Genomic DNA, 144,179 nt, shown 5'->3' on the forward strand with positions numbered 1-144,179 from the left:
TGTAAAATTGTAAAAACTGCAGTTTGACTAACATTGTGATCCAAGTAATCCAGTCAATGTTAGGGGTCAAAAATCTATGGGTTCAACATCTTAGTAAAACCTGTATTATCTGCCATGGTGTGCAACTTAAGTATAGCACGAATGTATTAAGGAACATTTAATTGTAAATCATTAGCATTGAAGAAACATCTTGGCAATTGAGGTGCTGCCATTGTTTGCAGATTTATATCTGAAAAGGTGCTTTTGGTGTATTTTGAAGCCATAGAGAGTGTATATATATATATATATATATATATATATATATATACACACACACAGCTGTGCACCAGATAAATGTGAGTAAAGAGAGCCTTAGTTTTGATTTTTCAAATAATGTGGATTTTTTTCATGAGCTTAATGTTTACTTAAGTTACTAGGTTTTATTCTCAACTATTTCTGTTAATATGTACATCCTCCCTCCCATTATTAGGGAATATATACATACGTCTTTTACATTCATGCAGCCTGTTGGTTTATGCTACAAAATTCATCATCTGAGATTTTTGCAAGCTGATCCTAAAAAATTCTTTATAATGACTTAACAAAGGTATGTTTCTAAAGCAACTGGCTCTCATGATCCTTCAGATTTGGAAAAAATGGCAAAAAAAAAAATGACATTTCTTCTGCATCAGCAGAATGTCACCTTAATTAGATTTTTGTTTGTGGAGGTCATTCACTAGCATACAGTATAAATCACTAATGAGTCATCCAGAAATGTGTATTGTCCTTAAAACTGCCTAGGAGTGTTGACTTCTGTTTTTAGCATTAGTTTTAAGGCCTCAGGGGCTTAATTTTAAAGAGGGACCCTCTCCAATGACATAGATTGGAGTTCGTTTTTACTGAGAACTTGTGTAATGTGCAGCTGCAAACCACTGGCTTTGATCCTTTTAACATCAGATCATTTCCTCCCAAATCGCCTTTTATTTTGGGAATTGTCCATATATTCTTTCCCATTTTTATTTAAAATTTTTTTTGTGACTGGAATGTTCATGCATGGGATCATTGATGTTTGTCAAAACTTAGCTGTCAGAAGTAATTTTTATATGTTCCTTTAATTTTGTTTAAAAGTGATGCTTCCCTTTAAAAAAGATGTAACTTGGAAGATGTATTAAGGTTATGTGATTTTTATTTTCCTAGTTTGTGCATAGGGGTTTCAAATAGTTTTGATGTTGTTTCTTATCTTTGTTAAAATATCATTCAAAATACATAATGGAAATTGATATGGAATATATACTTATTGCAAGGGAGTAGTTAATATTAAAAGGACAACTCACAGGTAAGTTAAAGTGTCCATAAAAATAGAATTTTGTCTTAAAGTTAAAATGGAATCATAAAGATCAAAACATTTTATGAATATTTACATGGAAATTTGTACACATTTTAGTCTTTATTACATATTTGGTGAGAGATATTTGCTAGTGCACTATCAGTTTTCGCCCCCACTTTCTCTTCACGTGGCATTTGTGCTGTGGGCAGAGTGTACCAGATGTTGTTTCAGAATTGCTAATTCATTATCTTAAGTAATTGTTGCTGGAGAGAAGTACAATTTGGTTTACAGTTGAACTGTGTCAGTTGACTCTCACTTACTACCTAGTTTCTCATGAATGTATAGGATGAATGTTCTCTTTAAGGTTCCCTCCATTTTCCTCTCAATTTTATTTATGAGCTAGTCAAATTATTTCATCAACTCTAATGTTACTGAAAACTGTTTTCTTGTTTTTGCATATAAAATGAATCCAAAGAGGTCAGCCCTTTTGTAGACACCAAAAAGAAAAATATTCCAGAGCCTTTCATTGTTTCTTGATTCATAATTGTAAAGAATGTGGTTTCAAGCTTTAGTTTAATTTGAAAATAATAGTGCTTGTTAATCTTAAACAGTCAGAATGCTATTGGCCAGTTTTATCACTGTTGTAGCACCTGGATGGTACCTTATTTGCTATTTGAGCATTATTTGATTGTGTGTGATATGATTTTCAGTTTTGTTTTTTTTTTAAACAATGTCATCAAATTGCAAATGCTTATTGGCTTGTGGAATTTGGTTAGGTAAAATATGTGTCAAAGGGTAAAATTCATTTATACTTGTGTTTCATTCTGTGTCCCTTTACAAAGATGGTTCTTAATTAATTCAAATTCTGAGAACCATTCAAAAAAAGGTATGTGAAATAGCTAAGATTATAATTTTTAATTAGTCTCCTGTGGAGAATATTTCTTTACTTGTCATTAAATAGGTCAGTTATTTCTGAGTAAATGTGGAGGCTTTAATAGAAAGCTGCACAATCTTTTATCATGAAGGGGTGTTCAAAGGGGAAATCTTCTCCCCTCCATTCCCCATATATTTAAATGTGCCAATAACCTAAAAATACACATCATTTTATGAGAAGAGATGCTGCTGATAGGCCTTTCTGTTGAGAGTACTTTCAACATTTTGGCTGTCATACCTGAATGATCATTACATTTTCTGTACTTTGTAATATAAGAAGTCTTTTTTTTGTTCTGTTTAAGCTTCAGCTTAAGTTATTTAAAGAGGACATTTATGTTGTGATTTCTCTTTTGAGAATACCTTGTTGATGTTCTCGCAGTTTTAAGAAGACTGTATTTTAAACATTGGTTATAATGACTAGTTGCATCCCCACATCCTCTGTAAATGTTTTTCCCAGTTGTATGTGGATAACTACAGACATACGTTGTATATATTTGCCATTTATGGTAAGAGTATATGTAGTGACTTTCAGAAAGAATTTCTGATTTCCTATTCTTACAAAAATTAATGTATTTCCTTGTCACATTTTCAAAAATAATGCCTTTAAAATTTTTTTTATACAAATTGACTCTTGGAAGCCTTAGACTAGTTTCTTATACAGTGAACATTATACAAAAGAATCGAGTAAATTGAGATGTGGCCTTAAGTGTAGCATTTTATGTTTCTGATATAAAATATCTGACATAGACCAATTGAGATATTCATTGTTAAAAAGTTCGAAATATCTTAAAGTGCTAGAAGATATGAAGAAAAAACTTTGTCTAGGCTTCTGGGAGGAAATTCTTATACTTGTCTTTCCTAGCGTTGGGAAGAAGCAACGTGGATTTTTATGAATATTCAAAATATTCAGGTAATTGTGTTACACTTATCCTACTTGGATTGATTTAGTGTTTGTCTTAACCATTGTTTCTTATTTAGAACTTTGGGTGGTTGACTTTGCTATTTCAATGTGCAACAATTGAAACTTTTTTTTTCTATGTGGGAAATAAATATATACTTGGTATGTAGATGAGAGATATAAAAGTCTGTTGACCTAATACTACTAGAGGACTTCCTACTCCACTGGGCATTTGTGAATGGAAATCTTTAAAAATCTGACTTCAGGTAGAATCAATTTGAATGGAGTCACAAAAGGTCCAAAAGGCAATTTAATGTATTAAATACTACCAAGTTTTCCACATGGATATATCATATAGCTTCATTTTCAATTAATGTCTTATTGTTAAGTATTTTATAACTAGGTAGATGCCTGCAGTTAGTGTAAAGGATGTCTTTGAGCACTGGTTCTTATTGTCACACTGTTACTGCATAATATGCATAATACTCCTTGACGTTCCATGTTACATGATTTGAAAATATAATGGTTAATTCATTTTGCTTGTTGGTGTGTTTCAAGGAAAAACCTATAGTACTCAGGTGGTAAATAAAGGGAGAGGATCTTTTGCAGTAAATAATCATTTTAAGGGATACATCTAATCGTTGATGTCTAGCCTTAAAAGTTGCCTGTTTATCATTATATTGTCACCTTGGCCCAGGTTGTATAGCCAACTGTTTGTGGTACTGTACAACCGTATCAAATTTTTGTGTGATTTATGTTAGAAAGCCCCTCAACAAAAAAATTGTACCCTGTGAAACCAGTGTCTGTTTAAATTCCTGAATAAGAGTTGTAAATAATAATACCAGCAGGCCAAAGACAGACATACATCTTTAGCTGTTGAATATATGGTGACTTCATAAGATATCTGTGCAAAGGTAAGGTGGTATTTGATCCAATGGACATCATTTTTACGTCGTGTCCAGGTGAACTAGACTTGAAGGTTAGCTTCTTTGAAATCTCATTCCATTTTTTAAAAAGTGTTTGTAGTTGGAATTTTGTGTTAATGTCCACTTTCCATCTTTACTTTTCTTTCTTTTGCATTTAGGTGACTGTTCAGCAGTTTGCTATATGGCCTTTGTTGGCCTTAAACTGCAGTAGTAACAAGCATGGTATTTATCTTGTATTGAAAAAATAAAATACAGTTTTGATAAATACTTTGCAGTCTGTCCTTTTTAGTTTTTCTTGTAACATTATTTTGTAAAGTCATAAGTAATTCATACACTACTGGCATTGCATAGTAAAACTAAGAAGTAAAATTATATGTTGTATCAGAAATAAGATTATTTCATACTAGGAAAGCTAATATTAGAAGTATAGGAAGGCCGTTTGGTGTAGTAGAGAGTTCATTGGACTAGGAATTGGGATACTTAAGTTTTAGTACCATGACCTAATACTAAACCTGTCTGTAGGCACCTCAGTTTACATTGCTGTTTCCTGTAAAATAAGAGGAGTAACAGAATTGACCAGTAAGATTCCTCCTAGCTCTCAAAGACTGTTATCCTACTTTATGTTTCTTTCTCAAGAGATGCCTAAAAAGATAATATGCAGAAAAATGAAGAACCCCCAAAATATGATGTAACATTAATTTGAACAACTTTTAGTAGCTTAAATTTTTGCAGTAATAACATTAGTGAACAGTGCAAAATACTGTGCATTACATTACATGTTCACTATGACTAGCCTAGTTGTGGTTACTGGGTAATAAAATGGGTAGTTAACATTTATGGAAGTTTTAAGCTACTGTTTGTTGGCATTAAAGACACCTTAAATAGCAGTATGGGAGTCCTGATCTTTAAGCACTAGCTGCCTTTCTACATGCCTTGTCTTTTTTTAAGGTAGTGAAAATTATTTTAAATATTAGGTATAATGTAATTAATGCTACTGAATCATCATTTAATTTTTTTGTTTTAAAATAAGTATAATATTGAATTTGAAAACTTTAATATTTTGCACCATCCATGGCACCTAATAACTTTTTGATAGAAGTAATTATTTGGGGAGAATTATAAACTTAGTTTTATTCTGCTTTAAGTAAACACGATGCACTTTTATAGATGATATCTGCAAAAATCTTTAAAGGATTCAAATTATGCAGTCTGTTTTCAGTGAGTTTTTTTTCCTGTGTCACTTTGCAACAAAAACTGGAAATAGGCTCATAAGGCTGAACCCCTTAATTAATAGTCCAGATTTATTTTTAATTAATCCTTTGTATATAAGAATTAAATAATTAATAAATCCAGATAAATTTTTCTAAAGACTCTTGAACCAGAGGATCAAAAATAACCTCTAGAACAAATAGCCACGTGCCAGGTTTATTGGCAAAGTTTCTAGGAGTAGTGTGCTGTTTTGGGGTTCCTCAGCAATTTCTTTACTCTTCCCAATCACTCAGCTTGCTGTTGATGCATCACCTTATTCTTTGTCCAGGTTCAAAGCCAGTTAAGGGTTTTTTTGTTTTTTGTTTTTTTTTTCATTTACCTCATAAATTACTAAAAAATGAAAACTGTCAATCAATCTCAAGCTCCCACTCCAGGAATACTGAGGAAATCTCTTATAAACTATTTGTCCCCCTTAGTCTCACCCAATCTCATAGATGTAGGCAAACACTATTGTTGCTGGCCGTATAACTTTAATACCAACAAATATATTGATTATGAGTAAGAGCGCAGCCAGAGTCACTTCTGTGACCTTCAGAAGTAATGAAAAGGAAGTTGTCTACTCTAGTTCTTTCACCAGTGCAACTTCTGACCTCTCCAGAACACCAGAAGCACAAGTCCAACACTTGTGTTAGGATGTTTACTGAAGTCTTTCAGTTCCTCTCAAAAATTCTCCACAGACTTATGTCCCCATTAGAAGTAAAGACAGGAAGACTTGTTCACAGTTTCTCCCTAGAAGCGCAGTTTAAGCTTGGTTCTCTTGAACTGTTTTTCCAGAGATGACGCTTAACTCTTACTTTCTTGCTTCTTCCCTTGGAGGCAGATAACTTGTCTTTAACAGCCCTTTGATCTATGACAGCTATTTCTTACACTTTCAGTGCAGTTAATTATCACTTCCCAAGATCATTTCCTCTTAAAGAGAGTAACTATTCAGTTATTATAAGAGGACATTTAAAATAGGGTTATATTTATGTGTAGTATATTGCTAACCTTAAAGTATTAGGTTAACATCGACTATTGTTATAATATTTTTATATTGGACTCATCAGTATAACTGGAGTCCAGACAACTGGCTGCATGCCAACATACGTCAACAAGTATAAATTCAGCGGTTATACATTACAGCTGATATTTTACCTAATTAGCTGATGGTCATAAGTTACTGAAAAGAATCAGTAAAATCTCTTGCTACATTGAGTGCATAGTGCATAGATGGAAGAAAATTTGAAGATAAAACCTAAATGTATGCACTTAAATGAATTGCAGAACTGCTTTCCAAGTATTTTTTGAAATACTTAAAAATAGCATCAAGTTGTTAAAATGGCAAAAGCTCTGGATTAGCTAGATAACCTTTAATTTTTCAGTCCTTATTTTGAAAACATTAGATATTTATTATATGGTTCTTTAGTAAGTATAGTTGAATGTTTTCTTTGAAGACAATCATTTTGAAGATGAGTTATCTGTAGGTAGGATGTTGGATTGAATTTGTACAGAAACTCATGTAGAAGTAGTCTTTTTAAAACAGCAGTCTTTAAGTTTGTTTTATTTAAGGTTGTGTATAGGAAAAGGAAATTGGCAATTAAGGATTCTAATTGTCTTCTCATTGAGGTTTTGTTGTGCCATATTTCAAATGATTAAAGTATTCTTTTTAGCTTGTTAGGAGGTAGTGTGAGACAGTGAGGGGAAAACAGTGAATTTCAGAGTATAAGTCCAACTTTGTGTGTTCGTCCTTCGTTGCCAAAGAAGACCATGCCATCAGAGAAATGATGACATGACTTGCACTTGACTTTGTTTTGAGTGAGGGAGGGCTGTGCAGGTCACCAGCCTCACTTCTCCTCCAGAGCCATCTGAATCCAGTGACCAGATATTCATCAGGATGACTGGAGATGACCCAGGATGAGGCAATTGGGGTTAAGTGACTTGCCCAAGGTCACACAGCTACTGAGTGTCAAGTGTCTGAGGTGAGATTTGAACTCATATCCTCCTGATTCCTGCTCTGGTGCTCTATCCATTGCACCACCTAGCTGCCCCTGGGAGTATAAGAAGCCCTAGGTGAAAACACAGCTTTGCCTCTTACTGCTTGTGTAACCTTGGTGAATCAAAAGTTTGGAAAAGGTAATTTAAAGTATTAAAAAGAGGCCTCTCTCTGGGCCTTTCGTTACCTGTAAAATGAGAGGGTTATAGACTCAATGACTTAAAATCCTTTTTACCTCTGTGACTAATTCAATATAATATTTGTTTTTAGGAGCAATCCAACTTTTGTTATTTGAGGAAATTTGGAGTTTTAAAATTTTAACAGAAGAGGGAATGGTGGCAGTATCTTCTTTGTGTTTTCACTCTGATAGTTTCTGTAGTAGGACCAGGGAATTGTTGTTTAAGCTATTTATAATAAAAGCATTTCTTCAAAACCTAAATTCCAAAATAACTTTTAAAAATGAAATTGATTTTAAACATTGTAAATGGTTTTGAAATTATTTTAAAAAATAAACATTTAAATTTTTTGCCATCTACTTTGTACATATGGACATTTAATGCTTATTTTTATATCACAAGGTAGTCTTTTTATATTTAGATTTTCTTTCTCCTACTATGGCTAAGCCTCCTTGAATGAACTTTAAGTCCATTCAGATTTTTGTATTTCACTTTTCAAAAGGGATCTTACTAAACATTAGTAGAATTTTTTTTTTTTTTACAGCATAGAGCCTATAGACCTGCATCTATCTTCAAATTACAAATTATAGTGGTCAGAACTTTATTAATATAAACAAAAATACTTCTGCATCTTGTTGCATTGATTCCTGGTCTTCTGCTCTCTGAGCTGTCAGACTACGGAGGTGCTTCTCAAAAGGAGATTTTATCTACGTTATGGTTAGGGTTGAGAGAAAAGAGTAAATATCTGAAACTTTGATGTTGAGACATTCCATTAAACAACTGTGACCACTTAACATCATGATTCTTTCCTAGCCTCATCACAGTATTATATAGATAACTAATCTATGATCATTTTTAACTGGAATTATTTTTTAAAACATCTTTTCGGTCAAGGGAATGTCTAAGACAAAATCTTTGTTCTCCCCGTAAAAATAAGACCATAAGCTAAGTTCATGGCAAGGAATGGATTTTACATGATGTATTTAGACTTGAATCTCTTCCTGGAGTATCTAAATAGACATCTTTACTTTTGGGCCCATGGACTGCTAAATCATTAACCTTTAAGCCTGACTCTCCCCATCTTAACCCAGGCTAGAAGTACAAGGGATACTCATAGGCCTGATCCTAGTAATGATTTTCTTAGGAGCTTCTGACCAGGGCCAGCTTGCTACTCCGTAGGGGACAGGTAAAGCCTCCCTCCCTAGAACTCCCCACATTGTTGATGAATTACATGTGAATTCCTGATAGGTATATTTTCCTTTAATACCGAACTCCCAAAGGTTTGAGAGATTTGCCTGCCTCAACCTCCCTCAGAGATGGGATCACAAGTTTCAAGGTCCAGTTCGTACATACTGAAGTGCTGAGCAAGACAGATTGGAATTTAGTCTTAGCGAATGGTCAATAACAACAGCAAAATGCTATTATATAATTACAAATAATAAACAGTTGTGAAGACTAAAGTGGGAAGGTCCTACTTTGGGTTTGGGAAAAGTTAGAGATGTAAAAGTGCAGTGGATGGGTAGAGAGAAATATTTAAGGAGTGTAATCCAGGAAAAATGTGAGAATGAGGCTGGTTTCAGATTGTGAAAGGATTTTAAACTTGGGAGGCAACTGAGAGCTTTTTAGTACTCCTGAGTAAAGTTGTGGTATGATGAAATATATTTGGGGTTTTCTGGGAGTGGGTAAAAAGTTGATTTGGAAGAAAGAGAAATGGAGGTAAACTTGTTAGGCTATTGCAGTGATGCATTTAAGGTGGGTTTAGACTGGAAAGGATTTGGGATTTGTTAGAAGGATCAAAGATAAGATTACAAACCATGATGAACGGTGAGTGGTACCACAGACAATTTGAAGTAAGAAAAGAGGATCAGGTTTAGGACAAAGATCTTTAGTTTTTGATATGTCGAGTGAGCAGAATCATTAAACTGTTATCAGATTGGTTTTCTCCAGGAATGTTTTAATGTTAGAGTAATTATAAACATAAGGGAAAAATCAAGATATCAATAGACATGGTAAAAATTTTGAAACAGTGTGAACTCCTGAATAAAAGAAGCTTTTCATAATGTATTATAAACTAAAAGATTAGGGAGATTAAGTTAGCATCTGCAACGAATTCTTTAGCATCTCCTAAACTTGCTAGAGTCCTTCAGTAAGATCATAGGTGATCCAAAAAAAGATAACTATGGTTAATTTAATAGAGTTCTAGAAGTGTTAGAAAGCAGCAAGTCAAAAAGAACTTGAAAGAAGAAGAGCAGGCAAAGAAAAAAAATGTATTTTTGCATTTATTTTTAAGAGAAAGTGAGTCAAAAGGTTATTCAAAAGTTAAATTTGGCAGAGTAGAATATAAAATATCCCCCTCCAATCAGCAGAAAAAGACAGGAAAAAAACCAGTCAAAATATAAAATTCCTAGTTATCCAACTACCCAAACACAGGTATTATAAATAGAATTTTAAAAGTGACAAAAATAAAGGCAAGTGGAGAATTGTTCATGTTGGACTTGTAACATCATAATGAACACTAGTACTACCTAAATGGTTCTAAAGATTTATTGTCATACCAGCTAGACTTCCAAAGGTTAATTTGTAGAACTAGACAAAGTCATAGCAAAGTTCATCATAGTGGAAAGGAAGAACCTACCAGTAGCAGCAATTCATCAAAACCATTTGGTACGGGTTAAAACGGGAAAATATCAATTAAACGTGATTTAGTTAAACAAGATCCAGAAGCAGTTGAATGTAGCATAGTGTTTAATAATCAAATATACATAAGTACTGGGCAAAAACTATTGGGGAAAAATGTGAAGTTGATAAGATTGACCAGCATCTTATACCGTATATCAAAAGAGGTTCCAAATAGATACCTAGGTATAAAAGATGACATGATCAGAATAAGGGAGGGATGAATCTTCATAACTATATTGACTTCTAGGTAGACATGATTACAGAAAAGGATTATAGAAAAATAATCAGCTGGGAATAGAAGGATAGTTAACATGGGGGGAAACATTTGCATCAAGTTCTGGTAGGATCTGATGTCCAAGGCAGAGGGCAATGATTGAAATATCTTAAGAACGAGCCATTTCTTCATGGATTAATTGGCCAAAGGATGTAGAAATAGTTCTTGCCCCTCCCCCCCCAGCAGCATGCTCTCAACCATTCCAAAGAAAAAAGTCCCAAATCACTTAGGACTGCACATTAAAGTAATGCTGAGATTCCATTTCATATCCATCAGGTTGGCAGAGATGACAAAAAAAAGGGAGGTGACAATTATTGGACCTGTGTGAAGAAAAGCACACATTAAATACTTACTGTGTGCCAGGTATTGTGCTAAGCACAGGATATAAAGGTTGAAGACAGTTCCTCTCCTCTGGGAGCTCACAGTCTAAGGAGCAAAGATAACAAATTACATACTGGATTAATTAGAGGTACTCAAGAAAAGCACAAGAATTGAGAAGCTGGGAAAGGATGTTGTTGTAGAAGATGGAGCTTTAGAGAAAAACTTGTAGGATGCTGGTTGACAGATGAAAGAGTTATGGGGAATAACCAGAGAAAATGCCTAATCAGGAGAGTATCTAGAGCAAACAAGAACAGGCTAATATCACTAGATTGCAAAATGTGTGGAGGTGGGTAAGATGAAAGGCTGAAAATGTAGTAGTGAACCCAGTTTAGAAGGGCTTGGGTAGCATATTTAGCTGAAGTGATAGGGAGCCACTGGAGTTGATGGAATGGGGGTCTGGGAGGGAGAGAAAAGAGGGGTACAGTTTTGTGTATGGGTTTGCGTGTGTGTGTGTTTGAGTGTGTGTGATAGACCTGTATGTGTGTTATAGGAAGAGTAGAGGTCAACTAAAGAGAGAAACCAAAATAGTCTAGGTGTGTGATGATCAGGACCTACACCAGGGTGGTGGTAGTGGTGTGAGAGGAGAAAATTTGCTGAATGTAAGATGTTGAAAGGCAAAATCAAGCCTTTGGAATAGATTGGATGTGTGTTGAAGATGGTATGTAGGTTACAAGCCTGGGCTAACTAGGATGTTGGTGCTGTTGAGAGTAATAGGGAGGGTTGAGGTAATGAGTTAAATTTTAGACATGTTCAATTTCTACAGGACATTTAACTTGAGATTTCTAATAGTTGGAGATGCAAAACTGAAGGACATTGGAGAGATTGGGTCTAGATAAGTAGATAGGATCATCAGCATTCAGATAAATCCATGGGACCTGGATGAGAACACCAAGTGGTAGCATACAGGGAGAAGTGAAGAGGGCTCGGGATGGAGCTGTCAGTAGCAGGCATGACCTGGATGGAGGTCTAGTGTGCACATGTACAAAGAATAGAAAGGCAAGAGGAGGGCGAACAGGAGAAAATAGTGTTGAGAAAAGTATCATGGAGAGGAAGGTAGTAGTGTCAGACTACAAAGTGGTCATGCAAGATAAAGATTGAAGAAAGGCCACTGGATTTGGCAGTTAAGTGATTATTACTAATTTGGAGACAACAGTTAAATGGTGAGGCCAGAAGCCACATGGGTGTTAGCATTGCTTGTACACAAACATTGTCAAGGAGCTTAACCATAAAAGAGAACTATAGGACAGTAGTGGGGACGGATGGAATAAATGAGGACTGCGTGATGATGGAGGAGATAAACATGTTTGTAGGTAGTAGGAAATCAGCTAGGAGGGAAGGTTTGAGGATAGGAATAGTGATGAGATAAAAAGGGCCATTTGCTGGAGAAGACAAGATGGAATTGGAATAACGGCACGGAGAGAAGGATCACATGAGATGGGTGAAGGGGAGGGGCAGAAGGTATCTGGGTGATGTGAGATAAGGAGAGGTGAAGATGCTGTGCTCAATGAGTGGAGTGAAATATGAGGCATGGTTGAGAGACTGGGGAAGGAAAAGGCATGGGAGGTTTAAGAAAAAAGATTTGGAAGAGCTCCTGTGGTGAATGTTATAAGGTTTTCTTGGAGCAGTAATGGCCATGTTTTGGTTATGTAACAGATTTGTAGTAGACCTAGTCAGCACACAGGATATTTTCCAGCTTTGTTTGATAGCATGTTGGGTAGGAGTGAAAACAGCCTGGCAGGGCAATATTAGTAATACAGTCTTGGGCAAGGAACTTAAAGGACAATGTAGAATTGAACTCTTTCACCAAGGAGTTAAAGATAAGGTGAGTGTAGTTAGTGTGTAAGTGATAGCCTAGAAGTGAAGAGAGGGTGGGGGGTTGAAGACTTGAAAGTCATAGTTTTGGGGGTTAGAAGGCAGAGGGAGCTGTAGAATGGCAATAGATAATGGCCAGAAAAGGGAATATCAGAGTTCATGAACAAAGAAGTGGTGCGTTTGTGGATGATGGCAAGATCAAGGAATATGCCATTAATGTTTTGTTGGTACCACTATTCTGGAAAGCAGTTTGGAACTCTACCCTAAATTTCACTAGCCTTTGCATACTTTTTGGATCCAGGGATGCTTCTGATATATACACACACCAAAGAGCTCATAAACAGGAAAAGTCTGTCTAGCGACATTTTTTTTTTTAAGCAAGTAGGGCATCCAAGAAGAGATTGACTATAGGCGGTGGGAGCTGTTTCTTGTTCAGTAGATTAGTCAAAATGAGCCGTACACATTTAGGAGTGAAGGTGGCAATCAAGTCCCTGAATTTACGATTTCCAAGGGAGAGAACCAGCCCCAGATTAAAGGATCAAAAAAGAAGATAAGCAGAGGAGCCATTGAAAAGGTAAGAGAATTGAGAAAAATGTGGTATACATGTCTAAAGATAAGGGAGGACAGTACAGTGATACAGTGTCAAATACTACAGAGATTAAGGGAGAATGAGGCCTGAATGTCTTTCTGATTTGGCAGTTTAAAGGTTGTTGGTGATGGAGAGTGATGGGGCAGACACCAGTTTGCAGAATGGGAGCACTGGATGTGGGTAGCTCAATAAAAGAGTAGAATGGTGAGTATGAGAATAAAAAGAGAACTCACTTGGGGATTACAGGAATAGGAGCATTTTCCTAGTCAAATGGGAAAACCTGTGGTTGAGAAATGAAAGATCCATGAAATAGGAACTGCTGGAGGAGGCAGGAAATGAGAACAAGGGTGCAGAATTAGTTTCATGGACACTACTTCCATAGCCAGTGAAGGAAAATGGCTAATTATACTGAGAAGTTTTATTGGAAATTGAGAGGGGTTTTTTTGCTTTTTTTTTAAATGAGATTGATACAATCATTTTCAGTAAGGGTGGGAGGTAGAAGAAAAAAAGTTTAGAACAGAGGCTATGAGTAATGAGAAGAAATTGATCAGCATAGAGGAGAATTCAGAAATATCAGTTAGAGCCTTGTGATCATAGGGACCTCCATACAGCAATTTAGGGCAATGTCTTAGAGACTATTTAGCTCAAACTCCTAATTTAGAGGATGAACCCAAGAGTCAGTGAGGTTGTGACTGATCCAAAGTCCTATAAGCAGAAAGCACTAGAGGCTGGACTTTGGACTCAGGTACTTGGGAGCCAATGTATTTTCTATTGTACCATGCTTCCTTCCTTGATTCTAGGTACTCTGAAATGAGAAATAACTAAGCATCTGCAGTTGAGATAGACAAGGAATTTTAGGTTTGAATGTTGTATACCAATCAAAGATAACGTAAGTGTTACGTCATCTTCATTTTAAAATATCTTTTCCTCCCCCATCCAATAAGCCATTCCTTATAACAAAAGGTAAAAATACCGACGCATATTAAGATAAACTAACAGAAGCTAATCTGACAGTGTAGTATTTAATGCCTGAAAACCCCAAATCTCTCCCCAAATCTCTTAAGAAGGAAGGGAAGTACATTTTTTCAGCTCCAAGATTTCTGTTCATTATAATTAAAATAAGATTTGAGTCTTTAAATGTTGGTGTATCATTAAGTCATAATATTTGCATATGCCTTTCAGGTGACAGTACAGCTCATGTCACTGAAAAATTCTATATGGTCATTGAAGTGGAAGTCCTTTTTTTAGGAATTTCTGCAAAATCAGGATTATAGCTTTGGAAGAGACCTTAAAGGTCGTCTATTCAGACTCCCTTGAATTACAAATTAAGGAACACACTCAGGCAAAGTGACTTCCCAAAAATAACACAAGAAGCAAGTAGAACTAGAATTCAGCAAAACTAACTTTTTAGTCTTGAGAATCCTGACTTAGAATGTCTGAAATTTCTCAGAAGCTTGCTGTAACTTATTTTTTTAAGTGTTTGAGAAGAGAGGTAACTGGAGAGATGATAATAAGTCGCAGGTGATAGGAGGACAAATTGGTAGATCAACATTCTGTAACCTCATTCTCCTATGATGTCCTGATAATAACGTAGTCTGTTTCAGGAATATACAAAGTCATGCTACCATGATGCCCAAAGACTGCCTTCCAAAAGCCTAAGGTACTGATCCTTTCAACTTAACCCATATATAACTAAATTCAGCAAGCATTTATTAAATGCTTTTGGCTCCCCTTAAGGAGCTTATATGTTCTAGTAGGAGACATAACAGGAAGGAACTGGAACATCCATAGGAAAGGACTGAGCAAAATTTGGAGTGATTTGAGGAAGGAAGGGAATAACTTCCAGGTGACGAGTTGAAAAAAATGGAAGGAGCATCATCTGAGTTGGGCCCTAATGAAAAGAAAAGTTTTCAGCAAGTGAAGATGGAAAAGCTGGTGTGATGTCCAGTCAAGGCATGAGGTGCAAGGTGCAGAATGAACAAAGCCACAGGTGTTGGGAGAGGTTAAGACAAAACTGAGGAACTATGGTATGGAAAGACGAATATGAGAAAGCTGGAAGGGCTGGCTTGATTTTGATTATAGAGGACCTTGAGTTTAAAGCAAGCTAAATTTGTATTGAATTAAAAGCAATGAAGACTCAAAAGTTTCTGAACAGGGAGTGATAAGATCAGAATAGTATTTGGGCAGTGGTGTGAAGGATGGTTTGGAGAGAGGAGACATTAGGTAACGTAAGCATATTCAGATGATACTTGAATCCTGGGAGTTGAAAAAAGCAAGCAATATGGTACGCAACCTAAGCAGGGCAAGTTGTACCCTTAATATTAGAGTAGAAGAAGAGGAAGAGAGATAAAAGGGAGAGAAACAAGGAAGTGTACTCTAATTCAAGTCACCTGGCAGAAGTATAAAGGGGAGAGAGAAGAATTAAGAGACAGCTGAAACTTTCAGCCAGGTAGAATGGTAACCAACAAAATCAGGAGGGAATGGTTTTGCAGAAGATGATAAGTACAATTTTAGAGTTTAAAGCACAAGTCTACTAATAAAGAGGCAGATGTTTTCTGGAAAAGGCCATTGAATAAGTCACTGATTGCCTTCAAAGAAATGTTGGGAAATGTGAGGTTAAAAGCCCTATTGTAAGGGATTTAGTGTGATTTGATAATGATGAGGAAAAAAGAGGTCGTTTGAGAAGGTAGCATCATGGAAATGGGAGGGACAGAATTGGAATGGGGGGGAGTAAGGGTGAATTTGAGCATGTTAGTAATGGGCAAATAAGCCGGTTTTGAGGGAGATTAAAGGTGATGGAGGGAGCAAGGTCCCAGAGGTGGGGAAGAAGGCTATCAAGGGCACCTTTGAAAGGGTTAGCTTTGCCAACGAGTAAGAAAACCTTCCTTTGAAGCCAGAGGGAAGGAGGAAGAAAAGATTTCTTGGGGTGGGTTAGGTAGTTTTAGTCTCACAAATGATGAAGTTGCTTGTGTGAAAAAAATGTTTTAAACAGTAAATGTGGTGGTGGTGGTGGAGGGCCCAGTGGGATAGGGATCCAGCAGAAACTTGTAGCAGTGAGACATTTTTGTCTCCTTTCTACCCTCCTCTTCCTCTATACTAATATTGAGGACATCACACTTCACCGTGCTACATGACACCACTACATGCCATTTAGCTTGCTTGCTTTTCTCATCCATTTCTGTGGACTTAATTATCATCTGAATGCTAATGATTCTCAAATCGACTTCCCTAACCCTAACCTCTCTACTACTAGTCTCTTTACTCCAATCCTTCTTTGACACAGCTGCCCCAAAACTATTCATCTGATAGCGTCACTCCCCAGGTGAGGTCTCGTAGCATAGATTTGCTGTGAACTGGGCAATCATTCTTGATGTCTGCAGCAGCACTTAATGACTCAGGAGTAGGATTGGAGGAGAAAAGTGATGAGAGTTACCTAAAATGTTAAAGATTAGCAAAACAATGAAAGTCAAAGAGATTAGAAATTCCAGAGTGCAGAAAATATTCTTGAGATAGCTGATCCACACGGCCTTGATTCTTAAACCTGACTGAACTAAACCATGTTTGCTTCCCAGTTCCCTGACTACTTAAAACCAAGATAAATGATCATTTCAGTCCCTAGGCCTTTCACATCCCTTATTTTCTAAACCACTGATTGCTAACCCCCTCAGGCAAAGGAATTGGCTTGAGTTCCTTTTTCTTCCTCAGTCCCAAAGATCTGTGGTCTTGATCCGTTGTTCTGCCACTCCCATAGTATCGTGGTGCAAGCTTCCATGGCTGCTTTCGTTTCCATTCTATCCTACCTCCAATCATCATAGACCACAAGAATGAATTTACACAGAAAAAGGGATAGGGAATAGGTCTATAATTTCTTTGATACAGGGAACTCCTGGATAAAGAAATTCCTCACATTGCAAGTTGAGTCCCCTTCTCCACAACTTGTCATTTTAAAGAATTTCTTAAGAGCAAAGAGAGATTAAGTATCTTGCCCCGGGTCACACAACTAGTAGTCAGAGAGGGAATTGATGCCTAGGGGGACTCATTATGCCAGGATTACATATATATGTGGGAAAAGAGCATGTATAAATTAATAAGTAATTTAGGCTAAGTAAATAAGTGTGAACAGAAGAAATAATGCTTCTAATGAGTGGGATACATATAGTTTCTTAAGAATTTCTCAAACATTAACAAACACCAACATTGCCATATATAAAGAACATTCCATACAGCTCGGATTCTATTGAAGAATGTATTAAATTTAGTATAATTTCAACACAACCCTATTTGTCTGTGTCTTCTAAACTAATACTGTTTTATCAGACATTTTTTTTCCCTCGAATGCCCTTTTTTGGTCATCACCATCACTACACTGAGTGCTAAGTAACATGGTGAATGGAACACTGGCCTGGAGTCAAGAAGACTTGGGTTCCAATGTGACCTCATACACTTAATAGCTATTTGACTCTGGGCAAGTCACAAAACAGTGTTTGCCTCGGTTTCCTCATCCATAAAATGAACTGGAGAAGGAAATGGTAAACTACTTCAGTGTCTTCACCAAGGAAACCTCAAATGGGGAAACAAAAAGTCAGACTGAAAGCAACTAAAGAACAAGAAAAATCACTCCACCTCTTCTCCAGCATGCACATAGAACTCTCCTACCCAAAACATTTAAGCAAAATTGACTGATGTACCAGCCATGTTTTACTCATAGACAGTATTCCTTACTTGTTTGTTTGTCCTCTGTTCTTGGAAGAGGGAAATAGGTCTCATCAACTAATCTCTGGTACCAAGATCAATCATATTTAGTATCAGATTAGCTACCTTTTAGTAGTATTTTCATTTCCATAATTTTCATGGTGCATCTCCTGGTTTTACTTCCCTTACTATGTCAGTTCCCACAAGGTTTTTCATATTTCTCTGAATTCCTTATTTGTAATTTCTTATGTTTTGCTGATACTCCATTATAGTTGCATATGTCACAATATTTTCAGCCTTTACCAATAAATGGACACCTGTTTTTAGTTTTTTCTTGCTATAGAAAATGTGCTACAGCTATTTTGGAAATGACAACATGTATAATATGTTTGAGAGAGCCTGCCTTTAAGATATGTTCAGGACTTGCATAAATACAGCTACAAACATCTTTACAGAAATAAAGGAACAACTAGATGATTTGGAGAGACTTTCGTTTGTCATGATGGGCCACGCTGATACAAATGATGATACAAATGATACAAAATGATGTGAACTGAGTTAATTTCATTGATAGTTAATTTTGCCTTCACTAGAAGGTAATAATTAAAACATGGTGGAACTTGTTAGATAAGCAAGGCCCCAAAGCAAACAAAAAGCAAAAACAATAACAAAAGAGAACTCAGTGTATGATGAACTCCAAGAACAGAAACTATATGGGGAAAGAACTCTTTCCTTGACAAGTTCAGGTGGGAAATCTGCAAAGCAATTTAGCAAGAGGTGAAATTTTAGAATTTTTAGAAAATGTTAGAAATTTTAGAAATTAGATTAGGGAAAGGGGTGGTGGTCAAATCTGTGTTTTGAAAGAAAAGTTTATGAATAACGGGTGCAGGAGATCACAAATATATGTGGAACCTAATTTTTATTATATAAAATCAATTGACTTGGCATGAAGAAATTCAGTGCAACTAAAATAAGAACAATTTTATGGAGCTGAGGTAGGGGTGATCTTACAAGGTAATTTCTCTGGTAAATGCATCATTTCCAAGATAGCCGTTGTCCAATAAATAGCCAAAGAATGTAAACAATTTTGTAGTAAAGTGAAAATTATGCTCCAGTCAGTGCCTTTATATAAGAAAGGAAGACAGTCTTGCTATACTAGGAGAACAGGGAAAGGTTGAACGACTGCAGGTCATAATGAAAGCCAACAGAAAAGGAGAGGGATGGAAGATTGTGAACATTGAAAAGAACTTGGGAGGACAAAATATTGGAGGAGAGGCATTTTCAAGTGAGAACTATTGCCCGTGCCTGCTGATTGCCATGAAGACAACGGATAGAATTAGAAGAAAACTTAGGACACGTTGCTGAAGATTATGAGGAAGTTTGCAAAGCATTGCTAAGGATTCCTTAGCAAGAAACTGAAAACTTTTAAAATGATAACTTCTGTCCTAATCTACAGATGACTGCTGGTAATTGTAGGTAAAGGGTATCAGAAGACCAAAGGAGACAAACTTCATAAGTAAATAGCTGCTTTAAAGGATGGTATCTGATAGTGGGTTTTGGTTTTCTGGATCATGACTTAAAATGTAGGAGTGATGAACTGTTGACCTGGGATGGAGTATACCTAGTAAAGACTGATGGTAGACCCTAGTTGGAGGTTGTCCTCCCTTGTTCTAGACCAGGGAAATCTGTGACTTTGAAGTGCTCAAGGGTGGCCCTTTCAATCTAAACTTGACAGAACAAATCTCTTTAACAAAAGTATTTGTTCTATAAAACTTGGGCTTAGTCAAAAGGCTGCACCATGTGGTCTCAAGATCGCAGGTTCCCCATCTCTGGTCTAGACACTATATTTCTCTTTATATACTCTAAGATCCTATTTTCCCCCCTCACAGATGTGATAGATCCTATTAAACTCTGATTTGATAACCATGCCCTCTACTGCCTTTGTCCTTGACATTAATAAAAATGAAATGATGCGGAGCCTAGGGCACCCTACTAGATAAGAGCATTTACATAATGCTTTAAGGTTTGCAAAAACACCATCCCTGTTAAAGTCCTCACAATGATCCTGTGAGTACACTCTTTTTATTTCTATTTTGTAGATGAGGAAACTTAGGCTGCCCAGAGTCACACAACAGCTAGTAAGTATCTCAGGTGGGATTTGAATTGAGGTCTTTCTGACTCCCAAGTCCAGTTTTCTAAGCACCACCTGGCTGCCTCAGGGAGAAGACATCCCTCTAACTGATAGCAGGGATTTCTGTTAAGTTGTAGATTAGATAGGCTGGCCTCTGAGATAACCTTCTGATTCTGTGACTTCTGTGTTGGTGACTAAAGATGTTAGGATGGTAAGCCTGATGATGGAAATTCTCACGCAGATGTGATGAGTGATAAGCCAGGTGCCAAAGCCAGTTTATTCATAGATAAGGATTGTCTGGGCAGCCTTGTCTGCATTAATTTGCAACAAGAAGGTTGTGGTAGTTGAGCAAGGTGCTATATGATCTCAAGGAGTCTGCAGATGCTATGAGTTATGGAAGAGACTTGGAAAGCTAAGTTTCAGGAAGACAGCAATAAGAAGCTGGGGATGGTAGTTGAGTTTGTTTAGAAAAGGAAGGTGTTTCCAAAGTTCTAGGGAGAAGTCTAGTAGGGTTAAATGAGCAGGGGGAGGGGGAGGAAATAAGCATTCACATAGCACCTACTGTGGGCCAGGCACTGGGCTAAGCCCTTTTTACAAAGATTATCTCCATATTCTTTACAACAACCCTCTAAGATAGTTGCTATTTTTACCCCCATTTTATAGATGAAGGAATGGCTGACAGAGGTTAAGTGATTAGCACAGGGCCACACAGCCATTAAGTGCCTGTGGCAGGTCTTGACTTCCTGCTGGGTGCTCTATCTCAACTGCCTGAAATGAGAGCCTGATGGAGGGGGAGGTAGCATAGGGAGGTGATCCTGGTTGTCCTTTGTTTTCAGAGGACCAAATTGACATCTCAGTGTCGAGCTCAGGGTACATTGTGCCCGACTGTGGCTGATAAAATCAATATGAGCCTGGAAGGCTCCACCACATATTAATCCATATGAATATTTGGAGTAAATTTGTGCATCACATGTTTCTTTTGAGCTGCTGCAATTCTTTTTTGATGCAGGCACACCATATTAGAGTAGTTAAGGCATGTAGGAATTAGGAAGTTGGATGGTAAGCTGGAGAACCATGTTAGCCTTAAGAAAGGGGTTCTGCTGGGAAACCAGTTAAGTTCAGTTAAGTAGAATTAACCAACTCCAAAGTTCCAATTAATTATAATAATAGCTAATATCTACATAGGGCTTCCTGTATGCTAAGGAGTTGTGCTAAGGTTTTTAGCTGGGGAATCTGTGAATTTTTGTTAATATTTTGATAACTTTCAGTATAATTGGTTTCCTTTGTATTCATATGAGTTTTATGTATTTGAAAGCATTGTTTTTTTAGAGGAGTCCATAGGATTCGCCAAACTACTGAAGAGATGCATGACACAAGGTTAAGAATCACTTGTGTACCAGCGGCTACAAGTCTGGCTTTGGAGTTAGGAAGTCTTGACTTCAGTTGAATCTCTGACACATACCAACTGTGTGGACAGAGATAAGTTACTTAACTTCTTCCTAGACAACTCTGTGGCTCTTAAGTTACAAATGAGGTGCCAATCTACATTGGTAGAGGGAATTTCCCAGTTGGAATGTGGTATTATGGGGGCAGTTAGGTGGTACAGTGGGTAGAGTACCAGCTTTGGAGTCAGGAAGATTCACCTTCCTGAGTTCAAATCCAGCCTCAGATACTTCCTAGCTATGTGACCCTGGGTAAGTCACTTAACCTGGTTTGCCTTAGTTTCCTCATCTGTAAAATAAACTGAAGAAGGAAATGGTAAACCATTCTAGGGTCTTTGCCAAGAAAATGAGGTCACGAAGAATCTGACATGGCTGAAATGACTGAGCAACAGAAATAACCTGTTTTCAGTGTTTTCATGGGCTGAAATTTCTCTGCCTTGTGATGTGGATCCACTTAATACATCTTGAGCAAACTGATATTGATTCAGTCAATTTTTAAGACCCTGAAAAGATCATATAAACAAATGGTTGTTTCTGCTGCCTGTTTAGGCAAAGCTGTTTTGGACTAACATAGGATTGGTGGGGAGAAAGAATGTCTATGTAATATTGATAATGCAAAACTATCACTATATGTGGACTCTCATTTCCTTTCTAAGTTCCAGATCAAGTAACTTGCAAGTCTGAGCCCCATATTTTTACAATTTTCTATTCCATTTCAGTCAGTTATAAATAAAACTAATGGTCAGGGGAAGTCAGTCAATAAACAATTATGTGTCTACCTTATGCCAGGCACTGTGCTGAGCACTGGGGGTACAAAGAGAGGCAAAAGACAGTCCTTGCTTTCAAGAACTCAGTCTCATGGGGAAGACAACATGTAAACAACCATACAGAAAATCCATATAGGAGATTAGATTGGAAAAAGTCAATAGAGGGAAGGCACTGAATTAAGAGGGCAGACTTTCTGTAGAAGGTAGGATTTTAGCTGGGACTTGAAGGAAGCCAGGGAAGACAGGAAACACATCTGAAGAGGGAGAGCATTCCTGGTACAGAGGACAACCAGTTAAAATATTTGTAGTTAGGAGATAGTTTCTTTTGTGTTCCTTAAACAAGACATTCTATGTCACTAGATCATAGACTACATGGAGAAGTACAAGGTATAAGAAAACTGGAAAGGTGAAGAGAAGGTATCAGGTTGTGAAGGGCTTTGAATACCAAATAGAAGACTCTATATTTGATTCTCCCCATGATAGGGAGACACTGGAGTTTACTGAGTAAAGGGTAGTGGCATGATCACTTTGACAGCTGAGGGAGTGGTCGATGGATTGGGCTGGGGACAAACTTGAAGCAGCCCCAACAGCCATCAGGCTACTTCAGTAGTCTCAACGTGTAATGATGAACCCTGCCAGGGTTGGTAGCATTGTCAGAGGAGAGAAGGGAGAGAGCATCGACATGATAGGTAGAATTAGCATTAGCAGCAGTTTTGACATGGGAGGGCAAGATAGAATGGGTTAAGGGTGGCACCTCAGTTGAGCACCTGAGAAAATGCTGATGTCCTCCACAGTAACAGGAAAGAATTGGTAGTTGATCTAACAGGATAATTGATTTTGATTTTTGAACCAAAATAGATTTTTCTAAAAAAAAGTACTTCTATTAATGTCTTTGTTTTTATATTAGTCATTCCCAGACATATGCCCTTTCCCCCTTTACCCAGCGAGCTTTCCTTTGTAAATAAAGAAAAATTAATAAGTAAGACAAACTGATAGCACCTGGGTCTGGAAATATATGCAGCATTCTGCACCAATAGTCCTTGACATCTCCAAGGAAAGGAGGGATGTTCATTTCCTTATCTTTGTTTTGGGGCCAATATTTAACTTTGTTTTAATGTTCTTTTCACATGTATTATTGCATTCATTTTGCATATTATTTTCATGATTCTACTTACTTTACTCTGTCGATTTATTCAAGTCTTCCCATTTCTTGGGAATTTCAAATTTCTTGTATTAGACATTTCTCACACCACATTAATCTTGCATTGGATTCATATGCCACTACCACCCCCCCCGCACCCGCCCCAGCTATTCTGTAATCACTGGACATCCATTTTATTTCTAGTCTTTTTTTCTTACCACGAAAAGTGCTTCTATGAATATTTTATGACATATATGTACATGTGTGTATGTATACATACACGTACTTGTATACACACATGTACACATACATGCATACATGCACACATCTATCTGCATGTATGTATGTATGTATTTATGTATACAGAGAGAGACCGCTTTCTTTCTGTCTTTGCCTTCCTTGGGATATATGACCAGAAGTGGGATTGCTGGGTCAAAGAGCAGGGAAAGTTTCATGACTTTTCTCCCATGTTTCAAATTATTTCCCAGAATGGTTGGACAGATTCATCGTGCAAACAATGTATATTAGCATACTTGCATTTTTGTAGCCCTTCAAACATAGACTACTCAAGTCTTTTGTCATTTTGACCAATTTACAGTGTGTGAGGTAAAATTTTAAAGTTGTTTTAATCTGAATTTTTATTAGTAACTTGGAGCAATATTTTATGTGATTGTTGATAGTTGTCAATTCTTTTTTGAAAAATTGTTTACATACTTTGAACACTTATCCATTGGGGAATGGTTCATGGTCTGTTGTATATTAATGTCCTCTGTATTAACCTTGGATGTCAGAGTTTTATCAGAGATATTTTACGCAAAGGCTTCCCCGTGCCCTTTTGACAGTTTTCCTTCTTATCTTAGTTTTATTAATTTTATTTCTATAAAAGTTTTTTGTTTTTGTTTTTTAACTTTTGGAGATGGGAACAGTGATTTTATTAGTGTAGACTAGGGAACTCCCTCTTTGGTTCATAGTTTTAGACAGTTTCCTGGGGGACTTTCCCAAAGTCACATAGCCAGGATATAATAAAAGTAGAATATGAACTTAGGTCTTCCTGTTTTTGAGGCCAGTTCTCTATCCATTACCTAGACTGCCTTTTAAAAAAATTTTATGTACTTGAAATAAGAGCAGCTAGATGGTGCCATAATGGATAGAACACTGAGTCTGGAATCAGGAAGAGTCATCTTCCTGAGTTCAAATATGGCCTTAGACACTTCCTAACTGTGTGACACTGGACAAGTCACTTAACTTTGTTTGTCTCATGTTCCTCATCTGTAAAGTGAGCTGGACTAAAATGACCAAACTGTTGACAAAGTTGACATAGACTAGAGTAATTTTTATTTAAAGAAATATTTGGAAAGTGGATGCTTATATCCATTTGAATATATTGAGTGAATTGAAAACATTGATTGAAAAATTGGTTTGAAAACTTTCAATCATTAGCACTTTGAATGAAATGAAATCTTTTTTTCTAGAATAAACTGACACAGATATGTCTCAAACTTTCATTAATGCCTCATTACCCACCAAATAAAATACAACTCTCCCTCATGGCATCCAAATCCCTTAAAGTGTTTCTTCCCAAGTTACTGTGATAGCCTTATTTCTTCCTGCTAATACTTATTCAACCTGTGCTCCAGTCAGTTCTTTTTCTCATTTTGTTCTTTCCCACCTCACGGGTTCTCCATATCTAGAACAGATTCCACAAAGGTTTTATTTTCTCTAAACAAGAAAAAATCATTTGGTCACAAGTCAAGCTGAATAATGTAATTTGGCGTCCCACATGAGGTGCAACTCAAATCATAGGGTGCTAATGATAGAAGGAACGTTAGAAGATATCTAGGCCAGCTCTTTTATTTTTAAGACAATTTCCTTACCTGTCAAAAAAAGAGATACAGTAGAAAATAGTAGAAAGAGCACTGAATTTGGAGTAAGAGAATCTCACCTTTGTAAAAAGTACTCCTGTGATCTTGGGTAAGTCACTTCTCTGGGCCTTAATTTTCTCTTTTACAAAATGAAATGGCTAGAATGAGATGATCTCTTAATTCTCTTCTATCTCTGCATGGTATCTTTTGGGTCTCAGATTGAGTCTAAATGTAATTCCTCCAAAATGGCAACTCATCCATAAAAAAACTTTCTAAAACTTTGAGAATAAATGATTAACTATCCTTGGTGAACTACCTTCAGGGACAACCCTTCAGGGACAATCCTGTATGGATTTCAAGCTGGACGGAAGGGACCTTAGAAGTCATCTGGTCCAATTTTACAGATGAGGAAATTGAGATCCAGTAGGTGCTTCATAAATGCTTATTGAATGATTAATCATGACTCACCAAAGGTCATACAGGTGGTGAATGGCAGCGGCAGAGTTTTTAACCTAGTTCCTCACACTCCAAAACTAGTACTCTTTCTTACTGGTCTACACTGATTAATGCTTCATCTGTTTCCTAAAGTTCTTTTATTTTAAATATTTCTTACTCCTTAGTAGTCAGCTCATACATATATGAAGCTCCCATCCCACAATACAAACTACACTAGATGTTGTGGGAATTGCAAAGATAACATAGTCCACCTGCCTTCAAGGAGTTTACTGTTTAGTAGGGATAATTAGTACACCAGTAGCTATTTTTAAAAACTATATTAGATGCCATAAGAAAGGCATAACATTTTATTGTGTTCAGTAATGGAAGAGATCACATTTGCTTAAGAGAATTGGGGTTGGCAGCATTTGAGCTGGGCCTGAAAGAATGAGTAAGATTTTGATAGGAAGAGATGGATAAACCAGGGTGTTCCAAGAGGAGGAAGCAGCATAAACAAAGGCTTAAAGATAGAGGAAGTAGAAAGTAAGGTCAGGAGCCTTCCTGCCAAGATGCTGCCTAAGTGGGAGGCAGATCATCCAGCTTCCACTTAGCTGCTCCAGCAAAACTCTGAAGTTTGCACAAGGCTCCATCATGAGGAAGAAAATCAGTGAGAAGCTACAATGACTTCTCCAGAATTGTACAAAAAGTCAGCCAGACATCTATGCGCAATAAAAGAACAAGACCCCCCAGCAAAGCAAGCACCACTGGAACTAGAGATGGGATATGTGTAACTTGCAAGGCTCTATATCTAGAGGAAGCATTAGTAGAAACCCTTAATGAGGCTTTCTCCACAATGTAGAGACTGTAGAAGGCTGGGAGTTAGCAGGAGGTTGCTCCAGTACAGCACAAAGTAGAAGAGTACCACGGTGCTCAGACCACTTAGACTTGGACAGCTCAGGTCCAGAGACTCTGAGGCCCCTAATACTGAGACATAAGAGAAGACCCTGAAGATCTAATGCTTTGAACCTCAAAGATCAAGGAGGTAGAGGTCACTACAAGGACCCCAAGAAAAAAGCAAGTCAGACCATCCCATCCAAAATTGCAGCAGGTAGCAGAGTCTGGCCATGCCACAAAACCTCAATTCAGGAACTAAAGCTGGATGTATGTTTGAATCAAAGAAAACATTATCATCAGTTTTTTTCCTCCAAATCTAAAGATCCCTCCCAAAGAAGAAAGTGTGATGGCAAGTAGAGATTCAAAGAAAAAAATGTATTTTCCACAAAGACTACATAATACCTAGAAGAAATAAAACAAGGGATTTTTAAAAACAAAAGAAAAGCCCTGGAGGTTTTTAGGAGAGTAAATACTTAGAAGAGGAAGTAGCAAATATTAACCAAGAAATAGATTGCCTTAACACCATAGTAGATCAAAGAGAAAGCAGTGACTCCACCAAGTAGCAAGAAATATGTAAATAAAACTGAAAGAAAAAATTGATCTGGAAAATAGGTTGTGAGGTAATTTCAGATTTACTGGAAGATCATGATTATGAAAAGGACAAAAAGACCCCAGGTTATTATATTTCAAGAAATAATAAAATTGCTCAGGCCAGAGGGAAGGGGGAGAGGAAATCCACCAATCACTTCCTGAAAGAAAACCAAGAGGAAAAGCATTGGATACCAAGAACCTAGAGTCAGAATCACGAAAAACCAGTGGCTTCTACCAGATAGGAGGAGATCTTGGAAAATAATAATCCAAAAGGCAAAAGAAAGAACCAAGTATAACTTACCCTGCAAAGGGAAGTAAAAGTACTACAGGGGAGAAAATCAATCATTAATAGAACAGAGAGCTTTTAAGCATTCTTGATGAAAAGACCAGAGTTGATTAGGAATGCTGAAATACAAACACAGGACTTCAGAGAGACATCCAAAGGTAATTTTATTTTAGCTCTTGGTAGGAGCTGTAAGATGATATAATGCTAATATTCTAATAAGGAGAGAAGAAATATGTCCCTTTAGAACCTTAATGTCCGCAAAGTTAATTAGGAAATACAGAGATTAGTTGTGTTAAAAGAGAAGAGGAAAAAAGAAAGAATACACTAGTATGGAATGGAGTTAGAAGGGATAGGCTTTGATATTTCTCATAATTGGTATGTGTAAGAAGAATATGGAGGAAGGTGTAGGGAACATGAACATCAAATAATCCTCATTCTTGCCTGAAATGGACAAAGTCTGAACAAGTGGACACAAGCCACAAGCATGTATACACGCATGTACATATACACAGAGTTTGTTGCAGAAGTACATAACACTGGGGAGGGAATTGCTGTAAGTAAAACTTGGTGATCCTGAAATGGGGAATAAAAAGGGAGAGGAAAGCAACGAGAATATTTTAAAAAGAGTATAATAGATTTCATCTTAGTTGGAGAACAGCTAAACCAGTTGTGACAAATTAATGTAAAGTAATATTATTGTACTATAAGAAATTATGAGATTATTCAGAGAATATAGGGTTGCATAAATTAATAGAGAATGAAGTGAGAACAAGAAAAACAATTATAAAGGACAGCAACATTGTAAAGAAAAATAACTTTGAAAGACATAAGAACTCTGATAATACAGTGACTGTTCTCATCTCCAGAGGTCCTGTGATGAAGTGTGTTAGCCACCTCCTGATAAAGAGGTGATGAATTCAAGGTGCAGAAGAGACATATATTTCTGGACATGCCTACTATGTGGATTTCATTTGCTTAACTATGCTTATTTGTTAGGAGGACTTGTTATTGGTTTGGTTTTCCTCTGTGTTTTTAATGGCAGGAGAGGGAGAGGAGAGATAAGGTAAGCAGTTAAGATAAAAACAAAAAGAGGGCTATGGTTAAAAATGCACACAAGAGAAGAGGACATGGAAGAAAGCAGAGACAAGTAAGGTGGTTTTGAAAATAGAAATTATTGCATTTTTTTTTAAAAACAAATGATATGAAATAGAATTTTCATCAATGAATGTGAGCCTCCCCTGTGTTACAAGGCATTGATGTGTGCTAAAAAAAATTATGGTTATTTCCGCAATTGTTTAAGTGTCTACTGCATAAAGAGAACTTTATTAGTGTCTTGTTTGTCCTTTGTTTTCAAAGAGAAGCAATGACATCACAATGTGTAGAGGTCAGGGTACAGTGTGATCAGCTGTGACTGATCAGTCCAATACTAGCTTGGAAGGCTTTAACACAGGCTAGGCACAAGTAGTCCATCAGAACATTTGGGATGGAGGTATCTCTAGATTTGCTGCAGCTCATATTTCCTCTGTGTTACTGCCAATACTGCTTTGCTCATGGAGTATGGCACCTTCTTTGATGCGGGCATGCCATAATAGCTGCTAGGAGAAATGAAAACATAAAATACGACAAGATTCTTCTCATCATAGGCTGTTGCCTAGCATATGGTAGAAACAGTGCTCAAATAAAATTTTAAAAATATCACAAAATATCACAAAGACAGGTTCAAAGTGCTATATGAGGTCAGATGGGGGAAAGACTTGCAATTAAAAGGTCTTGTGGAAATCTTCATTGAGGAATTGGCATTTGAGTTTGACTTTAAAAAATGGCTGGAATTTCAGGGATTGGACGTGTGTGGGTAATTAACCAAGAGATTTGAGTGTTTTATTGTATATAGATTTGTCAGCCAGACTGTCACTTTCTGCTTTTAATGTAAAAGTTATTTATTTTTTACATAATTTTTTATTGTTTCTCAATTACATGTAAAAACAATTTGTTAACATTTTTAAAAAAATACTTTTTGAGTTCCAAACTCCCTCCCTTCCCCTCTCTCCTCCTTGAGAAGCCAAGCACTTTGATATAGATTATACATGTGCACTCAGGCAAAACAATTCTATATTGGTCATGTAAAAAAAAACCGCTTAAAAAATATGCTTTAATTTGCATTCAGACTCCATCAGTTCTTTCTCCAGAGATAAACAGCATTTTTTAAAATCGTGAGTCCTTTGGAATTGTCTTGGATCATTGTATCACTGAAAACAGCTAAGTCATTCATAGTTGATAATCATATAATAATTCTATTACTGTGTACAATGTTCTCTTGGTTCTGCTCATTTCACTGTATATCAGTTCATCCAAGTCCACATTTTTCTGAAAGCATCCTGCTCATCATTTTTTATAGCACAATAATATTCCATTACATTCATGTACCACAACTTGTTCAGCCATTCCCCACTTGATGGGCATCTCTTCAATTTCCAGTTCTTTGCCACCACACAAAAAAAACTCCCGTAAATATTTTTGTACATATAAGATCTTGTCCTTTTCCTGACACTTTTGAACTACAGACTTAGTACTAGTGGCATTGCTGGGTCAAAGAGGTGTACACAGTTTAAAATTTATTTATAAACTTCAGAAAAATTTGTAAATGAACATACATACAAGTACTGAGATGCTGAATGTTTTAAGTTATTAGGACTGCTGTGGATATATTAAGCAAAATTTCCAAAACATAATTTAGTAGGAGTGAGTGGCACTGTGGTGTAGTAGATAGACCATCACCCAGTAAGACTTGGTTTCAAGAACTGCCTCTGATCCATACTTGCAGTGTGGCCATAAGTCAGTTACTTAGACTCTCAACAACTGCAGGCAACCCTCTAAAACTCAATCCTTGCCAAACCCCAACCCTGGATTATTCCCACCCTTCCTCTCCTCTTCTGCTACTTAAATATTGCTGAAAAGAGCTGGAAGAAGTAAAATAAATATGTTGACTGGGTGCATTACAAATTCATGTTATCCAACTCCAACAGGGCCCTTATTACAGCAAAAATAATTTTATTCCTCTCTAATTAGTTTCCTATCTCATATGCAGTAGAATATACTTTATTTTCTCTCCTCTATCTTCCCACCCCACCCTTTTCTTCTAAGGCATTTTTCCTGATAAAATTGAGACCATTTGCCAAGAAGCAAGAGCTTCTCTTAATCTCATCTTTGATATTATTCCCTATCTTCTCCTTTCCCTTGGTCTCTGATAATGAAGTAGATCTTCTTCACAAAACCATGTTCCTGATCACATCCCTTTCTGTCTTCTTCAGCAGATTATGCCCTTAATCATTTCCTTCTCCAGTCTTCCATCTGTCTCTGTCTGCTGATTCCTTTTGTAGTTTTTTCAAACATGGCCAATCTGCCTCCATCCTTTATAAAACACTAACACTAGATCCTGATGTCCATTCATGCTATTGTCCTATATTTCTCCTCCCTTTCTCAGCCAAACTCCAAAGGGGAAAAACTGTATACACTTGGTGCCTCTACTTTTGCAGTCCTTTACAATTTGACTTCTGATGTCATTATTTGACTGAAATTGCTCTGTCCAAAGTGTGATTTCTTAAATTGCCAAATCTGATCATCTTTTTTGAATCCTTATCTTTCTTGACCTTTGCAGCTTTTGTCCGTGTTGACCACCCTCTCTTCCTAGATCGCTTTTTCTCTTTGCATTTTCAACACAATATTATCTCCTAGTTCTCATACCTGTCTGACCACACCTTCTCAATTTCCTTTGCTGGCTCATCGTGCATATTATGTCTTTCAATTTGGGGGTCTCTCCCAAGGTTCTGATCTTGGCTTCTCTTCTTTATACTATCAGTGATCTCAAACTCTTTTAGTTTAATAATTATCCCTTTGCAGGTGATTCACTGATCTATATCTTTAATCCCAGAACTTTCCCTTCACTGTCATAGAACCATAGATCATAGCACTATAGATTTAGACCTGAATGAAACCTTAAGAGCCATATAGTCTGACTCCTTTAATTTACAGATGAAGAAACAGGTTATACAGATAGTAAGCATCAGAGCCAGCATTTGAACCCAGATTCTCTGAGTCTAGGGACAACTCTCTTTCCATTGTCTCATGCTGGCTCCCCATTCCCGTATCGCCAACTACCACTGGACATTTCAAATTGGTTGTCCTGCAAATCCTCTTTTCGTTTTCTGTTTCCCTTTTCCTTTTTCTGTTGAAGGCACTTCCATTCTAGGATCATAATTTTGGCATTATCCTCGACTTTTTACTCCACCTTACCCCGTACATCTTAGTTGCCAGTTGTTAGTAAGATTACTTAGTAAGATTAGTAAGATACTATACCACCTCTAGTATCTTACTCAAATCAAATCTTACAGTATCACTCCAATCAGAGTCTATTGCAGGTCTTGTCATTAACTCCTTGATGTCATGGTCCTCTTCAAGGATGAAGGACAAACCTATGTTGTGCCCTTATCCACCTCTTATCTAGACTATTCCAACAGCCTCCTAACTGGTCTCCTTGCCACAAGTCTCTTCCTGCTTTGGTCCATCCTCCTTACACCTGCCTAAGTAATTTTCCTTAAATGCAAACCTGACCGTGTCACTCTCCTATTTACTAACTCCCAGTGGTTCTGTATTACCTTCAGGATCAAATATAAACTTGATTTGTTTTTTGAGAGTCCACGATCTGACCCTAGCTGCCTCATATATTAACCTTCCTTTGCTCTCTATTCCAGTTAAATTGGCCTTCTCTCTTTCTTACCCAGAACATCTCATCTCCCATTTCCTTGTCTTTATACTGGTCACTTCCTTTGTCTGAAGTGCATTCCCTTGTCCCCTGTACCTCATAGATTCTCTCTTTTCTTCAAGGTACAACTTAAGCACTTTCTTGCACGTGAAGCCTTTTCTGGTAGTCCCTGTTGTTAGGCTCCTCTTTCTTTTAACTTTCTTGTATTTATTCATATTTATTTTCTTTATAATCTTTTTGTGTATACTTATACATGTACTTGTTGCTTCTCCCATTAGAATGTAAGCTCCTTCAGAGTTGGGATTGTTTCATTCTCAGTATTTGTAGCCTCAATGCTACAAATGCTAACGGCATCTGGCATGTAGTACTTGCTTAACAAATGCTTGTTAACTGATTAACTGATGATTACTATTCTGCATCGGAAGATTTCACTTTACCATTTCCCAACAATGATGATATCACAGTTCTACATTAAAAACAACAACCACCACCCTAAATTTGGAAAGTACTGCATTCTCTCTAAATTCAAAAATGTCTATTCTGGGTGAAACTTCCCCAAAAGAAGTACAAGTCTGGTGCTATAGAGTTATTCAGGTGTCAAAATGGAGTCTTCCTAATTAAATATACAAAAGATTCAACATAGTCTGTAAATCCTTACATAACCATGTAAGAGGTTATTTGTGTGAAGTAGAAAGTTTCTGCTGGGCTTCTCCAAGAGAGCAAGAATTAGGTTTCTTACTATGCTTTTTGGTACTCACCTTTGGAATGTGGATATCACCAGCTTTTTCTAGATACTTCCCTTCTCCCATCAGGCATTTATTTCTAATCATGTAGTCACTATCCTTAGCTCTTTGTCTTTGCCCCCTCTCCCCCCCAAAGTCTCCTTGAACAGTGTCAGCAATTGAGCTCTGGGAATGGTCAAATGACCCAAGACAATGGTTTGTCCAACCTTTGCGTTCCATCAGACAGACTACTGCTGAGTTCATCCTTAACCTATTAGATTCATGCTTTTATCCTTGAAAAGTTATAAAAGATGGATAGACAGGCAGGCAGGCAGATGAATAGGCAGACAGACAGGAGAGAGAAATTCATTAAGTACTTACTATTTGCTGGGAATGGTGTTAAGTGATAGGGAAGCAGATATGATCAAGCATGACAGTCCCTGTCCTTGAGGTACCAATGCATTTACGTTATGATGAGGGAAGACTACATATATGGAGAGCAGGAAGGGAATAAATTATACAGGTGACTGGTTGATCTTGTGAATGAAATAATATTTGCAAAATGCTTAGCACGGTTCCTGGCACAAAGAAGGTGCTATGATATCTATTACTATTGTTATTGGAGACCTGGTTCTGGTTAAGACAAGCCATCTGTCAGTGCCTGGCATTCCAGGGACAAAATACAAAGTTCTGGTAGAAAGGGGAAAAAGAGATGATGGCTAGAGTGTGGGGAGCATGATGTGGAGATGACCAGGAAATGCTGAAATCTTGAATTGGGAAGATGCCAGCAATTTCCAACAGAGTCTACTTTCTCCATCTCATTCCCTCTATTTAACACATTTATGTTCTCCCTCCATTTCCTCCCCCTGGGCTCTCACAATATGTTCTAACTAGTGCAAATCAGAAATTACAATGGTTGACCACACTTTTACTTTTCAATACTAATTAAACAGAAATATAAACTCTGAGATGGTCTCCAGTTTATCATGTAGATATCTTATTTGTACATAGTGGGTTTGCATGTTGTCTCCCCTATTAGACTGTGAACTCTTTTAGAGTAAGGGCTGGCTTTTGCCTCCTTTTTTTGGTAGTCCCTATCAAATAGCATGATGTCATATTTGAGGAGAGGGGCAGTCCAAAAATGACCAACTGATATCAGTTCTCCTGAATGGAATTTTAGCAATGACTGATCTACAAAGAAATGCCCATCTTGGCCGCCTTCTGTTCTTCTAGTGTTGGTGAGCATAGGAAGCAGGGGCAGTGGCCAAGCTCTTGTGACTGCTCTAACATCAGCAGTCATGCCCATGTTTGGTTCTGCTCCAGCGTTTTTTATCAAAACTCCCATTCAGGGTATACAAGTTTACCCTTGGGACCACACATCTCTTGTCTGTGATGAGACTTCTTCAGGGCAGATGGAAAGAAAAGGGAACTGTCTTTCCAATGGGTCAAAAATCAAACCAAAAACCAAAACCACAACTGTACCTTTCAATTTCACAGATTTCATCCTGGTTACACTAAATCCTTTGGTAGATGGAGTATGACATTCCTCCCTGGAATCAAGAATTGTTCATTCTTCTACAAAAATCAGCTGTGGTATATTTGACATCTGTAATCATGCACCATAAAATCAAAATGTCAGAACTTAAGTAAATGAGGACAAGTGCGGCATCACTTGGCATACTACAGGGGTGGGGAACCTGCAACCTTGAGGCCACAGGTTCCTCACCCATGGATAAAACATGACTTGACAAGCTACTTCAGTCACAGCCAGCCTAAATTACATGTAGAGTGTTTTACATGCACATGTCACATCAGTACATGAGTGTCCATCAAACACAAGCAAAATATTCATATGTGCTAGCCACTTTGATAAGTGTTAGAGATACAAAGGGAGGCAAAAACATGGTCCTTGCTCTCAAAAAGCTCAGTAGTCTTTCAGAATAACAAATCATATCAACATCTGTGTAAACAAACAGCAAAACTGTATAGCTATCAAAAATATCTCTAATACCTACATGATAATGCAAGCAAATAAACATGAACAGCAAAATAATAAAAATAGGCATATTGGAACATGTACTAATTAATACATTCACCAAGGAAAATGTGCTTACATTCAAGGCACGCAATCCGTGCATAAACTTTAGCCCTGTCACATGGCTACAAGGAGCCAGTAATGTCACAGGTTTCTCTGGTCAAATAAGCTTAGCTCTCTTGTGACCTGCTGACCCCTCTGCCCCTCTGCCTGAGGTAGTCGATGGTATGGGCTGACCATCTTCCTCATCAGAACTATAGAATTTGTGTTCTTAAGCCTGACGTTATGGAGGACTCAGACAATCTGGCAGTGTTATTAACCTTGTTGGGAATATGTTTAAATCCTTGAAGTCTGTAGTTGAAGTGCAAGGCAGTAAAGGTCTCGCTTCTGGATTTAATACTCTACTATTTATTTGAATTGGTTTTTGGGGTTATAGTACACAGAGCCTTCTTCATTTGAATATCTGTTTCTCATCCATTGTTTGATTCAGGTTATCTTTGTACTACTAGTACGTGGTCTTTTTTGCTTACAGTGGCCGTTAGTCTGAACACCTATTAAGTGGTTGCAGTAAATTATCATTACCGAGCCCTCATCTGTCTCCAGGTTTATTCTGCAAATAGACAAGTTGCCCAGTCTCTTCACAACTCATAGAATAGCTTTGCATAAATCTGATAATTTGTGTGTCTCATGAGCACCAGGGTTTCTCAGCAGAAACTGATTCCTTGTTGAAGGTGTTAACCATGAACTTGGGCATCATACTATTGTTTCTGTCATTGATCTTTTGACCAAAGTTGTATCTAAATTGTAAGCTTTTCAGCTTCCTAGTTGAGAGCTGTATTTGTTGCCACTGTCTACAATTTCTCCAGCTTTAAATTTTCCAAAGTACAAGTCAGTAGGTAGGTATGACTCACCCAAATATCAAGAGGTAAGTTGTAAAGCCTGTGGTTTTGTTACTAGTGGAGTTGGACACGAGGAAACTGCTGAAATTTTTGTTCTAGTCTCAGTGTTCTTGAAACATTTGTACAGTGTCTCCCCTTAAGGGTTGTATAGTGCTGAACTTCTTAATGCAAGCCAAAGATGACATCTCCTGGAACAGTATGCTTACCAAGTTTGTAACTTGGTCCAAAGGATTTCTAGCAAGAAGCTCATATACTGAAAAATACTTCTCCCACATAACTTGAGCAGCTGTGGAACCTTTCTCATTCCTGGTTGGGCATGTCTGTGCACATCCTGTGAAGTTGTCCATCAACACCAAAAGATAGTTTATGAACACAAATTGCTACTATTTACCTTCCTACACAATGAGCCTGTGTGTCACTGCTTGAGCCAGGAAAATTGATCTTTGATCCAAATGTCCAAAGTCATCATGTGAAGCTCTTGTGACCATAGAGTGAAATACTTTAGGAAATGTCAGTTGTATCCCAGTACCATATTTGGAATTTTTGACAGCTCAGAACAGTGCTGTCTTGCACAGTTCTAACTTATACCATTACTTCAAGAGTAAAGTTCCTGCAAGAGACTGGCACTTGAGACCTTTGCCATCATTTCCTCACTTCCTGGCTTGGCTCATTTCAAATAGTCTTTCATCAGTCATTCCTCTCTTTATCAATTGTCCACAGATAGCTGGATTGTAAAAGACTGGTTCAGTGGAGCAAGGTTCATGTACACTACTGGCATGCTATCAGGCACAAGTCCTAAACTTTGAGCTATACCACCATTTGCTTATAATTCAGCTCCTTATGTGTTACAGATAGCTTTCACTCTTTCTTTAAATGATACTGTAGCTTAACTGTCATGTGACATTTCAGACAAGTCATCTATAACAGTCCCATGTTAGTCTTCCCACGCTGGTAATGTAGGCTGGATTCATGATTGGTTGTGATGCGGTTCAGCTCTGGGGAACATCAATTATCTTGGTTCTGGTCAAAAAATAAGTCAACAGAACATCATTCCATGTTCACACTTGTCAGAACATAAGTCAATGAAACTCCACATTTATATCATTCTATATTTGCAGTAGTTGGAGTATAAGTCAGTGGAAGTTCACACTTGTATCATCATTCCATACTCACACCTGCCAGAATATAGGTAAGTGGAAGTCCATATTTACATCATTCCATGCCTGCAGTGGTCAGAATATGTCAATAGAAGTCCACACTTGCGACATCATTCCATACCCATTATCTTTGAATTTCTCAGTGACTACTTCAAAACTAGAAGACTAAGAACTTCAGAACAGACTTTACATTCAAGCCATTGTTGGCCAATACAACTGGTTATTATATTTCCCGTCACAGGACTATTCCTAACCCCACCAAACTGGCATTTGTGTGCACAACGAAAAGCCTTCTTGTGTCCATGTGCATCAGTCAACAGTGGCACATGTAGTGAAGCAATTGACAAGGTCTTGGCAAGCTTGTTCACAAGTCTTTACCTGCTGGTGTCTGAAGAGATTTGTAGGTATTAATGGCAATTTCTCACTTTGTGTCCTCCTGGGTCCCTTCAATTCCCTATGCATGAGTAAAGTCATTCAGTGGTTTAGCAGTAGCTGTATAATTCTTAACAATTTCCTGATAATCACCACCAAATTTTTGAAAGGTCCTCACAGACTTACATGAACTGTTACAAAGTGAAGTGAACAGAGCCAGCAGAACGTTGTACTCAGTAACAGCAATATCGTATGATGAACAACTGTGAATGATTCTTAGCAAGACAATGATCCAAGAAAATTCCAAATGACTCAAGATGAAAAATGCTATTCACCCAGACAAAGAACTGGTGGAATGAATGCAGATTAAAGAATACTGTTTTTTACTTTTTTTGTCTCTGTTTTCTTTCAACATGTGACTAATGGAAATATATTTTGCATGAGTGCATATGTATATCACCTATATAAAACTGCCTGCCTTCTCAATGAGGGGGGAGGGAGGAAAAGAATTTGGAACTCAAAATTTTAAAATATGGTGTTAAAATTATCTTTACATGTAATTGGGAAAAATAAGATAATTAAAAAAGTAAAAGTCCTTACATCTTGAAGTTTTGCAGGGATGTGTCCCACTGAGGGACACATTTTTCTTCTCTGGCTTGGAGTTCAAAACTTGTCTTGATACTATGTGGCCCACTTATTTGATTAAAACTTTGAAAAGCTGGCACTTGTTAATTGAAAGGTTCACTTCATTTTCTTCTAACTGATCCAACACTTTCATCAGTCTCTCATCTTGTTCTAGGTTCTTCCTAAAGACAATAATGTCACCAGGATATATCATCACTTGAAGGTAGTTCACATCTTTGCTTTTTCCATCAGTTATTGAAAATTGGCAGGCGTCCTCAACATGTATGGTGGCATGTGCTTACACTGGTAAAATCTAACTGGGAAGATGAAAGCATTCTGCTTGTCTTCCTCTACTGTAGGAATCATTTTTTTTAATTAAAAAAATTTTCTTTTGGTTTTACAGGAATCTATTTCTTCTCCCTCCTACCCCTCTACTACCTCACTGGAAAAAGAAAAACAAAATCCTTGTAACAAGTATGCATGGTCAAGCAAACAAATTTCCATATTAGCTGTGTCCAAAAAACATGCTTTATTTTGTACTGAGTCCATTGTCAGGAGATGGACACCATGATTCATCATCGGTCCTTTGAAGTCATGGATGGTTGTTGTAGTGATCAGAGTTCTTATAGTTTTCCAAGGTTGTCATATAAATTGTTCTGTTTCTGCTTGCATCATCCTGCTTCAGTTCATACAAATCTTTCCATGTCCTTTTGGAATCTTTTTCATAATTTCTTACAACAAAATTATATTTCATTAAATTTATATCCTGCAATTTGTTCAGCTATTCCCCAATTGATGAACATCCCTTTGGTTTCTACTTTCTTTGCCACCACAAAAAGATATAAATGTTTTTATGTATATAGAACCCTTTCCTCATTTATCTTTATGGGGTATAAACCTAGCATTGGCATAACTGAGTCAATGGGGAAGCACTGTTTAATAACTTTTGTGTATAATTCCAAATTGCTTTCCAGAATGATTAGACCTATTCAACTGCCCCACCATCAATGCGTCACTGTGCCTGTTTTCTCATAGCATATCCAACATTTGTCATTTTTTTCTTTTCTTTTGTTAGTCATTTTTATAGTTATGTGGTGAAGCAGATAAAGAGTTAGAGCTGAAGTCACAAAGACCTTAGTTCAGATATGTCCTCAGACACTTACTAGCTGTATGTCCCTGAGCAAGTCACTTAACCACTGTTTGCCTCAGTTTCCTCGTCTATTATTTGAAGGGAGTAATAGCACCTGCTTCTGAGAGTTGTTGTGAAGATAAATGTTAATATTTATAAAGCACTTTGCAAACCCTACAGTAATATGTAAATAAATACTAGCTACTATGAGATATTACTACCTTTGCCAATCTGATAGTTATATGGTGGAATCTCAGAATTGCTTTACTTTGCATTTGTCTAATAATTTGTGATTTTTACAATATGGCTACAGATAGTTTGGGTTTCTCCCTTTGAGAATAACCTGTTCATGTTTATAGACCATTTTATCAGTTATGGAATGGCTCATATTCTTACAGATCAATAGTGATTTAGGGCATTTTTTCATATGACTATAGATAGCTTTGATTTCTTCTTCTGAAAACTGACTATTCATATCCTTCGACTATCAATTGGGGAATGGCTTATATTTTTATAAATTTGACTCAGTTCCCTATATATTTAAGAAATGAGGCTTTTATCAGAGAAACTTGATATAATTTTCCTCCCACTTCATACTTTTCTTCTAATGTTGGCTGCATCAGTTTTGTTTGTGCAAAAGCCATTAAATGTAATCAAAACTATCCATTTTACTTTTTATGATCCCTCTATTTCATTAGGTCACAAATTCTTCCCTTAACTATAGATCTGACATAAAATTTTCCATGTTCTTTTTTGCTTATGATATTATTTGCTAATAATTTGCTTATGATATCACCCTTTATGTGTAACTCATGTACCCATTTTGACTTTATCTTGGTATACAATGTAAAATGTTGGTCTGTAGTTAGTGTCTGCCAAACTGTTATCTAGTTTTCTCAGCAACTTTTGTCAAATAGTGAGTTCTTGCCTCAAAAGCTTGAATCTTTGTGTTTATCAAACACTGAATTGTGATAATTTACCCGCAATGTATTGTACAAGTACCCAATCTGTTCCAGTGATCCACCACTCTGTTTCTTAGCCATTACCATATTGTTTTTGCTGCTTTGTAATGCATTTTGAGATCTCTACTGCTACACTGCCTTCCTTCACAGGTTTTCCCCATTGAATCCCTTGATATTCTTGACCTTTTGTTCTTTCAGATGATTTTTATTATTTTTTTCTAGCTCTGTACTAAATTTTTGATGGTTTGATTGGTATAGCTCTTTATGCAGTTTTATGCATGAGTAGCTGCTAAAGTAATATGGTACTAAAGCTTAAAACTGCCCTAGGATTCTGCTACATATCTTGGAAAGAAAACCTTTATCAGAGAAACTTGCTACAAACATCCTCCTCTCCCAGTTAATTGTTTCTCTTTTAGTTATAACTTCATTGTTTTTGTGTAAAACCTTTTTAATTTTATGTAATCAAAGTTAACCATTTTAACTTCTGTGATCCTTTCTATCTCTCGTTTGGTTAGGAAACTTTCTTCTATGTATAGATTTAATAGGTAGGTTTTTTTCTTGTTTCTCTAAATTGTTTTTTATGGGACATTATATATCTATGTTGCATATCCATTTGGAGCTGATCTTGGTATAAGCTGTGACATACAAGAAATCTAATTTCTTCCATACTGTGGTTTACTTTTCCCTGCAGTTTTAATCAAAGAGTGAGCTGTTGCCCAAGTAACTGAGATCTTCTATTTGTCGAATTACCAAGCTGTTGTTAGCTTTGATGCTTCTGTATTTTGTGTAGCTAATTTGTGCTGTTCATCAATTTTTTTTTTTAACCAGAAACATATTGTCTTGAGAATTATTGCTTTATGGTATGGGTTGGGGCAGCTAGGTGGTACAGTGGATAGAGTACCAAGCCTCAAGATAGAAAGACATCTTCCTCAGTTCAATCTGGCCTCAGACACTTCCTAGTTTTGTGACCCTGTGCAAGTTACTTAATCCTGTTTGCCTCAGTTTCCTCATTTGTAAAGTGAGCTGGGATAAGGAAATGTATAAGGATGATGAAAATTGCCAAGAACACCCAAAATGGCATCAAAAAGGAAATGACTAAAAAAACAACTGAACAGCACTGAAGTATAGTTTAAGATCCACTATTGCTAGGCCTCCTTTTGTTTCAACCCTTTTTCCCCATTATTTTCCTTTAAGATTCTTGGCTTTTTTTTAACCACCATATGAACTTTATTATTTTTTTCTAGTTCTTTAAAGTATTCCATTGGTAATTTGATTGTTCTGAACTTCTGGGTCATGTATCATCAAGATGGAGGACTAAACATTTTCTCTACCCCATGACCTCTCAAACTTTTCCAAAACAGAAATGATTCACCAAAGATAAAGTGATTTTAGCTGTCTCCATGGTCTAAGACATCTAGAATTCAAAAGAAGATTTAAAAACCCCACAATTCAATGAACTGATGCCTAACCCATTTTTCACTCAGCAACAGATTTGCCAGAAAATATCTTACCTCCCTGTCTCTTTCCTGTGCCTAGAGACCCAAGCTCCAAATCATTGAGGCTGCTATAGTCAGGGTCACTACTGTGCTTCAACAAAACTCTGGAGGAGGGTAGAACAGAGGGAACAGGGCAGGACATGGGTCTGGGCCTGTAATAGAGATCAAATCTACAGCCTCATCCATACCTCCTCCCTTTTCCCCAGAGATCCAAACTCCAAATGGCAGAAATTTGTTCAGACTGTAATAGCAGCAGTGTGGTGATATTTTGTATTGGTAGACCATCTACTAAGGAACAGAGAGAAGGGGGCAGGACGCCATGTGTGAGGAGACAGTGGATTGAGGATAAGAGCCCAACACCCAGCTGGGGTCACTGCTGTCCCCTTAAAAGTAACTTGGGGTAGAGACTTAGGCTGATGCACTGTGAAGAGTTGCCCATATGGGAGGAAGCTGAAATTCTTTGAAATCCAGCCGCCAGGGAAAAACCACCACCAGGAGGAGGAGAGCCACAAAGTGATCAATAGGAGGAAAAAAAAGACTAAATTTACCAAAGATCTCAGGAGGAAGAAAAATCAGAGACTAGGAGCATAAGCAGGTAAATCATCAAGGAAAACATTAAGAATAGAAGGAAATGTGCCCTGCATGTCTAGTAAGTGAGTTCAGGCGTCTATGAATAAATAATGCATAAGTAAAGGAAAACAAGTCAATACTTGCAGATACAGAGCTCTGGACTGTTGGTTTTGAGGAGAACATGGAACCATGACAGATTGAGTGGCTTTAAAAAAAACCCACAACAACTAGAATTGTGAGAGTGAAATTTATGTCTCATGCAGCAGAAATAATTGGTAGAATAGAAAACTTTTATCTTTGATGGTGTTACATCCAAAGAAACAAGATAATTCAATCTCAAACACTGATGGGAAATGGAAATACAGGAAAGTAAAGGACAATCTGTAAGAAGAAATGCAAAAAAGAATAATATTAAAAGAAAACATGTACTCTATTTAAAAATAACGTATAGGTCTTGAAGACAAGATGTGTAGAGACAACCTAAAGATTACAGGTCTCCCAGAAGAAGATGAATCAAAAAACTTGAACACCATAATGCAAGAGATAATAAAAGAAAACTTCTTGGAACTTCTTGATACAGAAAACAAAGTGCCAGTTAAAGGAATCCATAGGTCACCTCCAGAAAAAAATCCATAAGGTTCCAAATTTCAGTATATCATGGTAAGTTTAACAATCCCATTGAGAAACAACAGATCCACAAGGGAGACTTCTGCAAGGTAGTTTGATTCCTGAGGCTTTGAATTAATAAATTAATTTGGGTAGTATTCTTACTTTTATTTGATATCTTCATGAACAATTGATATTTCTCCCATTATTTGGGTCTATTTCTATACGTAGTTGTTGTAGTTGTATTAAGATAGTTGGTGTGTATACCTAGGTAGATTAAACTCCCATGTATTGTATTCCTTCTGTAGTAATTTTAAATGAAATTTCTCTTTCTATTTATTTCCTTTGGGTTTTATTGGTATTATACAGAAAAGGTAATGATTTGTGTGAATTTATTTTATATACTACAACTTTGTTGAAGTTACCATTTTAATTAATTTTTAGTTGACATTGGGAAATCTATCGTATCATATCATCTGGAAAAAATGATAATTTTCTTTCTTTACCTATGCTTATTCCCTCAATTTTTTCTTTTTTAAAAAGTCAAATAGAAGTGGTGATGATGGATGTATTTGTTTCACCTCTGATTTTATTGGAAAGTGTTCTGGTTTATTCCTGTTGTATATAAGGTTTACTCATGATTTTAAATATATTACATTTATCGTTTTCATGAAACATTTTCATTCATTATTATATTTTCTAGTGTTTTTAATTTTGGCAAAAGCCTTTTCTACATCTATTGGTATAATATGATTTTTATTGTTTTTGTTATTAACATAGTTAAGCCAATCTTTTTTCTTATATTAAACCAATTCTGTATTTCTGATATAAATCCGTTATGGTGTACAGTCTTTGTGATATGTCATTTCAGCCTCTTTGCTAATATTTTATTTAAAAGTTTTGTATTATTGTTCTTAGGGATATTGGTATATAGCTTTGTTTTTGTGTTTTGACTCAGTTATAGAAGAAATTTGATAGAATCATTGTGTTTACTATTTCTAAAAAACAATTAATGGAATATTGAAATTCATTTTTTGTCTCTTGTTAGAATTCACTTATGAATCCATGTGATCTTGAGATTTTTTCTTTGGGAGTTCTTTCATAATTTATTCAATTTTCTTCCTCTGAAATTGGGTTTTTAAAAAAATCACTTTCTTGTTCTTGTAATGTGAATATTTTACATTTGTGTAGTTAATCATTTATTTCACTTGCTTTATTGATGTGTAGTTGGACAAAATAATTTGTAATAATATTTTTTATCCTTTTGTTGTGAATTCTAAATATGACTTCCTATTTTCCTCTTTCTTCTCTTTAATGAAATTCACTAATACTTTATCTTTTTAAAAAGACAGTTCCTAGTATTATTTAATTCAGTCAAAAAATTTTAACACATTTTGTTATTGTCTTGATTTTCAGGATTGCTACTTTGGAATTTGATTAGAATTTTTCAGTTCATTGAATTTCTAATTTATTTTAGTTGCATGACCAATTTACTGATCTGGTCTTTTTTGTCTTTATTAATGAAAGTATTTAGAGGTATCCATTTTCTTTTAAGAACTGTTTTGGCACACATAAAAAATTTTGATATGTTGCCTCATTGTTGTAATTATCATCAATGAAATTTTCTGTTGTTTCTGTCATTTATTATTTGACCCACCAATGCTGTGGAATTGTTAGTCTTCAGTTTATCTTTAATGTTTTTTTTCCAAAGGCTCATTATTTAATATATTTCTGTTCTGTTGTGGTCTATGAAGAACATATTTAATATTTCTGCTTTTGTTTGTAAGGTTTTTATGACATAATACATGGTTGATTTTTGTAAAGATTCCATGCATAACTGAGTAATATGTTTATTCCTTTCTTCTATTCAATAATTCTCAAAGGCCTATCATAACTAACTTTTAAAAAGTTCTGTTTAAGTCCTTAACTTTTTAAATTAGTTTTATGAAAAGGGGGGACATTAAAATCCCCTATAATTTTTTTTTCTCTTTCCTTGTAATTAATTTAGTTTTTACTCTAAATATTTAGATTCTATGCCACTACTTCCTTATATGTTAAACATTGAAATTAAGGGTCATGTGACCAAGATGTAGGACTAGATGCCTTCTCTGATCCTCACAATCTGTCAAACTTCTCTCCAAAATAGAAATTATGTGTCAGAAATAAAGCACTTTTAGCTGTCTCCATGGTCTAGGACACCAAGAACCTAAATAAAGTAAAAACCCCAAACTAATAGCAAAAGCCAGCAGTAGTTCCTAACCCTTAATGAGGGGCTATACTCAACACTTCATTCCTCACCACCACCCACACTCCTGGCAGCAAGGCAAACCCATAGGTTTGCAAGAGAACTCAGCCCCACACTCTGACCTTTCCTTCCTCCCAATACCACAGAAATCCCAACTCCAGATAGCAGAAACTTGTTCAGAATCCTGCAGGAGAGCAGAGGAGCAGAGGCAGTGGGGCAGAACACACATCTGGACTTTTAATAAAGCTCACCTCTATAAACTGGTGCTCTTCAGTGCCCCTGAAACCCAAACCTCAAAGAGCTCTACTCCAAAGGTCACAAATTAACTCAGACAGCTGTAGCTCCATGGCAGCATTCTGTGCCACAAACAGAGCTCAGCAAAAGAGTGGAGAAACAGAAAGAGTGGAGTAGAACCTGTATCTGGGCTTGTAACAGAGCTAAGCTCTACATCTTCTCCTCCCCCAGTGCCTTGGAAATTTGCTCAGGCTGAGATAGCAGCATGACTCTGCTCTGTACTGCTACACCAGAAAACTGAAGTACAAACAAAATGGAGTGGGATATGTATCGGGGCAGAGGGGAGATGTATGAGGAAAAGAGCCCAGCATCTAGGTAGGGCCAGTTCTGTCCCCCACCAATAGTCACTTGGGGCAGAGACCTAGGCTGATGAATTACCCAGTACGGAGGAGACCAAGACATTCTGAAATCCAATACTCAGGGAAACCATCATCAGAGGGAGAGGAAGTCATAAAGTGAACAATAAATGACCTAGGTGGTGAAGTAGAGGAAGCACCAGGCCTGGAATCAGGAAGACTCACCTACTTTTGTTCAAATCCTGTTCCTGAGTTCAAATCTGGTCTCAGACTTACTAGCTGTGTGATACTGGGCAAGTCACTTAACCCTATTTGCCTCAGGTTTCTCATCTATAAAATGAGCTGAAGAAGGAAATAGCAAGTGATGGGTGAATTCTATTTCACATTGACTTCTTGTTCCAATGTGGCAGGGTAATTATTTTTAATGCCTTAAATAAATAAATATGTGCGTGTGTATGTGTGTGTATTTCTTTTCCTTCAAAACGTCATACCTTTTCCTTCACCATGGGACACCGAGGTTCTTCCTTTTGGCCTCAGTTGAAGCCCTTTCCTCTAGAACAAGAGAAAGAAGTCTTTCTTTAATCTTCAATTAAATCTAAGGTTGCTCCTTCTCTGTTGAAACAGATCTAATTGAGGCCATTTCCTTGGAGGACAAGGGTAGGGAGAAGTAAGACTCTATTTTTTAATTTTTTTCACTATCTTGAAATCCTGTTATTCTGCAACCATCTAATGTCCCCACCCTGCCCCTTTATTTTTTCAGTAAAAGTAATGGACATCCAGATTTTTCCTTAGCACTAAGGCTTTTTATAAAATCTTTCCCAGTGAAGTTCTTTTTCCTTAGCCCTGGAAGTTTTTTACCTTCACTTCTGTTCCTCAAGGAATTTCTTTGCCTACTGAGGTTTTTCTCATCTCTTCCCCTTCCTCCATCAAAGGTTTCTTTTTTTTACAGCTTTTATGTTTTTATTTTCCCTTTAATTTATAACTTATAAAATTTGGTTATCTACTTTGTTATAATGGACAAACACACTTCCTTCTTACTTGGCAAATCATGGCCCTAGAGTTTTTTCTCAATAGAATGTGCTAAGTGAGTAAGTTAGAGAGTAAAGTTTATTACATTGCAAATAAACTAGTTATGTGGATTACAACAGCACTCAGAATGACCTCTATTTCCTTAAAGAATGATGGAACAGGCTAAGATATCGGACCACAAAATGATATGAAGCATGGGTGGTTTTGGTGATTGTTAGAGTGGTTATCCTGATTAACCTGCAGAACACATTCACTCTGCAACTATATTTCATTCCAGTCATTGAGGGTTGAAAGAATAATCCTATTATTCCCAAAATACAGACCAAAATGGAAAAGGAAAATATGATCAATGACTATGGAAGCATTTTTTCCAGGTGTCTTGAATCTCATTTTTTTTAAAGCAACGCACTTGACTCTCTTAATTGCATCCTTCATTTTTGGTGGCAGAACCAAGAAGGGAAGACCACAGATTTGGAGCTGGAGCTCCTTAGAAGGTTGGTGCTAAAGTTGGAGAGCTTGACCCTCTAGTGCAGATGCTGAATATCCTATCTTGGTAAGTTAGACCTCTTTGCTGCATTTTGCCTCTTGAGTCCCTGAAGTGATTGAAGTTGGAGAGCTTGGCATTGGACAGTCACCTGGACTTTTGAGAGCCTTCCTCGATGGTTGAAGGCCTGGCTATGAACATGGTCCTGGGAAACCATCTCAGGAGTATGGTCTTCACCCAATGGGACACTCTCTGGGTCCTAGGCCTTCACTGGTGCAAGAGGACAAAGATTGTGAGGACGGTGGACAGGGTAACAAAAATCCTAGTGAACAGGAGGTACATGTTTATCAGAGGAATTACTGGAGGTATGGAAAGGATGGTTTCAGCATTGACCAAGAAGAGCACAGTTGAGGACAAGAGATGAAGAGGCTTGCTATCTCCCTAGGGTTAGAGGGCAAATAAAGTATCAACATCATCAAAACAGAAATTAGGAGGCAGGGAATGATCATGTTGATAGTGTAGAAAAAAGACAGGAGCAACATGTAGAAGGAGTGATGCCGGGGTAAGTCTTCTCACAGCAGTTGTACTAGATACCATGTTTGTTTTCAGGGGTACTGATAAACAGCCCATTCACTACTCTACCAGTAGTCATACTGGGACATACCTCCCTAGAGGAGCCAATCAGAACCAAATCAATTTTGGCTTTAAGGGACCAATAACTGAAACTTCATCATGCAGTTTCAGTAACCAAATGGAAATAGAATTATGTTTGTTTTGTATGAACTCATAAAGATGGAAGGAGAGATCCTCATGTCTTCTGTGTATCTAAGCAGAGCTTTGGTCTTGTGAACCTGGAAATCCCCAACTGTATTCTTGTATAACATTATGGTAGGGGCTTCCATATGTTTTCAGAAGGTACAGGCATGAATTCAACTCATCACAGCCAGCAAGATTCCACTTTAGCTTGTTGTCATTCCATACATGTTTCAGTCAGAAGTTGATCTTCATAATCCAGTTGACTTCATCCACTTCTACTAGCTGAGACATGGTCACCTCCAACTGGATGCTGACTAGGTCAGACACATTGGCCGTGGGCCAGAGGAGCTCATCATAGCCCTCAAATAGATGCTTGAACAGGCAATGCTATGCCTCAGTGGCCTGTCAGCAGGAAGACTAGGACTGCCATGAAGCAGCTATGTCTATGGCTCCATCAACTTTGCATTGCGTGGCCCCACAGTCAGCACAGAGAGAACATCAAGGGCTAAAGATGGTGGAGAAAAGAGGTGAAGGCAGCAAGAAGTGGACCTGGAAGAGGAAAAGGAAGAGAAAAATCAAGGGGGAGCAAGGGAGAGAGGAGAGATGAGGAAGGGGAGGGAGAGAGAAACCAAGCCTATCATTTTAACTTCTGTTCCTCTGGGAATCTGGATCAAATCTACCAATTGCCAAAAAAAGGTAAGTTGTGTAGTATGTAGGTTGTCATGTTGTACCATGTCCTTCTAGTTCATCATCTTCGTCCAGCTTCTCAATGTCAGTTTTTAAAAACAGAGGAATTTGTTAGTGTAAGTCTGCATGAATCCAATACTGAAAACTTCCTAACAAATACTCCAGGACACCTTGATTTTCTTGTAGTCTACCTAGCTACATATCTTTCCATCCTTCCATATCACCAACATAGGTGATATGAATGGGTGATATTGAACCCTATGATAATGCCATTAGCCAGCAGATCGTTGACATAATCTTTGAATTCATCATAAAGGACTTTTTCTAGGTAATTCTTTAATTACTTAGGGGTCAGACAACTGGCTTCTGTGTGCCATTTCTCAAACACATCCTACAACTCACGTAGTAAGAATATATCTATGTTCTTGGTGAGCTTCTCCCTATTTTTCTATTACTGAGGAATCAGCAAAGTCAAATTTTTTAGGATCCGCATTGGAAGTTGAAGTGCCAGTGCCATCTTGGGATGTTCCCCATCATTGCCTGACTTTATCCTCCTGAGCATGCCTCTACAGAAGCTACATGAATGGTCAAAATATGGAGGTATTGGGTCCCCACATGTTTGCAATGTTCTATATCCTGAACAGAATGGAATTGGTTCCAGTTACAACTGATACTCCATTGAAGAATGGTGGGTTTGATCACAGAAGATCCAGGATGTCGATTGCCCTGTTGACCCAGCAATTTACTTCTGAAATTTCAAGGTCATCTTGATGTATCCCCTATAGTAATAGTTTAAGTCCTCCAAGGTCAAATCCTTCTAGCATCTTTAAAGGTATTTTTCTGAATGGATGGGCTGCTACTTTCTGAAAGTGGGTTTAGCCTTGGTCCTTCCCCTTTCCACTACAAATATTCCTTTCAAGTTTCTATGAGGTCTGCTTTGCACAGTAAGCAACATTTTCTTGACTAACTCCTCCTTAATATAATGTGTATAGATCAATTGCCATGTGCTGTCTCCATCTGTCATATCCAATAGTATTTCATAGAATGCTGGTGGAATGGTTTCCCTAGCCCTAATCTTGCTATGAATTACCTTGCAATCTTTGATCTAACTTTTTCTTGTTATGATTTTATATTTATTTTACAAATTCTGAACCTAACAAATACCAGATAAGATGAAAATTTCCACATACTCCCTCTCTGAGTTGAAAGAAAAACGTAATCTTTGTATCAGATATGCATCATCAAGAATAACAAATGTCCACATTGTCCATGTCCAGAAATATGTCTCATTCTGTACTCTGAGTTAATCATCACTTTTTCAGAAGGCAGGTAGCACGTTTCACTCCTAGTCTTTTGAAATTGTAGTTGGTCATTGCATTGATCAGAGTTTTAAATCTTTCACAGTTTATTTTCTACCCGATATTATTTTTATTGTGTAAATTGTTCTCCTGGTTCTACTTGTTTCTCTCTGTATCAGTGCATACAACCTTCCAAGGTATGTCTCAGACCATCCCTTTTGTCATTTTTCATGGTGCAATGATATTTCATTAGATCTATATAGAGTGCATGTGGTGTTCAGGGAGGACTAGCACCTCTGGTGACTTGCCCAGGGTCACACACCTAGTAAATGTCTGAGGTTGGATTTGAACTCAAAAAGATGAGTTTCCTGATTTCAGGTTTGGCACTCTGTCCGCTGTGTTACCTAGCTGCCTCAAACATAGTTTCTACAAAGGAATATTTGCCTCAAAGTTATAGCAAGAATAAATATAAGTATTTACCACAATACCTTTGAAGCATACTCTTTCTATATATTACCTTGAGCTCTGGGGCAGTAGGTTCAAAACATTATTCACTTCCTACCTAACATGGGTTCAGAAGATTGTTTCTGAAGATCTCTCCTTGCTCCTTGGGTCACTGATGCAGGGCTGACTGCAACATCTAACCCTGGATTTTGACTCCCTTGTTCCTTTGGCTTACTCTCCTGACCAAGACTGGAAACAACTTCCTATACCCAGAAGACAGAGGAAAAAAATGAACCAACAGGCAAAGGACTATATAGCATCAGAGGCTAGATGGCATTGCAGGGGAAGAATATCCCATTTCCCCTAACAGCAGACTCTCTCACTGGATGCCATATGAGTTTCCCCCGATGGGAAAGAAACAAAGAGATGGTGAGAACTAACTCAGGCCTTTTTGAAGATGCTGTTATATTGGTAGGTAGGTAGCACAATGAACCTGAGCATTGAACCTGGAATCAGGAAGATCTAAGTTCATTTCTGGCTTCAGACATTTACTAGCTGTGTAACCCTAGGTAAGTCACTCTCTATTTGCCTCACTTTCCTCAACTGTAAGATGGAGATAATGGCACCTACCTCACAGGGTTGTTGTGAGGATTACACATAAATGCTTATTCTCTCCTCTCCTGCCCCCCAAAGTTCCAGCTATGCAGTCAATCAAAAAAGACTCCTCTCATTCACTTGGTTAACCAACTGGAATCAGTCAAAGAATGTCCATCCATGCTCCACAGTCTCTAAGATACTTCTCTTACATGCTACCATGCTTCTTCCAGGTTCCAGCTCCCTAGTATCCTCCATGTGGAGAGGGTGCAGTAATGGAGCAAGTTGATTGTTCCATGCATGCACCAGACCCTCATTCCATAACAAAACATAAAAATGAAAATTAAATTGAAAAAGCCTCCCCCCCAAATAAAATTAATTTGTAGAATTGACATCTTCAATATTTATAGGAATGATAAAGGACAGTTCTTAAAAAGAGGCATGGAAAATTAATTAAAACATTATTCAAATTCCCAAAGGAGGGAGTTAGAGGGGGGGAAAGTGTCCTAGGATGAGATCCTCTATGTAGTGCTATCTCTGGGTGGGATTGTTTGTATGATGTGAAAAAATTCCACTAGGCTACTTCAAGAGAGTAAGAATTAAGATTCTCATACCCTTTCCCCCTAGCTCCTACCTAATCTTCACCCTTAACTCATTCCATAGAGGAGTCTCTTCGAAAAAGTTTAGAATAGAACAATTGAAATGACCAAGAGGTCCACTGTAGCAACTTGCTCAGTTTTCCACCAGGCATAAACAATTGCTAAATTCCCCCTCTGCATAGGGAAAAATCAGATTCAAGTTTTTGCCCTGCTTTGGGGAATCATGAATTATAAATAAATAAATTCTCTCTCATTTTCGTCTGGGGCCCTCATCCAGAAAGATCATGGCAATTTCTTTTTAGAGTCTATTTTATACTCTGCCTCATTTTGTCTATGTAACATGCTAGTCATTGCCCTCCACTGTCTCACACATCTCATTCTCACTAATGAAATACATACAAATTAGATATGTGATGGTTGGCCACACTTTTTTTTTTTCAGGCTTTTAATACTAATTTATCAGAAAAGTAAAACTTTAATGAACAGGGAAGCATTGGATTTGACTGAGCAAGAAAAAGGGAGAAAAGGGACATACAAAAATTGCCATCTGATACTAGTTGTCTTGAATGGAAAGTTCAGCAGTGAGGAGTCTGCCAAGACACCTTTTGTCTTTGTCTCAGGTTGCTTTCCCAGTCTCACTGGGTGGAGGTTACGGCAGTATCTGAGTTTCTGTGATTACTCAAGTTCCAGTAGTCATATCTCCATTGCCACTCCAGTTTCTAGAAAAGGGTTCTTAATTTTGGATCCATAGATAGATCTCAGGGGATCTCTGGACTTGGAAGAGAAAAAATACTTGCATCTTTATTTTCCCTAACCTAGAGTGAAAATTTAGCACTTCCTTCCATTATAAATTTAAACACGCACACATGCACACATGCACATGCACTATTCTAACCTTAATTTCCATAGATCTCATGCCACAGAGGACCATGACACATACAAAGGTTAAGAATCTTTGCTCCAGAAACTTGCCCACAAGAACTTTGACCTCACCCCAGCTCCTATGAACATCTTTCACATAAGATTTCTCCAGGGTAAGAGGAAAGTGACACTGCCTTTAAGACATAATCTCTTTTTAGTCAGTGAATCAAAAAACAAAGAGAAGATTTCTGTCCCATCCAATAAGCTTCATTCCAACTGCTCTAAAATCCTATATCAGAGTATGTATGTATATATTACCTACCCCCAACAGATTGTAATCTCCTTCAGGACAGAGATTGTTTCATTTTTGTTTATCCTTGCACCCCCAGCACCTATCACAATGCCTGGCACATTGTAAGGATTTAATAGATAATTGTAAGGACATTGCAAATAAAATGGGTTTTCTGTACTATTAAACTAAGGATAACTGAGTTTAAAACCATTGCATCTAACAGCAAACTTAGTGTGGTCAAAACACAAGTAATATTTGTCTGTGTTAACTTTCATTTCAATAGGGGTGAAGTGTCATGTCTCTGGAATAGAAATCACTAAGTGGCAAATAATGAGAAGAACACTGGGTGAGGGTATCCAACTCTATCACCGGTTAACTCTGTGCTATCCTTCAGTTTCCCCATCTGTACAACAGAAAGAGTTGCACAAATCAGGAACCCATGTCTCTAGAAGCCCTATTTGGTTCATGTCCCAGCTAACTGTTATTGCTGTAAGATCTTTCCTACAGCTAAAAGGAATTTCCATTTGGTAATGCTATGTCAGTACTCTTCACTACAGCTGGCAAATGCCACCAGTAGGTCCTCCCCCTCATCATGTGTAAATCCTCTCCTACAGAACTCTACTCATTTATTTGCTCTGTCCACATATCTGTGCATATCCCACATGATTAATATGATGGCAAATTTGTGAAATCACAAAAAACATGGGGATCCCTTGTTAGAAACCCTTGATATCTAAGGTGACTTTCCAGCTTTGATGTTCTAGGAAAACTTAATTCACTGATTGAATCTGTTTTATTGAATCTTTGGTATACCAGATGTAGCATGCATAGTGGAAAGAGAAGCCAGGAAGATCTGGGTTCATATTCTATCACTGACATATATTGGTGCTATAACCTCAGGGTAGAATAAAACTTATCAATGATTCCAAGCAATTCTGACTCTAAGTTTCAGAGAAGATAGCTAATGACATTGGTTAGAGGAAGTTTTATCATCATGGGGAGTTCTCTATACCTATGAAATCATAGATCCTGTCTCTATCTTCATGTATCATAAGAAAGGGAAATGGAGATAATCTGACAACCCTCTAATCAGATTGTGGAAAGATTTCAGACGTTGGGAGAAGATAACGGTCTGTCCAGTTGTTCACTCTTTCCTATTCATCCTATTAAACTTCATGTATGAGAGTTTCAATGTTTGAGGACTGCCTTTAATGATTTATAGTTTATTACATAGAATTGCAGGGTTGGAATAGACTTTAGATATCAATTAGTCTACCTCAAAGCTGGAAACACAAATCTACCCTCTACAACATCAGCAATAACCATGGTCCTGTAACCTCTCTAAGTGGAAGTAGTTTTGATTGGCCCCGATGGAAAAGTAGTAGTGAAAGCTTAGGTCCAGCAAACAGGGAGAACCCCAAACTTCAAGCCATGTAACAGGTGTGAGGCCAGGCTACCTGTAAGTTGCTGAAAGAAACCAGTATAAACCAAAAGCAAGACACAAAAAATAGCATTGGCAGCTCAGTTATCTCTCCACCTTTTGGCAAGATCTCCTCACCCCGCCCCTTTTTTTAGGGGAAAGTTTTTGAGTTTTTTGATGTCGGACAGTATCAGAGCTCAGGACATTTGTGGAATAGACTTCTATGCTCAACTTACCCATTTCCATCTCATTCCTCAAATGAGTCGCATGGATGCCATAAATTGCCAATGTCTGTTAGAGATTTGCAGTAGACTCTTCCTTTTAACAAAAAAATCCTTAACTTGGAGAAAGGGAATTCAGATGCTGTGTTGGCAACCACCAACTTTAGAATTATAGTGTTTAGAGCTGAAAGAGACCTTTGAGGTCATCTAGTACAACACCTTCATTTTACAGATAAAGAAACTGAGGCCCAGAAAGATTGTGACTTGTCCAAGGTCATTCAGGTAGTAAATAGCAGAACCAGAACTGAAGCCCAAGTACTGTGATTCCCAGTCCATTTGCATCAGGGGTAAGTTGAGTGCTTTTTATCATACATTATCTTCCACCAAGTTTTGGAGTAAAGATGAATACAGTTCCATTTTTGATCTTCTTTATTCTTTTCTCTTTTGTTTTATTTAGATGGTTTCCTGCAGTTGAATTTAGTTTTAAATTTCTTTTGAGTTTCTTTTAAACAATGGCACTTGGGCAGTAGACTTCCATTTTAATTGTGTTGACTAAGGTAAACATCTCTTGTAATTATAATAACTTTATGTCTTCATCATGATTCTGAGTGAAATAAATAAAAATAAAGTTATCTGATTTAAAGAATTGAGGAAGAGAGAGGAGAAAGCTATTTGTAGTGACCATTGTTCATGATTAGAACAGTGTTTCCTAAACTTTGAAACTTTTCAGCATATTTGTAAAGCAATGAGTTTGCCATTGGCAGATGTAGAAAGGAATATCTCCATATCTAGTGATGTGCATGGGAACTGTGGGAAAGAGCCTAGAATAATGAATGGAGCCAACCTCAGTCAGGAAGACCTAGGTTCAGGTCCCATGTCTGATTCATACTAGTTGTGTGACCCAGGGTAAGTATTGTAACTTCTCTTTCCCACATGGTTCTCTGAGGCTAGAAATTGCTCGTGTGCATTAGTAGAAGTTTCCTCCTTGGGAATTCCCTATATCAATGAAATCACAGGGGGAAGGTGGGGAAGATTGGTGCTTTTAAAAGAATATGAAAATGAAGAAAGAAGATACACTTCAATTGAACCCAGAATCAGGCAGCTCACTTGCCACAGGAAATTCAGATGTAATTCTTGCTAGATTGTTATAGAAGAAATAAAATAGAGGTACAAGACAATGAGACTCCCTTCCCCTGCAGATCCAATGTTTGAGGGAGAGCTCTACTCACTGTGACACACCAGTTATGTATTTATAAAACAACTATATTCTTACTACACTTAGCTGGGGAATACCATCCTGCAATAGATGATTAAGGAGGGCATCAGCCAGGAGAATAATCTGGACACAAAGGTCAATATTTTTAAAACATGAAAGTCATGATAATTAAAGAAAATGAGCAGTGACCTGGGTATCATGTTATAAATAATAGGTACAGCAAACTCCTTTTAACTTGGGGGAGCAGAAAAATTGGGGGACTTAAGAACCAAGAACTGAATGGAAGGAGCTATTCTAATGATTATGAAGGAATTGTGCTGTTTATCTTATCAGAGGCAATCTCCTAATGTTTATGCATGTGTGTCTGCTCTTGGGGGAAGAGAAAGGGGAGGGAGGGGGGGGGAGGGAGGAGAGGAGAAAGTGTATGTTACCAAGACAGAGAAAGAGACAAAAGGAAAGGACGGAGGAGGAGGAGAGAGAGAGAGAGAGGAAGAGGGAGAGGGACAGAGGGAGAGAGAGAGATGAGAGAGTGAGAACCTGAATTTTTTATACTTGAGGAGGTGAGAGGCCTCTATACACTTATTAGAGATGACAAAGAATTCTTAGACAGAATGAAGGAAATATTTCAAGAATGAAGACACACAGCAAAACAATCTTAGGTAGCAGAGGGAAGGCAAAACCTGGGCATAAGGTTGGTGAATAAGGTGCAGAAGAGGGAGGAATTTGTGTAGCACTTTACTTTCAACAGCTCTGTAACATGAGCAGTGCTAGTATTATTATAGTTATTTTACATAATAGGAAACTGAGTTTTGATAATGTTAAGAAATTGCAATCATATAGTCATATATAAGGGCAGACCTAAATCTTGGTCCCAAATCCCTTACTCTGTCCATTACACCATACTACTTCCTTAAGTAAGAAATTCTGAACTACTAGGGTTATATAGCAAATAGAAATAAAGCTCTTTCCAAAATAAGTGAACTGGAAATTGCTAGGGATGAGCTCTCCAGAATGATATAGAGGAACCATAAACACTAGTAGATGAAAGAAAACTTTCCATGCATTGTGGTAAGATTGATTCCAGTTAAAAAGATGTGTCCAGTCAGGAGACAGCCTGTTTTCCTAGAGCACAAATCCAGTTTATGAAAACTGCTGCTGAAAATTCATAAAATCTGACCACTGCTACCATCTTATGGAGAAAACATGTTGTTGGAGGAAAAGAACTAGAAACTATTAAATCCTGGATTAGGAAACTAATGGGCTTGAATTCCAGGCATTATTTTTATAGTATTTTCCTCCTATTAAAGGCTAGAATTTTGGAGGAAAAAATATCTACCAAGTCAATATTTTCCTGTAGAATTGATTTTGAAAAAAAACCAAAAGATTAGGTATTTTGGACCATGTCTTGGTTAGTGACAGAGTGCTTAGATCTAAAGAGGACTGGAGAAACTCATTTGACTGAAGACTTACAAGCATGATTGAGGGATTTGTGAATTGAAACTAGAGGAGAGTGAGGGAAAGGAGCCCTGCCAAAACTATAAATTTAGTTATTAAGTTGTACAGTAAGTATGAAAGAAAGTATACTAGCAGAGAGAGGTGCCCAGGATTTCAGAGAAAATAATTGGAAAGAGAATTGAAAATCATGCTTATGGCCCTCATATAATGATAAACCAATGTTTGGGTATGGACAATTTAAAAACTGAGAACTTAATAGTAGAAGGTAGATATGATACCATAGTTACCAGTGAAATTTGGTAAGATGGGATTCATGATTGGACTACAGCAATATTAGCTATATTTGCTGTTTTTAGTGATTTTTTCTTATTTAATCTTTTGTTTTTCCCAACTACATGTAAAAACAATTTTACCATTTTTTTTTTCAAATTTTGAGTTTCAAATTCTCTCCCTCCCTACTCCCTCCCATTGAGAAGGCAAGCGTGGGTTATAATGTGTAGTAATGCAAAGCACATTTTCATGTAAGTCATTCTGTGAAAGAAAAAACAGACCAAAAAAATAAGCCCAAGAAAAATGAAGAAGATAAAGAAAAATTATCTTTGAGCTACATTCAGGCTCTTCCACTTCTTTCTCTGGAGATGAACAGTACCTTTTATCATAAGCCCTACAGAATAGTCTTAAATCATTGTATTGCTGAGAATAGCTGGTATTCATAGCAGATCATCATACAGTATTGCTGTCACTGTGTACAATGTTTTCCTCATTTCACTTTGTGTCAGTTCATGTAAGTCTTTCCATATTTTTCTGAGAGCTTCTGATCATCATTTCTTACAGCACAGTAGTATTCTATCAAAATTATATGCAATAGCTTTGTTCAGTGATTCCACAATCGATGGACATTCCCTCAATTTCCAATTCTTAACCATCATAAAAAAGCTGCTATAAACATTTTTGTACGCATAGGTCCTTTTCCTTTTTGTTTGTTTTTTTATATCTGGGATATAGACCTAGTAGTGGCATTGCTTGGTCAAAGGATATGCATGGTTTTATAGCCTTTGGGCATAGTTCCAAATTGCTCTCCAGAACGGTTGAATCAGTATATAACTTTGCCAATAGTACATTAGTGTTTTAGTTTTCCCACATTCCCTCCAATGTTTGTTATTTTCCCTTTTTGTCATATTAGCCAATCTGACAAGTGTGAGGTAGTGCTCAGAGTTGTTTTAATTTACATTTCTCTCATCAGTAGTGATTTTATAGCATTTGTTTGTATGACTATAAGTAGCTTTGATTCTTGGTCTGAAAACTGCCTGTTTATATCCTTTGATCATTTATCAATTGAGGAATGGCTCTTATTTATGTAAATTAGACTCAGTTTTCTATATATTTGAGAAATGAATTCTTTATCAGAGAAACTCATTGTAAGTTTTTTTTCCACAGCAATGGCTCCCAACTACATTTTTGCCTCCACCCTATTTCCCCCATTTATCCTACTCTCTCCTGTTTTCCTGTCCATTCTCAAAAGTGTTTTGCTTCTGACTTTTACATCCCCCAAACTGCCCTCCTTTCTATTAGTTCTACCCCCTTCTATCATCCCATTTTCTTCCTATTTTCCTGTATGATGATAAATTTTTATACCCAGCTGAGTGTGTATATTATTCCCTCTTTGAGCCAATTCCAATGAGAGTAAAGTTCGTGTGCTTCCTTCCTCCCTCATTTTCCTCTCCACTGTAAAATCTCTTTCAGATATCTTTTATGTCAGACAGTTTATTCCATTCTACCTCTCCCTTTCCCCTTCTCTCAGGTCATGCTTTTTTTTCTCATCCCTTAGTTTGTTTTTTAGATAATCATTGCATCACAATCCACTCACACTTCTGCTTTCTATGTATATTCATTCTAACTGCTCTAATAATGAGAAAGTATTTAGGAATTATAAATATAATTTTCCCATGTAGGAAGGCAAACAGTTCAATTTTAGTAAGTCTCTTATGATTTCTCTTTCTTGTTTACCTTTTCATGCTTCTCTTGATTCTTGTGTTTGAAAGTCAAATTTTCTATTCAGCTCTGGTCTTTTCATCAAGAATATTTGGAAGTCCTCTATTTCATTGAATGATCATTTTTTCCCCTGAAGTATTATATTCAGTTTTTCTGGGTAGGTGATTCTTGGTTTTAATCCTAGTTCCTTTGACTTCTGGAATATCCTATTCCAAGCCCTTCAATCCATTAATGTAGAAGCTGCTAGATCTTGTGTGATCCTGATTGTATTTCCACAATACTCCCTGGCTAGCAATCCTCGTCCAACACTACAGAAAACAATCAAATGAGATCTTCCTTTCAGGAAGTGGCACTACCCATAAAACCAATCCATTCCATTTGTGGTGAATATACCAATCCAATCTAATTTTGGGCCAGATTGAACATTAAAGAATCAACAGATAAAGTAATCTGGCCTAGAGGCTCAGCCCAATTCTTTACTTTAAAATGTGAAAGACAGTTGTGGGCTTGTTTTTACATATATTCTAAGGTTAACAGTGGAGCAAAAATAATTATGTTCTTTGAAGGCTTGTTCCTTTTCCCTCAAAGAAAGATATTTCATACTTTTATGAACAGAAAGTATATGTAACTTTTGTTGATTTAAGGTAATTTTCACTTAACTTTGTTTTGGAAGTGAGGTAAAAACATTCCAAAGATTTTAAACTCAAATCAGAAAATGATTTTAAAATGCTAGTGAAGGATTTTATGGAGAGAAAAAAACTGCTATTTTTTCCTATGTACAAATAAGTTAGGACTATAGAGAAGGAAGGAACCCTGGCAAAAATATAGATTAATGGAGTCCCTCTTGTAGAGAAAAAACAAAACTAAATAAGAGCATTTTGGACCCCTTGACTACTTATTCCTAGGCCAAAATAAAGGGGGGGAATTAACAAACACAAAGGGATGTACAAAAAATACTGATGAAGCCAACAATCTGTAGCTTCATGGGAAGTGGGTCAGTTCTACGAAACAAACTTAAATAAAATATAGGTAATTTAGAGTCTAAACTCTGACCAGAAAAATCTCAAAATACTTCCCTCCCCATGTTCTAAGATTAGTAGTAATAAATATTTACATTTAAAAAAATTTTTTTGTTTTGTTTTCTCATTTTTTTTTGAAAAACAAACAAAACTCTAACATTTTCAAGGATACTTGGAGTATAAGAACCATTGCCCTTAAGAGATCAAAATCCAATGTAAAAACAGTGCTCTTATGTATTAATCAGATTCAGTAGTGATGGTGTCAGGTGGTCTAAAGGGTATATATATACTTCGTAGAGATGTTCAAATCTGTTATTTAAAATACTATGCCTAAAAGTACCAAACACATCCTTCTACTAGAAAACAGGCATCATCTAATTGATCTATAATGAAATCTCTAGTATCTCTGATATCCATCACCTCCCCCTCTCCTCCATATGGATATTCATAACCCCCTCTCCCACCATAACCCTCTCTTCCACCATAACCACCTCACCCACCATAATCTCCTCTCCCACCATAATGTCTCCTCCCTTGAAAACCCACACCTCTAACCCTCCAAACCCCACCTTCCCTCCACCACCACCCCCACTGGCTCCCCAGACCTTTCACCCCCACCTCCACCTCCTCCCTAACCACCTTGGCCACACCACCACCACCTCCTCTTCCACCTCCACCTCCACCCTAGCCACCCCAGCCACCCCTCTCTCTGCCTTCTTGTCTCTTCTGCTAAGGAGGCATTTCAGGAGGTGGTGGTTCAATTTCAGTTGGCCTTCCTCCTCTGTCTGGAACCCTTCCCATCAGCACCTTATTGATAGTGCATGTAGTCTTCTCCCAGGCAGAACCACTGATTGTTCTAATAATCTTAGACAGATCTTCACAAGCAGCAAGAAGATGGGCCAGTGTAATTATTGTTTTTGGTGATAATGCGTAAGACTTAGACTGCTATAACCTTGGTATATCATCTGTTTTTACCTTGGCTCTATTAGACCATCAAAAGGATTGAACTGTAACATCTAATTGCTTCCTTAACATCCGCCGCCAGCATTCATATTCACAGCAGAGAACATCATTGATCCTTCCCAATCATTCTGCTTGTTCTGGACTTAAATCCATTTTCAGCAATGGTTTTCCTATGTGGTTATTTTGAACTTTTGAGAGAATATCCTTCAACTTTGATTCTACATGACTTGGCACAACAGGAATGTCAGAAGTGGTTGATTTTCATAAGTACAGGGTGTCACAGATAACTTGAAATTCCTCATAAATTTCATTGTTTTTGTCCAACTGTGAACCTTTGAGCTTCTTCTTCTGCAAAATCCATAAAGCTTGAAGTTCTGTACTCAAAAATAATAAAGAATTTCAAAGTCATTTTTCTTTTTTCAATGATCTTTAATGTCTCCTGAGAAGAGTGTTGAATAGCGACAGGCCAATTCTTTCAGAAAGCTACTTATCTCAAGGTGAAAGGTCTCTATATCTTTGCTTCCAGCTGTTGAAGAGATACTTTCTTCTAAGCTACATAATGGATTTATCTGAGATCCCAATCAAATGTAGAGCTCTGAAAATTCAGGTGAGGACATGCCACTTTCTACTGCTTTGATAAGTGCTTGTTCTTCTAAGAGAGGACCATCATACCACAGAGCCTCAAGAGTGTCCAGCACATCCACCTCCATGCTCAGTTCTGGGCCTGGCTCTGGCCTTCTCATGGTTCACCGGTCTTGGTTGGTGCACTGTTCTAAAAAAACTAGTCTGTTTTTTAAAGTGTTATTTTCTCCAGTATTTTTTTGGTTCTCCTTCAGCAAACAGTTGACTCATTTTTCATAATTTTCTTGCATCACTCTCATTTCTCTTCTCAGTTTTTGCTGTACTCTTACTTGATTTTCAAAATCCTTTCTGAGCTCTTCCATGGCTTGAGACCAATTATTATTTTTCTTGGTGACTTTGGATGTCGGAGCTTTGATTTTGTTGTCTTCTGTTTGTATACTTTGGTCTTCCTTGTCACCAAAGTAAGATTCTACAGTCTGATTCTTTTTCTGGTTTTTGCTCATTTTCCCAACTATTTACTTGTCTTCTGAGCTCTTTGTTAAAGCAGTTCTCTGCTTCCAGTGGGGGTGGGAGGTGTATAGTCAGCCACTCCATCCCCCCACAATCTGTGGGCCTGGAGGTCCAGAAACAGTCACTGATGCTTACCCTGCTCCTGCTGCTGCTGCTGCTGCAGACTCCTTCTGCTGCCCTGGGGCTGGGGCTAGAACACTCTACTCTCTCACAAAGGTCCCACATGTTTTTTCCACTGACCTTCCAATTTGCCCTCAGCATTTTGGGATCATGAATTCTGGAAACCACCATAGGTGCCTGAGATTCAGTCCCCTAGACCTGCTCAGGTTCCATCTATGCCAGCAAGGCCCATGCTGGACTGTGCTCTGCTTCCAGCATGGTGGGATAGACACTTCCCAGTGACCTTTCAGGCTGACTGGGGCTGGAGATTTGCTTTACTCTGTCATTCTGTGTGTTTTGCAGCTCCAGAATTTGTTTATAGTAATTTTTTACAGGTATTTGGCTGGGTTTGAGGGGAGAGCACTAGCAAGTCTCTGCTGTTACTCTGCTGTCTTGACTCTGTCCCTCAGAACTCTCCTTTTTTGAAAAAAATTTATTTATTTTTAGTTTTCAACATTCATTTCCACAACATTTTGAGTTCCAAATTTTCTCCCCATCTCTCCCCTGCCCCCACCCCAAAACACTGTGCATTCTGATTACCCCTTCCCCTTGTCTGCCCTCCCTTCTATCATACCCATCCCTTCCCTTATCCCCATCTTCTCTCTTTTCTTGTAGGGCAAGATAGATTTCTATACCCCATTACCTGTATTTCTCATTTCCCAGTTGCATGTAAAAACAATTCTGAACATTTGTTCCTAAAACTTTGAGTTCCAACTTCTTTCCCTTCCTCCCTCCCCACCCATTCCCACTGAGAAGGCAAATAATTCAATATAGACTATATATGTGTAGTTTTGCAAAAAAGACTTCCATAGTAGTCTTGTTGTGAAAGACTAACTATATTTCCCTCCATTCTTTCCTGCCCCCCATTTACTCTATTCTCTCTTTTGACCTTGTCCCTTCCCAAAAGTGTTTGCTTTTCATTCCTCCCTCCTCCCAGTTGCCCCCCTTCTATCATCCCTCCACTCCACTTATCCCCTTCTCTACTTTCCTGTAGTGTAAGATAGATATTCATATCAAATTGAATGTGCTTGTTGTTCCCTGCTTAAGTGAAATGTGATGAGAATATGCTTCACTCTTTGCCTCTCATCACCCTCCTTTACCCCTCCATTGAAAAAGCTTTTTCTTGCCTTTTTTATGAGAGATAATTTACCCTATTGCATTTCTCCCTTTCTCCACCTAATATATTCCTCTCTCATCCCTTAATTTTACTTTTTTAAATATCATCCCTTCCTATTCAACTCACCCTATGCCCTCTGTTTATATATATGTATATAATCCCTCTAACTACCCAAATACTGAGAAAATTCTCAAGAGCTGCAAATACCTTTCCATGTAGGAATGTAAATAGTTCAACTTGTGCTATTCATACATTAAGAAATCTCTTTTTCTTTTTCTCTTTTTGTTGACTTGATATTGAGGCTTCCAGAAAAGGAAGGAAACAGGAAGAAAGAACAAGGTGGGGGGGGGAGGGGGCGGGGACAGCCACATGGACAGTAAAGAAATTAGAAACTGCTCTTGAAAATAGTTGGGGCTCCATAAGACTATTTGAATGTGGGATACATAGCAGAACAAGTGGAGGCCAGCACAGTCAGGAGAGGTCTCCATCACAGAGATCCTAAACAATCAAGAGAAATGGGATCTGTGTTAATGAGACTCCCACCTATAATAAATCCTGTTGTACTAGTGAGGGAGAAAGTAGACTTCTCTTTTGATCATGATTCTCAAATAGAGAGGAAATACCCCTAGCATTATTCCTTTCCCATGAGGGTAATTGGAATTCTCCCCAGATACACTCGAATAAGTGACAGGTCAACCAATAGAAAATGATTACAGATGAATAAATTGGGCTACACCTTTTCCACTTTGTTCAACACAAAATAAACTCCATAATAATATAATTCTAAGTTTCTGAATTAAAGAATGCAGTGGACAGGGACCTGAGAGGGAAAAAAAAAACCCAAAAGATTTAGGGGCTCATGAAGTAGTATAGACCACAGACCACAAATTTTAATATTTCGAGCAATATTTCATTCCAGATGCTGTTTTGAACCCTGCCAGCATGAGCTTAATACTGACTGCTTTGTGCAGAGAACAGAACCACACCATAGCTGGAGGATGGGCAGAGTAGCTTCAACATCTTGTGGCTGAGCACCCTCTGGTGACCAGAATGCCTATTGCAGTCTCTTAGGAAAGGATTATCTCCAGGACAGCCCAGAAATAGTACTTACATGATCCCTTGATTGGTGGTTCAAGTAGAGAGCCTCCTAGTGGGCACCTCCAACATTGTGATTCCTTATTAGATCACTATTACACAGATCTATTGTCTTTCTGCAGAATTGGAGAAGCAGCACCATACAACCCTAGTATTGTTAAAAAAAAAAAAATGATTGTTAGTATGGATATACCTTACCAGTCTAAATGCTGCTGTACAATCAATAAAAAAAAGATTTGATTTTGTCTTCGAACCCCCCTTCAACTGAACATGCCCATCACTGAAAGAAGTGAATTATTCTTTATAGTGAATGCAAACATATCATGCCTGAAAGCCTTGTTGGACCCACAATCTTCTTTGCACAGTTTGCTCCTTCAATGAGGTTATCTTTCAGAAGCTCTGAAGGAGAAATGAAAGAAGACATAGGCAAGTTTCAGGTTTATTTTATCTAAAATAACCAATCCTACTTGTTAAGGTGATAGAAACCATATTGAGAGATTATTTTCCTACATTTCAGATAAATGGGGCTGTAGTAGAGAAAGACAGTTTCTCTTATTCATCTCCTTCCAGAGCTAAGTGAAACACAGCACACTAATCAAACTGACTTGAGTCACTCTAAGTCTTACCATGTGTTTTTCTCTCCATAACCCTGTGAAGCAGACAGTTATTCCCATTTTTTTAAATGAGAAAATTGAGACTCAGAGAGGAGATGTGAATTGTCCAAGGTCAAACACATAGTCAGTGTTAATGTCAGAACTTAAAATCAGGCCCAGGGTGAAGGGTGCATGATAAAAGGTTGAGGGTCATCCATTAAAAAAATTAGGAACAAAATCAAGCATGAGGGGAGAATCCTTTTTCATTATTTTCTTTTCAAATTGAAAAGGGCAGTGAAGTATAATTATGATTATTATTAGTTAACTTATCCTTAAGACAAGCTAAGAGGAGATGAAGACTAGGGAGTTGTCAGAATGAATTAACTTTTTCATGATCACTCAGCTGTCGGCTAGTGACAGATGAAGGATTTAAACTTAGGTCTTCCTGCCACAAATTCCAGCCCTCTAGCCACTGGACCAAGTTGACTGACCACAGAGAACAACAATATAGAAAAAAACAGCTTTGTTCACTGGTCACAGAAAGGAGTCATGGCTAGAAGTTGTATAGTCACACTCTGTAAATACAGATTCTGGAGCTGAAAGACCCAGTTTCAAATCTCACCTTGGTCACTTCCTCCTCCCTGTAGGACCTTGGACAGATCACTTTATTTCCCCCGATCTCACTTAAACCCTCTGTAAAATGAGGGTGATGGACTAGATGACTTCTGAGATCTCTTTTATATCTGTGATCCTTTAATATGGACTAATGGGATCAGTCTGAACTGATGAAAATTTCCATTACAGGCATTCCCTAGCATAAAGGCATTTACTGGGGAAGCTCTTTTAGGGAGCCACTAAAAATGAAGAGAGAGTTTGAAGGATTGTGTCCATTCCTTCTGATTGATTGGTTTTTGTCCTTCATTCTAGAAGAGGACCAAAATGGCATCACCATGATAAAGTGAAGTTTCAATGTGTGTGACTGTGGTTGATCAGACCAATAGGAGCTTGGATTGCTCTATCACAGATTGGGCACAGATAGTCCATGTGAACATTTGGGGTGGTTACTCCAGATTTGTGCATCCCACCTTTCCTTTGTGCTGTTTCAATTCTGCTTTGCTAATAGAGCACAGCACCTTTTCTGATGTTGGGCATGCCATGCTGAGCGATCCTGTGCCAGTGTCTCACATGTCATGCAATCAAATCCAAAGTTCTTGAGACAGACCTTGAGATTGTCTTTGTATTACTTCTTCTGACCACCATGTGATCGCCTGCCCCATGCAAGTTCTCCATAAAGTAGTCTTTTTGGCAAGCATATGTTTGTATTTGAACAACATGACCAACTCATTGGACTTGAGCTCTTTGAAACAGAATGTAAATGCTTGGCAGTTTAGTTCAAGTCAGGACCTCAGTGTCCAGTACCTTATCCTGCCAGGTGATCTTCAGAATCTTCCTAAGACAATTCAAATGGAATCAGTTCAGAGTCCTGGCATGGTGCTGGTATATTGTCCAGGTTTCAGGCATACCACAATGAGATCAGCACAATGTCTCTGTAGACCTTCAGTTTGATAGCCTAATACCTCTTCTCTCTTATACTTTTCTTTGGAGCCTCCCAAACACTGAGTTAGCTTTGGCAATGCTTGCATTAACCTCACTGTCAATGTACACATCCCTGGAAAGTACACTATCAAGGTAATTGAACTTATCCACAGAATTCAAAACTTTTCCGTTTGTTGTAACTGATGTTTCCACATATGGATGGTGTGGTGGTGACTGATGGAGCACCTTTGTTTTTTTTGGTGTTAATTGTTAAACCAAAATTAGCACAAACAGCAGAGAATTGGTCCATACTTTGTTGCATCTCAGCTTCAGAGGCTGCATTGAGTGCACAATCATCTGTAAACAAAAAATCATGCACCAATAATCCCTCTACTTTGGTCTTGGCTTGTAGCCTTTCCCACAGTCTTTTGTATGAAACGTGTCTTCCCTCCATGAAAATGCTCAGATTCCTTCAGAGTCTGGCCAAAGCTCAGATTCTTTAAGAGTGTAGTCAAAGCTCAGATTCTTTAAGAGTCTGGCCAATGCTCACATTCTTTAAGAGTCTGGTCAATATGGTGGATTTTTAGAATCATGCCCACCCTGACGAATGTTCTAATAAATCTTGTCTTTGACTGAAAGAAAGCTTGGGTCGGATTCATTCAAGGCAGGACTTGCATCATTATTTCAGGGTCCTGGCACCCTTAAGCCTCAACAGCTCAATATTAGGAAAACTATCAGCATAATTCTGGAGAACAATTTGAACCTTAACCCAATAGTAATTAGATGGATACAGGAACCATTTACCTCTAACTTCTGTCCCTCAACACTGGAGTGCAGGAGCACTTCTGTTGGCCTAACACTGAGGCAGAAGGGGCATTTTGGCCAGAATTTCTGACTCTTCCCCATAAACCTTGAAATCTCTTTTAAGAAATACCACCTTCTCTAATTGACTACACTATGACAAGCAATGGCTTTATATTCTTCCATCCTGTAAGGCTTCAGTGTGCTGAAGTGGAGGCAGTTGGTATGGGGTGGGTCATGGGGGCATGGCTAAGGATCTAATCTAAAATTTGGACTCAGATTATGCAATCCCATAGAAAATAAACTTGCTGATTTAGTACAATGGGTTTGGAAGGAGAGAACTGGTCAAGTTTTAAGTTAAATAAGACTTGAATTCCCTATCCCCATTCTCACATTTTACTCATGAAAATTTGGTTCCTGAGTGATCCAGGTGATATTTTTAAACTGAGAACTTTAGTTTCAAATTATATTAACACCCCAAAAAATTGAAAAAATAAGAAAAACAAATCATACATTTCTTTGAAACTGTTCTCCCCATTCTTAGCCCTCTTCTCCTAGTGTCTGTGGAGATCCACAGAAGATCAGACTTACAGTTAGCCAGGATGACATCACAGTAGACATAATATGCTTAGGTTAAAGGGTATGAATGGATTTATAGCCCTTTGGGCATAGTTTCAAACTGCTTTACAGAATGGCTGAATCAATTCACAATCAATTCACAACTCTGTACATTAATGTCTCATTTTTCCCAAATTCCCTCCAACATTTGTCATTTACCTTTTCTGTCCTATTAGTCAATATAATAGGTAGGAGATAATACCTCAGAGTTGTTTTAATTTGCATTTCTCCAATCAATAGCGAGTTAGAATATATTTTCATATGGCTATAGATAGTTTTGATTACTTCATCTGAAAACTAATTATATCTTTTAATTATTTGTCAATTGGGGAATGGTTCTTATTTTTATAAATTTGACTTAGTTCTCCATTTGTTTGAGAAATGAGGTCTTTATCAGAGAAATTTGCTTCAAAATCTTTTTTCACAGTTATTATTGCTAACTGTATTTCCCTCCATTATATTCCTCATACCCCCTTTTATTCTATTCTCTCCTTTTCACCCTGTTCTTCCTCAAAAGTGTTTTGCTTCTGACTACTCCCTTCTTCAATCTGCCCTCCCTTCTATCAACTCCCCTTTTCTTATACCCTTCCAATCCTGCTTTTCTGTAGGGTTATATAGATTTCTATACACATTTGTATGTGTATGTTATTCCCTCTTTGAGCCAGTTCTGATGAGAGAAAGGTTAACTTACTCCACCTCACCTTCCCCTTTTCCTCTCCACTGTAAAAGCTTTTTCTTGCCTTTTTTATGTGAGATAATTTATCCCATTCTACCTCTCCTTTTTTCTTTCTCCCAGTACATTCCTCTCAACACTTAATTTTATTTAACTTCATATTCAACTCATCCCTGTGCCCTCCCCCATCTCTCTCCATATCCACACACACACACACACACACACACATTTGTGTGTGTGTGTGTGTGTGTATATATATATAAATATACTCTTGTAACTACCTGCTTAATGACAAAGGTCTTATGAGTTATAAATATCATCTTCACACGTAGGAATGTAAACATTTAAAAATGATTCAGTCCCTTATGATTTCCCTCTCCTGTTTATCTTTTTATGCTTTTCTTGAGTTTTGTATTTAGAAGTTACATTTTCTATTCGGCTCTGGTCCTTTCATCAAGAATAATTGAAAATCCTCTATTTCATTGAATATCCATTTATTCTCTTGAAGGATTATACTCAGTTTTGTTGGGTAGGTGATTCCAGAATTGTTTCACACCATCCCAAGGCAGTTCTTGAGCTCAGACAGGCACCTTCAGGACCCACATTCTGGTCATGAAGCCCAGCTATGATAAAACATCTCATTTTTGCTGTTACCCTTCACTGTCAGGGCTACGGCTCACTGCACAGCCACTGTTATATGTATAAAGATTTGGCCTGTTTAAAGCAGATCTCCTTGAGGAATCCCAAACACATGTGTCTGGTTTCCCTCCTCCAACAGAATAAAGATAGCATTTTCCTATAACCACAGTTGGCTACATTTAAAAATTTTTGTTTTTATTTGATTTGATTTCTTAGAGTTAACTGTAGTTGTGATGATTTGAGACCTTGGGTATTTTTCAAGTTAACAATAGTTGCATAACCTCTGTGACTTTTTGGACATTTGGTTTCAGACATGACATGACTGAGCAAACTTTCTTTAGTTCACTGTTCAGTGTCTTTTCATTGCCATTTTGAACTTGATCCACTAGGGGAGACCAAAATCAAATCTTGCCTACAGTATTTGGCCTGGTAGCAGCTAATTGGAAACAACCAAGTGGAGGAGGGGAAATTCAGAGAAAGAGAACCCTGGAAGGCCTTCCTGCTTCTGTTGGTGCTGTCTGCATTCCAGGAGAAAGCTCCTATTGCCCCAAGAGGGGTTGATTGGACAGTAAACTGTCAGCACTGAGATATTAGGAACAGGTGCAAATACACTCTGTATCTTGAACACTCAGGACCTCAAGACTATAACTTATATAAATTACAGTTTGTTAAATTCTCATATTTTTTGTATTAGGGACCAGTCAGTCAGTAAACATTTCTAAAGCCCTTTCTATGTCAGGTACTATCCTAAATGCTGAGAATGAAATGAAGGAAAATTAAAGAGCAATAAAGCTCTATGTACAGGATAAATAGGAAATAATTAATAGGGAAGGCACAAGAATTCAGGGAGATAGGTGAAGGCTTCCCGATTTTTGGCTGGAACTTGAAAGTAGTCAGGGAATCTTGGCGAAGTTGAGGAGGGAGAGGATTCCACACCCAGAGGACAGTTATAGAAAAAGTCCAGAGCCAAGAGATAGAGTGTTTATGTCTTGGAATAGCTATGAGTCTTTTATCACAGGGCGGGAGAGTAACTGGGGGATGTAAGGTCTAAGAAGATTGGGAAGGTGACTGTGGGGCTATGTTATTTATATTATATTTTATTTTTAATTTATGGAATAAAACAAGCATTTTTATAACATGGCATAATAAAAAAGATGATTGCACATAAAACTGCAAATCTATTATATACCATTTGCTATTCTTTTTAAGTATATAATAAAGTTATGTAAATTTCCTTTTCCCCACACTCACCCTAAAGATGATTAGACACAAATAGACATATATATGTACATTTATACATATATATAGATATATACACACACATATATATACATATATATGTGAAATCATTCTATACATCTATTTATCAGCTTTTTCTCTGGATTCAGGCAGTGTCTTTCCTCACATATTCTTTGTAGTTGACTCTGGTGTTTATAATAGTCAAAACTACTTTTTTGCTCAATGTTGCCCTTAAGACGGTATTTCTATCACTGTACACAATGTTCTCTTGGCCCTGCTAGGTTTTGAATGCCAAAATGAGGCATGTAATCCTGGAGCTGATAAAGAATATTTCAGTTTATTGAGTTGGGGGTGGAAGGGGAATGTGGTTGAACCTATGCTTTCAGAAAATCATGTTGTTGGCTGAATGGAGGATGGATTAGTGTGAGAAGAGACTTGAGGCAGGCAGTCCCACCAACAGGCTCTTATGATAGTCCAAGTGTGAGGTAATGAGGGTCTGTATCAGGATGATGGTAGCATCAGAGGAGAGAATGTGATGTCTTTGAGATATGTTGCAAATGTGAGACCAACAGGTCTTGGCAACAGATTGGAGATGGAAGGTGAGACATAGTGATCAAAGAGAGATGATACCTAATTCAGGAGCCTATGAGACTGGAAGGATATTGGTGCCCTCAAAAGCAATAAGGACATTTGGAAGGGGGATAATGAGTTCGGTTTTGAACACATTGGGTTTGAGATGTTTATGGGACATCCAGTTTGAGATGTCTGAAAAAATCAGGGATGTGAGACTGGAGATCAACAGAGAGATTAGGTCTTGGGTAAATCTGAGAATCATCTGCAAAAGAGATCCTTGAATTTATGAGAGCTGATGAGATCACCAAGTGAAATAGTATTGAGGAAGGAAGGATGAAAAGAAAGAATAAAGGAATTAAAAATAAAGAAAAAAAGGAGGAATGAAGAAACCAAGGAAGGAAATGTGGACAGATATAAGGAAGGAAGGAAGGAAAAATGGAGGAATTAAGGAGATCAACTAGTGAAGTAGAATAGAGGGGGAAGAGATGAATGTTCTGGACAGAGTCCTAGGGGATAAGATGCCCCTTAGTTAATGGGGATGACCAGGATGAAGATCCAACAAAGGAGACTGAAGAGTGGTCAGATATGAACATAACTCAAAAATGGTGCCCTGAAAACATAGAGAGAAGAGCGTATCAAGGAGAAGAGGATGATAGTGTCAGTCTGCAGAGACATCAAAGGGAATGAGGATTGAGAGAGGCCATTGAATTTGGCAATTAGGGGAAGGGGCAGTGCAGAGAAAGGTAGACCTGGATGGTTTCCCTGCTTCTCTTGGTTCCATAAGAAAGCTCATATTGCCAAAGATGGATTGGATGGCAAACATTCTTTGGGCTCTTAGCAGGAATGGCCGCAGATAGAAACAGATATAAATGTACTCTGTGACCTTAAAAACCATCCCCTGAAGATGAAAAATTGTATCAGTTATGGTTTGTTGAATATGTGTAATTTTTACATCAAAAGATGATAGTGTTTTATAGGCCTGGTAACTGTATGAGACCTGGGTCCTTTCTAAAAGGTGAACTTGGGGACTTGTCCAAAAACTGTGCTGAAGGAACTGATTGGGACTTTTCAAATAGAGTTCAGGAGTTTATAGGGAGATCTGTGTATGAACTTTGCAGGACTCTCCAGAGTAAGGCATTGGGTTGAGCTCCTGAAAGGAAAATCCTTCAGCCTTCCTGGAATCCCAAAGATCTTTTTGGAATTGGGGTATGGAGAAACATGTCAAAGGCTTCCTAGGTGATTTGCTAAAAAAAAAAAAAAAAAAAAAAAGTGGACACTCCTATGATGATTTAAAAGAGATGTTTCTACCCTTGTTCCTGTGTACTGACCCTCTTTCTCTCTGGAATTTCTAGTGAGGCCTTGTGGGATGGTCCCCAGAGTAGTTCTTAGAACAAAGGGACAGCAACAGTTCCTACATTAATGCTCATGCTGGCAGAGCAGGGCAGAGCTCAGAATGCAAGAAAGGCAGTACATATGGCAACAGCCTGGTCCTGGCAGAGAGGTAGTGGCAGCTCTCAGAACCATCATAAGGAGGTAATACTCAGACACCAGCATTGGACAGGCTCTGGAACAAGAGTAGCTGGTGAGGCACCAGCAGCCCCTGAAGTTTTCAACCCAAATCTGGGTGGCAAATACTGTGGGCAGTGCTCAAGGCCTGGAATGGGGGGGAAGTGGCATGCCCCAATATTACAGTGCCCAGAGAAGTGTTTGGCCAGGCCCAGGTAGAGGGGCATGATTATATCCCAGCAGTGAGAGTCTATACTTGCTCTACTGACACATAAATGAAAGTCTCAGGTCAAGGAAAGAAAAAAAATAAGAAAGGAAGGAAGGAATGAAGAGAAGGAATAAATAAATAAGGAAATAAGTGAAGACAAGAAGGGATGAAGGAAATAAAAAAAGGAAAGATGGAGAGAAGGAAAGAAAAAAGGATGAAAAGAAAGAAGATAAAAAGTATTTATGTAATATGTGTTTAATATGTACTGGCATTGTGCTAAATGGTTTAAAATATTATCTGATTTGATCCCCACCAAAACCTAGAAGGTATGTCCTATTGATATCTCCATTTTATATTTGAGGAAACTGATCAGACAAAGGTTAAGTGTTACTTAAGTGCAGTCTTTAGTTGGACCTAGCACAATGGATAGTGAAGACCACCAGTGGCTAATGGAAGTGGTGGGGGCTCCAATGGCCCAAGCCCCAGTGGAATGGACTGTGCAAGAAACCTTGGCAAAGTAAGATCTAGTGTAGACTTTTGCTTACTATAATGTGCAACTGATGGAATCCCTCCACATTGCTGCCATTATGGTAAATATTGTACAACTCTTCAATAGGAAGGGCTCATAAGACCAGAGGATGACTGCTAAGAGATGACTTGCTTTCTGATGTGAGCAAGGAAGTGAAACTCAGCCCACGCTGAGCAATGGAGGCTGTCCCTCAGCTGAGATGTCTAAAGGGGCAAAGATATGGTATTTCACCCTCCGTCTACCTATGTGGTTCCTACAGAAGGGGAAGTCCCAACTGCTGGGTTAGGGCGCGACCACTGAGTGAGTAGTAGTACTTGTAGATCCTTGACAGGGAGTTTACTCCTTGGATAGGCTTCCCGCACAGGGGAATGACCTCTTAGTTTCCTTCCTCCAGAAGACTGTTCTCTGGGATGAATCAATACAAGAACATGTAGGATGGGCTGCCAAGGAGGTTTTAATTATGTTAAACAGAAGTATGGAATGTGTGATGTATTCTCTCCTATAAGAGTAATTTTTAAAAAGAATTTGGGTATAGACTGTTTTAGTCCTTGGGATTGGCAACATTTACATTTATTTCCCCTCCTGCCCCAGAGGAAAGTTTTACTGGTGCTATGTATGTATATGTATATATATATATATATATGTGTGTGTGTGTGTGTGTGTGTGTGTGTGTGTGCGCGTGTGTGTATGTGTATGCATGTATATATACATATACACACATACATATGTGTAAGGTTTTATATTTTACATATATAATATATAATGTGATTATATATTTATACATTTAATTAGATTCAATAAACATTTACTAAGTACCCTACAATGTGCCAGGTACCGTAATAAGCACTGGGAACCCCAAAAGAGGGAAAAGACAGTCAAGGAGCTTACAATATAACAAGGGAAACAACATGCAAACAAATGTATACACAGTAAACTATATACAGGATAAACTGGAAATAAATAAAAAGGGAAATCATTTCTGAATGTTCTATCCCTTTCTCACCCTGGAATTGGACTCTGTCATATACAAAAGAGAAACATGATTCTACATGACAAGGTATGCCGCTCTCAGCTGTGAAGAAGGTGTTATGTTTCATTAGCTAATTTCTATAATTATTATTGACTTTCCAGTTACTTAGAGCATTTCTTTCTTTTAGAAATTGTTCTATTTACTCCATTTAGCCCTTGTGTAATGGTCTACTTGTTTTATTCCTCATCAGTCCATACAAATCTTGTTTCTTCAAGTTCCTTGTATTTGTCTTTTCTCACTACACAATGACGTTTTATTATATTCATCTACAAGTTTCTATCTGTTCTTTGTTTTGTAGAATTTTCCTGTTTAAAATTTAAGTTCACAATAAAAAATGAATTAAAAAAATTGTATGTGTGCCTATCTTCCTCAGGCTCCTCCAACCTGACTTGTCCATTTGTTTGTAATTTTCACTAGTTCACAGCATAGACATTCAGCTCTGTGCTGCTTTAATGACCATTTGTTTTGTAACATTCTTGTTTTGACAGATTTGAATGAAATAGAGGCAGCAGAATGTAAACTTGAGCACAGGGACAATCTCACTTTCGTATTGCTGCATTTCGTGGCTAACACAGTGGTTGACATATAGTTGGCATTTAATAAATACTTATTGATTCATTTATTTAGTCTAGGGTTCTTGCCATTGGTTTCCCACTCAGTGAGAAGTCTCAAGTTCTTTTTTCTTTTCTTATACTTTATAGGTTGGCAAAACTTTATTTACATCTAAAGAAAGTGTTCCTTGTAATATGTGTCTTCCGACAACAGGTATTACTGGTTTCCGGGTGAAGAAACTATTTAATGATTTCCTCATTGACACTTACCCAGTTTGTATTGACAGGAAGGGACTTGTTGACTTGTCATGCTATTTTGTTTTGCCTATGGGCATTTGTTCTGTACAGAAACTTCACAACTATTCTGGACTGTGTGTGTCCTTGATGCCATAGTCTAGAAACCACTACTATCAGTCAAGAGAAACTATGGAGAAGTCAGAAGTCATATGGAAAGGAGAAAGTCAGCCATCAGTACCAGAAACCCATTTTCTTATCAATTGACAAAGGAGAAAAAGTTTATAAGATATTTTGAAAGACTTTGCATCTGTTCTTCAAGCCAATTGATCTAGAGACAAAGTGACATTTCAACCCTAGTTCTTATGTTATTTCCAGAACCATCCCCAGTCTCTTGTCTTTATTTTTGTTTGTACTTTATTTTTGAAATTAGTTTCATTTCTCATTAATTTTTGTATACATCAATCTTACAATAAAATTACTTAACTGTGCTTAAATGTGTAGGCATTAATGGCAAGCCATTAAAGCCCACTCTGAAATCTGTCATCTTGCATTTACATGAATACAAATATTTTTCATTCTGATATTTTACCTTTGGTTTACATTATGCTGCATTTTATTTCTGCAGAATCTTCATATTTGTCATTCTTCATGGCAATACACTGGAGGTACTTTGATGTAGCACAATGGTCATCAGCAAATGGGAGGATGGAAAAGGAGAATTCTATCCTTTCAGAGATAGCAAATTGTCACGCTTGTCTCCAATACAACCACACATACCCTTATCCTCCAATACCCCACACCATTCTACTTCATCGGCTGTGGAACATCCCAACCTCCCTCCTTTCTAAAATGTATGACAGTCCCTCAGGGCTCCCAGGTACCTACAACAGCCCTTGGGCAGATATCATGAAACAGGGCATTGTACAAAGTGCTGGACTACAGAGAGTCTCTGTTCTCAAGGAACTCAGAGTCCAATGGGAGAGACCCTGAAAACACCTATGTATAAACAAGATATATACAGAATAAATTGGAGATGATTAAGAGATTAAAGGCAATAGCTTCTGGAGGGGTCAAGAAAAGCACTGTGTAGAAGGTGGAATTTTATCTGCAGTTTGAAGGAAGCCAGGAGGTGGAGATGAGCATGGAGAGCATTCTGGAGGTGGGAAACAGGCAGTGAAAATGCCTAGAGTTATAAGACAGTGTCTTATTTAAGGAAGAGCAGAGGAAAATGTAAATGGACCACAGATGTGGGGGTAAGGTTCTAAGAAAATGGAAAATTAGGAAGGATCCAGGTTGTGAATGGCCTAGAATTTCAAACACAGGATTTTATATCTGATTCTAGAAGTAAAAGGGAGATATTGGGTTTATTGATAGGAGTTGGATTGAGGTGACATGGTCAGACTTATGCTTTAGGAGGAGTAATTTGAAATATGACTTGAGGATAGAATGTAGTGTGTTCAGTGTGTGTAGAATGTTCAGGTGTGAGATACTGAGGGGCTATAATAACGAGGTGATAGTATCAGAAGAGAGGAGGAGTTATATTGACTTGGGGACCCATTGTTCCCAGTCCAACTTGTCAGTCAGGGTTGGTGGAGGTTCTGTTGGCAAAGGCAAGGGGAAGCCAAGTTCACAGCTTTGTAATTACCTGAGACGTAAGGGCTCCACCTCTTTTGCTGACATTGACCTACCTGAATTGTGTTTCCTCATTATAAAAGTTCCCAATAAGAGCCAGCCCCCTCTCCTCACCCTAATTAGACTATGAAATAGAGGGAGAGGTACCATGCCATGTCATGTGCCAGATTTTCTGCCTACAGAGGAAGTGGGGGAAATATAGCCATAAATCAGCCTTGTTTTCCACATAGCTAGGGTGAGATGTCAAACAATAAAGTAGAGGAATTTAAGAGAGAAGTTAAATGCTGAGGCATATCTTGGCCTTAGCACTTTGAATAGTTTGACTATTTGGTGAATATGAAGGTACTCCTTCTTCTGAGGTTCATCTTCCTCACCATGGCAGTCCATCATAGGAAGATGGAAAGATGTGAATTTGCCAAAAGACTAAATCAGCTACACCTGGATGCCTACGGTGATTTAGTCCTGGTTATCTGTAAGTCTGATCTCCTGTGGATCTCCAAAGAATCTAAGAGAGAAGGGCTAAAAATGGTGTGTGTGTGTGACACTTTCAAAAGAATGCATGATTTCTTGTTTTTATTTTTCAATCGCTTTGAGGATAAATACAATTTGAAACAAAAGTTCTCAGTTTAGAAACATCACTTGGGTCATCCTGATGCCAGATTTTCATGAGTAAGATGTGGGGATAGGTGATTCAAACCTTATTTAACTTAAAACGTGACCAGTTCTCTCCTTCCAAATCCATGTTCTAAATCAGCAAGTTTATTTCCTATGGGTTTGCATAACAGCTCAAGTTTTTTATTAGATCCTTAGCCATGCTTCCATGACCCTGCCCCCCCTCCCCCCATTCCAAATTCCTCCACTTCTACACTCACTGAAGCCTTACAGGACTGCAGAATGTAAAAGCATTCCCTGTCATAGTGTAGTCACTTAGAAAATCTCTTAGAAGGGTGTTCAAGGTTTCTGGAGAAAAGCCAGAAATTCTGACCAAAAAGTGCCTTCTGACTTTGTACAGTTTATCAGATGTACTCTTGCACTCTCTTGTTGAGGGACCCAAGTTGGAGATAATGGATCCTGTCTCCATCTAATAAATTTGGTGGTAAAGTTCCAGATTGTTCTCCAGAATTAGACTGATAATTTTCCTAATATTTAACCGGCCCTGGATTCTTGGAACAAATCCCACCTGGTCATAGTGCATGATCATTGTGTTATATTGCTATAATGTCCTTGCTGGTATGGGTGACAGCCAGTGAAAATGGTCAGTCAGGAGATAAAATGTCTTGTTCAAGGAAGAACAAATACATCAGTGTCAATGAAAGAAAGAATATGGGGAGCTGGGAGGAGTGGTGAAGAAGGTAGAGGAAAACTGGAAAGGCAGAAGGGGAGCCAGGTTATTAAGGGCTTTGAAAGTAAACTGATGATCTACATGTAAGAACTATCATTTAAATAATGCTTAAATTGACATAGGATATACTTTTAAGTTAAATTTGCAGCATTAACATTTCTCCATCCATTTCTGAAGTCTTGACAATAAACAAAACAGTAGACTAGCCCCTGATTTGTTCTGCTTGCCAATTTCCAGTGTCAAAGCTCACACTGAAAACTTTACCATCATCTCACTCCAACAAAAGTAATGCTTTCTTGTTGTTGAGTCATTTCCATCCTTTCTGACTCTCAGTTACACTATTTGGGGATTTCTTGGGAAAGACACTGAATGGTCTGCCATTTCTTTCTACAGCTTAAAGATCCTTTTTTTTTTTTTAACATAATAGAGGCAGAGTTAAGTGACTTGCCTAGGGTCACAAAGCTATCAAGTGTCTAAGGACAGATTTGACCTCAGGTCTTCCTAATTTCAACACCACTAAACCACCTATAAACTATTTCAGTGATGGAGGAGTATATCAATTCAGGTATATTGAATTTCCTGGATAAATATGATTGGATATGAAGTAATTACTATTGAAATAAATTTTTCACAGGGTATGCTTGGCAGAGACAGAGAGCAATTTGAACACCACAGCTACCCACTACAACCCTGGAGATGAAAGCACTGGTTATGGGATATTTCAGATCAACAGTCACTACTGGTGTGATGATGGCAAGACCCCAAATGCATTGAATTGGTGTCAAGTGCTCAGGAAAGAGCAACCTCATGGATTTAGGGAACAATGACCATGCTCAACAAGGTAGATAGTCATGCAGATTAAAAACATACAGAAGGTATGAAGTTTAAGAAGGCCAATAAGAAACTCATTCCTTCTAATTCACTTTCCAGTCCCTGTCTCATCATTCCCAATCTGTCCTTAGGAGAGTATCATTTCTTAATCCTTCTGACTGGGACTTAATCAGAAGGAGTCAACATAGTCCTAAAAGTTCTCTTTTCATTTTAGCTACCTAAACTAGCTTGTACCAATTAATGCCCTTCAGCTAGGGTTATGGAGAGAAAAGCACTTTTGTGAACCTTAAAATGATATAGAAATTCAAGTCGGTTTGGTTAAAGTGCTCTGGTCCACTTGGGTCTGCAAGGAGAAGAATGAGAGAACAAACCTTTCTCTACTGTAGTCCCATTTAGCTGAAACTTAGGGGTATAATCTTGCAATATTATTTCTACTCCCTTAACAAGTATAATTTGATCTTTTAGACAAAATGAACTCAAAACTTGCTTATATCTACTTTCATTTCTCTTTCAGAACTTCTGGAAGATAACCTCATTGAAGCAGTAAATTGTGTGAAGAAGACTGTAGATCGACAAGGCTTTCAGGCATGGTATGTTTACAATCACTATAAATAATTCATTTCTTTCAGTGATAGACCTGATCAGTGACAGAGGATGTTTAAATGTAAAAATGAAGTCCATTCTTTTGTGTATTGTATAGTCATATTACCAATCTTTTTAAAAAAACAATACTTCATAGTAAAACCTTGCCTAAAAAGAATACTAGGGTTGTATGGTGTTCCTTTCTCATTTCAATGCAAAGATGACGTATCACTGTAATAATTATCCAGGAAGGAAGTACAATGTTGGAATTGCCCACCAGGAGGCTCTCTTCTTGAACCACTAGATCAAGTGGTTTTTGAAGTCCTTTTTCTGGACTCTACCTGAGAGACCCCTTTCTTAAGAGCTGCAATATCCATTATGGTAACTAGAGGGCGTTCATCCAGAATATATTGAGGCTAGTCTGCTCTCCTCCAAACATGCCGGCTGTGTTTTCAGCACAAAGCAGTTAACACTAAACTCCTGCTAGTAGGGTTCAAAAAATGGTTTGAAATGAAATATTGTTCAAAATATTAAAATGTGTGTTCTGTGCCATATACTGCTTCATGAACCCCCTAAAGCTTTTGTATTTTGTTTTCACTGTCCACTGTCAACTCCATTTGTTAATTCAGAGACTTAGAATCAAATGATTATGCAATTTATTTTGTATAGAATAAAGCAAGACATACCTAGCCCAATTTATTCATCTCAAATTGTTGCAGTTTAGTTGTACTAAGAACCCCAAATTAGCAGGGCAAAGGACATGGGTCTGCCTTGAAAAAATTCAATCACTCAAACCTTCTTTCAGTCAGTGACAAGACTTATCATGTCTCCAACAGAACCAGGAAGGATTTTAAGAATCTGTGCTACTTCTGATGCCAATAACAAGTGACCATATTTTAAGAATCTGAGCAATTTTATAGGGGAAATATGGACACTTTCATATAGAAAGACCGTGGGAAGACCTGGTTGTGATCTTGGAGTGGCCTGGGGTGACCACGAGGTAACAGAAAAGGGGTCTAGATGGGATTAAAGGTGGGAAGTAGACTGGGGTGGTCCAGTGGGCCAAGTGCAGACAATGAGGGCCACAATGAAAAGGCAGTAAAAAGGATTATACTGGGAGGGGCCAGGTACCTCAGGCAAAAGCCTGGGTTCTGGGGGTTGGGGTCCAGGTCCCAAACATGGTATTTTCCTTTTAGGGGTCCAGTGTGAATCCCATCCCCAAACATAATTATTTCCACTTATTATCCCCACCACCTATTTGAGTTCAGATGGGGAGAATCCCAATCATACTCATGGGAAAGGAACAATGCTAAGGTCATTCCCTCTGCATCTGAGAATCATGATCAAGAGACATCTACTTTCTCCCTCCCTACACAACAGAATTTAGGATAGTTGGAAGTCTTATTAACATAGGATCATTTCTCTTGATTGCTTCAGATCTCTTTCTCTGCCCTGTAATGGAGACTTCTAGATGGGATGACCTCCACTTGTTTTGCTATATGCCCCATGCTCAGAAAGTCTCCTCATGGATCCCCAACTGTTTTGTTTCAGTTATAGTTCCTAATTTCTCTACCTATCCATGTGACCACTCCCTTGCTCTCCCTCCCTGTTTCCCTCCTTTTTGTGAAGTTCAAATATCAAATCAACAGAAGGAAGAAAGAAGATGAAAATTAGAGTTCTTAGTGTGTGAATAGCGCACTGACTGGCCGACAAGAGGTCCCTAGTCAAGCATCACATAATGGTTGTTGTTTGGGCCTTGGTGGCTCAGAGTGAATGTAAGTAGCAATTGTTCCTCTTTTGGCCAGAAACTCTGAGGGGCTTACCCACCTCCTCCAGTTGGATTTCTTTTTCCTTTGGATTAAAGTGACCATCTCTTGGCTCAGTTCTTAAACAGCCCTAATGACTGAAATGGGCATTGGCTCAGCCAAAGTGAGAACTTGGAAATACCTTAACTTAAAAAGACCTTGGTCTCCCACTGCATCCTGCTCCACCTCAAGGTTTCCTGATCTATATCTGACCACTGAATCCAGATGACTCCCAAGGAAAAAGTGAGGCTGATGACTTTGGACTCCCCTCTCTCACCCAAATCCAATTCACTTGCAAGTCATGGCATCATCTTGGTGTCATGGTCCTCTTCAAGAATGAAGGATAAGCTACAACACATATATGTCCCATGCTCAGAAAGTCTCTTCATGAAGCACCAACATCTTTCTAGTACAATTCCTAATTTTTCTGCCTATCCATGTGACTACTTCTTTGCTCTTCCTGTTTCTTACCTTTTTAGGAAGCCCAAATATGTCAACAATAGGAAGAAAGAAAATGAAAAACAGATATCTTGGTATGTGACTAGCAATCATTATACTGTATTATGATTTCTGTGACCACCCACCTACACCATAATAAGGGAGGGGGAATGAATTTGCTCTGTGAGAGTACAGCCAGGTACAAGGTATAAGAAGAATGGCAAGATGGGTTTGGTCCAGGTTGTCAAAGACTTTGAAAACCCTACAGAGGAATCTGGATTTGATCCTGGAGGTAATCTGGAACCACTGGAGTTGTTGACTGGATGGGGTGACATGGTGAGATCTGTGTTTTAGGAAGGTATTTTTTGACACCTGAGTGGAGGATGGAATGGAATAGGGAGAAAATTATGGGAGGGAAACCAACCAAAAGGCTGTTGCTGTAATCCAGGTGTGAAGTGATAAGTGCCTCCACTAGGAACTGTCAGAAAAGAATAGGGGACATATACAAGAGATATTACAAGAATGTGTAAGGGACGTACTTTTGTTGCCACAGAAAACCAGTAATATATGTAATACCAGATTTGCTGAGGAATGCAGGAAGACAAATATATTAGAGGGAAAGTCTTGGGAATGTTGATTAATACTTCACTCAACTGAACATGGGCACCTGCTTATCAGCATATCTAAAGGTAAATATCTCCTTCCTCGTACTTTAGATAAAATCTACAACCCCAAAGGTAGGAGGAGAACTTCATTCCACAATATTATCTTGCTTCAACAACCTGGATTACTAAAGTATAAAAATGAGGATGAAAAGGGCGTTCGGTGTAGGTGTCTGGGTGTTTAGGTTGTGGACCCTGATCTGGCTATGGAGATGGGGCTATAAGGAATTAGCAGGGTGAATTCTGTTTACATATTATAAGGTGGGGCCATAAAAGGAAAGTATTTCATGGGGAGATGAAAAAAGATAAAGGAGGGGAAAGTCTTTTTCTGTCAGATAGAGGAGGGGCAGGCCAACCACATATTTGGCCATTTCCTGCCTTACCTAAAGGAGAGGTTTCTCTGAGTTGGGATAAAACCAGGAAAATTTAAAAAAAACAAACTGATTTCATTCTGGTTGTTTTGATAAATGTTAAAATTGCAATAACAATGATAACATTAATAATAATAATGGTTTTTCTATCATAGTCTTCCCCCTTTCCTTTCAAAGTCCAGTCATTATTACCGAAAGAACTTCTTAAGGCTGCCCAGACCAGTCTGGGAAGATGTTGATTCCTTCCTATTGTGGAGGGATATGGAAATTGAGGTCTCTTTGAAGAGGATCAAGTGACCTAGGTCACTGCTGGAGACCTCATTTTAATAAAGCCCACCTCCTATGTAGATGGCTAACTAGGTTATTTGGGGTTCTGTTTTGATACTAAAACCTAAAATTGTTAGTTGAAAACTGTGTATGGAAAGGAGGTGTGCCAGCCCCATCCTGCGTCCCCAAGACTGGAAAAGCCTGAAAGCATCACCCAAGTGACAAAAGGCTAGAAAGCAACCCCTCAGACTTGGGTAAACTTGCTTTGTTAAAGTTGTACTCTCTATGTAAAGTGTATCCAACAAAATTAAACTTGTATATGGAGTTCCCAAACAAGGAATTGATTATTTGCAAATGATCTCTAGAGATTAGCTTTTAGGACAAATTTAAGATTTAAGATGCAAATCCTGGTAAAATTTTTGATTAGTGAAACTTGCCATCTGATATAAAAGCCTCTGGGATCATAACAAATTATGTTCTTCTACTCAGAGAAGAATGTGACTGTTACAGATAGAGTTTGCCTCAGGGGACAATCCTGGCCTCGGCCTGGCATCCTCCTGACTCAGTTTCCTCATTGTGTTTTTCTGAAAAGGAATGTTTTTCCACCTGACTGTTCCTGAGTCTGGCTATCAGGTGGAGATGATATCTAATTAGGTCCTTACTTTTCATATTTATGGCATGTTTCTATAATCAAAGCAGGTAGTTTAAGATGTGAACACAATGCAAGTAGTGTAATCTTGCTGTTTTCAATTAAATAATTGGGTAAATTGGTACTCTGGTATAGTCTTGTGAAAGATAAAATTCCTGGAATAGGGCACTCTTTGTCCTGTTATGGGAATAATTAGATAAAGGAAAGGAAATAAAAGTATAAATGTGATGTTGAATCATTGTTTCATAGAACAAGATTTAAAGTTAACTATAATAAAGGTGTATCAGTATGGAATCATTGAGGTTAGGAGTGTTTGGGACCCCAAAATAGTGACATGCTCGGTCCTGCTTAAATGAATTCAACCCAACCCTTCTTTCAGTCAAAGAAAATTAAAGTTTATTAAAGTTTCTCAATTGGTTAGACTCTTAAGGAATCTAAGTATTTGTATCTCCAATGTCAATGGTCAGATTGAAGCTTGAGCTTTTATAATGCTATTGTAAGCAGGCTGGATAGAGTCTGAGTACTTTCATGGAAACAAGATGGATCTTATTTACAGAGGGGCTGAGGGAGGAGTTCAGGGGTGGACAGGTGGTCTGTGGGTTCCTGGAATGATCTTGGTGAGAGTGGCCAGTAGCCTGAAGAATTGGATTGCTAGGATTAAGGGTGGCAAGTAGAACAGAGATTTGGGCATAGCAGTAAGGAAACTTATGGGCCTCAAGAGAACCAGATCAAGTGGGCAAATCCAAGGAGTTTTCAAGGTAAGACTTTCCAGGGCCCTTTAGACAAATGGGACTAAAACTCTTTTGAGGTAAGAGACAAAGGTCCCAATTTGGGCACATACCCCATTGGAATAAGGTCCTTGCAGGTCTCAAAATGATGTAAGACTGATTGGGTATTAATATAATTGACTGAATTAATTGCTGAGAGTAAATCAGAGGCATCTTCAGTTAGGAGAAAAGAATTACAGTATAAGGTTTTTAGAAGCAGGTAACCTTTGATAATATTTTGCATAGATGGAAAAGTTAAATGTTTCTGTTTTTATCTGAATTCATTTCATGAATGTAAGTTGAAGTTAGTGTTCAAATTTATATGTGTAATTCATTCTTTTAGGCTAAGCATGGTTTTAAAGGGATAGAGAAGCTTGGGACACAGATATAAATCTGTTAGAGCAATAACATGATTTTAATGGTAAATTTGGTTTTATGATTGTTATCTAATCAGGAACTAGAACAAGTATAGAAAGGCATGCAAGTTACTTAAGATTTGCTTGAAAGATGTTCCTTAGCCAATGTGAAATTATAGTGATATCTGAAACTGATTATTGGAGCTTGCTATTTTAAGATTTTATGGGATTATTAACCGACTGTTCTTCTGAGTCTAACTCCAGATGTGAATATTAAGAAAGACTGTCTGAGCCACTGATCCATGATACCAGCAAACCTGTGCAGATATGAAGTTCAGAAAGATGATATCTCATGAGGAGATATGGGAGAACGGCTTTTCCACCTGAGCTGAGGTAGGATTCTCCTGACTCAATTTCCCCACTGACATTTAGCAGACTTTAAGCCTGGCTAAAATACCAGTTGACAATCCACTCCTGCCTGGAATTGACATGAAGTTAGGAAGTTGTTGTTTCCCTACTCTTAATGGCAAATTCCTATAATCAAAAGTTTTGCAAGCAAATACCAGATCTGTTAAATAATAGGTTGGTAGGGGAACATCTGAGGTTAAGATGTATGTCTAATATCAAGCTATTAAGCTTAGGATTTTAGACAAACAACAAAAAGTTAGGGTCCTTTAATTCTTAGTAATAGTATGGAGAAAATCAGGTCGAGAGCTTGTGAAGTTAGCATACTTAGTTAATATCATTCTTGTCTCAGTTGGTTAATGTTAAAAGAAGAAAGGTTTGTGGTCTATCTAGTAAATGCTTTTAAAAAAAAGCATCACATGACCAGAAGTTGGAATTGTTTTATGACTTGATATATAATGTGTTTAAAAAAATTAATTACTTATTTTATTTGTGTATGTAGTGGAGCCTGTTATTAATTCCTTAGTGAAATCTGATCCTCCTGATGGGGCAATCAATAGTGAATTAATGTAAAATGTAAAAACTGGGTTCTAATGTGAATTTCTTAATCGTGACATTTGGCAAAAGTTCCAATTTTGGTTTTGTAAGAATGATAAGGGTATAAGGCTTAAGAATGGTAATCTAAAATTGTATCAAGGTCTGTTTTGTAGGGGAATGGACATCTGGATTTCTACAGGAAGATAAAAGGAAGAAGATGCTGTGTTGAAAATGACTTTGAATGAGCATCCCCACCAGAAAAATGCATCAGATGATGTTCTTCCCCAGATTCCTGTATGAGATGAAACTTTCAAATGGACAATTCATTGATTTACCTTTCTCTTTTGAATCTGTATCTATGCTTAAGAAAGGGGACTGCCCCCTTGTAATTTGTCTATGTGTCAATAAGCTTTGCTCCCTTCTCATATTGACTTAATGGGGAGATAGATGAGGGAAGAAGTCATATGGGAAAGTGAGGTGATATTGATTGGATTTAAATGTGGAAAAAAAATTGATTAAAAAAAGGGAGGAGGAATTTGTGGGAAAAAGAAAGAAAGAATTCTGTTTCCATAGGGTTAAAACTCCTCTCAGCTTTAAGTGATAGCAGTTAATCAGAGTTGTGACCTAGCATGGTCAGGTAAAAGGTCAGAAACTTGTGCACAGGCTTGATGAGCTATTTGAGGGAAAGTCTATCAGAGAGAACATGAAATCACATGGTCAGAAGGTCTCACCTGGATAATAGAGGGTGTGGTGAGAAGTTCAAACTTGGAACAGTATAAAGGGCTTACATTGGTCTGGACAAATTGCAGTCTTCCTGTAGGCTTACTTTGGAGTTACCCATTCATTCAGGGGAATGAACATCAAAATTAATAAAAGCATTCCTGATTTCACAACAAGTATTGTTCTTTGTTTAAGGTGAGCATATTTCTCACACAATCGTTAGTCAAATTATGTAATATGAGAAAATTTAGAAATATAACTATACCACAAGCAATTATCATGTATTTAAAACCTGAAATAGAGCCAATTAATTATCAATCAGGTACTGTAACTTAGTTGAACGAGCAAATCAAATCTGGATTCTAACTAGTCATAGCATTTTTATTTCTAAGGCCTATTACTCTTAGCACTTTAAAAGAACAGATTATTATACATAAAATCATGAGGTATTTTTTGCTAACCTAGGGGCAACTCTCAGGGAAGTCCTGCTGAGTCCATCTGCAAGGATCTAGTGGCCAGCAGGCCAGGAGAGAAGAGTGATCCTGTAGGCATGGGGTTAGGCAGTGTTGGGGTGCATGGGGAAGAGAGAACTCACAGTTTCCCAATTCCCTAGTGAGGAGAGAATTGAGAGAATTAGATTTGCCCTTCCAGATAGGACTTTGGAAGATGTGCCCAGGTCCATGGCCTCCAACAGCTGGACCCAGAGCCTGGGAATGTCAGGACAAGTGTAAGCTTTGTAATTGTTTGCTGTAATGGGATGTGAGAAGTTAAGCCCAAAAGGCACCTCCAAGCCTTCCCAAGTGCTTGGAGAGCAACACCAACTGCAGGTAGAGAAAGAATTAGGGAGAGAGGGGAGGCTTACATACCTTCCATTCTTGGCTGGAGAGGAGCTGTAGTTCCTTGCGTCTTTTACCTTTGAGACCTATCAGACTAGAAAATACAATTCTTCCCTCAAGTTCCATATTTGGTAACAAAAACCCTCTTTGGTGAGCAATGATCCTTTCTGTGTTCTTTGTCTCTGGGATAGATTCCCGCACTTAGACTGTACACCTGGATTCCCAGTCAATGGGAAGAGACGCTAGTGGGCTTCCACATTAGGGACTATATAATGTTGTACTCTGCTCCTCTGAGGGGCACTCCCTTGCTGACACCACCCATGGTCTCTTGGGAAGTGCCCCTTCTCATGAGATTGTAATAAATTCCTTTTTGCCTTCCACCTTGAGAAGCCTCTGAGTTTAATTTGAGTAAGGGTTGCTGTATCCCACATAGTTTGGGGGTTCTTTTCGGGATTATTCCCCTTAGTGAGGGGTCTCCCAGACCATTAACAGGGACCAGGCACCAACCAAGGTTTTGTTGGAGGTCCTTGAAACTGGTTTGTAAGATCCGACTCTGATTGAGTAACCAGCCTGAAGACAAGAACTCAGAAAATAAAGAGACTCTGAAGCGAAGACAGGGCTAATTAATTCATCCAGAAAGACTAGCCAGAATATTGGTCATGTGAGTTGTATGTGCACAACCCAGGCAAGTGAGATCTTGTGAACTTGAGTGCACCAGGCAAGATCAAGTGAGCACCCCTGGGTGACTGGCAGAGAAGGGGCTGGTTGTAAATTCCACTACCCACTCCGGACTTCTCATAGCAAGATTGAGTGAGATTTCTTGGAGGCAAGATCTCGTGAGCCATGGGAAGGGGACAATAAACAATTAAAGGTGGCTGGTCCCAAAAATTAATTTCTGGACTTCCCCCTTGGGAAATAGACTTAACAATTGTGATGAAACACCAAAATATAAAGGGAAAGATAAGAATAAAATGATTAAGTATTGTTGCTTTGTTTGGGCAGGGATCCTGCTGGGAGGAAATGTAAATTATTGGCCAAGGTAAGGGTCCTCTGAGGACTGGGTGTGCTGGCAGTTAAATCTGATGGTGAATGCCAAAAAGCTTCTTAACAAGGAAGAAAGCTCTTATGCAGCCTTATGGCTGCCAGAGGCAGGTCAGTTTGTGGTAACTGTTTGTCTTGATCTGTTACATGAGTGGTGTTAATAGAGAGTTTGAAAACTTTTTGAAAGTTGTTAAAAAAAAAAAAAACTTTCTTTCTGCATTCTTCACACCTGGCCACATTTTTGAATGTGAAAAATTTTGTTATGATTTGAAAGTTATGATTTAAAAAAAGAATCTGGTTACAATATTTCAAGAAATAATTAAGGAAAATTGTCCCAAATTTCTAGATCAAAAGGGCAAGGTAGAAATAGACAAACTCTACCTTTTACCACCTGGAAGAGATACTAGCAGGAAAACTAACAGGAATGTCATAGCCAAGTTTCAAAACTCCCAGTTAAGGAGGCAATGGTGCCAAAAGAAAAAGAAATAAATACAATGGAAATACATTCAGGATTTTACAAGATCTAGTAGTTTCTACACTAAGACCATAGGTCTTAGAACATTATATTTTGAAAATCAAAAGAGCTGGGTTTGTATCCAAGAATAACTGCCTCAGCAAAATTGAAGAAAATTCTGAATTTTAAAAATGGACATTTAACAAACTGAAAAACTTTCAGGTATTTATAACAAAAAGACCAGAGCGCAGTTGAAAATTCAAAAGTCAGAATTATAAGAAAAACATTAAAAACTAATTGTAGGGGATTCATTAAAGTGAAACTGTTTACTTATCATATGTGTGTGTATGAAAACACTGTCAGTGCTCTTAATGCTGTCATCATTATTAAGGTAGTCTGAACAAAAGGTTGGGGATGAGTTGTGTATGATGGAGGTGATTCTACATTCAAAATTGGGTAGTAAAATCTAAGAGGGAGCAACTGCAATATAAAAATGGGGCTTGAAAGGAAGAACTAATACAGAGGAAGCAGGTGAGGTGGAAGGTTTGTAATATTGGAAACTTACACTGATCTGAATTGGAGAGGAAACATCTACATCTGGAAGGGTGTAGAAGACTTCTGAATGTATAGAGAGCTGAGAGAGCTGGGGGCCAGTGTGGGGGAGGAACTTTCAAAGGAGTCTATAGATGGTGATTTGGGAGGGTGGGGAAGAGAAGTTGGGGGACAGACTTTTGGAGGGTTATGTAGATAGGATTGGAAGGCTGGGAGAAGAGTGTATGGGGCATTTTTGGAGGCCTGGGTGGCATAGAGTGGGAGGGTGAGAGGAAAAGATGAAGTAACAGGGAGAGGGTAAAAAGAGAGACCAAGAAAGAAAACTGCGAGTAAAAATAAGATGAAAGAAAATTCACAAATAGTTATTATAATTTTGAATGTGAATGGGATTTTTATAGTAGTTTTCTTTCCGCTGGCAAAAAACTGGAAATTTGCAAGGATTTCCATCAATTGAGAAATGGCTGAACAAGTTGTGGCATATGGTTGTGTAGAATATTACTGTGCTATAAGAAATGATGAGCTCAGTGATCTTAAAAAGCTTGGAAGGACTTGAATGAAATGGTAGAGAGCAAAAGGAACGGAACCAAGAGAACACTGTATACAGTAATAGCACTATTGTATTAAGAACGATGTTGAGGGAAGGAAAAAAGAAATATGTATAACTTTATTACAGATTTAAAAGAAATAGCAAGTTGTTCATACTAGATTGGCAGTTTCATCTGTATTTTTATTATAAAAATAATAGCTTCTGACTGATACAAGGATGGCCCAGTTTAAATCTGTTTTAGAACAATCCAAGGATATCTATGTCCCTCAGATTTATGGTCTCTATACGTGTTTAACTATACCATGAGAAAGGAATTTTATTTAATTGAATAAGTTGTAAATACAATAAGAGAATTGAAAAAGTATCAATTGAAATTATGACCCAGGATATCTTTTTCTTTGCCATTAACATGCCATAACACCGTATATTTCCATAAAATATTAAGATAAGAAAAAGTCCCATAATTCAAGATAGTGTCTTTGGTTAAGGGTCTCATAAGTCAGTATCCTCTGGCCTCATTAACATAGGAAGAGATATTCTCTGAGTTTACTTCAGAGAACAAAGCTAGGTCCAGGCTCTTGTTCTGATTGATTAATTCAGGTTCTGGCCTTTATTAAGTTCAAAAATGACATTAAATGATTATCATTTCCTCCTTTTGGTAAAAGGCAAGTCCAAGGCTTCTCCTTTTGACCAAGGATGTTATGGAAAATCCTCCCTCTTCCTCAGGGGGGACATTCCAAAAATTCTTATGTAGGTAGATTTGGTATTTTTTCCAACTGCTTCCTGAAATAGGGGGCTCCAAATATAAGGTCAAGTTCTTTGCAAAAGTAAGCTAAAGCTGTCAGAGATATAACCAGCCACTCCTGGGTATGCATGGTACTCAGGAAGGCAGTTGTTCTTTATGCAGATCTGGTCCAGTTTCTTGGGAAAGCTGTCTACATCTGATGTTGTCTTTTTCAGACCCCTTGGAAACCAGAAGGCAAGGTCTCCTATGGGCTCAGATGTCCACTCAGGAGCAGGACAAATGGATCGAAGAGTCCATGTAGTCAGACAGACCTGATAGAAGCTCCCAGAAAACATATGATTTGATAGTTGAGAGGAAACAACACAACATAGCTAACAGGGCTAAAGATATGTAGATATAGTTCAGTTTCCCAGTCACACAGAGTTAGGTTCAAACAGGACAATAAAGCTTTTCTCACAGTTCATAAAATTGCATAATTACATTTAGTCAGGCACAGATCAAACCATCCAGATGGCTCACAAGAGACTGGTCCCAAGAAGGGAGATTTACATGCCACCAAGATAAACAAGAAAACTTAAACATGAGCCATGCAAATCAATGCAATCATTATTACCAAGGTTAAGTAACATTAAGTTCCTTGTATCCCAGCAATCCATTCTTAATGTCCATTTAAACATCACTTTTTGTAACCTAGATATCCTTTCCTTGACAATAGGCTTTATTTTCAATACAGTTCACAAAGAGAGTTCTGCTTCTCTGGTTCAAATCTGGAAGTATCTAGATACTTCTGACAGTATAAACTAGTTTAATCACTTAAATTTAGTACCCCATTTTTGAAACTCAGAGAATTTCAGTTTATATATCATCTGCTGTTTTATCTTTACCTAAATCTTTCACCTGATATAAAATCTTTTAAAATGTGAGGGTTAAGCCATAAAATGAGCTCATCTGCCTTTAAAATTATTGCACAGATACTTTAATAAAGAAGAAAGAATTTCCCTTTTACTACTATCTTATAGAATTTTTGTGAAAAATACATATTTGAGATCTTATTATCAAAATACAATAAATTTGAGAAGTCAAATATATACACCTGTATATAATTCTTAGATGAATTAACCGGATCCTTTGGCTTTTCTTGAAATGGGCTATCCTATTTAATTAGACATCTATCATCTTACATCTTTGTCTGATTACTTTGTCTAATCATTTTCTCCTTTGGAGGATGTTATCTCTATATTATATTTATTTGGCCATGAATATAGGTTAAAATTGTAAGCTATCCATTCTTGTATCCCATTATAGTAACTCAGGCATGTTCCAATATCCATCTGTTACCCAATAGATTTAGCATTGTAACTTCTTGATTATAGAAATTTGCTGTAAAAGACAAAGAGGGACAATGTCATATATCTTAACAGAAGGAAAGAATTCCTTAACTCTCTTTGATTCTGGGAATGAGTCATATCTGATAAGCAATCATGTAGCCACTAAGTGCTGAAAGCAGGGTTTAGGAATAATCAGGTGGGGAATTTTCCTTTTTCAGAAAGAAAATAGCACAATTGAGAAATAGAGTTAGGAAGATCCTACCTAGACATGTCCAAGGTCATCTTCAAAATCTTCTCAGACATCCACCTTTAGCAGTTCTCATCAGCCTGCAATCCATGCCATTCTACTATTGACTTCATGACAACTGTCCTTGTAAATCAGAGATTAAAACAATAGTAAACTGCAGTGTCATAAAATCTTAAATAGCAAATAAATATGAGCTAGTATCCTTCAGATAAGGCCACCTCAAATTTGATTGCGTTATTAATTATCAAATCAAGTTACATAGTTTTTCTGTGTTCTTAAGATACTTTCTCACATTCCCTCAACATACTTAAACCATCTGAAACTGGCACAAAAATATCCTGAACAACTATCTAGGGACAGGAGGTTTGAATAACCCCCATTTGTTGACAAACCTTCTTATCTCCCTTCCACATTTTCATTCAGGTCTTTATTTATCTTTCCAAATCTCTCAATCCCATTATTCAGATTATTCAGCTTTCCTTTACATTTTAACCATAAAACAAGATAACTCATAAATTGTTACTTTTTACTAACATAACTGTCTATAGTGAAATGCAATTCCATCTTTAACAAAGCAAAGAAGTTAATGGTTAACCTCACAGATTGATGGATATATGTCCTTATTTCACAAGCTTATTTATTCTTCTCTAGTTATACTCACTCTGGATGAATGAGATACTTCAGGAATTTTATCTTTTATATATGATGAGTCCAAATATCAATTTTAATTCTTGCATAGGTCATGGAATTACTACAAATTCATATCAAAACAGGAAGATATCTTCTGATTTACAGTTCATTACATTAATTTAGCAAAAAATTTTCTTGAATATTTAGTAGACCTTCTAAAAATCACACAAGAGATTATTTTTTTTATATCTAAAAGTATCTCCCTTTCTTTAAAAACAGTTTAAAATTTATCCTGATGTTCACTAAACTTTTATGAAGAAAATTACTTGGAAACATTTAAAATGATAGGTATCTCTTTCTTCCTCCTTAAAGCAAAAATAAACCTTTAAAATTGGAATTCATTAAAACTAAGTTAGCATAAAGTGACACAAATTCATAAAGTATTATAACAAAACTAAATTCTTAGTTATTACAGAATTCCTAGATATAACGAAGTTCCTTAGTCAAAATGCTTGTAATGGAGAGGAGATTTAGTTTCTACAAGTCAAGAAGAATGTATTCAATTAAATTAGCTTTATCACAATAACAATTTTTCCTTAAATATATTCCTAGAAATTAAGTACATTCTGGCATTCCTATATACTATATAGGTAGTCCATAAATCTTCAAATTAACATACATAAATACATCCTTAGATGAAACAGGATTGAAAATCACACATAGAAAGGAAGAAAGAAAGAAGGAAGGAAGAAGGAAAAAGAGATAGATAGCTAGATAGATTTTTATTTTTAGGTATTCTCATTTGCTCAATGGGAATTCTATAACACAGAAACTTTTGCAGAGCTTCTAAGAACTTTAGTGGAGTTTCTAAATCACTTGGCACAGAGAATCATTCATCTCATCATTAATATGTGGAAATTATAACTTTAAACCACTATACATATTTTCAAAAAAGCCAAGATTTCAGATGAAAAATCTATCATAGTAAATATTAAATTATCTAATTTTATCTCATTCTTTTAAAAATCCAGTGCATATGCAACAAGATCCAAATTAAAATTGCTTTAACAACATTCCTACCTCACAATGGTCTCTCAAATTTCACAATCTAAGAGAAATTTAGAAATGCAATACAATTTGAGAAAAAATACAAACAGCAACTTCAGATGTCATCAATGTCATTTCTAGATTATCACATATAGAAATTATAGATCTTATTACCCTTGGTAATCAAAAAAACCACTTCAAAGTTAACAATTACATTAAATTAGAGAGAGATAACAATAATGTTGCATCTAACATATGCCAGTCATTATGTTAAGCATTTTACAATCATTATATCATTTTGACCTGATAACAACACCATAATGAATTTTCCCTTTATAAATCAGGAAATGGGTCAAACAGAGATAAAATAAGTTTTTGCAACTGGAATAGAGAAATGTGAAGTTTACCAAAAGCAGAGAGACTGGTGATAATTCTTGGGGGCAGGGCTTAAGGAATGCTTTCCACAGGCCTAGCACTCCCTTCCCCCACAGCAGCAGAATTTACAGAGCCTGGGGCAGTTGGCAGATGCTAGGACAGGGTGGGCAGAATGTATGGGACCTAGGTGACATTTCCAAGCTTTGCCTAGAAGGGTGGTCTACAAGGTGCCCAGGGACATAAGACTGTTAGGATCATTGCCAGTCTGCGAATATTACTGTCTCTACAATTCTCCTGCATTCTCTTCTTTTAATCTGATCTGGGATGAAAGGGGTTAACATGAATCCCTGAGGCTGTTAAAAATCCCCATATTGAAATGTCATCTTAACTTTTGAGGAGGGCGTGGGAAATGCTAAGTGATCAGGATTGGGAGGAGGTATTTTAGCAAGGTGAGCTTCTAGAGCTACCCACAGAATCAGGAGTTTTCTCCAGCATTCCCAAGTGATCAGTTTCCAAATGTTTAAATGAATAATCACAGAATCTCCTAAGATGTTTCAGCTATATTTAATTTTCATTGTAATTCTAAGTTGGCCAGACCAGAACAACTAACAAAAGGGTCTTAAGGTTTTGTTTGTTTGTTTCCCTATCTGCAGCCCTTAGAAGTCTTTGGCTGCCAGCACTTTAAATCTTACAAGCACACATTCACAGCACACATGATACACACAGACAAAATTTGACAGGACAGATACAAACAGAGTTCACAATTAATGACAGTGAGAGGGGAATTAGAAGCCTATTAGAAACCTCCATCATGAATTGACTATTATTCCAAGGAAAAGGGGCTGCAGGATTTCAAGACTTCACAGAATAAGGGTGGATCCTGCAACCTAGGCTCAGAGCATATCTGTGGTCACTGGAGCTGGAGAGCCTTGATGCCCTCAAAATTTCTGACTTTGTATAACCTTGAGAAGGGTCTTACACGAAGATTTCCAATGCCCTGGTCTCTTACAATAGTGACAAATACCAGGTTTGCAATCCCTCACCACGTTAGAGGTAGGGTGTCGTTTGGGATGGGAGCTGTTAGAAGCTCCCTTTTTCTTTGGCTTAAAGGTCCTCCTCAATCAGTGTTCCTTGTATTTTGGCAAGGTGAGAAGCCAATAGAAAATCTTGAAGGGAAAGGAGGGAAAGAAAAAGAAAGGAATAGCATAGAAAAGAGCAAAGGTTGGAGGAGAAAAATGAGAAGGGGTTGTAGGGAAAGAGGGGAGAGTGGGGTGGAGGGAATTAGTTAGTATTGGGAACGGTGCTGAGGCAGTTTAGGGAGCCTTAAGGGAAGAGACTCCTGCCTTTTGTTCTCCCTCAGCCATTTCTGCAAGCCCAAGATGAAACATTCCCACACAAGGCTAGATGTTTTGTTGACCTTTAAACTTAATTTGGTTTTAAGATAAAGTAACTTTGACCTGTCCAAAAAAGCCTTATCATGACCAACATAATTTAGGGTGATCTTTAGTTAACTGATGCTAGCACTGGCAATATCTGTGATCATCAGGTTGGTAAAGGCCTTGGTAAAAGATGGGATGTGGGGAGTGAAAGACAGTGAGGAAAGAAAGTTGACATCTAGCTCAGTTACAAAACTGGAAGGATATTGGTGCCCTCAAAGGGAATAGGAAAGGTTGGAAGGGGGATGGTTTTAGGGAGAAAAGCAATGAGTTCAGTTTTGGACATATTGATTTTTGAGATGTTTGAAAAATATGAAATATGAGACTGGAGATGAGCAGAAATTATGGCTTGGATAAATAGATATGAGAATCACCTGCAAAAGAGATAATTGACTTTATGAGAGCTGATGAGATTACCAAGTGAAATAGTATAGAGAAAGGATGGAAGGAAGGGAGGAAGGAAGAGAGGAAGGGAAGAAGGAAGGAAGGAAGGAAGTAACAAAGAAAGAAAAAAGGATGAATGAAGTGAGCAAGGAAAGAAATTTAGATGGATATAAAGAAAGAAAGAAAAAAGGGTGGAAGGAAATAATGAGGTCACCAAGTAAACTAGAATAGAGGGAGAAGACAATAATGTCTAGGACAGTCTTAAGGGACAGGATGGCCCTTAGTGGGGATGATCATTATGAAGATCCAGCAAAGGAGACTGAGAAGGAGTGGTCAGATGTGGATGGGAGAACCCAAAAATGGTGCTCTGAAAACCTAGAGAGAAGAGAGTATCAAATAGAAGATGTTATAGTGTCAGAGTCTGTGGAAAGATCAAAGGGAGTGAGGATTGAGAAAGGCAATTAGATTTGGCAATTAGGGGAGGGGGCAATGCAGAGAAAGGGAGCCCTCGATGGCCTCCCTGCTTCTCTTGGTCCCATAAAAAAGTTCTTATTGCCAAATTGGGTGGCAAACTGTCTTTGGTCTTTCATCAGATATGCCCACAAACAGAAACAGATGTAAATACACTCTGTGACTTTAAAAACTCTTCACTGAAGGTGCTAAAAGGTATAATATGTGGGGTGTTGAATTTGTATAATTTTTGCACCAAATGGTGATAGTGCTTTATAGACCCAGTAGCCTGGGTCCTCTCTAAATGTTGAACTTGGGGGCTTGTATTAAAACTCTACTGAAGGAACTGGTTGAAACTTTTTATATGGAATTTGGGAGTTTATTGAGAGCTCTGTCCATTGACTTTGCAGGATTTTCTAAGCAGAGCTTCTTAAACTGTAGGTCATGACCCCATATAAAATCATGTAAATGAATGTGGGGGTCTCAAAAAATTTGGTGACTATGAAAGGTTTCTGAATGTGCAATGACCAAAATGTAATTCAAAATCAAATGCCTAATGAATCTGAGGTGTTTCTGGAAGTGCTTGCATCTAGCAACTTCACTGCATCCTTGGTTCTGAAGAACACTTAACATGCACACTTTGCACTGCACATGTCATCACACCAAGTACCACCAACAAATACTGCCAGAAACACCTCAGCTCAGATTTGAGACAATGGTGTTATGAATTTCAGTGTGTTTACTGTACCTACAATGTTTTCTCCTCTTTTAGAAACATAATAGTTTAATTACAGAAAATAAAGACTTTTAATATTTTCCTACCTTCATTCCTCAGCATGTAAGTATCCAATTAATATATCTTTAAATTGTATTGGGTTAGATTGTTTGGTTTTTAAAATTGCTCTCTTTTCCTTTTACAGAAAGTGTTTAATTGCAGCAGGATAAAAGTCCTTTATCAATATTTCTCTACCCTCACTGCAGCACACATATGTAAAAATAGTTTTTTTTAATTAAGCACAAATGTAATTTCATAAGCTGAAACTAGTATTCATTTGAGTTATTAATAATGTTTATTTGTATTTTAGGACAAAAATGTTTTTTGGTTATGGATAAGTGGCTAAATTTAGACAGGGAAAAATACTGATGACAATGTGGCAGAGTTTTCACTACTAGGTTAAAGCACACATAAATTGACAAGAAAAAGAAAATACGTTGAATCATTTTTGCAATATGGATTTCCTTCTAACAACAATGATACTGTGAGAAAACCTCTTGATTAATTTATAATGAAGTTTTGGCTGCACAGATCATGAAATCAGGCAAAATAAAATGATATCTTAATACTAAGCATGCAGCATACTTCAGTGAACCAAAGGAATATTTTGAGCAACTTTTATAATCTTCAAATAAAGAAAAACAATATCTTTGAGAAAATTGTTACTATCAATGAAAAGTATTTACTTAAATTTCACAAAACTTTTTCTTTAATTTCAAAAACTAAAAAATCCTACATGATAGAAGAAAATCTCATGTTATCTGCTGCTATTAAAATGTCAGAAATAGTTCATGGGGAAAAGTATGGGGATGAAATTTGTAAAATTTCTTTATCGAATGATATTGTTTCCAAAAGAATTTCTAAAATTAATGATGACCAATTCCAGCAGCTCATTATCAAGCTGAAGTGTAGCCAAAGTTTGAAATTCAGTTAGATGAAACAAAGGATATTTTTAATGTGGCACAGTTATTACTTTATGTAAGATATGTTTATGAAGGAAGTATATGTGAGGAATTTTTATTTTTCACTCTTTGGAAGGGCACAGAAGAGAGCAAGCTATCTTAAAGTCAATGAATTTTTCACAAATGAAGGTTTGGGTAGAAAAATTCCATTGGAATCTGTACAAACAGTTGTGGAGAAATGATGGGCTAGAATGTTGGATCTGTAGCAAAAGTCAAAGCTGGTGGCAATGAACACATCACTTTGTTTTCTTTGCATGATACATCCGGAGACACTTGTAGCCAAAAATCCACCACAGTTAGATGTTGTATTTAGCAATACTATCAAAATCATTAACTTCATTAAAAGTTAGCCCCTTTACTGTGGTTTGTTTTCAATCCTTTGCAAAGATATGGATACCAATTATAAAAGCTTATTACTACAGACAGAGATAAAGGTGGCTCTCAAGAAGGTGAAGTTTAAACAGATTATTGAAAGTAAAATATGAAGTAGCTATATTTTTGACTGAGCTGAAATCTGATTGTGTTCATTTTTCACGACTTTTAACTTTCATAACTATAATTTGTCAGATTTTTAAAAAACTCAATGATTTAAATGTAAATTCAAGGGGAAAATGTAACATATTTACATTAAAGAAAATGGAAAGCTTTACTTAAAAAGTTAACATGAAAAAATGGAATGGAAAATCATTCTTTTATTTTTTTTCTTTTTTTTAAAATTTATTTATTTAACTTTTAACATTCATTTTCACAAAATTTTGGGTTCCAAATTTTCTCCCCATTTGTCCCCTCCCCCATCCCAAACCACTGAGCATTCTGATTGCCTCTATCACCAATCTGCCCTCTCTTCTATCATCCCTCACTTCCCTTGTCCCCATCTTCTCTTTTGTACTGTAGGGCCAGATAACTTTCTGTACCCCATTACCTGTATTTCTCATTTCCTAGTGGCAGGAACAGAACTCGAGAGTTGTTCCTAAAACTTTGAGTTCCAACTTCTCTTCATCCCTCCCTCCCCACCCCTTCCCTTTAGAAAGCAAGAAATTCAATATAGGCCATATCTGTGTGGAAAATCATTCTTTAGAAATGTTTTACAGCTGCAGATTACTTTATAATTGAAAATAACCTTTCCAAAGATTTAATTGTAAGAGTTATAACTGATCACCTGAAGTGCCTAGAGACACAGTTTCATAAATACTTCCCTTCAAATTTTGATTCTAAAAAACAAGGTTGGGTTCATAAATCATACTCAGCTAAAAAACAAAGCATCCATCAACTGCCATTTAAAAAAGGGTTGAAACTAGAGTTTCCTAAAAACATCATTAAATAAATTATTGTGGAAGCAGGAGCCAAGATGGCACAGTGAGAGCAACTACTCACCTACGCTCTTAGACAACTCTTTCAGATACCTCTGAAAAGAGAATTTGGAGGTGCAGAATCCAATAGGAGACAGATTGTGGCAGATTCACAGACCAGGACAGACTGAAAGATCAACAGGAAGGATCTGTTCTTAGGGGCTGAGCCCACAGCACACAGCACAGCCCAGCAGGAAATTTCCAGGGTGGCCTCAGGCAGCAGCAGCATGGTGGAAAAGCAGAGTGGCAGCCCAGGGTAGGAGACCAGTGGAGCTGAGTGAGTGACAGCTACTGAGTCCCACATATCAGCTGCAGCTGCTCCTGAGACTGTCAGCCCACAGATTAGATATCTGTAAGTCATCTACTTGATCTTCCGGGAGCCAAAATGGCAGGGTGATCAGTAAAAGCTCTCTCTCCCCCTCCCCTTATTGACCTCGAAAGAACCATGAAATATTTCCCCAGAAAAATCCTGGATCAGTGGGAAGAACTGAAAGGCAAACAGTTTTGTAGCACCTGAGGTTAGGAAAATAGCTAAGGGGGATTCCTCTTACTGTGGCAGAGGCTAACTAGAAGGAGAGGAGCCCCAGAGGAGGTGAAAACTCGTACTAGGACCAAGGTGTAGCTGAGTTTGCCTCTGCTCTACCTCAGCTGAGGAGATTTCCCATGACCAGACCACCCTTCACCCACACTTAATAAGCTAACCCAGGGCTAAGTCAGAAAACACAAAACAAAAGGAAAAATAAAGGCACCTGCCCTTAGCTTTCTTACACTAGCAGCTCAACAACAAGTTCTCCAGCTTCTAACTGAAAGAACCAAAGGCCACAACACACAAAACCTCACCATCATGAGCAAGAAGCAAAGGAGGAGGAAAAAGACCACACAATCTTTCTTTGTTTTTTTCCTTTGGCTATTTTTTTTATTTAACTTTTAACATTCATTTTCACAAAATTTTGGGTTCCAAATATTCTCCCTTTTTGTCCCCCCCCAAAACACCAAGCATTCCAATTGTCCCTATCACCAATATGCTCTCTCTTCTATCATCCCTCTCTGCCCTTGTCTCCATCCTCTCCTCTGTCCTGTAGGGCCAAATAACTTTCTATACCCCTTTACCTGTATTTCTTATTTCCTAGTGGCAAGAACAGTACTCGACAGTTGTTCCTAAAACTTTGAGTTCCAACTTCTCTTCCTCCCTCCCTCCCCACCCCTTCCCTTTGGAAGGCAAGCAATTCAATATAGGCCAAATCTGTGTAGTTTTGCAAATGACTTCCATAATAGTCGTGTTGTATAAGACTAACTATATTTCCCTCCATCTTATCCTGCCCCCAATTACTTCTATTCTCTCTTTTGATCCTGCCCCTCCCCATAAGTGTTGACCTCGAATTGCTCCCTCCTCCCCATGCCCTCCCTTCCATCATCCCCCCCACCCTGTTTATCCCCTTATCCCCCACTTTCCTGTATTGTAAGATAGGTTTTCATACCAAAATGAGTGTGCATTTTATTCTTTCCTTTAGTGGAATGTGATGAGAGTAAACTTCATGTTTTTCTCTCACCTCCCCTCTTTTTCCCTCCACTAATAAGTCTTTTGCTTGCCTCTTTTGTGAGAGATAATTTGCCGCATTCCATTTCTCCCTTTCTCCTCCCATATATTTCTCTCTCACTGCTTGATTTAATTTTTTTAAGATATGATCCCATCCTCTTCAATTCACTCTGTGCACTGTCTCTATGTGTGTGTGTGCGTGTGCATGTGTGTGTGTATAATCTCACCCAGTACCCAGATACTGAATAGTTTCAAGAGTTACAAATATTGTCTTTCCATGTAGGAATGTGAACAGTTCAACTTTAGTAAGTCCCTTATGACTTCTCTTTGCTGTTTACCTTTTCATGCTTCTCTTCATTCTTGTGTTTGAAAGTCAAATTTTCTTTTCAGCTCTGGTCTTTTCATCAAGAATGCTTGAAAGTCCTCTATTTCATTGAAAGACCAATTTTTCCCCTGAAGTATTATACTCAGTTTTGCTGGGTAGGTGATTCTTGGTTTTAGTCCTAGTTCCTTTGACTTCTGGAATATCCTATTCCATGCCCTTCGATCCCTTGATGTAGAAGCTGCTAGATCTTGTGTTATCCTGATTGTATTTCCACAATACTTGAATTGTTTCTTTCTAGCTGCTTGTAATATTTTCTCCTTGACCAGGGAACTCTGGAATTTGGCCACAATGTTCCTAGGAGTTTCTCTTTTTGGATCTTTTTCAGGCGGTGATCTGTGGATTCCTTGAATATTTATTTTGCTCTCTGGTTCTAGAATCTCAGGGCAGTTTCCCTTGATAATTTCATGAAAGAGGATGTCTAGGCTCTTTTTATGATCATGGCTTTCAGGTAGTCCCATAATTTTTAAATTGTCTCTCCTGGATCTATTTTCCAGGTCAGTTGTTTTTCCAATGATATATTTCACATTATGTTCCATTTTGTCATTCTTTTGGTTTTGTTTTGTGATTTCTTGGTTTCTCATAAAGTCATTAGCCTCCATCTGTTCCATTCTAATTTTTAAAGAACTATTTTCTTCAGTGAGCTTTTGAATCTCCTTTTCCATTTGGCTAATTCTGTTTTTGAAAGCATTCTTCTCCTCATTGGCTTTTTGAACCTCTTTTGCCAATTGAGTTAGCCCCAAAGGTTGGTGAGAGGGTTTTCTCAGCTTGCTGAGAGGGGAGCGGGGGGGGGGGCATAACTCAGGCCCCCTCGGGAGGCAGCAGGGGAGGTGGGAGCAGACAGGGGCTGCCCAAGCAGGCAGGAGCCCGGATCCATTGTTGAAGGTTTCTGCATAAACCCCCTGAGGGAACTGAGCCTGGGAGGTGGCCCTGCCCCCACCTGAGCACCTGAACTTGATCTCACACTGACTAGCAGCCTTGCCCCCTCCAAAGCCCTGAGGCTGGGAAGCAGCATTTGAATCTCAGACCCCAAGCCTGGCTGGGTGGATCTGGAGGCGAAGTGGGTGTGAAGAGGATATTCAGAAGTCAAGTCACTGGCTGGGAAAATGCCCAGAAAAGGGAAAAAACCAAGACTATAGAAGGTTACTTTCTTGGTAAACAGGTATCTCCTCCCTTCCTTTCTGATGAGGAAGAACAATGCTCACCATCAGGGAAAGACACGGAAGTCAAGGCTTCTGTATCCCAGACCACTCAATGGGCTCAGACAATGGAAGAGCTCAAAAAGAGCTCAAAAAGGATTTTGAAAATCAAGTTAGAGAGGTGGAGGAAAAACTGGGAAGAGCAATGAGAGACATGCAAGTAAAGCATGAACAGAGTCAGCACCCTGCTAAAGGAGACCCAAAAAAATGCTGAAGAAAATAACACCCTGAAAAATAGGCTAACTCAATTGGCAAAAGAGGTTCAAAAAGCCAATGAGGAGAAGAATGCTTTCAAAAACAGAATTAGCCAAATGGAAAAGGAGATTCAAAAGCTCACTGAAGAAAATAGTTCTTTAAAAATTAGAATGGAACAGATGGAGGCTAATGACTTTATGAGAAACCAAGAAATCACAAAACAAAACCAAAAGAATGACAAAATGGAACATAATGTGAAATATATCATTGGAAAAACAACTGACCTGGAAAATAGATCCAGGAGAGACAATTTAAAAATTATGGGACTACCTGAAAGCCATGATCATAAAAAGAGCCTAGACATCCTCTTTCATGAAATTATCAAGGGAAACTGCCCTGAGATTCTAGAACCAGAGAGCAAAATAAATATTCAAGGAATCCACAGATCACCGCCTGAAAAAGATTCAAAAAGAGAAACTCCTAGGAACATTGTGGCCAAATTCCAGAGTTCCCTGGTCAAGGAGAAAATATTACAAGCAGCTAGAAAGAAACAATTCAAGTATTGTGGAAATACAATCAGGATAACACAAGATCTAGCAGCTTCTACATCAAGGGATCGAAGGGCATGGAATAGGATATTCCAGAAGTCAAAGGAACTAGGACTAAAACCAAGAATCACCTACCCAGCAAAACTGAGTATAATACTTCAGGGGAAAAATTGGTCTTTCAATGAAATAGAGGACTTTCAAGCATTCTTGATGAAAAGACCAGAGCTGAAAAGAAAATTTGACTTTCAAACACAAGAATGAAGAGAAGCATGAAAAGGTAAACAGCAAAGAGAAGTCATAAGGGACTTACTAAAGTTGAACTGTTCACATTCCTACATGGAAAGACAATATTTGTAACTCTTGAAACTATTCAGTATCTGGGTACTGGGTGAGATTATACACACACACATGCACACGCACACACACACATAGAGACAGTGCACAGAGTGAATTGAAGAGGATGGGATCATATCTTAAAAATTAAATCAAGCAGTGAGAGAGAAATATATGGGAGGAGAAAGGGAGAAATGGAATGCGGCAAATTATCTCTCACAAAAGAGGCAAGCAAAAGACTTATTAGTGGAGGGAAAAAGAGGGGAGGTGAGAGAAAAACATGAAGTTTACTCTCATCACATTCCACTAAAGGAAAGAATAAAATGCACACTCATTTTGGTATGAAAACCTATCTTACAATACAGGAAAGTGGGGGATAAGGGGATAAACAGGGTGGGGGGGATGATGGAAGGGAGGGCATGGGGAGGAGGGAGCAATTCGAGGTCAACACTTATGGGGAGGGGCAGGATCAAAAGAGAGAATAGAAGTAATTGGGGGCAGGATAAGATGGAGGGAAATATAGTTAGTCTTATACAACACGACTATTATGGAAGTCATTTGCAAAACTACACAGATTTGGCCTATATTGAATTGCTTGCCTTCCAAAGGGAAGGGGTGGGGAGGGAGGGAGGAAGAGAAGTTGGAACTCAAAGTTTTAGGAACAACTGTCGAGTACTGTTCTTGCCACTAGGAAATAAGAAATACAGGTAAAGGGGTATAGAAAGTTATTTGGCCCTACAGGACAAAAGAGAAGATGGAGACAAGGGCAGAGAGGGATGATAGAAGAGAGGGCATATTGGTGATAGGGGCAATCAGAATGCTCGGTGTTTTGGGGTGGGGGAGGGGACAAATGGGGAGAAAATTTGGAACCCAAAATTTTATGAAAATGAATGTTAAAAGTTAAATAAATTTAAAAAAAAAGAAAATTTGACTTTCAAACACAAGAATCAAGACAAGCATGAAAATGCAAACAGGAAAGAGAAATCATGAAAGATTTACTAAAATTGAACTGTTTACATTACTACATGGAAAGACAGTATTTGTAACCCTTGAGTATTTCTCAGAATTAGGGTAGTTGAAAGGATTACATATATATGGAGAGAGAGAGAGAGAGAGAGAGAGAGAGAGAGAGAGAGAGAGAGAGAGAGAGAGAGAGAGAGAGAGAGAGAGAGAGAGAGGACACAGGGTGAGTTGAATATGAAGGGTTGATATCTAAAACAATAAATTAAGGAGTGAGAGAGGAATATATTGGGAGAAGGGAAAGTGGAGAAATAGAATGCGGTAAATTATCTCATAGAAAAGAGGCAAGAAAAATCTTTTACAATGGAGGGGAAAATGGGGGAGGTGAAAGGGAAAAGGGAAACCAATTGATTATGAAAATCTATCTTACTCTACAGGAAAGTGAGGGGAAGGGGATAAGGGGGGAGTAAGATAGATGGAAGGGAAAATGTGAGGAGGGGGTAATTAGAAATAAACACTTTTGAGGAGGAATAGGGTCAAAAGAGAGAATGGAATAAATGGGAGGACAGGATAGGATGGAGGGAAATATAATTAGTCTTTCACAATGTGACTGTTATGAAAGTATTTTGCATGACTCCACATGTATAACCTATATCAAATTGCTTACCTTCTCAATGGGGGTCGTAGAGAAGGGAGAAAGGTGAGAAGTTTGAACTCAAAGTTTTAAAAATGAATGCTAAAAATTGTTTTTACATGAACTGGGAAATAAGACATACAGGCAACAGGGTAGAGAAATCTATCTTGCCCTACCAGAAAATAGAGGGGACAGGGATAACTGGGTGGGAGTGATAGAAAGAAGGGTAGATTGGGGGAAGGAATAAGAATGCATGCTTTCTTGGGGTGGGGTGGGGAGGGGAGAGATGAGAAAAAAATTTGGAACTCAGAATCTCGTGGAAGTGAATGTTGGAAATTGAAAATTAATTAATTAGAAAAATAAGAAAAAAGGAATATAAAGGAATTGTTTTTGTATCTAATTTCTTCCAGTTACTCCAAAACTGACTTCTCCATTTGTTGCTATCTTTGCTAGCATATTCAACACTCTTTTGCTTTGATGACACTTTTTTTTGTAACTTTCTTGTTTTAATATATTTGAAATGTAGTAGAGCCAGTGGAATTCTTGAACATAGGGACAGTTTCACTTTTGTATTTCTACATTTTGTGGCTAACACAATGAACGACATGAAGTTGGCATTTTGTAAATGCTTGTTGATTCATTTAAAATAGGATAGGATTTTTGGCATTGGTTTCCCATCCAGTGAGATTTCTCAAGTTCTGGCTTCTTTTATTATAGTTTATAGGTATGCAAAACTTAAATGATGTGTATAGAAAGAGTTCCCTGAAATATAACTCTTCAGACAACAGGTTTTGCTGATTTCTGGTGAAGAAACTGTCTAATGATTTCCTCATTGATATTTACCTAGTTTGCATTACCAGGGAGCAATTTATTACACATCACAAATTTTTTTCCTGTGGGCATCTTTTTTTCTGTACAAGAAATTCACAACTGTTCTGTAATATGTGTCCTTGATGCCACTGACTAGAAACCACTGCTGTCAAATTAGAGATACCATGGAGAAGATAGAAGTCACATGGAAAGGAGAAAGTCAAACATAAGAAACAAAAGCCATTACCTTGTCTATTGACAAAGGAGAAAAATTTTATAATTTATTTTGAAAGACTTTGCATCTATTATTCAAGCCACTTGATCTAGAAGCAATGTGAACTTTACATTTTAACATTAGTTCCCATGTTGTTGTTGTTTTTACGCAGTCATCCCTAGTCTCTTATGTTTAGCAAATTTTCTTCTTGAAATTACTTCCATTTCTCATTAATTGTTCATGTATCAATTTAATAATAAAATTGTTTAAATATCCTTAAATATGTAGTCATTAATGACAAGTCATTTAAAATCCATTCTGAAATTTGTGATCTTGCATTTACACACAGATATAAATACTTTTCATTCTGATTTTTACCCCTGGTTTATATTATGTGGCACAGATCTTTCTGTATTTCTGCAGATTCTTCATATTTGTCATTCCTCATGACTATATAGTGAAGGTAATATGGTGCAGCATGGTGGGCAGCAACAAATGGGAAGGTGGGAAGAGAGAATTCTATCCTTGCAGAGATAGCCAGATGTCAGACTTGTCTCCAATACAATCACACTTGTCCTTATGCTCCAACACCCCACATCATTCTGGTCCATCTGCTGTGGAAGCTCATCACTTTCTCCCAGGAACCTACAAGAGTATTTATGCAGATGTTGTGAAAATTCCAGATTTGAAACAGAGAGAAAAACACAGGGGCTAGATCAGAATCTATTGTGTTTAACTTAAGTAAAAATAAAGCAGGGTTACCGATTCTTATCACAGACTAAGTAAAATCCAAAATATACCTAATGAAAAGAGATAAGGAAGGAAACTGCATCTTGCAAAAGGTATCATAAACAACAAAGCAATATCAGTGCTAAATATATGTGCACCAAGTGGTCAAGCAACCAGATTCTTAAAGGAAAAGTTAAATGAGTTACAAGAAGAAATAGAAAGAAAAACTATACTAGTGGGGGACCTCAATTGTCTCCTCTCAGAACTCAATGAATCCAACCAAAAAATAAACAAGAACAAAATTAAGGATTGGTTGGTCTCCCTCCCATAGCTTTCTCCCTATTCTGGTCCATCCTCCATTCAACTGTTAAAAAGATCTTCCTAAAACACAAATCTCATCATCTCACCCTCTGTCCAAGCAACAACTACAATGGTTTCAAAATACCTCCAGGATCAAATCCAAAATCTCATTCAAAGCTTTTTATAAACTGGACAAAAAAACAAATTTCCAGTTTTCTTTTTTTTTTTTTTTGCTTTTCCTATAAAGTTTCTTTTTTAAAAATATTTTTAATTTATGGAATAAAACAAGCATTTCCATAACAGTACAATAAAAAATGATTACATGTGAAACTGCAAGTCTGCTATTCGTAAATTTCTATTCCTTTGAAATATACAACAAAATCATCATGTAAACGTCTGTTTTTCCTGATTTTTTTCTCCCCCCCTTAAGATTTTGGGGTAAGAATTCATTATTTGGTAAAAATTGTTGGGAAAAATCAATAAAATTTCAAATTCCTTTAAAAATGACCTGAACGCAAAGTAAATCTTTTCAACACTACTTTTTAAAATATACTTTCTTAAGTCAGTAACTATCTCCTTTACTTTCTTTTTTTTTTTTAATTTTTTTTATTTAACTTTTAACATTTATTTTCACACAATTTTGGGTTACAAATTTTCTCCCCTTTTATCCCCTCCCCCCCCAGACCCAAGCTTTCTAATTGCCCCTGTGACCTATCTGCTCTCTCCTCTATCCTCCCTCCCTGCCCTTGTCTCCGTCTTCTCTTTTGTCCTGTAGGGCTGGATAGCTTTCCTGACCCCTTAACCTGTATTTCTTGTTACCCAGTGGTAAAAACATTACATTTGGTCCTAACACTTTGAGTTCCAACTTCTTTAGCTCCCTCCCTCTCCATCCCTTCCCCTTGGAAGACAGGCAGTTCAATATAGGCCATATCTGTTTAGTTTTGCAAATGATTTCCATACTAGATGTGTTGTATAGGCCTAACTATATTTCCCTCCATCCTGTCCTGTCCCCCATTACTTCTATTTTCTTATGGTTCTTTCCCTCCCCATGAGTGTCGACCTCGTATTGCATTCTCCTCCCCATGCCCTCCCCTCTATCCTCCCCCCCACCCTGCTTGTGCCCCTGTCCCCACTCTCCTGTATTATGAGATAAGTTTTCCTATCAAAATGAGTGTGCATTATATTCTTTCCTTTAATGGAATGTGATGAGAGTAGACCTCATGTTTTTCTCTTGCCTCCCCTCTTTATCCCACCACTAATAAGTCTTTTGCTTGCCTCTTTTATGAGAGATATTTTGCCCCATATAACTTCTCCCTTTCTCCTCCCAATATTTCTCTCTCACTGCTTGATTTCATTTGTTTTTTTTTTTAAGATATGATCCCATCCTCTTCAATTCACTCTGTGCACTCTGTCTCTATGTATGTGTGCGTGTGTGCATGTGTGTGTGTGTGTACTCCCACCCAGTACCCAGATACTGAAATGTTTCAAGAGTTACAAATATTGTCTTTCCATGTAGGAATGTAAACAGTTCAACTTTAGTAAGTCCCTTATGACTTCTCTTTGCTGTTCACCTTTTCATGGTTCTCTTCATTCTTGTGTTAGAAAGTCAAATTTTCTTTCCAGCTCTGGTCTTTTCATCAGGAAAATTTGAAAGTCCTCTATTTCATTGAAAGACCATTTTTTCTCCTGAAGTATTATACTCAGTTTTGCTGGGTAGGTGATTCTTGGCTTCAGTCCTAGTTCCTTTGACTTCTGGAATATCCTATTCCATTCCCTTCTATCCCTCAATGTAGAGGGTGCCAGATCTTGTGCTATCCTGATTGTATTTCCACAATACTTGAATTGTTTCTTTCTAGCTGCTTGCAATATTTTCTCTTTCACCTGGGAATTCTGGAATTTGGCCACAATGCTCCTAGGAGTTTCTCTTTTTGGATCTCTTTCATGCGGTGTTCTGCAGATTCCTTGAATATTTATTTTGCCTTCTGGTTCTAGAATCTCAGGGCAGTTTTCCTTGATAATTTCATGGAAGATGATGTCTAGGCTCTTCTTTTGATCATGGTTTTCAGGTAGTCCCAGAATTTTTACATTGTCTCTCCTGATTCTATTTTCCAGGTCAGTTGTTTTTCCAATAAGATATTTCACATTATCTTCCATTTTTCGAATCTGCGCGGTATGTTCTGAGATATCTGTCTTTCTCATAAAGTCCTTAGCGTCCATCCGTACCATTCCAGTTTTGAAAGATCTATTTTCTTCAGTGAGCTTTTGAATCTCCTTTTCCATTTGGTTGATTCTGCTTTTGAAAGCATTCTTCTCCTCATTGGCCCCTTGCACCTCCCTTGCCAACTGAGTTAGGCTAGTTCTCAAGGTGCCAATTTCTTCAAGATTTTTTTGGTTCTCCTTTAGCAGGGAGCTGATCTGCTTTTCATGCTTCTCCCTCATCCTTCTCATTTCCCTTCCCAGTCTTTCCTCCACCTCTCTAACTTGATTTTCAAAATTTCTCTTGAGCTCTTCCATGACCCGAGCCCATTGGGTGGGCTGGGACACAGAATCCTCGATTTCTGTGTCTTTGCCTGATGGCAAGCATTGTTCCTCCCCATCAGAAAGGAAGGGAGGAAGTGTTTTTTCTCCAAGAAAATACCCTTCAATAGTTTTACTTCTTTTCCCTTTTCTTGGCATTCTCGCCAACCAGTAACCTGACCTCTGAATGTTCTCCTCACACCCACCTCACCTCCTCGTCCTCCCAGCCAGCGTTTGGGGACTGAGATTCAAATGCTGCTTCCCACCTTAGGGTTTTTGGCGGGGGCAGGGCTGCTATTCAGTGTGAGAATTAAGATCAGGTGGTCAGGGGCAGGGCTGCCTCTCTGGCTCAGTTCCCTCCAGGGGTTTATGCATAAACCTTCCACAATAGATCCAGGCTCCCGCCCGTTTGGGGAGCCCCTGTCTGTAGCCGCCTCTCAGCTTCTATCTCCTGGGGGGGCCTGAGCCACGGGGGCACCCTACTCCCCTCTCAACCCACCAAAGGGACTCTCTCACCTACCCCTGTCAGTCCCCTGTCGGTGGGGGGGCTTGTAACATCGCTGGAGATCCCGTCTCTGGAGCCTTCTCGGATCTGTACCTCTCCACGCTGCCGCCGCTGCCGCAGGTCCGGGCTGGGCACCGCATCTGCAGCGCGACGGACCTTTTGTGAGAGGTTTGCAGGTCCCTCTGTGGGTGGGGGGACCCGCGTGGCCGCTGGAGATCCCGTCCCCGTAGCCCTCTCGGATCTTTTTCTCACGGTGTAGCTGCCACGGTAGGGCTGCTCTCTGCTCCCTGCCCCGGCGCCCAGTCCGGGGCGCGAAGGACCCTCCGCGAGAGGTTTGCAGGTCTCTCTGGAACAGAAATCTCCCTCGCTCCAATATTCCGTGGTCTCTGGGTGCAGAATTCGCCCTGGGTTAGTCCCCTCTGCCGTTCTGTGGTTTGTGGGTTCGGAGCTATGTGTATGTGCGTCTTTCTACTTCGCCATCTTGGCTCCGCCCCCAGTTTTCTTACACCTTATACTTCATGCTGTCCTCTACCATCCTGAGACACTGGCCTCCTAACTGTGCCTTGAACAAAACATTCCATACCTCAGTTGTGCAACATTTTCTCTGCCTCTCCCTCCATGCCAGGAACTCTGTTCCTCATCATTTCTGCCTCCTGGTTTCTCTGACTTTCTTCAGTTTTCAGCTAAAGTCCTACCTTCTGGATACAGTGAAAGAAATTACAACTGAACTCTAGGTTGGATGGATTTAAGTAGCTCTGGTTGTTTGTGACTCGACACCAGTCTCACAATGACTACTTATTGCCTACCAAATAGTAGTCAAACAACCTGGCTTTCTAATCCCTCTCAACTGCTACCTCTTTCAGCTTTATCACAACATAAACAACTTACCTCAAGTGCTACCCTTCCATTCCTTCCTCTCTCCTGTACAAATCTAATTGCTGCCCTACTCCTGATCCACTCAGAGTATTCCTGATACACAGAATGATTCATTTCTAACCATTTGATGCTATCCATCCTTTCCTTAAGGTCCATTTCAACCACCATTTCTTTCTTTCAGTGAACTCCAGAATCAACAATGATTTTTCCCTTTTCTTCTTGTTTTACATCGCACTTGAGGACTTGGGGATCATTATGAATTATAGCTATCTGGGTTTATGGCAAATCCACCTACTAAGCTCCATGAGGTTAGGCACCATGTCTTATTGAATCTTCTTTTCTTTCTCAATACCTAGCACAGTACTCTATACACCGTAGGTATATAATATGTGCTCTTTTTGAAAGTTTGAAGAATCAAAGATTCAGATCACAAACTGTTTTGATTAAATATTTATGTAGCCTGTGTTTCTTTCTGCTGTTCCATCTCTAAATTATTGTTTCCTGAGAAACCACAAGGGAACTGCAGAGATGGACAAACTTCTGCTCTGGGGAACCTATCCACCAACCTCATTGCCAATGGGTTTGCCACTGCTCTGCAGAGCCTGCGCCACTCTGAGCATCAGATGGTAACCCTGGCTTCCAGAGACCTGGATCAGGAATAGGACTGCTCCAAAAGGCATGACATTCCCAAATCCTACTGCTCTAATGAGGAACTGATGCAGGACCCTGACATGGACACCACTGTTCAACTCCACAGCACACAGGTGCAGTCCTGAAGAGACTAGCAGTGGGGAAGCCCATCCTGTGTGAGATCTGGGAGATGGTGGAGGTTATTTTTATCTTTCTTCTGTTGACTTGATATTTGGACTTCCAGGAAGGGAGGGAAGTAGGAAGACAGAGCAAGGGAGCAGTGACATAGACAGGAAGAGAAATTAGGAGCTGACCTGGAAAAAAAGTTGGGGTTCCATGAGCATGGGTCATATTGAAGAATGAATGGAGGCCAGCACAGCCATGAGAGGTCTCCGTCTGAGAGAAGATGTAGAGATCCTGAGTAATCAGGAGCAATGATCCTATGTTAATGAAAGTTCCATCTATCATAAATTCTGTTGTGCTAGTCAGAGAGAAAGTAGATTTCTATTTTGATCAGGATTCTCAGATGGAGAGGGAAGATCCCTATCATTGTTCCTCTCCCATGACAGTGATTGGCATTCTCCCCAACTACACCCAAATAGCTGGGAGGAACATCAATTGGAAATAATTAGAGATGAATAAATTGGGCTAGGTATTTTTTTGTTTTATTCTATATGAATATAGAATTCTATATTCTATATGAAATAAACTCCATAATCAGTTGATTCTAAGTCTCTGAGTGGGCAGTGACCTGGGAGAACAAGCGCCAAAATGTTTAGGGACTCATGAAGTAGGACAGGCCTATAGCTCATATTTGAATATTTTGAGCAATATTTCATTTCAGACCCTGTTTTGAACTGCACCAGCAGGAATTTAATGCTAATTACTTGATGCTGAGAACAGGACCAGAGTTTGACTAGAGAGTGGGCAGTGTTGCCTCAACATCTTGTGACTGAGCACCTTCTGGTTACCATAATGCATATTGCAGCCTCTTAGGAAAGGGATATCTCCAGGAGAACCCAGAGATAGAACTTACATGATCACTTGAGTGGTGGTTCAAGTAGAGAGCCTCCTAGTGGCCAATTCCAACATTGTACTTCCTTCCTGCATGACTAAAATGACTGAACAACAAAAATGATTTCTCAATAACTGATGGCATTTCCAGGAGAGCCTGAATGACTCAGGAATATGGTTGAAGGAAAGGGAATGTGTTCACATACAAGCTCTTCACAATGGATCTCTTTGGAGGTCCTTTCCAATTCTGAGGTTCCCAATAGCTTTATCATCTAGTTCATATCTCTTCATTGTATTCACAAGGATACCATGAAGCACTTTGTCAAATGCATGGCCTAAAAGCCTAAATTCTATGAAGGTGGTGTTTCCTTGCGCAAAAAACAAACCAACCGAGAACTGAGGTTATTTGCGTGAATTGTTCTTAATGAACCTATGATGACTCCTAGCCATTACCAGCTCCTTTTCTTATTGCTCATAAAGCATCATTTCAATGATCTCTTCCAGAATTTGAGGTCAAAAACATAAGGGATAAGAAGGTTAGAAGGGGAGGAAGAGAAGACCATAAAGAGATTTGAACACCAGACAGAACAATTATAATTTTTAAAAGAGATGTGTATATATTCAAAGAAAGTTCACCAATTGGGAAAAGAGACACAAAAACTTAAGGAAGAAAATGATGAATTGAAAACTTGAATTTGACAAGAGGAATCAAAGGATGCTACAAGACACCAAGAACTAATAAAACTAGAAAAAATAGGAGAGAATCTTAAACATCTCATTTTAAAAAAACTGATCTGGAGAACACATCAGGAAGAGACAATATAGAATTGTCAGACTCCCTGAAACTTATGATTTAAAAATCTGGATTATTAAGAAGCCCTGCCCAGTGTATTTGCTACTCAGTTTGGGGCTGCATTGGTGTGAATTGGTCTTAATGAACTCATGATGAGACCTAGTCATTAGCATCCCCTTTTCTGAGTGCTCACAAATCATCATTTCAGTGATCTGTTCTAGAATTTGGGCATGAGGGTATAACATATAAGAAGATTGGAAAGGGAGGGAGAGGAAACCATAAAGGGATTTGAACAGCAAATAGAGGACAATTAAAATTTTGAAAATATCAATGTATAAGTAAAAAGAAAGTTCATCAATTGGAAAAAGAGATATAAAATCTTAATGATGAAAATAGCTTCTTGAATGCTAGAATTTGGCAAGAGAAATTGATGTTTGAAGACACCAAGAACTAATAAAACTCAAAAAAATAGAAGAAAATCTGAATCATCTCATTAAAAATAAAAACAAGTGATCTAGAGAATAGATCACAGAGAGAAAATATAGAATTTTCAGACTACTAGATTGTGATCCAAAAAAGAATCTGTATACAATATCACAAGAAATTACTATGGAAAATTTCCCTGAAATTCTAGAACAAGAAGGCAAAGTAGAAATATACAAGATTTAACTTTCCCCATCTGAAAGAGATCCAGGGAGGAAAACTAACAGGCATGTCATTGCCAAGTTTCAAAACTTCCAGGATAAGGAGAAATTATTGCAAGCAACAAGAAAAAAATAAGTACTGTGAAAATATATTCAGGATTTCACAAGACCCAGCAGTTCCTATACTAAAAGACCATATGTCTTGGAACATTCTGTTTCACAAAGCAAAAGAAGTGGATTACATCCAAGAATAGCTTACTCAGAAAAGTTGAATATAATTCTGAATGGGGAAAAAATGGACATTTGCCAAATTGAAAGGCTTTAAAATGTTTGTAACAAAAAGATCAGAACTAAATGGAAAATTCTATATAAAACATCCAGAAGAAATATAAGGAAAACATTAAAGACTAATTATTGACTATTCATTGAGGTCAACCAGTTTACTTATTTTCTGCATGAAAATGTTATCAGTATTCTTTTTGATTTTTAAAATTTTATTTTATTTTTATTTTCAACATTCACTTTCACAATATTTTGAGTTCCAAATTTTCTCCCCCTCTCTCCCCTCTGTCCACCCCAAGGTCTAGCGCATTTTGATTATCACTTCCCCCAATCTGCCCTCCCTTCTATCATATCCCTCCCTTATCTTATCCCCATCCTCTCTATTTTCTTGTAGGGCAAGATAGATTCTTATACCCCATTGCCTGTATATCTTATTTCCCGGTTATATGTAAAAACAATTTTTTAACGTCCGTTTTTGAAATTTTGAGTTCCAACTTCTCTCCCTTACTCCCTCCCCACCCATCCCCACTGAAAAGGTAAGCAATTCAATATAGGTTATACATGTGTAGTTATGCAAAACACTTCCATATCAGTCATATTGTGAAAGACTATATTTCCCTCCATCCTATCCTACCTCCCATTTATTATATTCTCTCTTTTGACCCTATCCCTCCTCAAAAGTGTTTAGTTCTAATTACCTCCTACTTGTCCTCCCTTCTACCATCCCTTTCCCCACCCCCCACTTATCCCTTCCTTCCTACTTTTCTATAGTATAAGAGATTTTCATACCAAATTGTGTACATGTTATTCCCTCCTTAAGCCAAATGCAATGAGAGTAGGGTTCACTCTTTCCCTTTCTCCTCCCCCCATTCCCCTCCACTAGAAAAGGTTTTTCTTGCCTCTTTTATGTGAGAAAGAATTTGCCTCATTCTATTTCTCCTTTTCTCCTTCCAATATATTCCTCTCACACTCTAATTTTATTTTTTTAGATATCATCCCTTCCTATTCAATTCACCCTGTGCCCTCTGTTTATATGCCTCCAAATACCCTCATACTAAGAAAAGCCTCAGGAGTTACAAATATTATCTTTCCATGTAGGAATGCAAACAGTTCAAGTCCCTTATGATTTTTCTTTCCTGTTTACCTTTTCATGCTTCTCTTGATTTTTGTATTTGAAAGTCAAATTTTCTGCTCACCTCTGGTCTTTTCGTCAAGAATGTTTGAAAGTCCTCTGTTTCACTGAAAGACCATTTTTACCCCGAAGTATTATACTCAGTTTTGCTGAGTGATTTTTGGTTTTAATCCTAGCTCCTTTGACCTCTGGAATATCATATTCCAAGCCCTGCAATCCCTTAATTTAATCCCTTAAATCTTCTGATGGTATTTCCACAATATTTGAATTGTTTCTAGCTAGTTGCAATATTTTCTCCTTGATCTGAGAGCTCTGGAATTTAGTTACAACATTCCTAAGAGCTTTCTTTGGAGACCTCTTTCAGGAAGTGATCAATGGATTTTTTCAATTTTTATTTTACCCTCCAGTTCTAGAATATCAGGGCAGTTTTCCTTGATAATTTCTTAAAAGCTGATGTCTAGGCTCTTTTTTTGATCATGGCTTTCAGGTAGTTCCAGTTTTTAAACTGTCTCTCCTAAATGTATTTTCCAGGTCAGTTGTTTATCCAATTAGATATTTCACATTGTCTGCTTGTTTTTAATTCTTTTGGTTTTGTTTTATAATTTCTTGATTTTTCATGAAATCATTAGCTTCTATCTGTTTCATCCTAATCTTTAAGGAATCATTTTTTCAGTGAGCTTTTGGACCTCCCTTTCCAACTGGCCAATTCTGTTTTTTAAGACATTGCCTTTTTGGGTCTCTTTTGCCATTTGGATTAGTCTGTTTTTGAAAGTGTTGTTTTCTTCAGCATTTTTGGGGTCTCCTTTAGCAAGCAGTTGACTTGTTTTTCTTAATTTTCTTACATGACTCTCATTTCTCTTCCCAATTTTTCCTCTGCTTCTCTTACTTGATTTTCAAAATCCTTTCTGAGCTCTTCCATGGCCTCAGATCAATTCATATTTTTTTGGAGGCTTTGGATGCAGGAACTTTGACTTTGTTGTCTTCCAGCTGTATGTCTTGGTCTTCCTTGTCACCAAAGTAAGATTCTATAGTTTGATTTTTTGGGTGGTTTTTGTTCATTTTCCCAGCTATTTACTTGACTTTTGAGCTTTTTGTCAGGGTAGTTCTATGCTTCCATTGGGGGGTGGGGAGGGTGTATTGTCAACTGCTTGGATTTCCCCACAATCTGTGGGCCTAGATCTCCAGAAATAGTCACTGAAGCTGCCCCTGCTGCTGCTATGGATACTGCAGGTTCCTCTGTCCCCTCCCCCCTCTACTGTCCTGGTACTGAGGCCCAACCACTCTACTCTCTAACACAGGTCTCACAGGTTTTTACCACTGACCTTCCAATTTGTCCTTGGCATTTGGGGGTCATGAAATCTGGAAACCTCCACAGGGTATAGAGATTCTTTTCCCCCAAGGCCTGCTCAGATTCTATCTGTGCCAGTAAGGCTGACACTGGACTGTGCTCTGCACCCAGAGTGGGGTGACAGAAGCTTCCAGTAGACCTTTCAGGCTGTCTTAGGCTGGAGATTTGCTTCACTTCATCATTCTGTGCATTCTGCAACTTCAGAATTTGTTTAGAGTCATTTTTACAGGTATTTGGCTGGGCTTGGAGGAAGAACTCTAGCAAGTCCATGCTGTTACTCCACCATCTTGGTTCCATCCCCCTGTTATCATATTCTTAAAACTGTCATTATTACTGAGATAGTTTGAATAAAAAGGTTGAGGATGAGTTGTGTATGATGGGGTGGTTCTGAAACACAAAATTGAGTAAGAAAAAACAAAACAGAGGAATTGTATTATGAAAATGGGGTGTGAAATCAAGAACTAATACAGAAGAAGCAGGTGGGGGTGGATGGCAAGTGGTATTGGAATCTTACTCTCATCTAGGCTGAAGAGGAAAAAACATGTATGTATGGAAGGTTTTAGAAGTCTTCTGAACACATCAGAGAGGTGAAAAAGCTTGTGGACAGGGTTGGGGAGGGGCTTTTAGAGGGGGTCTATGGATTAGGATTTGGGAGACTCTGGGAAGAATATGGCAGAGAGACTTTTGGAGAGGTGTATGGATTGGGATTGGAGGGTTGGAGGGAATGGGTAGGGGGCACTCTTGAATGGGTGGGTGGGATGGAGAGTGGGAGAGTGAGAGAAGATAAAGTAACAGAGATAGGATAAAAAGAAAGACTGAGAAAGAAAAGAGTGAATAAAAATAAGATGGAGAGAAATTCACAAATGGTAATTATAACTTTGAATGTGAATGGGATGTTTATAGCAGCTCTCTTTCCAATGGTAAAGAATTGAAAATTGCAGGGATCCCTATCAAATGGGAAATGGTTGAACAAGTTGTTATGTATGATTATGATGGAATACTATTGTGCTATAAGAAATGATGAGCTCAATGATCTTAGTGAGCATTGAAGGACTTGCATGAAAGGGTAAACAGTAAAGTGAGAAGAACCAAGAGAACACTGTACATAGTAACGGCAATATTGTTTTAAGAATGACTTTGAGAGACTAAGTCATTTTGACTATTATAATACACAGTTTTTTAAAAGAAGAAAGATGCTATCTGCATCCAGAGAAAGAACTAATAGAAGTATAGGACTAAATAGTAAAGTGCTAAAGTACTTTACTTTACAGTAAAGAACTAAATAGAAGTATAGGAAAAACATATGTATATACCTATTTTTTTTCTAATGGTAGCCATCTCCAGGAAGCAAGGTAGGGAGAAGGAAGAACAGGGAGAGAAGAGAAAAAAGAAAAAGAAGAAATTTACATGATAACTATTATATTTTAAAGGAATAGCAAGTTGAACATAATATATTTACAATTTCATGCAAAATTATCTTTTTATTGTATTGCATTATGGAAATTCCTGTTTCATTCCAAAAATTAATTTTTAAAAGATAAATATAAAGTCTAGAAGCAGGAATAGGAGTTGGAGAATGAAGATGATGTCATGGAATGCATTTATAAGAGTGCTGTCAAGAGTACTCATCAGCGAAGTCTTGATTTGTTGTTGTTATTTAGTTGATTAACCAAGACCCAGCTGGGGGATTATCTTGGCAGAGATACTGGAGATATTTCCCATTTCCTTCTCCAGATCATTTTATGTATGAGAAAATGGAGACAAATGGGGTTAAATGACTTGCAGCTAGTAGATGAACTCAGGCCTTCCTGACCCTAGGCCTAGCATTCCATCCATTGCACCACCTCCCAGCCCAACACTGATTGCCAACTCACTATCAGTTTAACCAATTGATATTCCCTCATAACCAGTTAACATCAATAAACCTTTATAAAGGTATAGTTACTTTAAAAGATAGTAGCAAAAAAATTGAGTGCAATTTACTAAGAGAAAAAAAAGTAAAACCCAGGGTATAAAGGAGAAAGGATGATGAGGTCCTTGAAAAGGATTATCATTTGCTTAATTTTGTATACTCAAGGCTTAGCACAGTACCTGGCCAGTAGTTAGTACTTAATAAATGTTTATTGATTGAATGGATGATTGGGTGGCCTCCCTCTTTCTGTTGGTGCTGGCTGCATAGTATGAGGAAATAACAATTGCCTCAAGAGGATTGGATTGGATGGTAAACTCTGGGTACTCAGTAGCTAGGAACAGATTTGCATATACTCCAAGTCCTTAAGAATTATGCCTAAAGTGATAAATAATGTAAATTCTTCTTGGCTGAATTTTCATAAATTTTGTCTTGGCAGTAATAATGATTGACATGCCCATTCCCTATGATAGTCATGGGCACTCCTTAAACCAAGGTTTGGGAGCTGGTCTAAGAATTGTGCCATAAGAACTGCTTAGGACATTTTTATATGGAGTTTGGGAGTCCATGGGATTTTGTGGGATTTCTTGGGGTGAGACAACCAGGGAAAGTATCTGATGGGAAAATACCTAATCACTCCCAGAATCCTAGAGATCTTTCTGACAGTCCAGCTGATTTGCTGAGAAAAGAAGAAGCTACATCAGTGTTCAAATTTTAAAAGGGAATTTCTCATTCTTATAAACTACAATTCCCTTTCTCTGGAATTTCTGTTGAGGGATGAGTGAGGAGACTCAATGGAATGGTTCCCAACATAGGTCTTGGAATACAGGGACAGCAGCAGCTCTCATAATGGGGCTTAGCCTGGCGGGAGGGGGGCAGGGCAGTGCTCAGAATGCAGGAATGGCAAAATCTGGCAAGATCCTGGAACTGGGAGAAGGGGATGTCAGCAGCACTCAGGCTCCATCATTGGGGTAGTTCTCAGGTCCCAGCAGTGGCAGACCCTAATGTTGGTCAAGTCCTAGAACGGGGGTCATGGTTCAGACCTTCAGTTCCTGTAGCACCACTCAAATGAAAGCAGGCAGTGGTGGCAAATACAGTGGGGTGGTAGGTAGTTAAACCCTGGCAAAGGGAGAAGGTGCCAGGTCCCAATTGTATCAGAGCTCATACAAGTGCTTTGCCAAGCACAGTGTGGGGGGAGCATGCTCATATCCTGGCAATGGGAGACTTCATCATTGCTCTACTGACACAGAGGTAAAACTCTCAGACCAAGGAAAGAAGGAAGAAAGGGGAGAAAAGAAGCACTTATTATACACTTAATACTCTCCAGGAAGTGTGCTAAGTGATATATAAATATTATATCATTTTATTCCCCCCCCCACAACCCTCAGTTAGGTGCCATTATTATCCCCATTTTCTAGCTGAATAAACTGAGGCAGAGAGAGACTAAGTGACTTGTCCAGGGTTAAACAGTTAGTAAGTGTCTGAGAGGGAATTTGATCTCATTTCTTTCAGACTCCAAGCCCTGAACTCTATCGACCTCACCATGTAATGCCCCTGTGATTAGGAGACTTTGGTGAGATAGGCACAATGCAGGGAGTAGGGACATTACTTGGACTCAATAAAATGGACAGTGAGGAAACTAGTGTCAATTGAAAGTGGGGGAGGGGCTCCAAGGGCAGCAGACTGAGATGGCCCATGGCCAAGGCCCCTGAGGCAACAGAGTGAGCAGTCATGCAGGGCTCAGGGAAATGGACATTGCCATAGATAGTGGAAAAGGCAAGCCTAATGTAGCCCTTTGCTTATTGTTATCTGCAAATGATGAACCCCCTCCACCTTGCAGCTATTACAGTGCCCATTGAACAACTCTTTCCTGGGAAGGGCATAGAGGATCATGGGGTGGCTGTTGGTAGGTAGCTGGCTTTCTGATGTTGTCAGGGAATTAAGACTATTGATTCAACCTGCCCTGAATAGTGGAGTCAGTCCCTCCTCAGTTGAGGCCTCTAAAAGGGCAAAGATTTGATTGTTCACCCTCCTCCCCCATTGGGATGCTAAGGAAAGAGAGGTCCTGTCCAGTGCGCTAGGAACCACTGTAGGAGAAGTATTTATGGGTCCTTGGGAGGAAGTTTGCCCCTTGAACAAACAAGGCTTCTTAACTGCCTTACATCTACCTTCCTGGAAGCCTAAAACAAAAATCACCCCCAAAGCAAGGAAGCCAATAGATGGCTCTCTCTCAAGTTTGCCCAACATACCAGCATGACCAACACAGTGGCATAGAAACTGTGGTCAGTAGAATCAATGTGATGTTCCTACTGAGGACACTTTCTTTAATGTGACTGTCAGGATTCCCATGCCAAGACAATCCCTCTCTTTTTTTATTAGGAGACACCCACTTTTCAGAGTTAAGGCCCAGCAAGCAAGCTGTGTCCTGAGCTTGGTGCAACAACAATCCTTTGTGCTCAACCTCTGGGTGAATTCTGCTGCAGAAAAACCCCAGAATTGTTTCATGCCAGCCCCAGGTGGTTTCTTCAGAGGCTTAGACAGGCACCTGCAGGATACATGTGATCATGAAGACCACTATGAATCAAACTTCTATCATTGTTGTGGTTAACCCTTATGATCAGGGCTATAGCTCAACACATAGCCTTTGCTGTGTATGTCAAGGTTTGGCCCAGTTCAATGTGTTCAGTTTCCCTCCTCCAATGGAATAAAGTTTTTTACTTATGATAACTGCTGGCTCTACTTATTTATTTATTATATTTCTTAGAGTTGCCTGTAGTTGTGATGACTTGTATGAGCTCTTGGGTATTTTTAGAATTAATAGCAGTTTCATAACCCTTGTGACTTTTTGGTCATTTGGTTTCAGACTTGCCATGACAAAGGAAATTTCCTTTAGTTCATTGTTGAGTGGAATACAAGCCCCCCATTTCATTGCCAGGAGAGGTGAAAATCAGGCCTGGCCTAGTATATGTGTCATGGCAACAGCTAAATGGAAAAAGCAGAGTGGAGAAGGGGAAATTGAGAGAACAGGAACCCTGGGAGACCTTCCTACTTCTACTGGCTGTATCTCATGAGGAAGCTCCTATTGCCCCAAGGGGAACTGATTGGACGGTAAACTGTCTGCGGGTATTGAGCAATGAGGAAAAGGTGCAAATGTATATTGTGTCTTTAACAGTCATGATCTGAAGACTATCATTTATGTAAATTGTTGTCTGTTGAATTTTGATTGTTTTTTATTTAGAGCCAATCAGTCAACAAACTTTTCTTTCTTTCTTTTTTGGCATTGTGTTCAGAGCTAACCAGCTTTTCTTTGCTTCCTTGTAAAGTTTTCTTTTCCTCTCTGCTTTGTTCTTTGTTCTTATCCAGCAGTTCCTCTTCCCCTCCCCCAAGAAAGCTACAATTAATTGTGGAGATACACCCACCCACACATGCATATACATGTATGTTTCTGTGTGTGTATATGCACATACACATACATATGTATATACACACTTACATATATATATGCACATGCATATACATATACATACATACAAAAACATATATACCTTATATTTCTCTTGCATGTTATGTGTTAAATCTTCTATTAAGTTCAGGTTGCTTTGTTTTTTAAATAAACTCCAGAAAGTCTGACAATTCATTAAATATCCATTATTTTTTTATTCAGGATTATGCTTAACTTGGTTTGGTCTGACAGTTTTGGTTACAACCCCAGTTCTTTTACTCTTCAATAGGTAGTATTCCACAACCTGCCATCTTAAAGTTGCCACTCCTCTGTCTTATGTGATTCTAGTTGTGGCACTGTCATATTTAAATTGTTTTTTTCTTATTACTCATAATAACTTAGTCTTGAGCTGGCAGTTTTGGAATTTGTCTTGACCTTCTTTTAAGTTTTTCTCACGGAATCTTTCAGATGGTGATCAGCAGATTTTTTAAATTTCTAGTTTTCTCTCTTGTTATAATGTGTCAGGACAATTTTCTTTCATTATTTCTTGTATTATTGTAGCAAGATTCTTTTTTGATCATGGTTTTCAGGTAGTCTGATTATTCTTATGTTTTCCTGATCTGTTCTCTAGGTCAGTTATTTTTCTTATGAGATGTTTCATGTTCTCTTCTATTTTTTTTCATTCCTTATATATTGTTTTATTATTTCCTGGTCTCATAGCTTTTTTGGCTTTCCCTAGCCTAAATCTCATTTTCAAGCAGTAGTTTGTTTTTTTTTCTGAATCTCCCTGTCTACTGCTCTCATTGTCTCTGTAGCTGCCATTATAGCACAAGAGCAGAAGAATCCACAAAGAGCCAGAGTAAGGCAGATTTCCAAGTCAAGACAACCTGGAAGGTTGACAGGTGGGATCTGTTGCAGTGGACTGGAAGAGGAGTGCAGTCCAGTAGGCAGGCTGCGCTAGCACAGACCCAACCCCAGCAAAAATGGAGTAGACCTTGGTGGACTGAATCATTGGCAGCAGTGGCAGTTTTCAGACTTCTCAGCCCTCAGATTCCAGAGACAACTTAGAAGATCAGCAGGAAGAATCTGTTGGAACTGGATGAGGGGAGAAGTATAGTCCTGTGCAGAGCATGTGGCAGTGGCAGCAGCTGTGGTTGCTCCTGGAGCTGTCACCTATTTAAAGTTCTGGGAGGCAAAATGGTGGAGTAAGCAGTAAGTTACTCTCAGCCTCCCTTATAGACCATGAAAAACCCAGAGAATATTGCACCAGGAAAAATCTTGGAACAGTGGAGTCAGCAGAAAGAAGGGGTATAGCACTCTTTTAACTTGGGAGGCTAGGGGGATTAATGGGAAAGGTCCCCCTTTCTGTAGCTGAAGATGAACAGTACAGAATGGGAGGCATCCCAGCAAGTCAGCACCAAGCCCACTTCAGCAGAGAAGTGGGAAATTCTGATCCCGAGGGTGCTGGAACACACAAGTGTCAGCACCAGACACACACCAGCCACCACCACCAGCTCCAACTCAGCACCAGGTAAATTACCAAGCCACTAAAACTTCTAGCTCCCAGTACATGAGACCCCAGCACATAAAACCAGGAACCTAGACCCCAGCACAAGAAAACTTTGGGACAGTGCCCCCTGGGCCCCAAAAGCAGAGATCAACTTTAAAAGTCAGAAGAAAGGCAAACATCATGAGCAAAAGGCAAGAAATAAACACAATGACCATAGAGAATTATCTTGGTGACAAGGATAATCAAAACACAAATTCAGGAGAGAACAACATTGTTAATATACCCACATCTAAAATCTCAAAGGAGAATATGAATTGGTCTCAAACACAAAAAAGTCTTCTTGGGAGAGCTCAAGAAGGATTTTAAAAGTGAAATAAGAGAGGTAGAAAAAAATTAACAATTCCTTTAAAATACAATTGACAAAATGGAGGTAGGGGGAAGTACACTGAAGAAAACAACTCATTTTAAAATTATTTTGTTTCTTTACAGTGTCCTAGAAGTGATATTGCTGAGTCAAAGATTATGCACATTTTTGTAGCCCTTTAGGCATAGTTTCAATTGCTCTCCAGAATAGTTAGATCAGCTCACAGCTCCACCAACAATGAATTAGTGTTCCAACTCTCCCACATCTTCTCCAACATTTATCATCTTCTTGTTTTGTCATGTTAGCCAATCTGATAGGTATGATGTGGTACCACAGAGTTATTTTGATTTGCATCTCTCTAATCAATAGTGACTTAGAGCATTTTTTCATATGACTATAGATAGTTTTGAAGAGAACAACTTTTTAAAAAAATAGAATTGGTCAAACGGAAAAGGAGGCCCAACAGCTAAATGAAGAAAACAATTCATTAAAAATTAGAAATGGGGAAATGGAAGCTAATGACTATGAGACATCAAGAATCAGTCAAACAAAATCAAAAAAATGAAAAAAATAGAGGAAAACATAACATTCTTCATTGGAAGAACAACTGATCTGGAAACTAGATCTAGGAGAAATAATTGAAGAATTATTGATCTATCTGAAAGCTATGATCAAGAAAAGACACTAGGCAGCATCTTTCATGAAATCATCAAGGTAAACTGCCCCAACATAATCCACTGATCACTTCCTGAAAGATATCCCAAATTGAAAATGCCAAGCCATATTGTAGCCAAATGCCAGAATTATCAGGTTAAAGGGAAAATACTATAAGAAGCCCAGAAAGAAACAATTTAAATATTGTGGAAGCACAGTCAAGGTTATTCAGGACCTTGCAACTTTTAAATTAAAAGAACAGAGGGCATAGAATATTATATTCTGTAAAGCAAAGGAGCTTAGATTACAACTAAGGATCAACTAATGAGCAAAATTGAGTAAAATCTTTTGGCAGAAGGGGTAGGAGGGGATGGACATTCAATGAAATAGGGGACTTCCAGACTTTCCTGATTAAAGACCAGAACTCAACAGAAAATTTGATCTTCAAATGCAAGACTCAAGGGGGTCATAAAAAGGTAAACAGGAAAGGGAAAAAAATACGTTGTTTAATAAGGACAAACTGTTTACATCCCTACATTGGAAGATGACACTTAAAACGCTTGAGAACTGTATCTTTATTATGTCATCTAGAAGGGAAATATATAGACATATATATGGGTTTAAGTTGATTTTGGTGTGATGACAAAAAACCTAATTAAGTGGTGAAAAAGAATAGTAATGGGATAAGATGAAAGGAGGAGGTAGAAAAGGGTAAAATACATCACTTGAAGTGGTACAAAGATATATTAAAGTAGAGGGAAAGAAGGGAGGGAGATGAGTATTGTTTGAACTTTACTGTCATCAGATTTGGCTCAAAGAGGGAATAACATACCCAGTAAGGTATAGAAATCTAACTTGCCTTATAGATAGGTGGAAAGGAAAGGGGAAAGAAAGTGGATGAAGAGATAGAAGAGAGGGAAGAAACAGTAATAGAAAAGGGAAAAAAGAGAGGGGGTTGATAGAAAGGAGGGCAGATTGAGGGAGGCAGTCATCAAAAACAAAACTCTAGTGAGAAGGAAAAGGGAGAAAGGAGAAAGAAAACCATAAAAGGGGGGGAGTAGAGGATGGAGAGAAAGATATGGATAGTAATCATAACTGTAAATGTGAATGGGATGAACTCTCTCATAAAAGAAACAGATATCAGAGTAGGATTATTGTAATCCTACAATATTTTATTTACAAAAAACATACTTGAAGAAGAGGGATATACACAGGGTAAAAGTAAAACGCTGGAAAAGGATAGACTATGCTCCAACTAAAGTAAAAAAAAAAAAAGCAAGGGTAGCAATCCTGTTCTCAGAAAAGGAAAATCAAAAATAGATCCAATTAAAAGAGATAAGGAAGAAAACTACATCCTTCTAAAAAGGCACCTTAGACAATGAAGTAGTATCATTATTAAACATTTATGCACCAAGTAGTATGGCATTCAAATTCTTAGAAAAGAAGTTTAGAGAGTTACAGGAAGTCATAGACAGCAAAACTATGCTAGTGGGAGACTTCATCCTTCCCCTCTCTAAATTAGATAAATCTGATCACAAAATAAGCAAGAAAGAAGTTAAGGAGATGAATAGAATTTGAGAAAAATTAGCTATGGTAGACCTCTGGAGAAAATTGAATGGGGATAGAAAGAAATATACATTTTTCTCAATGGCACATAGCATAAAAATTGACCATGTACCAGGGCATAAAAACTTCACAATCTGATGCAGAAAAGCAGAAGTATTAAATGCACCCTTTTCAAATCATGATGCAATAAAAATTGAATGTAATAAAGGGCCATGAAAAGATAGACTCAAAATTAATTAGAAACTAAATAATCTAATCCTAAAGAATGAGTGGGTCAAATAATAAATCACAGAAACAATCAATAGCTTCAACCACGACAATGATAACCGTGAGAGAACATATCAAAACTTATGGAATGCAGCAAAAGGAGTTCTTGGGGGAAGTTTTATATGTCTAAAAGCTTGCATGAATAAAATAGAAAAGGAGATCAGTGAACTGGGTATGCAACTAAAAAAGCTAGGAAAAGAACAAATTAAAAATCGCCAATGAAATACCAAATTAGAAATACTGAAAACCAAAGGAGAGATAAAATTGAAATTAAGAAAACTATGGAACTAATAAATAAAACTAAGAACTGCTTTTAAGAAAAATATCAATAAAACAAATAAACTTTTGATTAATTTGATTTTTAAAAAGAAAGAAGAAAACCAAATTACCAGTATCAAAAATCAAAAAGGTGGATTTACCACCAATGAAGAGGAAATTGAAACCATAATTAGGAATTGTTTTGCCCAACTGTATGCCAATAAATTTGACAATCTTGGGGGAAAGGATGAATATTTACAAAAATATAAATTTCCCAGCCTAGCAGAAGAGGAAATAAAATTCTTAATCCCATCTCAGAAAAAGAAATAGAACAAGCCATCAATGAACTCCCTAGGAAAAAATATCCAAGACCAGATGGATTTACAAGAGAATTATATCAAACATTTAAAGAAAAATTGATTCCAATACTATATAGGCTCTTTGGGAAAATAGGTGGAGTCCTGCCAAATTCTTTTTATGATATAAGTATGTTACTGATACTTAAACTGGAAAGAGTCAAAATACAGAAAAAAAATTATAGATTTTCCCTAATGAATATAGAAGCAAAAATTTTAAATAAAATATTAGCCAAAAGTTACAGTTATCATGAAAATGATACACTATAATCAGATAGGATTTATACCATGAATGCAAAGCTGGTTCAATATTAGGAAAACGAACAGCATAATTAATCATATCAGCAACAAACTAACAGAAACCATAGATTATCTCAATAGATACAAAAGAAGCTTTTGACAAAATACAACCATTCCTATTAAAAACTCTAGAGAGCATAGGAATAAATAGAGTCTTCCTTGCTAACATCATCAGCAAGCATTATGTGTAATGGGCGTAAGTTAAAAGAATTTCCAAAACATTGGGGGTGAAACAAGGATGGTCATTATCACCACTGTTATTCAGTATGGTACTAGAAATGTCGGCTTTAGCAATAAGAGAAGCAAAAGAAATTGAAGGAATTAGAATAAGCAAAGAAGAAACAAAGCTATCCCTCTTTGCAGATGATAAGATGATATACTTAGAGAATTCTAGGGAATCAAGTAAAAAACTACTTGATATAATAAACAACTTTGGCCAAGTTGCAGAATATAAAATAAACCCATATAAATCATCAGCATTTCTATATATTACTAACAAAGCCCAACAGCAAGAGATAGGGAGAGAAATTCCATTTAAAGTTACTGTAGACATTATAACCTATTTAGGAGTCTATCTGTCAAAACAAATCCAGGAACTAAAAGAACACAATTACAAAACACTTTTCACACAAATAAAGTCAGATCTAAATAACTGGAAAAATATTAGTTGCTCATGGATAGGCTGAGCTCAAATAATAAAAATGTCAATTCTACCTAAATTGATTTACTTATTTAGCACCATACGAATCAAACTACCAAAAAGTTATTTTATAGAGCTAGAAAAAATAATAACAAAATTCATCTGGGAGAGCAAAAGGTCCAGAATATCAAGGGAATTAATGAAAAGAAATGCAAGGGAAGGTGGCCTGTCCGTACTAGATCTTAAATTGTATTATAAAGCAGCAATCATCAAAACTACTTTGTACTGACTAAGAAATAAAGTGGTGGATCCACTTTATTGTGGATATAGTGGATTATAGTGGAATAGGTTAGGGACATATGACACAGTAGTCAATGACTATCATACTCTACCATTTGATAAATCCAAAGATTACTGCTTCTGGGGTAAGAACTCATTGTTTGACAAAAACTGCTGGAAAATAGTCTGGCAGAAACTAGTCATAGATCAACATCCCACATCACATACCAAAATAAAGTCAAAATGGGTATACAATTTAGATATAAAGGCTAATACTATAAGCAAACTGGGAGAGCAAGGAATAGTTTACCTGTCAGATCTATGGAGAATGGAAGAATTTACGATCAAATGAGACAGACAACATGATGAGATACAAAATGGATGATTTTCATTGCATTCAATTGAAAACTTTTTGCACAAACAAAGCCAGTCCAACCAAGATTAGGAGGGAAGCAGAAAACTGAGAGATAATTTTTCTTTTTTTCTCATTTGATTTTTTTATTAAATTATTTTATTTGTTTTCAATTTTCAACAATCACTTTCATATGTCTTAGATTTTTTTCCCCTCTGTCCTCCTTCTTCCCCCCTCCCTCCCCATTCCCTCCCTGAGATGGTATACAATCTTATATAGGTTCTACACATACATTCCTATTAAATACATTTTCACATTAGTCATGGTGCATAGAAGAATTAAATGAAGGGGGAAAACTACAAAACAAAACATAATACAAAAGAAAATGGTCTGCTTCATTCTGTGATCCAATTCCATAGTTCTTTCTCTGGATGTGGTAGGCATTTTGCCTCAAGAGTCCATTGGGAATTTTTTAAGTCCTTGCATTGCAATGAAGTTACTTTGTCTACCGGAAAAATTCTTTGCACACTGTAGTTGTTGTTGTGTATAAAGTTTTCCTGATTCTGCTCTTTTCACTCAGCATCAGTTCATATAAGTCCTTCCAGGCCTCTCTGAAGTCTTTCTGTTTATCATTTACATTACATTCATATACCACAATTTGTTCAGCCATTCCCTAATTGATGGGCATCCCCTTGATTTCCAGTTTTTGGCCACCACAAAGAGAGCTGCTATAAATATTTTTGTACAAGTGGGACATTTTCCCATTTCTATGATCTCTTTGTATGGGAAAGAATTTTTACAACCAGTGTCTCTGATAATGGCTACATTTCTAAAGTATATAGAGAACTGAGTCAAATTTATAAGAATACAAGTCATTCCTCAATTGATAAATGATGATATGAACAGGCAGTTTTCAGAGGAAGAAATTAAAGCTATTTATAGTCATATGAAAAATGCAAATCAAAACAGCTCTGAGGTACCACATCATACCTATCAGATTGGCTAACACTACATAACAGGAAGACTATAAATATTAGAGAAGATGTGGGAGAGTTGGAAGACTAATTCATTGTTGGTGGAGCTGTGAGATCCAACCATTCTGGAGAGCAATTCAGAACTATGGCCAAAGGGATACAAAAATGTGCCTACCCTTTGACACAGTAATATCACTTCTAGGGCTATATCTCAAAAAGATCATAAAAATGGGAAAAGGATCTACATGTACAAAAATATTTATAGCAGCTCTTTTTGTGGTGGCCAAGAACTGATAATGGAGGGAATGCCCATCAATTGGGGAATAGCAATGGAATACTACGGTGCTATAAGAAATAATGAACAGGTGGACTTCAGAAAAATCTGGATATACTTACACAAACTGATCCTGAGTGAAATGAGCAGAACCAGGAGAACATAATACACAGTAACAGCCACAGTGTAAGAGGACTGTTTATGACAGACTAAGCCCTTCACAGCAATGCAAGGATCTAAAACATTCCCAAAGGACTCTTGAGGCAAAACTCCATCCACATTCAGAGAAAAAACTATGGAACCAGAACACAGAATGAAGCAGACTATTTTCTTTTGTGTTATGTTTTAGTTTGGTTTAGTTTTTCTCATGATTTCTCCCATTTGTTTTAATTCTCCTATGCAACATGACTAATGTGAAAATGTGGTTAATAAGAATGTACATGTGGAACCCATAAAAGATTACAAGCTATATTGGGGAAGGAGGGAAGATGGAGTGAGAGAAAATTTAAGACTTATGGAAATGATTGTTGAAAACTGAAAACAAGTAAATTAATTAATTCTTTTTAAAAATGTGCATACCCTTTGACCAAGGAATATCACTTCTAAGCCTATATTCCAAAGAGATAATATAAATGGGAGAAGGACCCACATGTACAAAAACACTTATAGCAGCTCTTTTTGTGGTGGCCAAGAACTGGAAGTTGAAGGGGAAGCCCATCAATTGGGGAATGGCTGAACAAACTGTGGTATATGAATGTAATGGAATACTACTGTGCTATAAGAAATGAGGAGCAGATAAATTTCAGAGAGACTTGAATGAACTGATGCTGAGTGAAGTGAGGAGAACCAGGAGAACTCTGTACAGAGTAATAACCACAATGTGTGACAACTAACTTATCTCTTCATAGGAATGCCAGGATCCAAGACAACTCCAGAGGAGTCACAATGGAAAATGTCCACATCCAGAAAAAAAGAACTGTGGATTCTGAATGCAGATTAAAGCAGATTATTTGCTCTCTATTTTCTTTTTCTTTGTTTCTTCTTTCTCCTGGTTTCTCCCATTGGTTCTAATTCTTCTTTACAACATGAGTAATGTGAAAAGAGGTTCAGCATAAATGTATATGTAGAGCCTATATCAAAGTACGTGCTGTTAGGGTCGGGGGATAGGAGAGATAGGGAGAAAATTTGGAACTCAAAATCTTACTGAAGTGAATGCTGAAAATTAAAGCTAATAATTTTTTAAAAAGAATAATTTATTCCTTGAAGAGATAGGAATGTTCAAATAGAGAGGGTGTTCAAAGATAAAGTCCATTCTGCTGTGTACTATACAACAGAAAGAAGTTGGTGTGGTATATCCATACTAGCAAACATTTTTAACTGTTTAGGAAAACCTCTCTTTATAACAGTCCTAGGGTTCTGTGGAGCTGCTTTCCTGATCCTCCTGATCAGTGTGATAGTTATCCAGCCAGGAAGCACAATGTTGGAATTGCCCACTAGAAGGCTCTCTTCTAGAACCACCCAATCAAGTGATCTTGTAAGTCCTATTTCTGGGCTCTACTGGAGATAGCCCTTTACTAAGAAGCTGCAATATACATTTTGGACACCAGAGGGTGCTCAGCCACAAGATGCTGAGTCTCCTCTATCCACCCTCCAGTCATTCTGTCTTTGGGTTCTCTGAAAAAGCAGCTAGTATTGAGTTCCTGCTGTTAGGGTTCAAAAAGTGTTTTGAAATGAAATATTGTTCAAAATGTTGATATGAGGAATGTGGCCTATGTTTTGCGTTTTGTTCTCCTGGGTCATTGCCCACTGCATTCACTGGTTCAGAGACTTGGAAACAAATGCTTATGGAATTTATATTGTACAGAATAAATTAAAAAATACCTAGCCCAGTTTATTAGTAGTCTCCATTCATTTCTCATTGATATCCATTATCGCCTATTTGGGTTCAGCTGGTGAGAATCCCAATCACACTCATGGGAAAGGAACAGTGGTTTCTTCTGAGTGATCATGGTAAAAGAAGAAATCTGCTTTCTCCCTCACTAGCTCAATGCACTTTATGATAGGTGAAAGTCTCATTCACATAGGATCATTTCTCCTGATGGCTTCAGATCTTTGGCTCTGTTCTCTGCTGGAGACCTCTCCTGGCTGTGCTGGCTTCCACTTATTTTGTTCTATATTCCATATTCAAATGGTCCCCTTATGCCAATGCATCTCCTAGTTTCTCCAACTATTCATGTGACTGTTCCCTTGGTCTTCCTTCCTGTTTCCCTCCTTTTCATAAAGTCCAAATATCAAGTCAACAGAAGGAAGAAATAAAATGAAAAATAGACTCCTTGGTGTGTGAGTAGCACCCTTTCTCTCTTTTATCATTTGTGACCACCCGCCCACACCCACCTACGAATGTTGGGGGGTGATGAATTTCCCCTGTGACAGTAATATCTCAATATCCTCTGGGAGGAAAAAATTCTCTGCCAATCTGTTTCTGTGGCCAGGAATCATGTCTCCACAGCCCAAAAGTAAATAATAATTCAGAGATAGAATACCAGAATAGAATACATGACAGTCTGTATCATGACTACATGGATCTTCAAACTTTTTTTTAAAAAAACCCACTTCTTATATACCGACTGTGTAGAATGAGGTTCGAACTACAACAAGAATGTCCAGGGTTCAGGAAAGAAGAGAAGTGAACCACTTGAGGCAAGTTGTCTATGGTAAGATAAGGCTCAAAAAAACTGGGAGGTACTGGTCGGGAGGGATTAGAGAGCCAGGGTGAGTTTGGATGTTATTTACTAGGCAATAAATAGTCATGCAACTCATGTCAGTAGTCCCGTACAACAAGAACTACTTAGACTCACGTAACCTAGAGCTTAGATGCAATTTCTCTTAATGTATTGAGAAATTAAAAGTTTAGCTGAGACTTGAAGGAGGAAGTCAGAGAAGCCAGGAGGCAGAAATGAGGAGGGAGAGAGTTCTTGGCATGGAGGAGAGGCAGAGAAAATGCTGTACAACTGAAAGGTGGAGTGTCTTGTTGAAGGCACAGTTAGGAAGCCTGTGGCATTAGATGATAGAATACAACAAGGAATGTAAGGTCTAAGAAAACTGGCAAAATGGATTTTGTCCAGCTTGTAAAAGGTTTTGAATGCCCAGCAGAGGATCTTGGATTTGATCCTGGAGGTAATTTGGAACCACTGGAGCTGTGGATTGAATAGGGGGTGACATGGTAAGGTTTGCATTTTAAGAAGAACTTTTTGACAGTTGAATGGAGGAAGGACTCGAATTGGGAGAAACTTGTAGGAATGAGATCAACCAAAAGGTTGCTGTTATAATCCAAGTGTGAGGTGATAAGAACCTGTTCCTGAAAGATAGAAGTGTCAGGATAGATTAATGAACATATATGAGTGATATTACAAGGGTGATTGCAAGTCTTGGGAACTGATTAAATATAGGGAATGAGATGGAGTAACTAGTGAGAAATCACTCCTAGGCTGAAAGAAGATTGCATCATCCTCTACAAAGATAAAGTCTGTGGCTGGATGGGATGGAGAAATCCTCCTTCAGGCAACATTCCCATGTTTCACATTGTTTTCTTCAGCATTGGGTAATGTGTTTAGTAGTTACTGGTTATAAAATTCATATCTAACCAAAAGTACTATATTAGATATTTGAGTTAAATTCTATCTTCAAGAAACTTAACAACCAAATAACAAGGCAAAGACAAGTATTCAAATGGTTCTGAAACAAGGCAAAATGTGGTAGGTGCAAGACAGACATGCAGAAAAAAATATCAGTTGAAATTTGAAGAAAGAGGTCACTTTCAGGAAGGAGATGTTATAGGATGTGCCTTGAAGGAGAAGGGGGAATTTTATATGGTGAAAATTGCATGGTAAAAGTGAGTGACCCTTTTGTGCATCAAGGACACCATTTTCAAAAGCACAAATATGGTAGATATTGGGACTAGAACTGGAGACACTAAAAAGTTTAAATTGGTCAGAACATAGAATACTGGATTTATTTATTAGTTACTTCTACTATAAGAATCAGAGAAGTTTCAGACCTTGTAAAAACTTTTGAAATCCAATAATCCAATTCCCCTTTTATAAGTAAAAAAGCTAAGGCTTAATGAATGACTTCCATCAGGACTATTTGGGTTTTTTTAAATAAATAATTGCATTTTATAAATATTATGAAACATCCCCATATTCATGCATATCAAAATTGAACATTTTTCAAAGGGCGGTTTTATTCACTTTTTCATTGCTTCATCTCCCTTTCTCTACAGGTAGGACTGGGAAAACAAGTACCAAGGAAAAGATCTTTCCAAATATCTGTAAGGTTGCCATCTGTAACCTGATACCTTTAGGTCCTTCAACTCATCATGCTTCCTCTGCCTATAATGGAGTGTATTTTCAAATCAAATATTGTGGGGTTTTTGTCTCTTAAAAATCATTATCTCAAATAAGGTTGGCACAGAATGAAGCAATTAGTTTTCAAAAGACAATGTTTAATAATGGTCCAATGCCTAGCTACATTTTTTATATTTTTCAGGAATACTCAAATTGAAACAAAACCTGTCTGGTTATCACACACATTTCCACGTTATTCATGTTCAGACTGAATAGACAATTTAATGAATACAGAAATTCTTCAGTTTTAGAAAAAAGCATTTTTCCTGAGACAACAACTTACAAGTGTGTGTAAGGTAAAATCCTGTTCCTGCAGTGACTGTCACCTCTGTCTCTTCAGAAATCAGTGGAAACTACTAAAAAGGAAAAGTGAGTGTATCCTGATAAGGCAACTTCATAATACAAAGTGTCAAAAGAAAAGACTGATTATATTCAAGAATCACATTTGTATTCAGTCTGTAAAGATATACGTAGACATATTATGTACAATTTGCTCAAAATTATAACACTTTGCTCAGATTTGTTCTTAGAAATGATGTTATTCTGGAGAAATATTTGGTGTTCAAGTTTGAACATGGAAAATGAAAATATTACCAATTTAATAAGATATGTCCAAATATCAATCAAAATACCAAAGAGATGATATACAGATCCAGACAAAACAATAACAAAATTAATTTGAACAAAGAAATATTCTAGAATGTCAGGGGAAATAATTTTTAAATGGTAGGAATGAAGCCCATGACTCATACCACAGGAGAATCAGTGCAATAAATTTGTGATGTTTAGTGTAGAGAAGAGATTTGACAAGATGGGCAGTGAATTTTTATTAATATTGTTATTATTATTTTGGATGACTCATCCTTAAGTGAAGCTAAGAGAAGATGAAGACTAGAGAGTTGTCTAAGTTGAAAAGACTTGTGCACAATGACTCAGACGTCAGGAACAGATGAAGGACTTAAACCCATGTTTTCCTGCCACCAATCCCAGCTTTCAAGCCATTGAATCATGTTGACTATGTTGTACTGCTTCATCTCAATGATCAAATCATGTTTTCTGGGAGACCCTGTGAGGTTTCCTGTACACACTTGGATTTATCTGTCACTTCCATTGCCCCTGCTCCTGAGTGGACTTCCAATTTTGAAAGAGCCTGAAGAAGATGACATCAGACATATACAGCTTTCCCAAGACCTGCACGAAGATTTAGAGTTTTTCATACCTTTGTTGGTTTACAGGTTTTAACCACCCTTTGAAAAATATTCAATTTTGATATGTATGAATATGGAGATGTTTCATAATATTTATGAAATGCAATTATTTATTTAAAAAAACCCAAATAGTCCTGATGGAAATCATTCATTAATTGTTGTTGTTGTCGTGGTTGTTGTCGGCTTGCCTTTGACCAAAAGGAGGGGAATGATAATCATTTAATATAAATTTTGGACTTTAGTAAAGACAAGAGCTTGAATTAAAAGAGTCTGAACCTAATAGTCTCTTTGTTATCTGAAGTAAAATTCCTTACAAGACCCTTATGGCATGTTAATGGTAAAGAAAACACAGATATCCTGAGTTGTAATTTCAATTGAAACTTTGTCAACTCTGTTAAATATATCCTTTCCTGTGTTAGCAATTTCAAGGACCTGTTTATGATAGGATGCCTGTAACCAGATTGGTGGGATTTTCTCTTTATCTTGTGTCATAAACACATATGCTATTCACACAGCCTGGAATCATAAATTCCAACTGACACTACTTAGTAAATTGTCTTGTCTCACTAAATTTACAACTTGTGGGGTGGAGCCAAGATGGCAGAGTAGAAAGAGGCATACAATCTAGCGCTTCCCCCACAGCCCACAAAATACCTGTAAAATGTGATTCTCAACAAATTCTAGAGCAGCAGAAGTCACAGAATGACAGCGTGAAAGAGGTTTCCAGCCAAAGGTAACCCGGAAGGCTGGCAGGAAAGGTCTATCTCACAGGATGCTGAGTGGAGCCCAGCCCTGGTCGTGTGGCACTGGGAGGAACAAGACCTGAACAGACCTCTGGGGCAGAATTCCCAGCAGGGAGGGTCCCAGATACCTCAACCCACGGGTGACAAAGAAAGCTTCAAAGGTCAGTGTGGGAGCGCTTTCCCAGCTGGGTGAGAGGGAAATGGGGTTCCCCCAGCACTAGCCCCAGGCAGTGACAGCAGCAGCAGGAGGCAGGTGGCTATGGTGGCCGTGGAAGCAGCCTGGGCCCGTTGTCTGAGTGCCTCAGCTTAAAGCCTCTGGTGGAATTGAGCCGCTAATCTGAATCTCAGCCTTGAGCATAATACTGGGGAGAGGAGGAGCACTAGGACCCTCCTCTTGACAAAGGATTCAGAAGTCAAGTAACTGGCTGGGAAAATGCCCAAAAAAAGGGGAAAAAAATAAGATCATAGAAAATTACTTTCTTGGTGAACAAGTGTCTCCTTTCATCCTTTCAGATGAGGAAGAACAAGAACAAGGCATACTGTCAGAGGAAGTCAAGGCCTCTGCCCCCAGTACCCCAAAATGAATATGAAATGGGTTCAGGCCATAGAAGAGCTTGAAAAGCATGTCAGCAGCCTGCTAAAGGAGAACCAGAAAAATGCTGAGGAAAATAACACCTTTAAAAAGAGGCTAACTCAATTGGAAAAAGAGGTCCAAAAAGCCAATGAGGAGAAAGAGGCTTTAAAAAGCAGAATTATTCAAATGGAGAAGAAGTTTCAAAAGGTCACTGAACAAAATAGTTCTTTGAAAGAGAGAATCTAGTTCAGGGAAGCTAATGAGTATGAGATAAACCAAGAAGTTAGAAAATAAAACCAAAAGTTTGAAAAAATAGAAGATAATGTGAAACATCTCATTGGAAAAATAACTGGCCTGGAAAATAGATCCAGGAGAGACAATTTTAAAATTATGAGACTAGCTGAAAGCCATGATCAAAAAAGGAGCCTAGACACTATCTTCCATGAAATTATCAAGGAAAACTGTGCTGATATTCTAGAACCAGAGAGCAAAATAAATATTGAAAGAATCCACTCATCACTTCCTGAAAGAGATCCCAAAAGATAAACTCCTAGGAATATTATAGCCAAATTCCAAGGTTTCCAGATCAAGGAGAAAATATTACAAGCAGCTAGAAATAAACAATTTGAGTATTGTGGAAATACAGTCAGGATAACACAGGATCTGACAGCTTCAACATTAAGGGATCAAAGGGCTTGGAATAGGATATTCCAGAAGTCAAAGGAACTGGGATTAAAACCAAGAATCACCTACCCAACAAAACTGAGTGCAATACTTCAAGAGAATAAATGGTCATTCAACATATAGAGGACCTTCAAGCATTCATGATGAAAAGACCAGAACTGAAGAGAAAATTTGACTTTCAAACACAAGAATCAAGAGATGCATGAAAAGGTAAACAGGAAAGAGAAATCATAAAAGACTTTCTAAAGCTGAACTGTTTACATTCCTAATTGGAAAGGTAATATTTGTAACTCTTGAGGCTTTTCTCAGTATTTGGGTAGGTGGAGGGATTATACACACACACACACACACACACACACACACACACACACGCACACACACACAGAGTACAGGTTGAGTTGAATCAGAAGAGATGATATCCATAAAAAATAAAGGGGTGAGGGAGGAAAATATGGGAGGAGAAAGGGAGAAATGGAATGGGGCAGGCTATAACTCATAAAAGAGATAAGAAAAATGTTGTTCAATGGAGGAAAAAAGGGAGAAGATGAGAGGGGAAAAATGAAGCTTACTCTCTTCACATATGACTTAAGGAGGGAATAACATGCTCACTAAATTTGGTATGAAAATCTATCTTACACTATAGAAAAGTAGGAGAGGAGGGGACAAGTAGGTTGAGGGGGATGATAGAAGGGATGGCAGATGGGAGAAGGGAGTAACTAGAAGTAAACACTTTTGGAAAGAGACAAGGTCAAATGAGAGAATAAAAATAAAGTGGGGGACAGGGTAGGATAGAGGGCAATAAAGTTAGTATTACACAACATGGTTATTATGGAAGCCTTTTGCAAAATGACACATATGTAGACCATATTAAATTGCTTGCCTTCTCAGGGGGGATGAGTAGGGAGGGAGGGAGGGAGACAAGTTGGAATTCAAAGTATTAGAAATGAATGTTGAGAATTATTATTGCAGATAACTGGGAAATAAGAAACACAGGTAATGGGGTATAGAAATTTATCTTGCCCTACAAGAAAAGAGAGAAGATGGGGATAAAGGAAGGGTGGGGTGTGACAGAAGGGAGGGTACATTGAGAGAAGGCATAATCAGAATGCAAAGTATTAGGGAGTGGGGGAAGGGAGAGACAGGGAGAAAAATTGGAACTCAAAATTTTGTGGAAATGAATGTTGAAATCTAAAAATAAATAAATAAATACCAAATAAATAAATAAATTTACAACTTGTTCAACTAAGAAAGCTCCTTTCTCATGGTAAAATATATTTAAGTCTGACCATTCCTGTACAGAGTTAGCCAGATCATAACAACTGGTTCTGTGGAATTCATGTACCATTGCTTTAAAGGGAATAAGAATAATAAAAATGTATGCATTTAGCCCGTTGCTACTTTAACCAAACTTTAAGGTTGACACTAACAAGGATCCATAAGTACTACACATCATACAATGGTTCCTAGCCAACCAGTGAGACCTCTCCTTCCTTAGGAAGTCCAAAGAGACGGTGAACTACCAAATCTTTGTCCTTTTAGAGGCCTCAGTTAAGGGAGGGACTACCTCCATTATTTAAGGTAGGCTGAATCAATCAATAGTCTCCTTTCCCTGCCAGAAAGAAGCTATTTCCCAACAGCCACCCTGTGATCCACTAAGGCCTTCCTAGGAAAGAGCTGTCCAATAGGTACCTCAATGGCAGTAATGGGGAGGGGTTCCATTAATTGCAGATTACAAAGCAAAGGGTTACACTAAGCTTGCCTTTTCCAGTGTCTATGGCAATGTCCATTCACCTGAGGTCTGCATGGCTGTTTACTCTGCTGCCACTGGGGTCTGAACCATGCATGGGTCATCCCACTGCCTGTTGTCCTTGAAATCCCCACCACTTCCAATTGTTTCGAGGGTCTCACTGTCCATTTTACTGAGTTCAAATAATATCCCTACTCCCTGGATTGTGCTTACCCACTAAAGTCCCCTAATCACAGGGGTATTCCATGGTGAGGTACATAAATTTCGGGGCCTGGAGTAAAAAAAAATGAGTTCGCATCCAGACTCAGACACTTACTAGCTGTTCGACCCTGGACAAATCACTTAACTTCTGCCTGCCTCAGATTCCCTAACTATAAAATGGGGATGATAATAATAGCACCTATCTCTGAGGTTTGTCAAGGCAGCAAATGAGAAAATATTTGTAAATCACTTAGCACAATGTCTGACAGGTATGTACTGAATATACTTCTTTTCCCCCTTCCTTCATTCTTTTCTCGGCCTAAGATCTTTCCCTCTTTGTCAGTAGAGCAATGATGAAGAGTCTCCCATTGCTGGGATACAATCATGTTCCTCCCCTACCGTGCCTGGCCAGACACTGCTATGAGCCCTGCCACAACTGGGACCTGACACCTCTTCTCTTTGCCAGGGCTTAAGTACTGCCCCTTTGTGTTTGACATCACTGTGCCCCTTTTGGGTTGAATAATACTGTGTGCCCTGAAATCCCTATTGGAGTCTCAGCAGTGGCTTCTCTTCCAAGACCTGACCAACACTAAAGCTTCCAAGTATTAGGATCTGAGAACTACCACAATAATGTGGCCTGAGTGCTACTAATGTCCCCTTCTGCCAGGTCCAAGCTCCTCCCAAATTCTACAACTTCTACAGTGTCAGAACTGCCCCTCTCTGCCAAACTGAGTCCCAAAGTGAGTCAGTGGGAGCTGCTGCTGTCCCCTTGTTCTGAGACCTGCTCTGGGAAACATCCCACCAGCACTCCTCACTCATTCCTCAATAGAAATTCAAGAGAGAAAGAATTATAGTTCACAGGCATAGGAGAAACTGTCTTTTAAAATTTGAAAATTGGTGTAGGTTCTCCTTTTCTCAGCTGTCTTTGATACTTTTGTCCTAACATAAGTTCCTGAAAAATCTTGAGGGTTCTGGGAAGGATCAGGTATTTTCCCTTCAGATGCTTCCATCATTGCCTTGCCCCAAAGAATCCCACAAAATCCAGTGTACTCAAAAATTCCATATAAAATGTCCTAAGCAGGTCTTTTGTCACAATGCTTAGACAAGTCTCCAAATCCAGGCTTTAGGGAATGCCCGGGCCTACCGCAGGGGATGGACATGCCAATCACTATCACCGCCAATACAAAATTTATGAAAATTCAACAACAAAGAATTTTTACTATTTATACACTTCAGGAATGACTCTTAAGGACACAGAGTGTATGTGAATCTCTTCCTGGCTGCTGAATGCCCACAGCTTCCTGTTGAATTCAGTCCCTTTAGGTAAATAGAATTTCCTCATAGTGTGCAGCCAGCACCAAAAGAGTGAAGCCATCCAATCAATCAATCAATAAACATTTATTAAGTGCCTGCAAGGTGCCAGGAAATACGCTCAACCTTGAATTTACAAAAAAAGCCAAAAATCATTCCCTCTAAAGGAGCTCATAATCCTTTCTCTTCTGTACTTTGGTTTTAATTAATTTTTTAAGTAAATAGCTTTAGAGTGATTATCAATAGTAAACTGTTGCTGTTCCCATCCAGCCTGATGTCTTTGTTTTTCTTGACCTCATTAAAGGGGCCATGCCTTGGCTACTTCTTAAACAGGTCTATTCAATGAATGGGTGTTGCCTCACCCTAAGTGAGTACCTGCAAAGACCTTGGCCTAAAGGGCCCAAGGTCTCCCAGTGCATCCTGGATCATCTCCAGTCATCCTGATGAATATCTGGTCACTGGATTCAGATGGCTCTGGAGGAGAAGTGAGGCTGGTGACCTGCACAGCCCTCCCTCACTCAAAACAAAGTCAAGTGCAAGTCATGTCATTATTTCTCTGATGGCATGGTCTTCTTTGGCAACACAGGACTAAGATGAAGTAAATAGCCCTCATTTTTTAAATGTTATCTTTTCAGTAAATATCCCTTTGTAGAAGATAATTGATATTACCTTGATATCAGTGGTATTGAGGAAATATCAACTAGTTAAATTGATAGTGTGATGCTAATCAGCAGTAGGCAGAGGAGTGATGCAGTGGATAGAGTGCTAGGCCTGGAGTCAGGAAGACCTGAGTTCAAATCTGGCCTCAGATACTTACTATCTCTGTGACCTTGAGTAAATTATTTAACTCTCTTTTCCTCAGTTTCCTCATCTATAAAATGATCTAGAGAAAGAAATAGCAAAGCTTTCTAGTATCTCTGCCAAGAAAATCCCAAATGAGGTAATGGCACATTGACTAAACAACAATAACAAATCAGTGATATCAGTGACAATAAGGACAAAATAACTGTTACTGAAGATTGATAGTGGAGGGACAACCCACTGTAATAGGGGCTTTTGCTGGAAGTAGAAAGAAGACAACTCCAGCTTCTCAGAGAAGGTAGAGCTTTGGTCCTTCTCACTTGGTCTTAGCAAGTAGGAGTTGGGATAAGGACCTGGTTCTATATAGGTTCCATGTGGGTCTTGGCTAGAATTCCTGTTTTTATCTCTGAAAGTTGAAGTCCCACATCCCTCATGGAGGCTATATTCGGTGTCACAGGCTCAAAGGTCTCTTGGCCAGTGCACTCAACATCACAGAACTGTCCTTCAGAGAACTGCCCCACCTGCCTGGGCAGAAGTGATATCCTGTTTTTAAATCTCCTTTTGTTGAATTTATATTTCAACTCCCACCTTTGCTCCCTCTGAGCTTCAGTGATCTGTATTCTTCACACCACTCTTAAAAGTCCATTCCATGGCATCATATTCATCCTCCAATTTCTGCTCTTGCTTCTGGCTTTTATATCTTTCTTTTTTTCTTTTTTGATTCATGAAATAAAATAATCATTTCCATAATACATTATAAAAATAGATAATTTCACATGAAACTTCTCATCTATTATGCACAACTTGCTAATTCTTTCAAATATATAATAAAGTTATGATATAAATTTCTTTTTTTCTTTCTCCTTTTTTTCTTCCCTCCTTAATCTCTCCTGCCCTAGAGATGGCTACCATTAGACACAAATAATATATATATATGTAAAAATTTTCTGTACAAGTTTCTATTTATGAGTTCTTTCCCTGGAGGCATATAACATCTTTCTTCATGTGTCCTTTATTTTTAATTTATGTATTTATAATAGTCAAAATGACTTAATTGCTCAAAATCATTTTTAAAACAATATTTTTATTACTGTAAACAATGTTTTCTTCATTGTACTTACTTCACTTTTTAGCATTTCCTGCAAGTCTTTCTATGCCTTTCTCAGATCAGTGAGCTCATCATTTTTTGCAGCACAATAGTATTCCATCCCAAGCCTACAACACTATTCCCCAACTGATGGGGATACCTACAATTTCCAATTCTTTGCCAGCACAAAGAGGGCTGCTATAAAAATCCCGTTCACATTCAAGTTATAATTAATATTTGTGAATTTCCCTCCATTTTATTTTTACTAGCTATTTTCTTTCTTAGCCTCTTTTAACCCTATCCCTGTTACCTTACCTTCTCCCCTCACTCTCCTACTCTCCATCCCATCTAGCCCTCCCAAATCCCTTCCTCATTTTCTCACCTCACCATTTCAAATCCCAATCTACAGATCCTTCCAAGTGTCCCTACCCCACCCTGTTCCCCCCAGTTTTCTCATTTCTTTACATGTTCAGAAATCTTCTATACCCTTCCAGATGTACACGTTATTTCCTCTTCAACCCAAATGAGAATAAGGTTCCATCATTACCAGTCCTCCACCTCCATCCGCTTTCTCTACATTAGTTCTTCCTTTCACACCCATTTTTATGATATAATTGCTTCCTTTTACTTTTCCTTGCCTAATTTTGTTTTTTAGAATCACCCCATCATATACAGCTCAGCCCCAACCTTTCTTTCAAACTGCCTTAGGAAGGATGACAATTTTAAGAATACTGATAACATTATCATATATAGAATAATTAAACAGTTTGAACTTAATGAGCACCTTATAATTAGTCTTTAATGTTTTCCTTATATTTCTTTTGGATCTTTTACATCAAATTTTCCATTAAGTTCTGGTCTTTTTGCTACAAAAGCCTGAAAATCTTTCAGCTTGTCAAATGTCCTTTTTATTATTATTCAAGGATTATATTCAAATTTGCTTGGTAAATTATTTTTGGATGCAATCCCACCTCTTTTGCTTTTGAAATATAATGTTCCGGGGGCGGAGCCAAGATGGTG

General features: G+C 37.9%; 1 protein-coding gene and 2 pseudogenes across 1 annotated transcript; 1 reads left to right on the top strand and 2 right to left on the bottom strand.

Moving 5' to 3' along the window:
- Positions 1-46,785: 46,785 nt before the first annotated feature.
- Positions 46,786-56,416, bottom strand: LOC140532018 (neuronal acetylcholine receptor subunit alpha-3 pseudogene; annotated as a pseudogene).
- Positions 56,417-60,260: 3,844 nt separating this feature from the next.
- Positions 60,261-61,695, bottom strand: LOC140531491 (protein FAM98B pseudogene; annotated as a pseudogene).
- Positions 61,696-77,116: 15,421 nt separating this feature from the next.
- On the top strand, positions 77,117-86,688 carry LOC140532019 (lysozyme C-like). Its single transcript, XM_072650590.1, has 4 exons — positions 77,117-77,310; positions 78,757-78,963; positions 79,468-79,543; positions 80,372-86,688. Exons 1-2 carry the CDS (start codon positions 77,117-77,119, stop codon positions 78,947-78,949), a joined length of 387 nt encoding a protein of 128 aa, XP_072506691.1. The 3' UTR covers positions 78,950-78,963; positions 79,468-79,543; positions 80,372-86,688.
- The last annotated feature ends 57,491 nt before the right edge of the window (positions 86,689-144,179 follow it).

This window comes from Notamacropus eugenii, chromosome 3, assembly GCF_028372415.1.
Source record: "Notamacropus eugenii isolate mMacEug1 chromosome 3, mMacEug1.pri_v2, whole genome shotgun sequence".
In the NCBI taxonomy this organism is placed as follows: domain Eukaryota; kingdom Metazoa; phylum Chordata; class Mammalia; order Diprotodontia; family Macropodidae; genus Notamacropus; species Notamacropus eugenii.

What these genes read in the sequence shown, in the direction of transcription:
- LOC140532019 (XM_072650590.1), top strand. Translation starts at nt 77,117, where the DNA reads ATGAAGGTACTCCTTCTTCTGAGGTTCATCTTCCTCACCATGGCAGTC. An exon ending in AGAGAAGGGCTAAAAATGGT is followed by an intron (nt 77,311 to 78,756) that starts GTGTGTGTGTGA and finishes AATTTTTCACAG; the next exon opens with GGTATGCTTGGCAGAGACAG.